The 143023-nt window shown below is 34.7% G+C and overlaps 9 protein-coding genes and 1 pseudogene across 11 annotated transcripts in view; 6 read left to right on the plus strand and 4 right to left on the minus strand.

Annotated features, from left to right (window-relative positions):
* LOC138334880 (glycerol-3-phosphate acyltransferase 1, mitochondrial-like) overlaps positions 1 to 15195 on the plus strand; it is a 16292-nt gene extending 1097 nt beyond the window's left edge. The window contains exons 3-15 of the mRNA XM_069283707.1: positions 1 to 59; positions 416 to 498; positions 853 to 966; positions 2500 to 2689; positions 3898 to 3968; positions 4622 to 4767; positions 5039 to 5157; positions 5361 to 5509; positions 6217 to 6300; positions 7418 to 7522; positions 8119 to 8245; positions 9527 to 9595; positions 9755 to 15195. The exon at positions 1 to 59 is cut by the window's left edge and continues 71 nt beyond it. Coding sequence (XP_069139808.1) covers positions 1 to 59; positions 416 to 498; positions 853 to 966; positions 2500 to 2689; positions 3898 to 3968; positions 4622 to 4767; positions 5039 to 5157; positions 5361 to 5509; positions 6217 to 6300; positions 7418 to 7522; positions 8119 to 8245; positions 9527 to 9595; positions 9755 to 9927 — 1489 coding nt within the window. The 3' untranslated portion in view covers positions 9928 to 15195. The remainder of the gene's footprint in view (positions 60 to 415; positions 499 to 852; positions 967 to 2499; positions 2690 to 3897; positions 3969 to 4621; positions 4768 to 5038; positions 5158 to 5360; positions 5510 to 6216; positions 6301 to 7417; positions 7523 to 8118; positions 8246 to 9526; positions 9596 to 9754) is intronic.
* A 4310-nt stretch (positions 15196 to 19505) lies between these two features.
* LOC138334881 (uncharacterized) lies at positions 19506 to 25885 on the plus strand. Its single transcript, XM_069283708.1, has 5 exons — positions 19506 to 19650; positions 21900 to 21999; positions 22966 to 23201; positions 23909 to 23981; positions 25710 to 25885. Exons 2-4 carry the CDS (start codon positions 21907 to 21909, stop codon positions 23979 to 23981), a joined length of 402 nt encoding a protein of 133 aa, XP_069139809.1. The 5' UTR covers positions 19506 to 19650; positions 21900 to 21906; the 3' UTR covers positions 25710 to 25885.
* A 4597-nt stretch (positions 25886 to 30482) lies between these two features.
* Positions 30483 to 47175, minus strand: LOC138335737 (interleukin 17-like protein). 3 transcript variants are annotated; one of them, XM_069284903.1, is made up of 3 exons: positions 47130 to 47175; positions 31587 to 31741; positions 30483 to 30889 (listed from the first exon to the last, which is right to left on the minus strand). In XM_069284903.1, the coding sequence occupies exons 2-3, from the start codon at positions 31733 to 31735 to the stop codon at positions 30511 to 30513; spliced, it is 528 nt and encodes a 175-aa protein (XP_069141004.1). In that variant the 5' UTR covers positions 31736 to 31741; positions 47130 to 47175; the 3' UTR covers positions 30483 to 30510. The 3 variants fall into 3 exon arrangements, with proteins under 3 accessions (XP_069141004.1, XP_069141002.1, XP_069141003.1); XM_069284901.1 differs by lacking the exon at positions 47130 to 47175 and adding an exon at positions 32861 to 32943; XM_069284902.1 differs by lacking the exon at positions 47130 to 47175 and adding an exon at positions 32200 to 32351.
* LOC138335746 (uncharacterized) lies at positions 42390 to 43703 on the plus strand. The gene is made up of 2 exons (XM_069284909.1): positions 42390 to 42540; positions 43115 to 43703. The coding sequence occupies exons 1-2, from the start codon at positions 42458 to 42460 to the stop codon at positions 43602 to 43604; spliced, it is 573 nt and encodes a 190-aa protein (XP_069141010.1). The 5' UTR covers positions 42390 to 42457; the 3' UTR covers positions 43605 to 43703.
* Positions 47176 to 51772: 4597 nt separating the features above from the next.
* LOC138335738 (interleukin 17-like protein) lies at positions 51773 to 53914 on the plus strand. The gene is made up of 3 exons (XM_069284904.1): positions 51773 to 51853; positions 52928 to 53091; positions 53452 to 53914. The coding sequence occupies exons 1-3, from the start codon at positions 51809 to 51811 to the stop codon at positions 53852 to 53854; spliced, it is 612 nt and encodes a 203-aa protein (XP_069141005.1). The 5' UTR covers positions 51773 to 51808; the 3' UTR covers positions 53855 to 53914.
* Positions 53915 to 61964: 8050 nt separating this feature from the next.
* Positions 61965 to 64187, minus strand: LOC138335739 (interleukin-17D-like). Its single transcript, XM_069284905.1, has 3 exons — positions 64004 to 64187; positions 63095 to 63234; positions 61965 to 62520 (listed from the first exon to the last, which is right to left on the minus strand). The coding sequence occupies exons 1-3, from the start codon at positions 64019 to 64021 to the stop codon at positions 62214 to 62216; spliced, it is 465 nt and encodes a 154-aa protein (XP_069141006.1). The 5' UTR covers positions 64022 to 64187; the 3' UTR covers positions 61965 to 62213.
* Positions 64188 to 65499: 1312 nt separating this feature from the next.
* On the minus strand, positions 65500 to 67014 carry LOC138334440 (titin-like). The gene is made up of 2 exons (XM_069283104.1): positions 66941 to 67014; positions 65500 to 66403 (listed from the first exon to the last, which is right to left on the minus strand). The coding sequence occupies exons 1-2, from the start codon at positions 67012 to 67014 to the stop codon at positions 65500 to 65502; spliced, it is 978 nt and encodes a 325-aa protein (XP_069139205.1).
* An 11101-nt stretch (positions 67015 to 78115) lies between these two features.
* LOC138334882 (peroxidase-like protein) lies at positions 78116 to 92575 on the plus strand. Its single transcript, XM_069283709.1, has 13 exons — positions 78116 to 78375; positions 81900 to 82190; positions 83068 to 83173; positions 83391 to 83611; positions 83964 to 84146; positions 85437 to 85482; positions 85883 to 85989; positions 86744 to 86845; positions 87407 to 87499; positions 88639 to 89350; positions 89681 to 89850; positions 90199 to 90304; positions 90955 to 92575. Exons 2-13 carry the CDS (start codon positions 81905 to 81907, stop codon positions 91151 to 91153), a joined length of 2331 nt encoding a protein of 776 aa, XP_069139810.1. The 5' UTR covers positions 78116 to 78375; positions 81900 to 81904; the 3' UTR covers positions 91154 to 92575.
* Positions 92576 to 103360: 10785 nt separating this feature from the next.
* LOC138334441 (peroxidase-like protein) lies at positions 103361 to 119680 on the plus strand. The gene is made up of 13 exons (XM_069283105.1): positions 103361 to 103523; positions 104097 to 104151; positions 104503 to 104605; positions 108800 to 108983; positions 110020 to 110202; positions 110591 to 110639; positions 110885 to 110988; positions 111880 to 111981; positions 114699 to 114791; positions 116312 to 117023; positions 118119 to 118288; positions 118886 to 118994; positions 119551 to 119680. Exons 1-13 carry the CDS (start codon positions 103361 to 103363, stop codon positions 119678 to 119680), a joined length of 2157 nt encoding a protein of 718 aa, XP_069139206.1.
* A 10328-nt stretch (positions 119681 to 130008) lies between these two features.
* The window catches only part of LOC138334442 (peroxidase-like protein), a 19043-nt pseudogene continuing 6028 nt past the window's right edge, over positions 130009 to 143023 (minus strand).

A 143023-nucleotide genomic window follows, 5' to 3' on the forward strand; every position in this document is an offset into this window, starting at 1 on the left:
AAAGGCTTGTCAACCTAAAGGTGGATTGGTGTCGGTGGTTGTGGATGCCCAGATCAATGGTTTGTAGCTAGCAAGTCATATCTGTATTTTGTGGTTGGTTTTGGTTAGCAAACCTGTAGATTATTAAAGCAGAGAAATATGTTCCAACTTTAAACATTTATCAAATAAATAAAGTTGTATTTTGTAACACATTGTGTATCTGATGACAAATGAAGGCCATTATCTGTGAATTTCTAATTCAAATTTAAACAGCACACTTGATTAACTCTATTTAGAAGCAAGTCTCAGAATGGATAAATTTGAGTTACTTCCCTTTACATCTAGGCACTCTTATCACATTCATACTAGTAAAACTTGTAAACAAGCTTAACTTTTTCTACAGAATAACATGTTGAAATGATTTATTGTATTTCAGATGTAATGGAAGATGCTTACATTGTACCTATAAGTATAAACTACGAAAAAATTCTGGATGGGAATTTTAATCGGGAACAAATGGTAAGCGAGGGTTATATATTATAAAAGATTAATGCATGCTGTTTTAGATTGTAACTTTAATATTCTCACCGCTAGACTGGTAATTCAATAGTAAGAGTGTTAACAGCAAGTTTCATATTTTAAGAGAAAATTACTATACTTTGTTTCATATTTTAAGAGAAAATTACTATACTTTGTGTATACGTATAAACAATAATTTGATTTATAATTGAAATTGGAAGTGTTTTATGTTTATTTTTTGAGACTTTTCATTTTCTCACAAACATTTGGAAAAAGTGTTGATTAATGGAGCATTTTTTATCCCAATTTTTCTTTTAAAGTAAAAATTAAAGTGAAAATTGTTTTTTGTTGCAGGGTCTACCTAAAGTGAAGGAGACATTTATAGGAGCTATTAAGGCCATATGGCGGGTGTTCTGTAGCGACTTCGGCAGTGTAAGGGTGGAGTTCTGTCAGCCATTCTCCCTCAAGGTAATATCATAGAATTGAAACCAGCGAAATAAAAACGTCTTCTTTCATCTGACATCTTTGGCATCATTTACATTCATTTTAAGAAGAGCTTACTTCCTTTATTATCCCCCGCTTTTTCAGAAACATGGGATATTAATTTGGGTTTGTCTGTCTGTCCGTCTGTCTGTAACACTTCGTTTCCGTGCAATAAATGTAACAAATGTAAACCAATTTTCTTCAATCTTGATGACAAGGTTAAATGCATTAAGGGTTCGTCCAAGTTTGATCGCGACTGTCGATGGACCATATTTAGTGGAGTTATGACCCTTTGAATTACTAAAAACGTCTTTTTCTGCCATTTCTGTGCAATTAGTGTAACAAATGTAAATCGATTTTCTTCAAAGTTAGTAACAAGGTTAAATGTCTTATTTTCAGCGGATGTTATTTATCAGAGTTATGGCCCTTTAATTTACTACAAATATAATTTTTCTGCAGTTTCTGTGTAATAACTAACAAATGTTAAAAATAATATTGTAAAAAATTTGTAACAAAGTAAAATGCCTTATGCACTTCCGTATAATAACTGTAATAAATATTAACCAATTTTCTTCAAACTTGGTAACAAAGTTAAATGTCTTAAGGGCTTGGCCAAGTTCGATCGCCACTTGCGATGGACATTATTAAGCAGATTTAAAGATGCTCGGACGGAGCATAAATGATGCTCATCATTTGAACAACAATTGCTATTTTCAAAATCGTGTATATACATGTCTAATTTACACAAAAAATAATATAGAGTAATTTATTTTGGTTTTGGTGCATGCGCAGTTAGAACTTCGTTCTATATAGAACATAGTGCCACGGAATTTTTTCGGGATGCAATTAATTATTTCTAATATTTTTTTCTTGAAGTAAAATTAGAAGCTCTGAACTTTCCAATGGTAGTAATGGTGTAAAGTAAGTAACTTTTGTAAATGAAGAAAAATACCAAATCGTCTGATCCTGTTTTTGATAGTGAAAAAAATACAATTTCTCAGCGGTGGAGCATCTTTAATAAGAAAAAAATCATTTTCTGCCATTTTCCTGCAATAACTGATTTTCTTCAAACTTGGTAACAAAGTCAAATGCCTTAAGGGCTCGGCCAAGTTCGATTGCCACAGCATCTTTCAACCAAGGTTAAACCTAACCTCAATAATGTTTACCTACAATATGTCCTGAAAGCGGGGGATGGAAATTCCACGAGTTTGCTTGTTCTGATCAATTTTACTTCTGTATTACCATAAATGAAATTAATCACATAGGTATACATGTAGTTCTTTTCTAAACTCTTCAAGCTGAACTGTAGTGAAGGTTGTATATTTAAAGATTTAGGTAGTTTCTGTTTGGCTCTTGAGAAGGTTATCGATTGTGAGACCTTTCACAAATCAGATGACTTTGTTATACCCAAAGAGGAGTAAAAAACTTTTTGTATGAACATATTGTGTTCTTGATAATTTCATGGACATTGTATTTTAATTATGAACCCCATTAACATATTAAGTTGCTATGTTGTAGGAATACCTGATGAAGATCCAGCCAGTCCAACCCTCCCCTCCTCATAGTGACACATCTAGCCAGGGAAGTCCCCCCGAGTCTCCCCCACCGATGCAGAAAGCTGGTAGTTTGAGTTCGCTGTTCGGTACCGACATTATGGTAGAGGATCAGAGACACGCCATCAAACAGTTGTCAGAACACATTGTGCACAGTAAGTTGTCAGAACACATCATACACAGTAAGTTGTCAGAACACAACGTACACAGTAAGTTGTCAGAACACAACGTACACAGTAAGTTGTCAGAACACATCATACACAGTAAGTTGTCAGAACACGCCGTACACAGTAAGTTGTCAGAACACATCGTACACAGTAAGTTGTCAGAACACGTCGTACACAGTAAGTTGTCAGAACACATCGTATACAGTAAGTTGTCAGAACACATCGTACACAGTAAGTTGTCAGAACACATTGTACACAGTAAATTGTCAGAACAAGTCGTACACAGTAAGTTGTCAGATCACATTGTACACAGTAAGTTGTCAGAACACGTTGTACACAGTAAGTTGTCAGAACACATCGTACACAGTAAGTTGTCAGAACACGTCGTACACAGTAAGTTGTCAGAACACATCGTACACAGTAAGTTGTCAGAACACGTCGTACACAGTAAGTTGTCAGAACACGTCGTACACAGTAAGTTGTCAGAACACGTCGTACACAGTAAGTTGTCAGAACACATCGTACACAGTAAGTTAAGAGAACACGTCGTACACAGTAAGTTGTCAGAACACGTCGTACACAGTAATTGTCAAAACACGTCGTACACAGTAAGTTGTCAGAACATGTGTACACAGTAAGTTGTCAGAACACATCGTACACAGTAAGTTGTCAGAACACGTCGTACACAGTAAGTTGTCAGAACACGTCGTACACAGTAAGTTGTCAGAACACATCGTACACAGTAAGTTAAGAGAACACGTCGTACACAGTAAGTTGTCAGAACACGTCGTACACAGTAAGTTGTCAAACACGTCGTACACAGTAAGTTGTCAGAACATGTTGTACACAGTGTAACGTAAGTTGTCAGAACACATCGTACACAGTAAGTTGTCAGAACACGTTGTACACAGTTAGTTGTCAGAACACATCGTACACAGTAAGTTGTTAGCACACGCCGTACACAGTAAGTCTGTACCTTGTTAAAGTTTGTCTTCAGAGAAACAAAAATATTTTATATGAAATTAAGATTTATGATTTAAATTTACTATTATGAAAAAAATGTATTTTATGAGGGCCTTATCATTATCATTAAAATATCACTCACGATTTTCAAATAAAATAATAATGGAAAATTTGGAAAATACAGTATTAAATTAAGATATTATCATTGTAATATATTTTTTTTGTATTTACAGCTTGTGTCCATGCTACGCCTGTTATGTGTACCAATATGGTGGCTTTCCTCCTCCTAACCAAACACAGAGAGGTAGGTATAGACAGAGGTCATCACAAAGGTCAAGCTACTATAACTTATTTTTAGATTTAGTGAGTTTTAAAACTTACATGTTAGCTATGATTTCATTTGATTTTCAGTTCTTCATAATGATATTAATTAAAAGGTTTTCTTTTGGTCTTTGATTTGATTCTGTCATACAATACTCATATTATAGATTTTGTATATTTCTTCTTATCCCACCATGAAATAAGGGTTGTATAGTGTTACATATGTGTATCCTGTCCCAACACATTTCCCTCTGATTTAGACTGGATTACCTGCCTTGGTACCAATTCTCTCTGCTAGGCTGCGCTCAAAAGTATTTTTGGAGTGAAGCCTTTCGGAGAGTAGAAAAACTGCGGCAGGCAATCCAGTCTACCCTTTGATTCTAGATACTCAGACTTTTCTAGTTTATAATAAGTTGATGTTGATTCTCATTCTTTTAGATTGAATTTTTTTTAAAGTAAATTAAGAATTGAAGAAAACAGAAATACGCCTTTGAAATGTAAATATACTATACAGTTGTTTTGTCCTTGATAGCATGTAACATTACAAAAAGTATTGGAAGTAACTTCAAACTTTAATATGAGTAGGTATGGTTTATTTTTCTGTTCCTTACATATATATCATGTAACTATCTACAGGGTACAAGCATGAAGCAGTTGATACAGGATTTTGATTGGCTGAGGCAGGAAATGAAAAGCCGTAACCGCGATGTTGCCTTTGTGGGCAGCTCAAGTGAAGTTACACACTATGCCTGTGCTCTCCTAGGGTCTAACCTGATTCAGAGGTCAGTTTAGTGGCTGGTTCTGGAAAGATTTATCATTAGCATGTAAAATTATCATTTATGAGGTAGTAGAATCTGTTGCCACTCCAATACATAGAGTGTCTCCTAATTATCACAGGCTATTTGAAATAACGCTGAATCTGTTTATAGAAATAGATATTGTTAACCAATTTATTTTCACATTGATATAATGCCACATTTTCATTTCTATCAAGTGATTGGTAAAATGATTATAAGAATTATGAAATGAAATTTTCATGTCTTGCATGTACAGGGGCAGTGGTGATGATGGTGATATTCAAGTGATACCAATACTAAGCCTACCGACTGTGTTTGAGTTGAGTTATTATAGCAACACTCTTGTATCAGCCTATCTACTGGAGAGTGTGTTAGGTAAGGAACTTCTTTTTACCACAATATCAAATGTGTTGATGAACTTCATTGAAATATCCTGTTAAACAATGAAGATTTGTCTTGTGTTTATTACATTATCATTATAGGACTTCTGGGTCTATCAACCCTCGAACAGAAGAGAGTGATTTGCTGATGTAGTAGCTTGTGGCTACCAAACTGAATGTCGATGTTTCTCTTTGTAGTTTGCTCAGTCATTTACCACTGTGATATAGGACTTTTCGTGCCGAGTCAGTCCAGAACTGCCAACGTTATGGCCGCCTCCACTGACGATATCATCGACACAGCCTCCGAAATATGTAAACTTCTGAGATATGAATTCATATGTATTCCGGTATGTCTACTTGTAATTTATTTTTAATTCCTCTAATTAATAAAAAACTATCAATTATATACATACCATATGTAGAATATGTATAGAAAGCAGGTAACAAGTACCAGTATTCTGTATAGTAGCTTCAATATGGTAAATTTGTTATATTAAATCTTCATACACTAAAATGTTTTAAATAAAGTATATGATGCAGTATTATAATAGATTGAATGTTTTACCATGTGTATTATGTAAGATATATATAGGGCAAAAAAGTAATTCTAACAGTGGGACAAAATATTGTTGAATTTTCCATGCGATCTGTCCCTTTGCAAGAACAAATAGAATTACATATTAATGACGGTAACGAATGTTGACAAAAACACAAGCAATGAAAACATATAGAACATACAGGTAAACTATAGGGACAATGGTGATGTGTGTTGTCTGAATGTTCCCTTCGGTCAGTCGCTATAATTAGTTGCGATTGCCAAAGGCTAATGTAGTTTGTATAGTTTATCTAAGGCTTATGTAGTTTAATATGTATGCAAGATACATATATGTATATATATATATTTATAAATGAAGGTTTTATATGGTCAAATAAAGTAGGAAGTTTGAGATAATAGTTCATATATAATAACGTAATAACATGCGCATATATGTAGCTCATCAAAATGAAATGATTTTACGACACGATTGTACAGAGTATACGTTTTGATTTGCAGCCTTGTGAAAAAGTTGAGGAAACACTACTTGAAACTCTTCATAATTTGATCTCTCGTGAACTGTTCAAGTATCGAGACCAACAGGTTGGCATATATTTGTTTCTACATCATCATTATAACTAATACTGTAGAATATTTCAAATTACATGTATACATGTTCCTTAACTTTTATTCAGAATAGTCCAAATAATCTATTGATCTTCATATCAGCTGCATTTATGATATTCAAAATAATTAGAAATATTTTTTATTATGCTTTTCATTTCAGCGACATTTACTTAATGTTATTGAAATGATTTATAATTAGCTGAATTATTTATTTCCTCATAATTATGAAAATAAGTAATGATCAACATTGATGATAGACTTACAAAATTCATGTTACAATTACACAGTATCCATGAATTTATCTGTATCCATCACTGTTACAATTACACAGTATCCATGAATTTATCTGTATCCATCACTGTTACAATTACATAGTATCCATGAATTTATCTGTATCCATCACTGTTACAATTACATAGTATCCATGAATTTATCTGTATCCATCACTGTTACAATTACACAGTATCCATGAATTTATCTGTTTCCATCACTGTTTCAATTACACAGTATACATGAATTTATCGATATCTATCACTGTTACAATTACACAATATACATGAATTTATCTGTATCCATCATTGTTACAATTACACAATATACATGAATTTATCTGTATCCATCATTGTTACAATTACACAGTATACATGAATTTATCTGTATCCATCACTGTTATAATTACACAGTATCCATGAATTTATCTGTATCCATCCCTGTTACAATTACACAGTATCCATGAATTTATCTGTATCCATCACTGTTACAATTACACAGTATCCATGAATTTATCTGTATCCATCACTGTTACAATTACACAGTATACATGAATTTATCTGTATCCATCACTGTTACAATTACACAGTATACATGAATTTATCTGTATCCATCACTGTTACAATTACACAGTATCCATGAATTTATCTGTATCCATCACTGTTACAATTACACAGTATCCATGAATTTATCTGAATCCATCACTGTATTACATTAGATATGTCTGATACGATGTCACCATCTGTGTTCAAAACACGCAAACTACAAATATTTAAAGTCTAAATTAGTTTGTACAGAAGTCATTGTTTGTTTTTAACTTCAGACGGGCTCAAATCTTGACTCGGTCAATAATCGGATGTCCAAGCAATTTTCAGAGTTGTCCTGGGAAGACGAAGACGAAGGAATATTTCAGGAGCAGTTTATCAAGGTACATAAATCTTTATTCATTTAAAGAGAAATTAAGTTAAACCTCTTAAATTGAAGTTGGTGAAATAAGTTAGACCTCTTAAATTGAAGTTGGTGAGATAAGTTGGACCTCTTAAATTGAAGTTGGTGAGATAAGTTGGACCTCTTAAATTGAAGTTGGTGAGATAAGTTTGACCTCTTAAATTGAAGTTGGTGAGATAAGTTGGACCTCTTAAATTTGAAGTTGGTGAGATATCAGTAAATTGCGTTAGAAGTTAATATAAAGCTCAGTTTGACAAACAAATCTTCAAGTGAATGAAAATATCAAGTTATACTTATTACTTCTTGTTTAAAAAAAATTCCATGACAGGTTTTGTTCTCCATGCAAATCTTAAAAGAAATATATATTTGAGGTTTTAAAGTATATGCGGGTATCTGTAATTGTCTTCAATATCTTCACTTTTGTTTTTCATTTTTTGCTTGTTTGTTGAGAAATCTACATGCATTGCAAAATGAAATTATGGATTATTTGATTTCAATACTCTGGTCTGGTTATCATTGTTAATTATCTGACTGATTATATTGTTATAACCATTTGTTACCGTTTTGGTTTTCCAGGCTAACATGGAGCGCCTTGACTGTGTAGAGAACATGGTATTTCTACACCACGTACTGGCACCATTTTTAGAGTCCTACCTTCTCACAGCCCGCAAAATCAATACCGACCTCGCCACAGAGCTCCCAGGTAAAGGCATCGTTTAAAAATCCAACATTTTATCATAAGGAAAAATTCACTGACAACAAGTATTTCAGCTGTTAAAAGACAAATACATGAAATATATCCCTATCACATTTTATGTTGTCTTTTTGATTTCGTCATAATAAGCATTTATTGAAGTAAGCTCTATTATCAATATCAAATATGACACAAAGAATGTGGACAAAGTATGGCTCATTGGCTTACAGTTCTAGTTTTGTTTTGTCATGAAAATATGCATTCATTAAAGTGAACTCTAGCATCAATATCAAATATGAAAAATTCATAACAGAGAATATCAAATATGATAAATTTATTTAACAGAGAATATCAAATATGACAATTTCCATCCCCCGCTTTCAGGACATATTGTAGATAAACATTATTGAGGTAAGGTTTAACCTTGGTTGAAACATGAAAAAATAAATCGAAGTCTTATTTGGAAGTAAGACATTTAACTTTGTTACCAAGTTTGAAGAAAATTGGATAATATTTATTACAGTTTATGTACGGAAGTGGCAGAAAATGATGTTTTTAATAATTCAAAGGGCCATAACTCCGCAAATAAGGTCCATCGACAGTCGCAATTGAACTTGGCTGAGCCCTTAAGGCATTAAACCTTGTCACCAAGTTTGAAGAAAATCGGTTTAAATTTGTTTGTTTTTACACAGAATATGCAGAAAAATATTTGTAGTAAATTAAAGGGCCATTACTCTGATAAATAACATTTGCTGAAAGAGTTGATCGAACCTGGCCCGGCACTTAAAGCTTTCATTCTTGTTAACAAGTTTGAAGAAAATCGGTTAATATTTATTACAGTTATTGTATGGAAGTGGCAAAAACTGACTTTTTTTTATTTAAGCAAAGAGCCATAACTCCGCTATATAAGGTCTGTTGAGAGTGGCGATCAAAATTTGCTGAGTCCTTAAGGCATTTAACTTTGTTACTAAGTTTGAAGAAAATCGGTTTCCATTTTTTACACTTATTGCACGGAAATGGCAGAAAGTGATGTTTTTAGTAATTCAATGGGCCATAACTCCGCTAAATAAGGTCCATCGACAGTCGTAATAAACAGCTAAGTCCTTAAGGCATTTAATTTTATTACCAAGTTTGAAGAAAATCGGTTTACATTTGTTACATTTATTGCAAGGAAACAAAGTGTTACAGACAGACGGACCAACCCAAATTAATATCCCCCGTTTTGGAGAAAGCGGGGGAGGATAAATGTGTTTAACAGAGAATATCAAATATGACAAATTTATTTAACAGAGAATGACTTCCTGCATGATGTGTTGACTTTTGCCAAGAAAAGAGTGGAACAAGGAATAGCTGGTTATGGTAAGTTTTACTGTTCTCATCAAAATCAAACAAGCAAGGTTTATAGGATAAAAAAGTTTTAAGATGATCTGTTTTGATATCTGATGTAAAAAAAGATTTATGTTTGATTTTGTTTGAAAGATGAAGTTGTTTTCAAAGCATGTGTGTTTGCTTTTGTAGTTGAGAGTGCTGCTTTTGAGTCCATAAAGAATGCATTAAAGGCCTATCAGGATGTGAAAGTCATAGACTGTTACTTCGCTGGGGATATAAAGATGGTGGAAGTCCGAGATCACTTTGAAGTCCGGGACAAAATTCGTAATTACATAGGCCTGCTTGAAAGCTTACAGGAGTAATTGTGTTTAGAGAGAATTATGGGTTTTACCTGTGTAGGTGTTGCAAGGATCTCTTCGCAAAAGAAAAAATCGAGTTTCATTTTTTTATTGTGATATTGTCTCAAACCATTTATGAATCATTTTGATTCGGTTTTGCATGAAAGTGCACTTTGAATAAGCAGACACATTTTTTGTAAGTTGTGAATAGGCCAGTGGTTGTTGTGTGGTCAAACTATTGAAATAATTGTATTTGAATTCTGTGTGTAAGAAAGTACAACAAGTTACTGGTCAAATAGAAAATAATGCCAAGCACTGAGAGAATATTAAGCAATGTAAATTTGTAGTTAAAATATTATTTATTCCTTTGTTTGTAAAGTATTCTATTTCTCAAATTGTGCGTTATGGTGATGATAACTTGACATAGTATGTTTATGAGAAATGTTATCCTGAGCAGATCATGAAAACTGTGACATGATATTATTCCTGGCAGAAGGAGACTATCTCCACTGATGGGAACGAGATTATCTCCCTTGATAGAAAGATATCTTATATATACAAAATATGAAATATAACAGATTAAATATAACAGATGAAATATGTATAAAAAGTTCATTCTAAGAGTATTTCCTATTATGAAAGTGTCACTATTAACTTAGAAAGGGCTTTTAGTTATAGGATTATTCATAATCTAAATTCTGGAAACAGAAGAAAAATTCTATTTATAGATGAAAAGGCACGCAACAGAAAGGAGATAACTTAGGTGTTTTATGCTATTGTTATACCCGCCATAAAATGGTGTTGGGGAGGGGGGGACATATGTAGTGATACCCGTGCCTGTCGGGTCCTTTTCTGATTTTAATTGGGGCATTTATATCATAGACATTTCTAGTTAGATTATAAATAAATACACCCAACCCTTTGCCTTCTGGAGAGATTAAAGGTTGTATGGTAGGATAGATTATTTTATGTCTAGATTGTAGTTACGGATAAAATAAAAATGTAGCTTAATCATATCGTGTCAATATTAAAATGAGAGGTAAAATAATAAGCATATGCCAAGTTTTGACTGTGATAAGATGCTGGAATGACATACTTATAGTATAGCTGTATAATGTAAATAGTATAACTGCTTATAGATGTTGTTGTAATGGCGGTATCCATAAGGTCTTAGCTAGATCTTAGCTTGTTAGTCATTTGGGTACTGTGAACCACCTTTTGTTTGCAAGCAATCTAATTAAAATTAGACTTGTAATTCTGCTCCACACGATGCTCTACAATACCTTCCAGTACAACCCCTAACAACCCTCCGTTTTGGGTCACCTCAGCATGACCCCTGGCCTAGATTGGAACATCTCGGAACGTACTAGTTTCCGTTTGTACTTTCGAGAGATTCGACCACACCAAAGATTTCCTAGATGACACACTGATTGGCTCATAACAGGGGTCATGCTGAGGTGACCTGTACTGAGAGTTGTTAGATCTTGTATTGGACCGTATAGTAGAGCATCGTAGTGGAGAAGAATTACAAGTCTGATATTGATTAGATTGTGTTTGTAAGATACAAATTTTCAAATAATTTGGCAAAAGAGCTTGAGCTTATAATAACGCTAAATATTGTATATGTGAAAATAAAGTGGTTTACTGTATATCATAGGTGTATAGATATAATTTATAATTTCTTCAAACCCATTCAAAGTTTGATTTCCACATTGGTAAATTATCGATATGCTGTAGTAGTTCTATAAATTTTGGTGCAAGTTTGTGTTTTTATGGGATCGCTAAACCAGACATTTTGGTGCATGTATATCTATTACAGTTACGTTAGAATCATGGTGCAAGAGTTGTAGAGATTTTCTTTTGCCAATATCGAAAATCTTTTTGTATTTCATAGTTGTCCTAATGTCTGTGTAGACAGATTTTAATATACCTAGTACATGTATGTATATGATGAATTGTTCACACTCTTGCTATCAACATAACCATACCTAAAGACACAAACGCTTATTCACCAAAGCGAATGATCTAAAAACCATTACTCTGTTAGTAGTGCCAAATATTTGTTTCCATTTAAATGGACTAATTCTTGTACCGCTTGATACCTGATAACGTTTGTGCGGAACTATTGTTTCTTTTGGTGATGGAATGACGCTAAAAGATGATATACTGTGCTTACGTCATTTGAGGGGGAAGATTACAACGAGAAAGTTCCATCATCACTGGAGATATTATAGTCCAACAGAAACATTATCAGGTACCGGGTGGTACATGAATTAGTCCCATTGCGAGCATAACATAATCAGAATTAGCACACAGCATTACACATCTGCTTATATTACCACAAGCCTTCCACTTCTGAGTGGCGCGTTTGAATCCCACGTGGGGCGGTTGTCAGGTACTGACCGCTGGTAGGTGGTTTTTCTCCAGGTACTCTGGCATTCCTCAACAAACAAATCTGGCATGTCCTTATATGACCCTGGCTGTTAATAGGACGTTAAACTCATAAAACCAAACCCTAAGGAATTGGCGATGTTAGATTTTATGTGTTTCATTTACAGTGGGTTTTCTGAGACTGCTTTATATAATTTTGCTGAGAACTTTGGTACAGAATGAAGATCCACTTTAGGGTATAAAAAAAGCCCGTCAGGGTTAATATTTTGTTAATATGCCTTATATGGAGTTTGTTTAATTTGTTAAAACACTTGAAAAGGTGTAAAATGCTGCAGAATTTGGCAAAGAGGTGGGAATTCATAGTGTGTTATTTTACTTTTTTTCTTTTTTCATATTATTTCTAGTTCCATCTGGTCATGCCTTCTTGATTTAGAACTTTGTGGTACAAAACACTGTTTAATATATATTCATTCTTGTTCATCTTTTTTTACAGTAACTTTTATTGAGGTGCACATATATTTGATTTGTTCTCTGTCAATCTTGAATTATATGTTAATTAAGTGGTTGGAATGATTCCTCTATGTATAAATTACAGTGCTAAAAGAAAACATGTAGCTTACTTTAAATCAATGATTAGAGCGCTAGAAAATTTAGAAAAATTGAAGGGGTTTTGAATTCGACCATTTTGAGACTGACCGTTCACAAAATTATTGCATAAAGTAAGACATAAATTATTTTAAATAGATAAAAAAAGATAACTATCCATGCAGTATTAATATTTTCAGTCTGCGTTAAAGATAAGTGATTTTGAGTGCTCACAAAGGTGGAGAGGGGGGGAGGGGGGGGCTGGAGAATTTATTGGATTGAATACGGTACAATATTTATGATAATACAAAAACTCAGTTACTAAAAAAATTTTAGACTGTAGTGACTAAAGATTTAATATTTTGCTCTTGATTTCTATTTTATTTACAGTTTACCCAAAAATACTGAATATGTTTTTATGATCAGTTGTGTTGGATATATAATTTGATTGTGATGCGTTTTTTTATTCAAACATGTTGAGAAGACTACTGTGTTTAGAATATTTATGTAAAACCTGTATTTGTTTACTATTTTGTTTACAATTTTGTTGTTGTTTATTTTATTATATGCTTAGTCTCATTTTGTTTAATTTATTTAGTCATTTATTTAGAAATTTAAAAGATAAAGATTGATTTTTTTTAAACAAACTTAACTAACAGCACATGTGTACAACAAAATGTTAGGATTAATTTTTTGCATAATGGACATTTTTGTAAAGGCGCTTTCATTAAATAAGTGTATTAGCAAAATTGAATCACTCACAAACATGTCAGTAAAGTGCAAATCTTTACATGTAATTACTTAGACTATATATACAGTGTAAAAACTGTCACACAACACAATTGAAAGCTTACTAAAAGAAAGTATCCTCACGTCAAAATGCCCTTGTTTTAAAGTAATTACCTTTGTTTATATTACGGTCATGTACAACATTGTGGGATTGTTTTACGCAATGGATATGAAAATGTTTTCTGCGTTAACTCTTAAAGATGCTCCATCGCTGACAAATGGTATTTGTTCACTATCAAAAACAGGAACAAATGATTTAGTATTTTTTCTTCCATTACAAAAGTTACTTAGTTTACACCCATTACCACCATTGAAAAGTTTGAGCTTCTAATTTTACTTCACGTTAAAAATATAAAAAATGATTAATTGCATCCCAAAAAATCCCGTGGCACTATGAAGTACTGGTTGCGCATGCACCAAAGGCAAATCAATTTATTTGACATTATGTTTTGTGTTGATTAGATATATACATACACGATTAAACACCAATTATTGTTCAAATGATGAATATCATTTATACTCTGTCGGCAGTGGAGCATCTTTAAGTATGATCACGATCTAGATACCCTATATAGAATAAAATGTACATGGAAATTAACAAACAATACCACCCCATTGTTCCAATCATTTGTTATCGGTATGTAGTATAAGGTATTATGTATTACCATAACATTGTGACACATAGCTAGTCACTTATAGTATTCAAAGGAGATTATTTTTTTCATTTGCAGCAAAGATGGTTAATTTTCTCAATCATGTTTACACAAGCAAGGCTGTAACTAAACTAGAATATGATTATAATCATCAATATCGCATATCTTTGATGTTATTCCGTGATTATATTTCATTAGACTGCTATTTTGGAGTTTTTTACCTGTAGTGTATCACAGCGTTTTAAACGTTATGCTTCATGTAATTAACATCTATAAATATCCATGGGTACTATTTATTTTTTCTCGCTATTTATTGCCTGTAACCACCACAGATTATACTATTATTGCTCACACATACCCATATCTACAAGAACATTTGTACTTAGTACAATAATGGAATTGTAATAAACTAATTGGTGCAATACCTGCAATCTGACACCTTGTATAACATGCATGTACAATTTGTGCTAAAATATTTCCTGCCATCCTGCAATATGTACTCGACCATTTTGTGGTATCAATTAGACTAGTCAAACTACAACAATACTCTTTATTCCCCACAAAAACCATTCACACCACAGGAACAATGTAGATAAAAAGTTTATATGAGTATGAATGTGGATGTCTCTTGGAAGAATTTTCAGAATCCTCATGACTTTTCCAATATTGTGTTCTGAAACTAAATGAATAAGGTTTTTTCCTTACGGTAATTGCTTCCATCTTGAACCCTTAATATTAAGGATGTTCGCTTTGCTATGATTATTCAGCACAATCTTTTCAAGGTAATCGTAATAAAATAACTTCTGGGTAATGGATTAATTTTACAGATGAATTTGATATCACAAGCATAACATATACTCAAACATCAAGTGTTGTAAGCATAAGATATATAAGATATTTGTGAAATATGAACTTTTAAAACATAATAGTTGATATTTGTATCATTTCCACATAATGAAGCATGCCTGAGCGTCCTGCCATACACTATGTAATGTAAACGTGAGCTTGTTTAAATCACTCTTTACACATGTAGTACATAGCTAAGGGAGCTATACTCGTGTTTAATGTACATTTGTTATTATGTCAATCACAATCTGTTGTTCAGTGTTAACACTGAAAATTTTGTTTTAAATTTAAGTGACAATACAATAAAATTTATTTGAAAAATGAAAGAAAATGTTCATTATTTTTATACTATAACCCCCCTCCCCCCTAGCACCACCACCACAGAAAAAGAAGACGAAAGGTGACATGTGTCTGAGTGATTAAGATGTTCTTCCACCTCAGGGTCACAAGTTCAAATTCCATGTTGGACAGTTGCAAAGCCCACCACCACCATTATCATCATCATCAATTCATGTTAGGACTATATTTCAGAAAGAACTTTTAAAAGGGATCTTTCTCAAATTGTATATGCATGTTCCCCTATGGTCCTAGTTGTGTATATTGCATTTTGGGATCGACTGTCAACAAAATGGCCGACAGCCAGTCTCTTATATTTTGATATTTGAAGTTTGTTACCGCTACTACCCAGAAATTACTCAAGGGATCTGTCTCAAATTTCATATTTAGGTTCCTCTACGGCCCTAGTATTGCATATTGCATTTTGGGACAAATCGGTCAACAAGATGGCGGACTGGCAGCCATCTTGGATTTTGATAGTGGAAGTTTCTAACGGCTATTTCTCTAAAAGTTTTGGAAATATCCGTCTCAAATTTCATATGTAGGTTGTCCTAGCGCCCTAGCTGTGCATATTGCATTTTGAGACGGATGAGTCAACAAGATGGTGGACTGGCAGCCATCTTGGATTTTGATATATGGCGTTTGATACCGCTATTTCTCATGAAAAAAACCCGGAAGGATCTGTCTGAAATTTCATATGTGGGGACCAAGTTTGCATATTGCATTTTAGGTCCAATCAGGCAACATGATGGTTTTTATAGCTGAAGTAATCCCTCTTTCCATTGTCGAATATAGATCATTCTTTGTAGGGCGCCAAGATAACTCTTGTAACTCTTGTTCTAATATTCTGGCTTTCTTCCATCATCTGACACGTCCTGAATTGGCCATGGCTGTCAATAGGACGATAATATAACCAAACCAAAACAATATTTCTTATTTGCTAAAAGTGGTACCATGTATGATACAGTCAATAATCCCGCATCATTACATGAAAAGCTAACTGTTTAGGGTTACCCGACCGACCCAAATTTTTTACCCCGACCTTATTTTCCCCCCACTTTTCTACGATTTAAAAAAAAAAGTCGGGATTTCGATCCAAAAAAATGAAAAATCGGGATTTCGATCCCAGACTCCGGTTCCGGCCATCATTTTTGAGTGAAAGACACTATTCTTTTTTAAATCCTCCCGACCGACCCTATTTTTTTGCCAATGTACACTGTAGCCCTAAACAGACATTTTTTTTGGCCTAATGCAATTAAAGATTTTCTCGTAGATCAGAAGCGGCCACTGTGTTTACCCTAGGCTCTTCACTTCAAGTGACACCACAAGACTCGACTTTATATATATGTGACACTAACAAAATTTTCCTTTTAACCACATGGTACCATCAGGACCTCCTTCACCAGTCACTATGAAAAATTCAGATTTTCACGTCTTCATCTGTAGAACCATTAAACCAACTTTTCATTAAAAGTGGCATTTTTAATATTTTTTATTCATCACAAGTGTTACTTCAAGATCTTCATTTTTCCGAGAGTGGCTTGGTAGTCATGATCGCTATTGCGCTGACAGAAATCTTCAGAATAATTCCAACATGTGGCGTAGACCAATCACTTTAGTGTGCGGTTGGATCCGGTTGGAAGCGATGTCTGTCGGGTTTGCTGTTCCCGCAATGGGACGGTGGTGGGGTGTGTTGCTTGGTGTCTTCAGTGATATAGCACTATAAAAAGGGAAACAGTTCCACTATACAAGAAGACACATCATGAACATACCACAGTCTCCCAAAACACGCACCTCGCACAACATACACGCAGCACGCCACATACATGGGAGACCGTCCTTACATGACCATAGCTGTTAATAGGACGTTAATTAATCATACAAACAAACAAACAAACGTTTTCCTTTGTGATTTTTCTCCACCATACAAAACAACAAGGGTCAGTGTATTCTCTGGTGTCTAGGCTGATATCCTAATTTATTTTTAATTGCATGCACGCCATTGTAGTTAGTATAGTGTTCCTTGTTCCAATGTCATTCCCCAGACCCAGTAATCACAACAGCAATTTTGGTTTGTTTTTATTTTCGATGGGCCGTTAAATAAAAAAAAAAAAAAAAAAAAAAAAACAAAAAAAAAAACAACAAAAACCAAACAAACAAACAAACATGACCACGAGAGAAATACAGCCATGCAGTATATGCAAAACAGTGTTATAGAACATGCTGGCTTCCTATAGAATTGTGAATCTCGGGGCTTCATCAACTTGATGTTATAAGGTGTATGGAACCCTTAGTATCCAGGGAAGTACTCGAAAACAGACCATCAAAGAACATGGCTCACACAAGTAGCAGCATGAACGTGTTTTCCGTTATGGATGAGAAGATAAGATAGTAGTTGGAGGACCAACTTCGCTAGCCAAGGGTATTCAGCCGATGCTCTCCCTGCAACGGAGGGCATCGGACTGAATACCCTTGGCTTGCGAAGTCGTTGGAGGCCATAAGACTGATCACCCATTGTCGACACACCATTTAGAGAATGATCCAAGTAAGGATTGCAATATTCCCTGTCAGATGAACTCGGCTGATCACTCAATGGCCAGGTAAAATAGATACTACAGCTTACTACATAGATCAATCAGTTTCTTTTCTTTCTCATGAAGTTTACATGTGTACATTTTCACCACACGTGGAGTACGACTACTCCTCATTCCACACAATACTGACTTTCCCTTTTACCCAATATGGCGCCACCAACAATAGACACTAGACAATTTTTATTAAACCAATCAAGGTCCCGCACGGGGCATTTACAAACAAAACATGTATGACATCTAGGCATCATACAGGACAACTTTTAATGATTTTTATGATTTACACAGTTTGCAAACAAAATATCTTTCACACCCCGATAAAAAATAGTGACATCAATGCTTAAACGACAATCAACATTCTCTTATTCAACACTTATTTATCACATGTGTCCCTGTCACGATTTGCCGTTCCCCAAAAGTTGAACCAACCAGACTTCTACTTACAATAAGGATGATGTTCTACTATTTAGTAATTCATTACAGTGTGAAACCATTGTCATTTTCCCTTGCATTCCAAACTGTACATTATTGTAAATCAAGAGTTGACTTTTCCACAACCGGCAAGATATCTCTTTACCATAAACTTATCATTATGACTGCCCCAAATTAACCATAGTTATCGATGGATAGTGAAATTTACACCAACAGTAGCGGTTAAGAGAATATCGAAAGTCAGATACACAGGACTACACCTGGTATATTGTCAAACAGCGTTATACTTATTGAACTACTTATTTTTAGTATTTCGTTTTTCTGACGTCATCAAATAATAGCCCAAGTGTTTGCACTTGTCTTTATTTCTAAAAAGGATGTAAACGCTTCAGAAAACAGTTTACGCCAGCAATTTTTAATCACTTTATCACTTAATTGTATGCATCTTAAGTCGCATGTTCTATCTGAACAATACACATTTCTTACAACATCCGGTTAGCGCATGTGCAATATAGTTAATGAGCATTGACCTCGGGCTTGTTGACATGTAAAATGTAGGACATTATAATCGTTTTGTCCCGACATAAATATATCTATATACAACACATTTCCCGGACTTTGATCTGTTTGGACTCTTAGTTAGGATTACCGAGAATAACAACGTGATCGCGCGTTTGTGACACGCCACACGCTTTCTCCTTTGTTTAAATAATTATATATTGTGACAGTTTAGTAAATAACATATACGGAATCTCCTTTTTATGAAAAAATACGATTATTTTGTTATTAAGAACTTGTCGTCTGGGAAAAGAGCGCATTGAATGTTAATTTATTCTGATTATATTAACTGTTCACGTTTATTTTTTGCTGAGACAAGCTAACAATGCTATCGTTCGACAGTCAGCATACTTATTCTGTTGATAACCCACCTAATCCATCATTATCATCACTATTGCTATCCACATATATAACCACAAGTGAGCGAAGGACGTAAATCGGTTACATATGGGATGAGCTCAGCTTCCCTTGGGTCAAAGGTCAAGGTATTTTCACGAGTACTTATAGGACAAACTATTTGGCTGACGTTTCATACTCAGTTAGACGAGAAAGAATTTTGTAAGAAGGTAAGTTTATATTTTGGTTTTATTTTTGTAATTTCATTACACTATTAAATTCAATTGTCATTTTAAACTGGAATATGTTATGTAGTAGTGATCATTAAAAAATGCGCACTCATCAGATATGTTTTATCTTTTTTCTTTGAAAATCTCTACAAGTTGGCCTTGGTGATTTTAAGGAAGGTCACTTTAAAGGTTTTCCTCCATATACAACTTGTAAACTATGTTTTTATGTTGATGCTTATTTAGACAAATAAGGCGCACTCTCAATAACTAGCTTTTGTTTATATAAATAGATTAAATTGGCCAAAGCCATGTTCACATATGGCATAAGTATTCCAAAATATAATCTGAATGAAACTGTCTGACCACTAAGCTTCTTACATGAAACTGTGGAGTTCTTGTTCTTTTTCTTTTTGCTTTAAACAATTAATTGACTTATGTCTAATCTGTTTAAATCATAGAAATGTAGAATGTTGCAGAGTGATTAATAACTTCAAAGATTGAGATAGTTTTTTTCTTTCTGTGTAATTTTAGCCTGACGTTATTTGACCCTAAAAGGCTGTAGTGGGTCTCAAACTTTAAAGTTGTGATATGATTGAAACAGATTTGACACGAGTCAAAATTTTTATTTGTAAACACTATGTAAAACACATAAAACAACCAATATATCCTGAAGCCACTATCGAATTCCATTCATCATTTTTTTTGTATTTTTATAAAATAAAATAATTAGAGCGTGGACTATTTCAGTGTTCGATGTTACGTTGTCTGTAACGATAAATGAATATGAACAGATATAATTGCTTTGAATTAAAAAAAGTAATAAAAGTTGTGTTATCTTTAAATCTGCTGCGTTGTAACTCCTATCATTATGTGTATTCAGATAACATTTTTTAGAATATATTTACGTATTTTTCTGGGTTTTTTTTCGCGCTGTTAAGTTACCTTCGATATGTTAAACATGTTTGGGTCTTGCTGACTAACCTTAGATCGAAGCTATTATCAGTACCTTACTGCACTGTGTCCTAGTCTCAATATACTTTAGATATGACAACACAACGTCCATTTGGTGCGATATATCTTAGTTGACTGATTTAAAAAAAAAAATTCAGTTTCCACTAGCTGACAGACACTAATAGGATAACTAGTACAACATAGCACATAGATAACAAGCTGCTGATAGCATTAGACTTTATACGATAACATACTTACCTCTACTTACTGGACACGTCACCAAGCCTAGTTTTACTGTGATTCAGTACCTATAGCTAGTGAACTATTATAATGTAATATTTTCGCAGGTGTATTTTTCGCGTTGTCAGCTTTCAAACTGTTCTTGTTCTCTGTAACGAAATTATTTATAGGTAATTTGGGCTTGTAGAGTATGTTCGGGTATCAATTTATTTGTGGAAAATTAAGGAAAAGTAATAAGCCAACATTTCCAACCTACTAATATATTACTATTACAGTAAAGTGATAGAACCACTAAATATGTTATAAAATTAAGTTTGTAATAAACCGTAAGTATTTATATTTTATCCACATGAATTCAATAAGTTTCCTTGTTCGAATGTACAGTTACAAATGAATGTGTTATTTTTTATGTAATGTTTACATTCATACTAGCTGTAAGCATTTCAAAGTTATCATTTTGCCTTTCAGTAAGAGACAATAAGAGCCAATAAGAGACAATCACTTCCGTACTCACTACAGCTAGAATCATTTATATTTAAGGACAACCTGTATGCAATGTGTTTGGTAGGCTGTGGTATGATGATGTTGTGTCTCCATGTAATAGTGGGAATCTTACTCATGTAAAGTTATTTCACTGATCACATTATTCTGACAACGAACAAACCAGTCGTCCCACTCCAAATATGCTGGCGTTAAATAGGATCATCAGAAGCTACCACTTATACAGACTACGGTGTGCCTCGCCCAGGGTACAGAACCCAGATCCTACCTCACAAGGTTGAGGGGATTAATCACAAGCCAAATGTGAGGCCATGTCAAGGGAGACGTTTGGAAAAAAAGATGAGGTCTTGAATTTAGTCGCCTTTTAATGGCATTTGGAGTGATTTAAAGTATTAGATACTGATAGATGTCATACAATCATTCCTTTCTAATGCTCGTCTTCTGTAAAGCTTTTGAAAAATACTAATTCAAGTGAAAGAAATACCATATTCAGCAACTATCGTTGAGTAGTACTTATTAGTTTAACGTTTATATAATCCATTAATTTTCTGCTGCAGAAACAAGATGGTGAACATGAAGGTGATACTCCTGGTGTCTCTCGCGGTGGTTTTCGCCGAGGCAACCCCTTTCAGATTTGAGGAAAACACCTCCAGGCAGGTAAGTATTACTAATGTCTCTCGCGGTGTTTTTCACGTTGTCGATTCGTTCTCATTCCCTGTCAGAGAAGATCTGAACTTCACGTTTTGATTACCTTTCGGATTTCCCAATAAAATCAATACCTTCAGAATCGTTAAAGAACAAGTTTCCCAACGAAAATAATTACGTGTAAGGTTAATAAATTAAAGACTACTCTACTCTGTACACACTACACAACACAGTTGTATCGCTGCATTGAACTGTGCTTTAAAGCTGTGTCGTAAAATTCCGCTTTTGCATATATCGGTTACCGACCATTACGGGTAGATACCGATTGCTACACTCATTGCATTGTGAGCGAAACTTTAATATGCAAATACAGAATACGTGTATTGAATGTTAATGGATAACGAGGTCCATTGGCAGACATCTGTCCTCTGATGTGTGTCACGTGGTATTCGTCAATGCACCTATCAAATAACACGCAAGACATAACCTCGTATCAAAATATCCAATAAGTAGAAAATGCAAAACTGGTTGAACCATCTATACTAATACTTTGCAAATGTTAAAAACAGGCAAGTTAACAAGGATTGTTGAAATGAATATTGGACAGGCTGATTCATAAGGGCTAGCGTCTCTTCAACTGATAGGATCGAATAGAGAATAAAATCATATCAGGACCTTAACGGCAAGTTTCACTATATAATTACTTATCCAAGCAATACTCAAAATTCTTCTTAACTTTCTGTAGTGGGTAAGAAAAACAAAATTGCAAAGTTAAACGCGTTCATACATTTTGCAAGTGTTCTTTATTGACTTCATCTCAAAGTTCAACAAAATTTAAAGTGCCATTTTAATTATTTTGATAGGCGTTCATGTTCATATTTTGATGTTACCTTTTCCGAGTCTTTTTAAAAAAAAAACCCAAAGAAGCACATTATGAATGCTAATTACTAAGCTTGGAAACTTGTTAATGCATTACAGAAACGAGGAATTTTCGACAATATTTGGGGCTCCGTACAGGGTGCAGTCGATGAAGCTGCCTCCGCTGTGCAAGAACACCTGGGTAATGCCAGGGAACACATTCTCAACTCTCACGAGGAGACGAGAGCGCACCTCAACGAATTAGGAGAACGACTGAGAGGACACGCTGAAACATTAGGCCAGGAATTAAGGGGCCATGCCGATAGACTCCGAGAACACGTCGAGAGCCTTGCCGAGTGAGTTGTTCAAACTGGAAGTATATTTCTGTACAATTTCATTTATTGCACATCAACATAATACGTATTGCATAGTTAATACCTCATTGGTTATCGTGTGTTTTAGCATATTACCATTTTGTTTAGTTGAATTACGAAAATAATAATCAACCAGAGAGTGCATTCTGTATGTAAATATTGGCATGTTGTTAATATTATTTTAACAGCAATGTTTATAAATTAGATTGAACTGTAATTTTTCTGCAGTTTATTGTCTGTTATAGTAGCAAGTGGGATATGTTATGATATAAAGAGCAATAGGTATACAATAATCAAATGACCAGAAGGGTTAAAGCGAGCGATTTGTAGTGTTGCTATACTGAAATGCCTCGCCTATGGAGGGAGAATAGAGATAACACGGTATCATCTGGTCTAGATCACTCAACCTGATCGTATAGTAGGTTTCCACCTTTTTCTTATTGCCTAATATGCAAATGAAAAGGGAAAAAAACCCACTATTATATAAGCAGGTTTATTGGCTTAGATAGTGTGTTCGGGAAATCATGGAATAATGTTTAAGTAAAACGCCGTCGTGTATCGTGCTTGTCTTAGTTAGGAATCTTATGTTGGTTTTTGAAAACAATATTTATATATATGTATTGATGACTTCATTTACGTTACCCTCCAAAAGAGAAAATGATAATGAAGTATGCCATATTATTTTTCAGACGACTCAACGAGGGCAATGATGATGATGATGATGATGAGCAGGAGTCTGCCCCTGTTATCGACCTAGCTTAGGTACGTCGAAGGCTTTTACAAACTCTTATCACAGGCGACACATTCTCACTCTCTGGCCAATACATATGTGGGAAAGATAGCTCTTTCTCAATTCAACACACAAAGTTAAAAGAATCAAGTACGTACTGTCAATGGTTTGCTCAGACAGTATAGAACAGTGTTAGATCCAAGATTATCATAATTTCCTATTTGCATAACCATAAATGAAGTAACAAATACTTCTCAATTTGGGTAATAAAAACTGTAGAATTTTAGTCTTAACAGTAATGTTAGCGCTGGTCTTGAAACCCTTTCCTGTTGGAGTATATATATCGCTCCTATTCTTGGCTTGGACTGCGTAATGTATTATACTACCTTATAGGCCTGATGGTGAATATGAGGGATTACTGTCTTTTGAAGTCGACTGATCAGACACTTCGCATATAATTAGAATTAAGATGTGCTTATCATATATAATGTATATACCAATCCCACAAACGTCTCAAAAACGGACAATGTCACTTCCTTGACCATTAATAACTTTTTCATCAGTTGTCTCGTAGAGTGTTTAATATCTAAATACACATGCTCATATGTATTCATATATAGAAATGGTGACCGAAGCACTAACAACTCGCTTTGATTTAAATACCTTTTCTAATCTGATATTCAATCAGGGATCTCATTTGCATACTTCCAATAACAAAGCTTTACTGATGTTTCACAACCTTAATATTACTGACTGTATTCCGTAAGCTAAACATTTAAAAATTCTGATCTTAATACGAAAAAGGTTCTTCATTAAAATTGTATGCAAACATCGGATTACCTGCTTAGTTTTTGTATTCTTCGCTATGCTTCGCTACGAAAATATGCAATAGCATTTATGAGCACAGTCTAGCGGATAGAATTTGGCTAAGGCAAGTAATTAGCCTGATTGTATTCAGTCGAATTTGTAAACCCGAACTCGTCCAACTCGTGTAATCTAGCCATACAGTCGAATTTGTAAACCCGAACTCGTCCAACTCGTGTAATCTAGCCATACAGTCGAATTTGTAAACCCGAACTTGTCCAAATCCCAAACTAGTCCAACTCGTGTATTCTAGCCATGCATTCAAATTTGTAAACCCGAACTCGTCCAACTCGTGTATTCAAGCCATACAGTAGAATTTTTTTTGTCCAACTCGAAAACTTCGCTGAATTCGAAATGTTGCTTTGGTCATGTCCAACTTTCTATTCAAATAAGTTTTACTCGATAACTTACTCGATGCTAGAAGTGTTACTAGACAGACCCCAATTTCCCGAAATCAACTTAATCAAATACAGACTGTAGTTAATAACGTTCACTTAAGGTTCATAAGCGAATACAAAGTTTTTATTTCTAAAGGTTATCTATTCAAATAAAGTTTTTACTCGATAACTTACTCGATGCTAGAAGTGTTACTAGACAGACCCCAATTTCCCGAAATCAACTTAATCAAATACAGACTTTAGTTAATAACGTTCACTTAAGGTTCATAAGCGAATACAAAGTTTTTATTTTTAAAGGTTAATGTTTTTCGATTCAAGTAAACGGAACCAGGCCATACAGGGAAACATAATGTTATACATGTTAAATTTATAGTTGCAGACCTGTTTTATTTATCCGATTTAATATACATGATATGCTTCTATGAACAGTCATGAATATCATGATGATCCATCGAGATGTTTTATTTCTTAAATTAAACTACTTTTTCATTATTTCAGATGATCCAGTCGACCTATCATCCGCCTCCATATTAGTCTCTCGTCTCATTGCATTAACACTCAAATTCAGCTACGATATATCTTCATTAGGTTAATAGCCATATGCTTTATAAAAAAAACCCAACTACCATGTGACATTTATTATTGACATCCAATTAAATTGAAAGCAAATCACATTAGTTGTTTATGGTTTTTTAATTAATGACAAAATGAAAACTGTGTGTCGAATGCTTAACCCCTAGAACTACGACATGGCATTTGATAATGATAAGGTCGTTTATAAAAATCAAAGGTATAGAGGAACGTGATGAAGTAAAGGAGGCGCATACATGTCTGTCTGTTAGGCAGATAAAAACAGACATACAAATATCCGAGATTTTCATTAAATAGATAACTTTGTAACGGAAATTGCGATAGTTTCCTGACAAAATAATATTAGATATAAATACATATTGGTCAATGATTAGTCATTGGATATTGTAATATATATTTTTTTAGCAATCCTTTGGGTGTCTTTAGCGCCATGCTTCAGTGAAAAACACTGTAAGAAGTACAAGAGTCCTACGATTCAGTTTTCATATCTCTATTTTTTAATTTCATTGGGGTATTGTTTGCAAACTGTAGTGGATTCTCACAAAAGTTTGCAAACCAATTTTATAATATCATAACCTGATGTAATTAAAAGATAGTAACATGAATGCTTATAATTATTTTTCCACACTACTTGATAAGATCACGTTTACACGTACGATTCCATTGGTTTTCCATGGGATTAATTTTCTAAATCAATACGCAACGTCATTGTTTCTATTGTGACATCACGATAACGTCCGGTTTCCAGACCGTTTTCTGATTTTTTTCATAGTGGTTTGACAGAAATGAATTAGCCAATCAGAAAGTCAGATTTTGTATGAAAACAAAGAAAAAATAATTATTTACAAATGGAAGCAACACGAATAAACCACAGCCTCCACACACATTAAGACATCCATACACCAAACACATCGCACACTGTGTAATTGTCATTTAAGCATTGAACGTCTTTCATTTGGTATTCATAGCCAATATGAATGCCAACTGAACAGAGGAAAATTCCATGAAGCGCGTTATCGCTTCATGTTGAATTTGCCTCTGTTCAATCGGCATTCATTTTGGCAATGAAAGCCAACTGAAAGACGTTTACTGCTTATATTTACATTTGATTCCAATTTTATTATGAAATCCTACGGAATTTGGCATTGAATAATGAAATAATCATTTGTATCATCATGGATGAAACAGCCATTTGAACAGACATCTTCCGTGATCGCTGGCACGGCAATTGTGACGTCACAATAATAATAACGTCATAAGTTCATTATTTATATGACTGCCAACTGCGTTTGGTAAGTTTACATAGTGGGACTGCAGTGGAAATGTAAATATAAATATATGAAGAAAAAGAATCAGACAATTAGAAAGTCGCATTAAGTATGAAAGCAAAGAAACTATTTTCAAATGAATAATCTTGTTAACTAGAACCTTAAATGATTAAAAAAACACCCACATCTGAAGACATTTAAACTGGCCTAGATACCTTAGAATAGAATTATTATGAGCTATTAAGTATCAAAGGAATGCAAATAATTAACTTTTATTAATAAATCAAAGCTATGATAATCAGACATTCCTGGACTTAAATTAGAGTTCCTCAAACATGCGTTAGTCCATTGTACTTATTTGGGTCTGTATGTCACTGGCTGATGATAAAATTAAAAAAATAAATCCTACCTATGTATTCATTACCATATATCTAGATCAAATGAATGTCTTAATCAATTATCGTGCTAGATTAATAAGATTTATTATGGAACACTTTGTTAGTGACACCTTTACGTCTCCAAGGACATTGGTGAACACATAGAATATACTGGGATTTTCGCTTTTTTTCAAAAGATGATATATAGACAAAAAATTCTTTCACCATGTGATAGATATCCATGGTTGACAGTAAGATACGGCTCTGCCTTTATACCCTTTGGACGGCGGTAAAGTATTTATGAGTATTTATGCATTTTCCCCATTTCATGCATCTATCTAGAGCCTCACTAAGAACCTCGAAAACTTTATATCAGTTTTTTGAAAAGGAGATGTTCATCACTATATAACATGGCAATATCGATTAGGTTATTGTATTAGTGACGTCACAAATCACATTTGAACATGCCCAAATCAGTTAAGAAATGAGGTCTGAAATCCGTATTTTAATGTGTGCCCGGAAAACTGACATTGTGAGCTTCATTGTCAAGATACAGATATGTAGATGGTCTCAAACGGTAAAGGAGATATCAAAGTAAGAGAAAATAGAGAGAAAGGGAAAAGAAAGGAAAAATATGCTTGATCCGTGAGTACTGTTTATTACATATCGTGAAGATGGCATCAGACCCCAATCTAGATGCAAACTGCTTTCATTAATGGCATTTGTTATAACGTACTATCACGATTCGATTTGATACATTGAATAAAACGTTTTGAAGGGCTCAGTCATTTCCCTGCTTTCATAAGCAAATCACTTCTTGCTTATTTGGCCTTTTTAAACGAAAGATAATTAAATTGGAGATGTTTTTTTCTCCTCTACAGCTCTCTCCTTTTATTGGCGGATAAATTAAATTGTGATTGTTGAATTAGAGATGTCTTTTTATTTCATTTCCCAATAAATGTATTCCTTCTTCTTAGAGCATGAGGCGACAGAAGTACAGTTTGTTTTCTTTAACTCCTTTCCGTTTTGTTTATTTTTTTAAAGCTAGAGACAACTGAAGTCAATATGTTAATCTAAATTCATTATCAACAATTCCCATTGTTTTCCTCTGTAGCCTAGTATTGCTTAACTTGAAAAGATGGAAGAGTTATTCTACGTAGTTAAAATAACTGTTTACAGATAAGTTAATCGAATGGAATTTTCTGGCATGATTCGCATAGTGTAGTGTTGTACTTTTCGTGCAAAAGACACATGGATTAGTATGATGAATATGCTATTTCAAGTCGAGTTATGTGAACGTAACTTTGCCGAGATAATCATACTGACTAGTTGAGTTATACCATGACTTATTGAGATAATTAACACAGGAAAGACTATAACGACTGACTATCATAGATCTTGTCGCAATAAGGTAAGTCTCGAGTTTTCAGGATATAAGTCCTTATTCCATGACGTACGTCGACTTGCCGACATACAGTAAATATCTGGTATAATGTATATAATGACATATAGTTACGTTACCATAACTCGATCTAAAATGTAACACGGTGACAGAAATATGGCACCATAGATATTGGACAAAGAAGTTCACTGTCCACGTAGTGGCTCTACCCCATCTTTGATGGACGTTCCTATGTAATACACATGCACTTAGTTATGGTTCTCAGTCGTCTAAGATTGTTTTGTCACAATGACAGACACTTAATTTATATAAGATATTTTCGATCCAGTCATACTGACTCACCGCCCGATTTAAATTCCCGATCCTGGAGGCCAGGATAATTAAATAACATAGCCCGTCAAGAGATTAGACCAGGCTATATCATACATATACCACTGCTGTAAATATAGAATACAATCTTACATTAATTCAAATTAGCTCTTAAGGTTAACTAGGTGACTAAATCATTCTTTAAAGTTTAATATCAAGTTAAAGGTCATGTCTCCCTGTCGTCCTCTGTCGAAGAAGCATATAAATCAGCGTGAACGTTCTGAAGGCTAGCACCTGTAACAGTCCTGTGTCCGACACGTAACACACTTAGGGACACATGTAACAGTCTTATGTCCGACACGTAGCACACTTAGGGACACATGTAACAGTCCTGTGTCCGACAGGTAGCGCACTGAGGGACACCTGTAACAGTCCTGCGTCCGACAGGTAGCACACTGAGGGACACCTGTAACAGTCCTGTGTCCGTCAGGTAGCACACTGAGGGACACCTGTAATAGTCCTGTGTCCGACAGATAGCACAGTGAGGGACACCTGTAACAGTCCTGTGTCCGACAGGTAGCACACTGAGGGACACATGTAACAGTCTTATGTCCGACACGTAGCACACTTAGGGACACATGTAACAGTCTTATGTCCGACACGTAGCACACTTAGGGACACATGTAACAGTCTTATGTCCGACACGTAGCACACTTAGGGACACATGTAACAGTCCTGTGTCCGACAGGTAGCACACTGAGGGACACATGTAACAGTCTTATGTCCGACACGTAGCACACTCATAAAGTTATACATTAAGAGTAACCAAAAAAGATTTATGATGGTGCAGACAAGATAAAGATCATGATACTCTTTTATAGTAGGCATGAATGACAGCCGTATTCAGGCCCAAGGATCTCACAATGTCATAAATGCCGAAGCATACCAGTGTTTTAAAAAAAATTTGTGATTACAGCAATCATTCTTAAGGGTCATGCTGATGTCATTGTCAATACCGCTGATATCACGAATACAAAAATAATTTTAATAAGTTTCCTTATCTTATTTATATCGGTGATATATTCATTTCTCCGTTAGTAACCTGTAATGTATTGTGCTAAATCGCGCGGAAATGATTTGAGAATGAAGACATTCAGACGTGAAACGCAATATGGAGTCAGAACTGAAAGACGACTGTAGGTCTTTCATAAACTTGTCATATCACACTGAAGAATAAAAATAAATTATTCAATAGTGCATGAAATTATGAAAAAAACCAGAAAACAAATTTCAAACAAAGTATCATATTTAATATAAACCACCACAACACATTTACGAATAAAACAAAGCTTTTACATTATGAAATTTTCAGGAGACTTCCTATTGGATGATAATAACTTTGGACGAGAAAGTCTGCTCCGCACACAATGACATGATACCGACACTTTCTGGTGAGCTAAAGTGTACTCATACTCTCCATCAATACATGTACTTGTTCTCTTTAGGACCGGAAGGAAGCGATACACAGGCTCGCATGCGTATTGATGTCTTTGTCTACTGCGCAATCCCGGTATCTGACAGCCCTCACATCGGCATCGAGCGTGCACAATGGCAGAGGGAATTCTGGTGATATCCACCTCTTTGACTAAGTAGGATGGACACGCAGATAGATCTTCTGATTCGTCAAGGTCTGTTGGTAAGGGGCACGTGGTATCACCTTGAAGTAAAATTCTGGAAAAATAAATTGATAGTTATATAAATATATTGCATTCTGGTTCATACTATTTGTAATATTTTAAAAGGTAAACGATTTCATAGGAATGGATTTTTTTCTGACGCAGATATAGGTATTTAAAAATATGAAAGTATTATGTTGTTGAAATAATTGTTCCTATATTCATAAGACAACAGCAGTAAACATACAACACAACAAAACGAAAGGCATAACGCTCGGCCTACTAACAGACATATTCATTTAAGGACGGCCTGACATGTATGCGATGCGTGTGTGGAGTCTATGGTACATGGTAAAATAAATGTATAAATAATGTAAATTCAAAATACAAATCACAAGGAAGACACGCTGAAGATCAAGTAACAAGCTGTTTGTAACGAGAAGTAAACGAGGCGTCTGTGGAACAAAATTACGTTAAGTATATGCTGTAACAACAAGATATTTAATAACATAAACACTAATGCTAGTTCGGCACGTGAGCTTCTCTGGTTCGCGCACCATTTAGCAGATGCTGATTGGTTTAATAAGTGCTCACGGAAGTGACGTACATGTCCAATCTAGCCAATACCGATGTTAATTTTGAAACACATTCAATCTTGTTTTGGTAGATGGTTTCATTAATGAATGCTCGATGTAAATACATTTCCTTTGGTAAACTATGTTTGATTCTTTAAACTTATAACTTATACTTACGTATATGTGTCGGGCGTTTCCACATCCGCGGCTTCATATGACAGCCATAATTTACTTCCTTCTAACAGGGTACGCGTGAGATTGTTCATCTGACCGGCGCTGGGATTACGACACCACGTTGTCATGGAAATCTGACCATTCAGCAGCATCAGTATCTGCGGGACACATACGTTATAAACATTAGAAACATATAAATGGAAAATTTCATAGAAGCACAATTCTTCATAAAAGCACACACTATGAGAAAACAATGTAAGGAATACGAAATAGTTTTAAAAAGTTTAATATTTATCTAAAATAAATCTTTTGTACATTTTTAAACTATATATATTTCAGCGTAATATTCCATATGATTTTCTTTTCGATATTTGTGAAGGAAAGTACTTTTGTGTCATTAAATAAATGATAAACAATTGTTTTTATCTCCACTATATCATGTTTTGTTTGTCGTAGAGTACATTGGACTGATGTCTTGGTGCTATAAACGTCTAACGTGTTGTCAGTTATGAGGTAAAAAGTATTTGTTTTGTCATTTAGCTTATTTACTATTCGTCTCACGCTACTGTGATAATATAATTGTCAGTGATTCTACATGTTCATCAAGGTGTATTACCGTATACTAGTATAAAGATTGGTGTTTACTTCCTTCCACCCCGTTTATGAAGTCCCGCGTTATGTTACATCAGCTGTTGAGAATTCACGGATATGTATACGATCTACAGGACGACACTATTGTTACAGACGACACGCGTAGTCTGTTGTCTGTTGTATATCCTACACCTACTGTGTCCCTTAAATAACACATAGCCTCTCTGTGTATCGTTTCCATCACAGTACAGTATAACCTGCTAAACCTTTTGTGTCTATTCAATCAGTGTATGATATTCCGTTAGTAACACTCCAGTGATTCGGTTACCCTGTCCCTATAATTACATAGCTAGAGCAGAAAATCTGACAATTGAAAAGCTATTTAATATATTAAAATGAATTGGTGCAGAATGAGGTAGGAAATTGACTGTATCCAGATTAATGAATACAATGTTCTAAAAACGATAAAAAACATACTTTATGGTTTAACGTGGAAAGTTTTGATGAAAGTGAGTCTGCACTATCCACAGTTATAATTAACTAGATATTTATCCCCTGTATAAATACCCCGAATATCATCAAAAGTATGAAAAAACTGTTAATAATTAAGCATTAAGTAAGTGAACACAGGATTAACCTCCTTTCTCTCTATTTTCTGTAAATATAATGGCGTAATAATATTTTACCTGTAGCAGCAATATCGAGTTGACATAAGAAGGCATGGTAATATAAAAAATATCAAGAGTTATGAAGATTTATCAAATTAAATCTGGTCTATGAGGTGGTATATTTTTGAGCGATTTTATAACAATCCGTCGTGGAATTCCCTTTTTAGTTGATCCCGGACTTTCCTGATTTCTACCCCATCCTGGAGATATAGGAAGTCTTCATACCCGTTTGTATGTAAATCGAGTAGCCTGGTCATAAAGTGATAACATTTCCTTGATAAAGCAAGGGTTTCTCCAGTAATGCTGGTTAACACATAAAGATACATTATCAGAAAAAAGAAATGAAATACAATATTCAAAAATCGACATTGTTTTATGCATTTTAAAATAGGTGACAAAAATGAGTTTCATACATGTATTTTCAGTCAATATACTCTTTTTGAAATATGAATCTTGTCGCCATTTTAGAATACCTGTTAATAGAAAATAAGAAAAATGAGATACTGTATCCAAATAATCGACATAGATTTGCGCATTTTAAAATAGATGACAAAAATGACTTTAAAACATATATATTTTCAGTCAATATTCTCTTTTTAAAATATGAAATTTGTCAGCATTTTGAAATCACCATCAACAAAAAAGTGAGTCAACTTGACTTAGTGGCATCGTCAGTAAAATAGACTTTTTTGTGTTTCTCGACCAATTCATTTTACTCATTAATACATGATTTAGGTTTTTTTTTATTTTGTTTATTGTTTTATCTTATTTCACAAACACCCAAACGTAACTAAAGATTCAGATACTGCTAAGAAATAAAGAGACAAAGAACGAAAGTTGTATTTAAGGATTAGCGTAACTATATTGTACTATGTTATGGAGGTATAACACAAAAATCTGAGTGAACTCTAGTGTACTCTTAACAAACCGCGGTTTATGACGAGAGTACACTAAGAGGTTTTTGCAGTGTTTACTTCTGCTTATTGCAGAGCATATAGGGAGTGGGACGACTGCTTTGTCAGCATCATGTGACCAAGTGGGGTATGCCTGTTCTAAACACGCACCTCACACACGCAACACGTATGTATGTAACTCGCATACACGGAGCCTTTGCTGATAATAGGCAGGTTAATCTTATCAACTAACCAAGTTTTGTGTGCAAGAAATGTCTGTGTGTTTTGGGAGACTGTGGTATGATTAATAGAATCTTTCCCTACCTAGAGGCGTGACAACGAAATCACAATCCAAGGGGTAATTCATGAACGTTTAACCCGAGGCTTGCCGAGTATTGGACATTCAGGAATTCCCCCGACGGTTGTGATTTGTTGTCATACCCTCATAGGTAGGGAATGATTCTTTTTCTCCCACATACAAAAGAAAAAGTCTAGGGATTGGTTTGACAGGAAAATCTCTCACGGCTAAAACCGGTGACAAATCAGTGAATGGTGGGAGAACAGATTGTGTCTTTTTGGAAAGTAGATACTCTTCTCTATTTTATTGTGATATCTTACTAAAGCAAGCTGCTCCGAGCAATACGTTTAGCCTACGGTTGAGCACTCACCCCTGTGAAGTAGACTCTAGGACCATAGTTTGTAAAAGTGGTATTTTCTGGTTCTGCTTAGTGCTCAAAATTAGAGGAATTGGACTACTAGTTCGCCCTTTGTCAGTATGTGACTGGGTGGGATAAGCTATTTTTTGTCCTCGGGGACATGCTTCAGTGATATAGCACTATAAATAGGAAAATAGATCCACTGTACAGGTTACGGGTTTATTAGTTTAACAATTACTAACAGCCAGAGTCTTGTAAGTTGTTGGTGGAGGAAAACCGGATTACCCGGAGAAAAACCACCGAACAACGGTGCCCCAAATTGGAATCGAACTCACCTCCCAGATGTGGAGGGTTTATGGTAATATGTCGGGACATCTTAACCACTCGGCCACCGCGGTCTCTTCCAATATACAAGAATATACAACACGAATATACCGCAGTCTCCCAAAACACACGCTTGACACTTTACACACGAAAAGACACCACATACACGGGAGGCCGTCCTAAATGACATAACAAACCAAACGAAACTGCAATGAAGATTTAAATTAATGATGAGTTGATTGAAATTGTTAAATGTTAAGGCTATATATCCCAGTTTAGTGATATTGATAAAATATCCACAGGGATCTGAAAATAAGTTACAGTTTAAGTCAATATGGACCCACCAAAGTGTCCATTTTCAACGTTTGAGGGGTCTAGATAAAAACAAAATGTATTCTACATAGTACTGTTCACGTAAAGGGTAGAAAGATCCCAGAGACAAAACTTCTACCTCACATAGCTTTAGTTGCTAAAAGTCATATTTCTAGCACGGCTTCATAGATGCGGTTACTACCGTTGGAAAAAGCGATAATACTCCTTTCAAAAATCACTCTACACAACTATACTCAAGACTTCAATCGGGCCGTGGACATTCACGATGGCACTTTCTCATCCATTATGCATGATCGAGATCTCTCTGCAATCTCATTGGCTGACTGACTGTTGTGCTCTTTTCGGGACACTTCGTCATTTACCTTTGGCGTAACCAACACAACAGAGACACCCGATAAAAATATATGCATTATGTCTGAGAAAGTGTCACCATAAATTACTACGGCCGGAGTGAGGACATTTTTGTGTCATTTTTTGTTGAAACGGGATTGATATAGTCTTATTGGCGGCACTTTGTATAGTTGTGTAGGGTGATTGTGAAAGGAGAATGCACGCTCGTGAAAGGAGAATGCACGCTCGTGAAAGGCGACTAAATACCGTTAGTGGGACGACTGGTTCGCCCGTTGTCAGTATAATGTGACTTGGTGGGATGTGTTGCTTGGTGTAATCGGCGGCATGCTGCAGTGATCTAGCACTATCAAAAGGGCAAGTGTTCCACTATACACTTTCTTAAAACACCAATCACTTCATACACACTACACTCCGCATTACATGGGAGGCCGTCCTTACATGACTAAGGCTGGTAATAGGACGTTGATTAATATTACGGTAATAGTCGCTTTTATGAAGACGTGCTAGAAATTTGACATTTTTTGTCGCTAGAGCCATGTGGGGTAGAAATTTTGTCTTATTTTTACCTATTTTGATCTAGACCACTTGCATGTCTAAAAAATGGTCTATGGACATTCTGGTAGGTTGTCAATAATTCTCAGATCCCTGCGCATATACGTTTGGAAGAGGGGTTGTATATAAAATTAAAGAGGATCATTGCCTTAATTTCATCTCATTTATTATTGGCTTTAAATTCTTTCAATTATTTGACCATTTCCATTTTGCATATTTACGTATATGTTTTATCTCATACTTTTTGACGTTTTCCAAATTATTTTTCTCAAACCTGCTTAATAGCTGCTTCGTTCAAGATAAGTTCCTGTGTTGCGTTATATTGGCGTCTAGATTGTGTTTTCAAATATGTTTATTAACAACTTAGTTCTAACAATAGGGGCTCGAAAAATAACATGGCTAGTTTACAATGATTCTTGAATGAAAGAACACACCAGGTACAGTAATTCATATGCGTTCTGACATATGAAAACGATTGTGAATAAAGAGTGAATTATTTTCCATTGTTAATCAGTGTAGGTAGAAACGAGTCGATGCATTAAAACAGTTGGTATGATTTTGGCGTTGCATTTTCATACACAAACAAGCCAATGTTAATAATCATGGACACAAAGGCAGGGGGTCGAACGTATCTTGGTATCTGGGTATGCGAAGGAGTAATTTTGTATGTGAAGCAAATATGGCGTCCAAAGTTCCGCTTCGAGTGTCAACCGTGAATGAAATGATCGGTACTTTCCGGAATTTCTCACAGTGGACACAGGGTTAACATTTTTGACAGGCTATTTCGCAAGATTCTGTCTATCATACGGCCGTTCTAACGAACTACAAGTTCACATTCAGGCAAACAAAGTCCCGTACCATGCCCAGTTGCTGTTTTTTGCGTGAAAATCGCGTGGTTTTTCTTCAATAGATTTTTTTATTTTTTTTTTTTAAATTAAGTAAGGACAGTAATCATCTGTCGGGTTTTTAGAAACTACAATCATTTTGTCACCGAAACGCAACATCTTATATTATAAGAGTGATGCATGAAGCTTAGAAGAGACATGAGTGATTTTCCAGTCACGGTTGACACTCGAACCGGAGCTACCAAATTACACCTTCGCATACCAAGACACGTTCGACCCCCTGACAGGGATGAAGGAGATAATAATATCTGCCTGTAGAAAAGGTGTATTATCCAATTAGAAATCGGACAAAGATAAATGGATACTGCTATAGGGACAAAAAAAGTATTATGCAACATGTTTGAATTCCATGATAACAGTTGATGTGTGTGCTAATGTCTGTATATCTGGATATTTCCTAGTGAAGGCACTGTGTTGTCAGAGAATAGACTGGGGTTGGATGGTGACCATAACTTTATAACTTACAAGGATGCATCCGCGAAAGACACTCCTTGGTGGGTGTTAATATAATCCGCCCACAGAGGAAATAGATATCACAACAATGGCCTTTTTTTATCATATAAGAAGTCTGTCGTTCCTTGTTATGTGAAGAGATCTTTTGTCGATGTTATATGGTACATCACAGATAAATACAGTGTAAATGTTTTGTTTAGTCAGTGATACGATGTTCTTATTTTCATAAAATGTTTGTCTGTTTCCAAAATTTCCAATATATCTTATAGAATGGACATTATAAAGATATTATAGCTAAAATAATTAATTACAATAAAAAAAATAACTTGGTATTAACTGCTTATTCACACATTAAAGACCTCTCCAATATGTAAATACACGTAGTTGCGTAATTGGGGAGACCGGTATGTTCGTATTGTGTCTCTTTGAGGTTTTAAAGCTCCCTCCCACTTATAGTACCAAGACACTGAAAAACCATACTACGAAAACACTATTGAGTACACATCACATTGCCAGCCATAATTTACAATCAACAGACAAAGTAGCCCCACTATATTTGTGCTGTATCTTAATGGAGCAAGAGGTATTATACTACGCCGTTGGCAACAGAAAGAACTTTTTTCACACAGACGAATGCTCAGCCAAGACGAATACGTTGGTAAGAAGTCTTTTTTTATTAAAGGACAAAAGATCCGACGTTTAGTCGTCTTTTATGATTCTACTATAGAGATAGCAAGTTCAATTTTCAAGGTTCAATTTGTCATATTCAAATTTCTTTACTGTAGAATTGTTGCCAGCGTAGAACCGTTATCAAGAACTTGTCAAAACTCCAGCAACCAAACTACTTTTATCAATAGACATTTAAATTCAACCGTAGTATATGAACATTTAATACTCGATTTTATTTACATCATCTTTCTTTTACAAACAAGGATGTATAAGACATATAATAAATTAAATAAAAGACATTTATAAATAAACGAACGAAATTGTTTGTTGACCTACGTGTAACATTGTATGGGCGTTACCTTTATTTGGAGGAGGCTGACTCCATTGTAGCGATGACTTTATTTCGGGATATTACATGAGAAGATGTAAGGGCGTGACCATTTGTCCATACTTGTGTTATACAACTGTTTTCTAGGTAATACTTTAATGGTAGTTGATTGGTGTAATTTAAAACACTTAGTAAACGTATAATACATATTTATGTCAATCCGGACTAAAGAGATATCGGTAACCAAGTAATTACCCTACCATGGAATGAGGAAGATGGCCCACCTTCGAACACTTAGAAGGTTCCAATCAGGTAAGGCTTCTTTAAAAAGAAAAAGAAAAAAAAAATTTTTCCGGAAAAAGTGCTAATAAGATAAGTTTCCATATCCATACAAGTAATGACATCAGCTGTTGTTTGCTAACCTATCCATCCAAATAGCGTTGTGATAAACATCATTTCTGAAAGCTTATTACTGCAAATCACTTCATTTTCACCAGATACAAATCGGGAATTCAAACGCTTCATGAATTTTATTATAAAATGTAAAACAAATGCATAATTGTCTAAGTGTTCTGGATTCCTTAAATATGGCGCCAATTAGGGTTATACACTAAACTAAAGTGGTTTATTGTATATCAACGCAATGTGTAGTGGAATGCATCATTTTTGTCTCATTCGCACATTCGTTTCATCTTTTTATCCTATTCACACTAGGTAATGATTAAATCTTTAATCAAATTAACACAAGACTTTTTGTCATTGAATAGTTTTATGATGGCTTGGGTTTAAAACATAATAAAAATAACATTTTAATTCAGCTTGCAATGTATAGATTTGTCGAAAACAATATTGCGCAACCCGACCAGTATTTCCATTCAGAAGTTTACGGAATTAAGACGGGCTTCAGCGCGTTTTTCCATAGTTCCCTGCGACCTAGATTTAAATGGTGTGATCGTGATGAATTGTCTCAAATCTAAATATAGGTTAATGTGGGTCATTGTGTAAACATTTCTGTATCAATCTGATCACATTACTTATATGAAGTTAATTGGAGGTAATATATTTAGTGTGATATATGACTGAGTTAGAATACTTCAGTTTTTATTTTGTTTTAACAGTGGAAAGTGTCGAAATGATCTCCGATTTAGACGGTGTGTTCCCCCTATCGTTTGCTGTGCTATATATGAATATATTAACTAACCTGAATACTATATTCAGATTTGCACCTTATATATGGCTTACATAACCTTGTTAAATTCCAGAGCGTTAATGGATGTTTTGTTTTCAGTCCAGGATATGGAAATAAAAACGTTGCCACTGGCTAGGCTTAAATTAAAATCTTGATGTTTATAAATGATGCAATTTCTTTCATATTCAATTCTACATTCATAGAATACATCAAGGATAATTCTAAAACGAAACAATACTTCTTGGCTATTGCATACCATAGAGGGTTTCATATAGATTGTCATAACTTGTGTGCTCAATCCGTCTGTTTTATACGATAAAATATGTTTAAATCAGGGCTTCATACAAGTTGAAAATATTATGCCCAATCCCATTTTTATAGGACATTACCATAAAATATTACAAATACTGCATATATTGTCATGCAACATTTCCTTGGTTACAAAAGTGAAAAATATACATGTAGTATACGAAAAAAACTAACGAAACTATGATTATGTTCAAAACAAAATTAGTCGTTAGCGTTTGCTGCGGTGGCCTTGCAGTTAGGGTGTTACAATTGTACCAGCTGCCCCTATTGTTTGATTGTAAAAGGCGGCTAAATTTAGGGTATTATCCTTTCGTTTTTACTTACGTCTTCCTCGACACCGCCTCAGGTTTGGCATATAACGAAACTATGATTATGTGCAAAACAAAATTAGTCGTTAGCGTTTGTTGCGGTGGCTCTGCAGGTAGGGTGTTACAATTGTACCAGCTGCCCCTATTGTTTGATCGTAAAAGGCGACTAAATTTAGGATATTATCCTTTCGTTTTTACTTACGTCTTCCTCGACACCGCCTCAGGTTTGGCATATAACGAAACTATGATTATGTGCAAAACAAAATTAGTCGTTAGCGTTTGTTGCGGTGGCTCTGCAGGTAGGGTGTTACAATTGTACCAGCTGCCCCTATTGTTTGATCGTAAAAGGCGACTAAATTTAGGATATTATCCTTTCTTTTTAACTTACGTCTTCCTTGACACCGCCTCAGGTTTGGCATATGACTGGGCGCTTGTCCTTGTGAGGAAGACTTTGGGTTCTGTCCCCTGGCCGAGATACACCATACTATAAAAGTGGTAATTTCTGCTGCTGCTTTTCGCTGAGCTTATCGGGAGTGGAACGACTGCAAGTCTTTAAGCGCCTAGCCTAGAGTGGGACGACTGGTTTGGGCTTGTAATATGATTAGATGTGTGTTGTTCAGTGTCTTTGGAAGCACGCTTCCGTGATATATCACTAAAATAGGGCACGGGTCGCACTATAATATCAAAAATATATTTGAGTGTCTCAAAAGATAGACATTCGCACAAACACGAATTGCGTACAATGTGGGCCATCGTAAAAGGACCAAATCAACCAACCAATGCTTTTAACTTCATTGAAATTATTTATCAGTCATATTTTCTGTCTCAAGTATCAGATTTTTGGAGCTAGTTGCAAGCAATTCACGCGTCCAAGAATTACAACTTCATTCCATCATTTCATGTGACACAAATCGTTTTAAGTGTCGTAGTGAAAGTATTCTGCAAAAGAAGCTACTGGAATTTTGTTTTAGCCATTTTCACTAAAAATTGATTTTGTTTTTTTTAGCCATTTTCACTAAAAATTGATTTTATTCATATATAGACATACAACACATACGCATATTTCGGAATCGGAAAACAAGCTTAGAGTGTATATAAATTCCTTTCCAAGAAATATCAAGGTAAACGAAAACTTCGGTACGAGAAATACCCTTTACAAGATATAGATAAATTATATCAAAGAAAAAATATAAAATATAGAAAAATACTTGTACATTGCAACAAGCAGTGAATACAAGATAAAATAGAAAGTTTGAAAATGCATGAAATACTGTTGTTATGAAAAATACTTTCATCAGACAAAAATCAACGTATCCGCCCATTGCATCCTCCACGTATAATTATGACGTTGACGACCGTAAAACTTTCCATGTGTTTAATGGACCTATAACTACAGCTCACATAAATCTCATGCATGTAATCTTTGTCGTCACGCTCAATTTACCTTATATTATAATGATAATCCCATCCACGCATCAATGTTTGATCAAAGATAGAAATAGGGGGGCCTTTCCAAGATAAGGAAGACGGGGGAAAGCTAAAAGAATGTGGAAATTCAGAACTATTTTCTTTAAAAGGTTGATTTTAACCTCTTGTAGCAGTACATTCGTTATCGACATCACACGACATTATAGCTTACATATAAGAATGGACGTGCTTATTGCTATACAGGTAATTGTCAAACAAAGTACATATATAATCCAGGGGGAGTCCTGCACTCATAGAAGAGCTTTGTTTATTTTGTTCCTTTTACGCAAATGTTCAATTAGGCAACGCACTCAGCATAAAGGGAGTGGGACGACTGGTTTGCCCGTTGTCAATATAATGCGACCGGATGGAGTAAGTTTGTTCGATGACTTCGGTGGCATGCTTTAGTGAGAGATCACTATAAAAGGGGAAGAGTTCCACCACCACAATGAGACACCAAGTGAATATACCAAAGCCTCTCAATATATACAGAAATTCACGCACCACAATATGGAATGCCGTCTTTTAGTGTCCCAGGCTGTACAGGACGTTAAAGCTAACGAATCAAACCAAGCCAATTATTAGGCTGAGAAAATTGGCATGTTGATAATGAAAATGCATGACTTAATTCAACAGACAAACAGGGAAAGAGAGAAAATAAAAAAAAATAATTTCTAGCTTTGGATATTCAAGATTTCAACGTATAAAATGTATCGATAGCCTATCACATAATATTGACATTTACACGTAAATTTATTTGACAACAAACATCATCGTATTATTGTTTTTGTTTTATTCTCCAGATATTCCTCATATGTTTCGTTGGAAGTCAGGCACACCACATAAACACTTCTTGTCGGGAGCCAGATGCTGCAGAAATGGGAAGGATGCAAAGAGGCATACTAGAGAATTATATGTATATGTCGGAAGTAGTCGGAAGTCGGAGTCACGTGACAACAAGGTGATGATGAATTGCATATTTATTGGTCCATATCGATGCTCATTGAGTGCTCATTGAGCATGCCAACGACACAAGACCGGATGTCCTCGACGCAAATTTATAACTTGCATATGTGCTACCTATCTGTTTTCATCATTTCGTTTTTGTATTGATACTTTACAAGTATTCATGTTGACCAGTTGCTTCCTAAACAGCATGTACCTTATTGGTAGTTTGCAATAATATCTGTAGGTACATGTCTATGTATTTGTCATCAGACGTTAAAAAGATAATTTTCGTTATTCAGCTTTCCTATAATAAAGACTCTGTCATGTTATGTGTCAATAAAATGTCTTATTGAGAATGTTTAGAATATGTGAAAATAATAGTTGAAGTACTTGTATTTCAACAAGTCTTTATTTCACACCACTTCAAACGTCTAAGTTGTGCAAGAGATAATATGGTAGGCTATTTGGCTTCAGACGCTGGGCTAATTGAAAGTTAATAACTTAACATAAAGATGGTCTAAGTATACGACTATATTTTCTATACAGAGTTTTCATGTTGCTTTTCAAAGCCTGTATTTCTTTTACAGATTTGACCACGACTGCCCAGCCTACAGCCAACCTCAAAAGGGTGAAAAACTTCCACTCTGTCCCACGTTCCAAGAACTCGATTCGGATGCAAACAGAATACCTTCCGACATAGTCCAAACCAGATGTCGCTGTAAGAACTGTGTTCTACGTCACAAGAAACGTCACCAAAATATGTGTAAACCTGTGCTCAGACACATTCCTGTATTGAAGAAAGTAGGCTGTGTATCAGGCGTGTTCGAATATCGCGAGTTCCTGCAGGAAGTTTCAGTGTCATGTGTGTGTACTAAGAAACCCATTTCACACATGGATGATCATGAATCTTCAGTAATACCGTCTCGGTCTCCTGACACCGAGAAAATGGCCATTGATTTTGAACCCGGAAGTCGAGACTCTGATTCCGCCCATAATGATGACGATACGCAAACAGAACACAGCCATGGCCATCAACACATTACGGATCATATTGAAACTGAAAAAATGCCAGAATAAAGTCAAGATGATAAGTGTCATCATTGTATAGTGACCTTTGACCTTGTTTGACTCGAAGCTGTTTGATATGGTTATCTTTATTCGTAATAAAGTGTGCTGATTGAGGCGAATTTCTGTCGTCTTTTGTCGTTTAGATAATGAATGATGCTCTTTCAATTGTTTTGTATCTTATATTGAAATTTGATTTATTATTTAAAAGAACAACATTATCATAACCAGATAGGGTGAGAAGTCAGCTAGCTCACACGCTAGAAAATAACATAAATATAATATCAATTACATTTTACATGTATATTCATAGTTTATTTTCCACCCCGGTTTTAAATATCAATGTCGCATAAATGAATGATGTAGCATAAAATGACATGATGATATAACCTAAATGTGCCAGTCCCCACATCAGACAAACTAAATCTCCCAGTTTAATACTACGTAACCACAGGCAAAGAAATATGACACTAAATTAAGATGTTAAGAAAACGCTTGGTTAACTTTTAATACTGAAAATTTGTTTTTCAGTATTAAAACAGTATTAAAATTTAAATCTTTTGAATTATAATAATAATACGCTGTATGTGTTAGATTGTCTAATCGTTTACACAGTCTTCTAGGAAAGGTTTAGAACATAACATAGATGATTTAATTTGAAACACAAATGCTGAAGATGAATATGCAAAAGTATACAGAAAAAGATTAACTGTGACCATTTGTCATGAACTTCTACTTTCTTCATATTACTTCGGCTTTATTTCCTTGTACAGGATATTTTCTAATAGATATAAACAATTCAAACCATTTGTATCCTCATTTTATACCATAGAATCTAGTCTGTATTGGACTTGATTAACGATTTTACTTTATATCAAATGAAGTTGTATTACGGAAAGAGAATATTGATAATGCTTTGGATTTCAATTTCTGGATCCATCTACCTGTACAGGTGTTTGTCCTATGAAAAATATCCCCAGCGGCGTCACCAGACACTTCTACCCTGTAGATCACAGGATATCCACCAATTATATCAATTTATCTCGACACTTAACAGTTTGAACGGATGCGACATCTCTATACGAAAATAGATAATGCATCATCTCTGTATTTTGATTTTATGATTTTTTTTTGTATATTAACAGGGGCGGATTCAGGTTTTGAGGTTAGAGGGGGCGTGAGACAAAGCAAATCAGGCGAGGGGTCTGGGGGCCGCCTAGGCCCCCAGAAGCTCTCAGCTCTCGAATAAATGGTGCAAAATCCTGCATTCTGAGGATTTCATGAACACAATTTCCAAAAAAATAATTGAAGCCATTTAAGGATGTTTATTTATGGTTTTCGTGTCAAGTGACATATTTTTTTTATTTGAAGTTTTGATTTTTTTGTTTTACTTACAGAATTGCAATATCAAAATCTTAATATTTATATGGACATAAAGCGAAGAAGGGCGGGGGTCTGGGGCCGCCTAGGCCCCCAGTGAAGCCCTCGAATAAATATACACTTTTTCCAAAAAATAATTGAAGCCATGTAAAAATGTTCGTTTATTATTTTTGACGTCGTCTAATGTCATATTTTGAATATAAAGTTACAGAATTGCACTGCCTAAAATCTGAATATCTATTCATAAAGGCACGAAGCAAGAAAGGGATGGTAGTCTGGGCGCCGCCTAGAACGAATATACGTACCCGGCCTACTATGCCTTTAGGCGGGTACGAATTGGTCCCTAGGTATCGTAGTGGAGCACTGCCTCCGAAAATCACTCGGGCACAGTTTTTCATACGTTTTTGAAGGTTTCCGATTATTTTATGCATATAAATGCATTTACATATTATTTTTGTCCAAAACAAACATATAAATACCATGCTTACTATCTACCGTACCGCTCACAAGACGTCAAAAATCACATTTTGTGAACTTGCCGTATAAATTCCCTCTGAAAGACCTTCATATGTATAACTTTAAAAAAAAAATGCCCCGATGAAAAATTTGATATTTTATGTGGTTCGGTTTTATTGCCTAGTCGGTAAGCTATATCAAACAAGTACGATAAAATGTAAAACAAACGTTTTATAAGGGTTTGCATAATCATCACTTTGCTCCATTAGCAGTAATAGGGAACAATTGTAGCTCTAAAGAAGACACCATTTTCAGTCTAAAAGTCTTTTGAGCTACAATATTGCAGCTAGGGGTCGCCTATTGAAGGTTTTTATAGGGACTAATGAAAGTGTATGTGAACTTTTTTAACGATATAAGCTTTTACTTTTATACAATTATCTGTCAGATTAGATCATTCATCATCCCTAACTTACACAATCTTCATAATTCGTGTGTTGGACAATGAAAGAAAATAAGGCTAGTGGTCTTGTCTATAGCCATACGGTGCCAGGAATCATTGCTATCATCCTGTTTTCTAATAGGGAGCCTTTTGCCATTTTGCATTGATTTTTTTAACATCGTTTGTCCCTATCTTATAACATTATCGTTAAGATATGTGTTTGTTGAAACAAAAAAGGAAGGCATCTGGCCATGGGGTGCACCCAAACCCTAGAAGCTCTCATTTTCTGTCGCATTTGGTTCTCCTTTTGGTTTGATTTTCCACTTTTTTCTTTACACACATTTTCTTATGACAAATAAAAGGCTTCCTAGAAGCATTCGACGTCAGTAGTAATCTTGTAACTGGGCGTTTTGAAAGTACGCACAGATTTGTGAATTGATAGGTCGGATTTAATACAGGGACTTTAATGCTGATTCAAAAATGTGTATTATATCATTCACAAGCTGAAAACGAGGGGCATGACATATAGTCAACCAGCGAAGACTCATGGCCAGCTACAATTCCTTCCACCATCCCCTTCCCCTTTCTTTTATTGCTAATGATATCGAGATATAAACCTGTCAATATTGAATATTAAATATGACAATGAATTATCTAATATGATTTGGGATTTTATCGGTTTTTTTTTTGAAAAAGTAAATACTTGAAGGGACATTGTACCTTTTAAGCGATGGAGATAAAACCTAACTTACACGAAAAAAACTATATAATTTATACCATTGCGCCTGGATACAAGTATGTTCATCATGCATGTATGTACCACAAATGCGAATACATTTAGATTTTAAAATGATAACATCAAACGGTAAAGGTAGGAATACTGGGGAGCTTTCTGTCTAATTTTCACTCTTTAACTAATTCCTTATTTTTTCCCTTTTTCCTTTCTCCCTCTTTTTTTCTTTCTTCCTTCGTTTTCCTTCCTTCCCCTCTTTCTTTTTCTCTTCTTTTTCTTTTATTTTTTTTTTTTTTTTTTTCTTTTTTTTTCTCTCTCTCCTATTTTAGGGGGGGGGGCGTAGCCGGGTCCGCCCCCTCCTTGGATCCGCGCCTGATTAATATTATTACGTGTGCCCTAGTCAATGCCCCTCGTCAATACAACCTCAATGATAACGTGATGTGTACCCTAATTTTACAAGTGACAGGTCAATATAATTCTGTATCTTAATGATGATAATTTTCCCAACAATTATACTAGGTGATCTTACCTGGTTAATACCAGCAACTCAAAGTTGTACAACTGGTTTGCCTGATGTCAGTATAGTGTGAGCGGGTTGGGATAGTGATTGGTGCCTCTGGCAGCACGCTTCACTGACATAACAGTATAAAAAAGGACAAAAGTTCTACTAGTATAAGGCGACACAAATCGGATATAACGAATCCTCACACACACACATTACATAAATAGGGCAGGCCCTAATAGCTAACCAATAATGGTCAAATCAAGAATCAAGTAATGGTCAATACATTCGATCTTCATAATGATAGTATTATAATCATGTTCAAACCAACTATTTATTACTAATTCTGTCTATAGAGAGTCATAGAAATTGTTATCAATGTTTCTATGATTGTGTAGCATTATCATTTTCAACGATACCTTTGAAAGCTCTTACATTGCATCCATGGATTCTATTGATGGGTATCAAACCTCGTTGTTGGTTTCTCTAGAGCAATCGGCAAAGATGATCAATTTTCTATGACATAGAACATTTTCAGCACACATTTGCTGGTGAACTAAAGAACAAATAAGACAAGAGGCTTTATTGTCATTAAACATTTTAGCTTTATCTACGTTACATAAACTATGTGATTCTGGCTGCTGAGTTCGAATAACAATTGATTAGATCACTGCTTCGTTTGTATACAATATTTCTGAGGTTTGCCTCTTCTAAACCAATGTGCTTTTCATAGTTTTTTTTACTAAGTTGAATTTACTCTAGCTGTACATGCTGCGACTTTAAATATTTTATCTGGCCGATAAGAAAGTAAGAATGTATTTCATGGGTGTTGAAGATTTTAAATTTCTATTGTGAGACCTTGTCATCCCTATTCATGATTGATTTTAAGGTAACGAAAATACAGCCACTATATTTCATATTATATTGCGACAAGAGCCCCTGACATGTTAAAAAACATTTGAAGGGGAGTTTATAAAATGCTTTTCCTTCAGAAATGTCTTGATTCAATTTGATATAAATTCATACCTTTCTATAAAGACCACATAAGGAACAAGGACAAAGTTGCCTTTTTCATAAAGTGGTCTATATATCCAGGTAACAATGTGTTATAAATGACAATTTAGGATCCTAAATAGTAGTCTTATTTAGCAGGTGATCTTTACACAGAGGTTGTTGACAAGGCAGGTTTCGTTGTATGTCAATATATGTATGTTAACTTTTATTAGTTAACCTGAGACAAAGTCTCAAGTGAAATATTCCAATCGCATTTTGTCCATTGTCGTGCGTCGTGTATCCGTAAACAATTTACGTTTTCGACTTCTTTAAAACCGCTTAAGCAATTTCAATGAAATTTTGCACAAACCTTCTAATGCATAAGGTCAATCAAAATTGTGAATAATATGAGCTTCAACTCCCAGGGGGGGGGGAGGTGGTTTGGGAGGGGCAAAATGTTAAAAATCTTCTTCTCTACTCACAGATGTTGTAGAATCAAGTACTCTTCATACATAGGAACGTCTTTAGGTCCTTTACAAAAATTTGTGAATTATATGACCCCGAGTCTTACGTTTCCTCCTGGGCAGGGGTTTAGTTTACTATATATACTGAAAATACATTTTTGAGCATTATTTGGTCATTTGTAATAGGAAATTAGTCAAATGTCAGAATTATACCTATGGAATGGACATTGAATCCTATCAACAAATTTTCCATGACTGACCTCCAGGGGCTTTAGGGGCGGGGCCAAATGGGTCAAATCTGAAATTCTGAATGGAAGAATGAAATAATCTACATAGATGGAAAGGTCTTCAGTTCCTTTACAAAAAAATATGAGTTATATAACATATGCGTCTCAATTTCTCTCTGGGGAGGGGGGAATTTTACTTTAGTTTATATAGGGAATTTACATTTATGAACAATATCTGCATAGTTTTCATAGAAACTGAGTTAGAACTATTAGCCTGAAATAGTATTTTAACATCATATCCATATTGGTCATGGCCAAACCTCAGGTGCCAGAAGTGCAGGGCTTAAAGTGTCAAAATGGCTAAAAGTTCAAAAATCTTCTTTTGAATTCACAGATTCGATGAAACCAGATACTATAACTGACTATAACCTATTCATAGATTGAAAGGTCTTTAGACCCTGTACTAAAAATGTAAATTTCATGGCCTTAAGATTTTCCCCTGGAGAGGGGGTTAAATTTACTATAGCTTATAAAGGAAAAACACATTTATGAACATTATTTACTTTTCATAGAAAATTAGTCGCACGGGGTTAGAATTTTTAGCTTGAAATAGTATTTTAATCATCACCGCAGGGCCCAGAGGGAAGGGGCCAAAACAGGATTAAAATGTCGGAATTCCGAATCGTATAACGTGACTGACGTCGACACGACCTGCACGTGGTGAGCCAGTTAACTAGAGTAAGCGCACATGTGTTTGTTTACGTTTTCCTTCTGGCTAATATGAGCAAAGCATGCTGGTATATGTCCACAGAATGAGTATTTGATACTAATTCACAAATTGCCGTAAATTATTGTTTGTATCAGATATTGTAATAAGCGAGCATTATCTTTTTGTAGATCCAGTCTGCTGAGATCGCCCACATGATTTGTTTATGAAAAATTGTTGACATTTTCTCTTGGTTTCACAACTCTCGTGTTACTTCGAGATTGACGCGACGACTTCGGAATGATTCGGCATCTTTCGAGCCTATATTTTACGTGTACACATTAAATAGATTTTTTTAACCTGTATAATTAAAAATACTTCCAGTGATGCAACTTAATAAAAAGTGGTAAAATAAAAAAGTCTAAACCTCTCACAGACGGAGAAAAATGTGTATAACGTTTTTACAGTTTCACTATGACAAAAAGAGCGAAAGTTACAGACCATAGCACTTTAAAAGTAACAAGGACATAGTCATTCAGATCCCTTGTTTGTTTGTTTGTTTGATTAATTAATGTCCTATTAACAGCTATGGTTATGTAAGGACGGCCTCCCATGCATGCGGTGTGTTGCGTGTATGTTGTGCGAGGTGCGTGTTTTGGGAGACTGCGGTATATTTATGTTGTGTCTTCTTGTATAGTGTAACTGTTGCCCTTTTTATAGTGCTATATCACTGAAGCATGCCGCCGAAGACACCAAGCAACACACTCCACCCGGTCACATTATACTGACAACGGGCGAACCAGTCGTCCCACTCCCTGTGTGCTGAGCGCTAAGCAGGAGCAGAAACTACCACTTTTATAGACTTTGGTGTGTCTCGGCCAGGGGACAGAACCCAGAGCCTTCCTCACAGGGGCGAACGCTCAACTCAAGGCCAAAAGTGAGGCGGTGCCAAGGGAGGCATTAGGAAAGATAAAGTCAGTTACGAAGTAAAGAAAATATAAGATCCTAAATTTAGTCGCCTTTTACGATCATGCAATAGGGGCAGCAGGTACAATTCTAACGCCCTACCTGCAGGGCATTCAGATCCCCCGCCAATGGAGATATCAAAGCTGATGTAAGTTTGATTGTGGAGACTTATGTGTATGAAAAAAATCAGGAAAAAGGAAGTTGAGCTAAAGAAAGATGGAGTATAATTCAAGTAGAGCGGGGCTGCAATTGTTGAATCAGGTATACAGCCTTGACATTTATATTAGACTATATACACAAAGATGGGTGGAGTTTTGCAAAGTAGCATTTACCATTTACCATGATATTTTTCGTGGAAATATCTCTGCTGGTTTTAGAGTTGTGCTCCGGAAACGATTCTTACACAAAAATCTGCCATTTTCAGCAATGTTTCCATGATTACAGAAAAAAGTACATAAAGTGAAAACCTTAAAATAGCAAAAGGCACTACTAGACCATAAGACCAATGTGTCTATGAAGTTTCGTGGAAATATCTGGTTTTAGAGTTATGCTCCGGAAACGAACCTGGTACAAAAATATGATATTTTCAGCAATGTTTCCATGGTTACGGAAAAAATGCAAAAAATGAAAACCTAAAAATAGCAAAAGGCACTACTAGACCATAAGACCAATGTGTGTATGAAGTTTCGTGGAAATATCTCTACTGGTTTTAGAGTTATGCTCCGGAAACCATTCGTACGGACGGACAGACGGACGGACGGACCGAACCCATTTGTATATCCCCCGCCAACTTCGTTGGGCGGGGGATAACAAAATATTTAATGTTTCTCTCATATTATTTGTCTTTCGTCACTTCGGAATATATATAGTGTTTTCCTCGGCCATTTCCCTCTTCGATTTCCTCTAATCGCCTTCACTATCCCCTCTAATTCAAAGAGAAACAGCAATGACTTTCCCCTAATACTTTAATAACCTTCTCTATGGTGAGGCAATTGGCTACTAAGGTAACATTTATATTATCTAATTAATTCATTTTAATACGTAACCACTGAAAAATATAAATATGATGATCTTTTCCAGGTTATTTTAGATTTATTTATTTTGCTTATTTGATATTGATCGTTTAAGTTTCAGTGATAAAAAACTTTCCCGAATAATGAAATCTATATCCTACACTTGCTTCCTGTATTCATAATCATCAAATGATAGATCGTAACAGATCAGGAAGAATAAAAAACAGATTGAAATGTTGACGGTGGAAAACCGAGTTAATTTCCTATATAAGCTATGTCATTCTGGTCAGTTTATAGTTGTGATCAGTTAACTTGACCAGAGGAACATTGTTTAACTATGAAAGTATTGCGACTTAGATGTTTACTCGTCTTGCTCTTCCAGGTAATGTGTTCATGTATGTCCCCCTGTTCATTAGTATTTTCAGCAGATGTATTGATTTCAACATTTACAACATTCAAAATAATTTGCAATTACTTTATTCATACATATCCTTAGTTAACGTATAGGTCTGTAATTGCAAAAGCGAATGGCGTTTTACGCCAAAGAGAGTAAAACATAAAAGATAACTCTTTCCCCCTCTGAATATATTACTTTTATACTAGACACGGTACCGAGTTAATACTGTAGCATGCGTGTTTATATTCTGTCTTTCTATTAAATTTGGTATCACGTGTCTGGTACCATGATTTAATACGCTGTCGGTATCCATTGTTACTGACATAGCTATCACATAACCATTTGCATTTCTTTTGATCACGCACTGATGTCGGTATGCGTAGAATACCTTAATATAAACAAACAGTTACCTGACATCCAAAACGCACAAATATCTTCATCGTTCAGAAAATAACACAGTCAAGAGAAATAACATAAACGAAAAAAAAAACACGAAAAAAATAACAACAGTCTAGACGACAACAATATCAGAACTAAAACTCGTAACTCGCGTAAATAAAAGTGATGGTGGTTATCAATTCAGCACGTGAAATGCCCAGTTAAATCTACTAGTAAAACCCTTAGAATGAAACCTGAGTGTCGACAATAGTAATATAGTGATGGTGATAGTAGGCGAAGACAGCCACATACGTTAACTCTACCTGTCAAATAAATAGGTCAGGCTTGTGCAACCAAGTGTATCAAAGGAACAGCAGAATCAGCTGACGTTAACAGTCTGTTGATCAAGTAGAGTGATCATACACAGTATTGACAGCATCTGTAAGGAGCACTTTCTAACTATCATCATTACACACAATTATAGAGACTGCCGGGTGTAATCTCACCGAAAAACGAGGTGTTTGTGAGGTTAAAATGTAAACTCTTCAGATGTAAGTCATTAGAACATTTGTCAATGACTTTATATGTCCTAATCCTAATCAGTCAAGTAGGACATAATCATTTATTTCATTTTCTGCAATACTGATAGTACGTTAATTCAAAAATTTATACGCGCCACAGGTGACATCACCGATTGTTGTGTACGGTAGCGCCATTCCAAAATGCAGTGAACCAAGCTCAGAGAGGATGAAAAATCTTACACATATGTTGTTGCTAGGGAATAGCCAATGGTTGACATACGACGCGGACAACATCCTGTCGGAAGCTAAGATTGAAATAATGCCGTAAGTATTGCCAGCAGTTTCTTTCTTATTGGAAACATTAGTTTCTCAGATATAAGGTACAAATCACATACAAATGTCAACACCATAAATACTGTACCAAGTACGAATGTACAAAGTTACATAATAAACTTGTTTAGCAACATTAACGGTCAATTCAGATAAAAGTGGTTTTCGGGAGGTTCTTGCATAACAAAATGTATCATATTCAAATAGCGCTAATAAATTTGTTAAGACATATCCATCCATACAATATATTTCATTTACCACGAAAACAATATATTTCTTTAAACAATTTAATAAACCATCTACCATTTCTATAAGATGAAAGAAAATACCAATTTCTGCATTCCTGTATTTCAGATCACTTACAACAAACCAGATATCTACTACATGTCCTGCTAAAAGTAACAGTACGTGTCCGTCCTATATGGTGAAGGAGACAGTCCCGACAAGGGTTCCTTCTGTGATCATACACACGCGCTGCGCGTGCGACCAGTGTCAGATTCCTAAGTTAAAGGGCTTCAACAAACTGCAACACGTATGTGAACCTACGTACCGATTTATACCGGTACTGAAAAGACAAACTCATTGTGTGAACGGAGAATATGATTACGTCATCGTACAACAAAGGGTTGCTGTGTCGTGTCATTGTGTACGTAAATCATTGCCACAGAAGAAAGGAGGAAAGAGGATCAAAAGGAGGAAAACGGGAAAGAGGAAAGTATCAAAAAGCAGGAAAATGGCACAGAATTATCCGAAATGATGACAGATCACTGCATAGTCAAGTTTTGTTTATATTTGTTTTAATTTATTAAATAATGGTTACGGCATTTGTCTTACATTTTTTTGTCATATATATTTATTAGGTGTAGTTAACTTAGTGTGTATGTCAAAAACAGGACAACCAATGCTTACATTTATATTTAACTAGTCATTCCAATCATAAAAAGAAAATAGATAAAAAATAAAGTATGAAAGTAAAAGTCAGCATAGAGAACAATATCCACTTCCTGTGTTCTCATGAACAACCGCCTACACAGAGGATCAAAGATAAATGAAATAGTTCACAAATATTTTAAGTAGAATATATTTTCATATTGATTAATTTTAAGAATGTTTTTAAACATTCTACAGTTTATTCTAACACTGACGTACACCTAGTCTATTTATGACTTCTTGAACTCTGATAAATAATTATTACTTCAGAGCATATTTGCCAATGTTAAGAATGAAAATGATCCTACATTGAGTTTATTAACAAGATAAAGGTACTGTACGGTGAAGAGAATCTACCACCCATGAAGTAACTCCAACATCTTTTCACAATACCTGTTAATAGGACTTGCAGCCTTATACACCAACCAATGAACATTGACCTTTTTATGACCTCTTTAACTCTGAAGAAATAATTAGTACGTCAGAGCATATTTTCCAGTTGTTATTATGTTAATAATGGGAATTATACTCCATTGGGTTTATTTGCAAAATAAAGTTACGGTACGGTAAAGAAATGAAACACTACCACTCCTGAAGTAACATGTTTCCACAATACCTGTTAATAGGACATGCAGCCTAATCCACCAACCAATCAACATTGACCAAACATGGCATTGAATTTTAAAAGGACTATATCCGCTATTGCATGTCGAAGCGAATATTTAATGTTAATTAAATCACAACCTATCAATGTCGCGTTTGTGATTACAAAACAACTAGTTATATCAACTACTATCATACAGGTCTCAACTGTCATCAACTATCATACAGGTCTCAACTATCATCAACTCTCATACAGGTCTCAACTATCAACAACTATCATACAGGTCTCAACTATCATACAGATCTCAACTATCATACAGATCTCAACTATCAACAACTATCATACAGGTCTCAACTATCATCAACTATCATACAGGTCTCAACTATCATCAACTATCATACAGATCTCAACTATCAACAACTATCATACAGGTCTCAACTATCATACAGGTCTCAACTATCAACAACTATCATACAGGCCTCAACTATCATACATATCTCAACTATCAACAACTATCATACAGATCTCAACTATCAACAACTATCATACAGGTCTCAACTATCAACAACTATCATACAGATCTCAACTATCATACAGTTCTCAACTATCAACAACTATCATACAGGTCTCAACTATCAACAACTATCATACAGGTCTCAACTATCAACAACTATCATACAGGTCTCAACTATCAACAACTATCATACAGGTCTCAACTATCATACATTTCTCAACTATCAACAACTATCATACAACAACTATCATACATTCTCAACTATCAACAACTATCATACAGGTCTCAATATCATACAGGTTGCAACTATCAATAACTATCATACAGGTCTCAACTATCAACAACTATCATACAGGTCTCAACTATATACAATACAGATCTCAACTATCATACAATCTCACAACTATCATACAGATCTCAACTATCAACAACTATCATACAGGTCTCAACTATCATACAGGTCTCAACTATCATACAGATCTCAACTATCATCAACTATCATACAGGTCTCAACTATAAGCAACTATCATACAGACCTCAACTATCATCAACTATCATACAGGTCTCAACTATCAAAAACTATCATACAGGTCTCAACTGCATCAACTATCATACAGATCTCAACTATACAACAACTATCATACAGGTCTCAACTATAAAACTATCATACAGGTCTCAACTATCATCAACTATCATACAGATCTCAACTATCATCAACTATCATACAGGTCTCAACTATCATCAACTATCATACAGGTCTCAACTGACATCAACTATCATACAGATCTCAACTATCAACAACTATCATACAGGTCTCAACTATCAACAACTATCATACAGGTCTCAACTATCAACTACATAGATCTCAACTATCATCAACTATCATACAGATCTCAACTATCAACAACTATCATACAGGTCTCAACTATCATACAGATCTCAACTATCATCAACTATCATACAGGTCTCAACTATAAGCAACTATCATACAGGCCTCAACTATCATCAACTATCATACAGGTCTCAACTATCATCAACTATCATACAGATCTCAACTATCATCAACTATCATACAGGTCTCAACTATCAACAACTATCATACAGGTCTCAACTATCATCAACTATCATACAGGTCTCAACTCATCATCTCAACTATCATACAGGTCTCAACTATCATCAACTATCATACAGGTCTCAACTATCAACAACTATCATACAGATCTCAACTATCAACAACTATCATACAGGTCTCAACTATCAACAACTATCATACAGGTCTCAACTGACATCAACTATCATACAGGTCTCAACTATCAACAACTATCATACAGGTCTCAACTATCAACAACTATCATACAGGTCTCAACTATCAACAACTATCATACAGGTCTCAACTATCAACAACTATCATACAGGTCTCAACTATCAACAACTATCATACAGGTCTCAACTATCATCAACTATCATACAGGTCTCAACTATCAACAACTATCATACAGATCTCAACTATCAACAACTATCATACAGATCTCAACTATCATACAGGTCTCAACTATCAACAACTATCATACAGGTCTCAACTATCATACAGATCTCAACTATCAACAACTATCATACAGGTCTCAACTATCATACAGGTCTCAACTATCAACAACTATCATACAGATCTCAACTATCAACAACTATCATACAGGTCTCAACTATCATACAGGTTGCAACTATCAACAACTATCATACAGGTCTCAACTATCATACAGATCTCAACTATCAACAACTATCATACAGGTCTCAACTATCATACAGGTCTCAACTATCAACAACTATCATACAGGTCTCAACTATCAACAACTATCATACAGGTCTCAACTATCTCAACTATCATACAGGTTGCAACTATCAACAACTATCATACAGGTCTCAACTATCAACAACTATCATACAGGTCTCAACTATCAACAACTATCATACAGGTCTCAACTATCAACAACTATCATACAGGTCTCAACTATCAACAACTATCATACAGGTCTCAACTATCAACAACTATCATACAGGTCTCAACTATCAACAACTATCATACAGGTCTCAACTATCAACAACTATCATACAGGTCTCAACTATCATCAACTATCATACAGGTCTCAACTGACATCAACTATCATACAGGTCTCAACTATCAACAACTATCATACAGGTCTCAACTATCAACAACTATCATACAGGTCTCAACTATCAACAACTATCATACAGGTCTCAACTATCAACAACTATCATACAGGTCTCAACTATCAACAACTATCATACAGGTCTCAACTATCAACAACTATCATACAGGTCTCAACTATCAACAACTATCATACAGGTCTCAACTATCAACAACTATCATACAGGTCTCAACTATCAACAACTATCATACAGGTCTCAACTATCAACAACTATCATACAGGTCTCAACTATCAACAACTATCATACAGGTCTCAACTATCAACAACTATCATACAGGTCTCAACTATCAACAACTATCATACAGGCCTCAACTATCATACAGGTCTCAACTATCAACAACTATCATACAGGTCTCAACTATCAACAACTATCATACAGGTCTCAACTATCAACAACTATCATACAGATCTCAACTATCAACAACTATCATACAGGTCTCAACTATCAACAACTATCATACAGGTCTCAACTATCATACAGGTCTCAACTATCAACAACTATCATACAGGTCTCAACTATCAACAACTATCATACAGGTCTCAACTATCAACAACTATCATACAGGTCTCAACTATCAACAACTATCATACAGGTCTCAACTATCAACAACTATCATACAGGTCTCAACTATCAACAACTATCATACAGGTCTCAACTATCAACAACTATCATACAGGTCTCAACTATCAACAACTATCATACAGGTCTCAACTATCAACAACTATCATACAGGTCTCAACTATCAACAACTATTATACAGATCTCAACTATCAACAACTATCATCACATACAGTCTCAACTATCAACAACTATCATACAGTCAATCAACAACTATCATACAGTCTCAACTATCAACAACTATCATACAGTCTCAACTATCACAACTATCATCATACAGGCTCATCAAACTATCATACAGCTCAACTATCAACTATCATACAGATCATATCATATCTCAACTATCATACAATCTCATACTATCATACACATCAACTATCACAACTATCATACAGACTCAACATCAACTAACTATCATACAGTCTCAACTATCAACAACTATCATACAGGTCTCAACTATCAACAACTATCATACATATCTCAACTATCAACAACTATCATACAGGTCTCAACTATCAACAACTATCATACAGATCTCAACTATCATACAGTATCATATCAACTCAACAATCATACAGAATTCATACACAGCTCAACTATCATACAGCTCTCAACTATCATACACAACTATACATACATGTTTCAACATCAACAACTATCTACATCATCAACTATCAACACTATCATACAGGTCTCAACTATCATACAGATCTCAACTATCAACTATCATACAGCTCACTATCATACAGATCTCAACTATACAATATCATCAGTCAACTATCAACAACTATCATACAGGTCTCAACTATCATACAGATCTCAACTATCACAACAGATTCAACTATCAACAACTATCATACAGCTCAATACAATCTCAACTATCAAACAACAAACTATGATACAGGTCTCAATTCAACAACTATCATACAGGTCTCAACTATCAACAATCACTATCAATCAACTATCAACAACTATCATACAGATCTCAACTATCAACAACTATCATACAGTTCAACTATCAACAACTATCATACAGATCTCAACTATCAACAACTATCATACAGGTATCAACAACTCATACACAACTATCACAATCAACTATCAAACTATCATACAGATCTCAACAATCAACAACTATCACACAGGCCTCAACTATCATACAGGTCTCAACTATCCACAGCTATCATACAGGTCTCAACTATCAACAACTATCATACAGGACTCACTGCATATGAGGAAGTGTAAACAATCGAAGGACCAAGTAAATAAAGACGTTCGGATGTGGTACTTGTTCAACCCACTTTTAAAAATAGTATTTCATGATTTTCCAGTGCAGAATACATCTCAGGCATGGCTTTAGCATTGTACCTGCTGCCCCTGTTGCATGATCGTAAAAGGCGACTAAATTTAGGATCTTATCTTTTCTCTTCTTCCTAACTGACTTTATCTTTCCTAATGCCTCCCTTGGCACCTCTTCACTTTTGGCCTTGAGTTGAGCGTTCGCTCCTGTGAGGAAGCTTCTGGGTTCTGTCCCCCGGCCGAGACACACCAAAGTCTAAAAATGTGTTAGTTTCTGCTCCTGCTTAGCGTTCAGCAAACAGGGAGTTGGACGACTGGTTCGCCCGTTGTCAGTATAATGTGACTGGGTGGGATGTGTTGCTTAGTGTCTTCGGCGGCATGCTGCAGTGATATAAAAGGGCAACAGTTCAACTATACAAGAAGACACAATACGAACATACCGCAGTCTCCAAAAACTCGCACTTCACACACTCTGCACACTGCATACATGGGAGGCCGTCCTCAGTGATGTTTAGGGCAAAAACGTGTTGGGTATAAGATATGACCGACAAAGAAAGAAAAAAATGTTATCTTGAATTTTGGTTCGAAATTTGAATTAAATAAATCTGCGATATAGCATTGATACTTAAAATTGAGCAAAGTCCAAATGTGCTTTAAACATTAACACTACCATACAACGTGTTTTTCACCATTCAACTAACACATCACTGAAATAAATTCTTCAGAGTTAAAAGAAAACGAGCGAAATACTAAATATCAATACAGTGTTTGGCATGTAAGCATATCAAGGAAAACAACAAAATGTACAAAGGAGACGATTCGTGTTTGATTTTATTGTATGGTTTGCTTAACCTGTAACAGTTAAGGCATTTCCGTCACGTATTACGTCTTTATATTACAGAGTTACCTCCCTTTCGGGTAGGTATCAGTTGTGATGTCATTATTTTGAGAGCGAAATTCTCGTCGTTTTCTCTAAAAAGTGTGACGTAACGCTCGCAAACACATGACGTCACAATCCTACTTGCAAAAAAATCAGATAACTCAAAATACCCGAACAGAGAAAAAAAGGGCGATCAGTTCTTGTCTGTTTTCTTTCCTTTATGTTCCATTGGTAATGTCCTTTCTTAAAGTGCTGTAACTTCATACTGGTAAATCAAGCAGAGCTTTTGATATATTATTAATTATCAAAAGTTACTAACCTTTTAAAATTATACTTAAAATGCTTAGGATTTAATTTTGCAAGTACACATATAAGCATAAAATGATTTTGGCAGTAGTGCCAAAAATCATTATATTCATGCATACAGTACACTCAAATGAGATCACATTGTCAGACCATGAAGCCAAGGTAGTGTGGTCTACAATTTCATGTCATGTTTTTATAGTGTTATTAATTAGTAAATTATAAAGTGACATTTGTGTGCCACTGCACATACATAAAGAACTGAAAAAAACAAATTTTACAGTGGAAATATTTTGTGTTGAAACTAATGTTTATTAGGCATCATACATGCCTGTCGGACCATTTGAATGATTTTAAAAGCCTAATTCGTCAAGATTAAAGTTTCAATCACGACTAAATAAAACACATTTATGTCAAAGGTTGCGTCCAAATATAGAAGCATTTAAGAATGAACTGTAGAAAGCAGGTATTCCGTAAGAGCTAGATCATGTTTATGCTGCATAATGATTACATCACTACGCATAATAGTGTCATTTAAACTGTTAATTTTTTTTTCTATTATTTGGTTGTAGAAACAAACAAAATCCTTGGTCTGTGAACACACTGTTTACTTGATTTTTCATTAAACAGGCTAAGGTCATACTAGCTGAAATGTGTGTTTACGTTGAACATTTAAAAAAGTGCAATATAAATTGTTATACCTTTGAAAAAAAAAAACGCACGGAAATTAATTATTCTCATGGCCCCACTACCCGTGAACTGTCTCAAAAAGGAAAAATGTGTTAATGAATTCCATCCTGTTGCACCAGAGGATTTTTGTAGACATATCTCTTTGATAAAACCTCAATGACGAAATATGTCGTCTGACGATGGTAATCTGACAAACATAATTATAGTTAGAGCAATCCGTCATGTCAACGGAGATATCTGATCATTTATATGTTATTTGTGACAGATTTTAGAACACAGATTAATCACAGGTCTGATTAATCAAAATATGTGTCGTTTGTTTATACTTTCTGTCTTAAATCCTTACTCGAAATACAATGAAAACTTTTGTAAAAAACCGTCTAAACGCATTTCCCTAAAAAAAATCCATTCCAGAATTTAACTACGGTTTTGAGTGATGCAGTTGTTTATTTCTGCCTTGTGAAGTGGAAACTGATGAGATATGTTCAGATTCATGTTGCTTATCCAATGAATGTACCATATGTTGCCGTTTGTGTTATAAAATATGTATGGTCCTCGTAAACATAGACATTTAAAAAATATTACTAAGCACATCAGAGTTTACATTTTCCATGCTTGTGTTGTTATCAGGAACACATATATTCATAACACACAATACAATTTTCATTTGATTTAATGAAAAGTCATTTACCTATCAGTGTAAATATATACATGGATATGTATACGCAAAATGGCTGAAAAAATAAAAATAAATAAAAAAACAAATAAATTTGTAAAATATGATAAATTTAAACATTGCACAGAAGATAATATTAGCCGTATTTAGACATTATAGTTTAAATCCATTTGTACAAGCAGAATGCTCTTTGAAAGAAACAAATATGAAACAACATTAGTTTTGCTTGTTGAATTTCTACTGACGAAATCAGATAGAATCACGATCATATTTTGCCAAATGGTTATCTATTCTTATATAAAATGAATATCAATTCTCCAAAGTTCTCAAGAAACATAATGATCGAAAGACAAGACGACGGTTGGTTGACTTCTCTTTATAAACGTCTACGTGGTAAACAGGTACACCCGACGGACACCTCTTCCATCTCCACATTGTACACAATCTCTCCATTCCTACACGTATCGGTCTTTCTTAACACCGGAAGTTGTCGATAGATGGCGTGGCACATATTATTGTGTCCAGCGAGACATTGCCTACAGAGACACCTGGTGTGAGAAATATTAATTGGTATACGGTCCAGGTCGGACTCGATGTAGTTATAGGACGGACAGATTGTGTTTACAGCTCCCTGCTGGACCAGGTAAGACCGAGGCGGACAATGATCGTTATCAGATATGGGACTGAAAGAAAAACAATAGCTAGTACAATACAACATGTTTTTGTGTGTAATGTGTACAATACGTTAAAAAGAGACTCGGCACTCTCAACAATTATGTTTTGCAATCTTTTCATTTCATTTTTCTTGTAACAAATAGATCTTAAGCATGTATTCTTCTGAAATTACTATAAAGCTTTCGTATGAGTAGTAGCCGTGAAACATAGACATCTCTCTCTCTCTCCGTGTGTGGCAGGATGTGTAAATACGAAATTTGATAAATTTAAGGTTATTATATTATAGCGAAAGTTAAATATGCCAGCTACTGGAAAAAAACACTTTTTCATGATTCCCCCGCCCTAATTTTTATCAGGTAATCCGTCTTTACATTATATAGATCTTTGTGATCTTTAGTGTTGCATATCCTAGACTCTCGACACTGCATTTTCGGCTGATCTCGTTCAGCGACAGGAGTGTGGAGGATTAGAAACGTCGCTCACAACAATATGACGTAACAATCATATATATATCCACAAGGGCTGATAATCAGAAAAAATCAGAATATCATGCAAATCAAACAGATTGATTTTTTTACTTACTCTCCATACACTGGCTGACTACTGACATGTAGATATTCAGGTAAAGTGCTCTTTAGCCGTATTAGATCATGCACACTAGGTTCATTGCACACCACGGCTACAGCTAGATCCACGGCCAACAAAACTAGCAGAAGGCTCACCTGAAATTCAAGGAGTCATTAGCTGTTATATATAATCTAAATAAATAGAGCCAATTAAGATGTAACAAGTTAACATAACTAACACGCTTAACGAACGCACTGTATACTAAATTACACATATCGAGAAAAGTGCAAGTGAATCTGTTGGGGGAAAAACAATATATTATTCATCTTTTAAAAAGAAACCAAAGAATTTAAGAGAAGACAATCTGAAAGAAGATATAGATAGACTTGTAAATCAAATCACCGTTGATATAGATCTAGATGATTTGAATAGAAAAAAGAAGGAATTAGAAGAGATTCGGTTGGAAAAACTTAAGGGTAGTGCAATACGGTCAAAAGCTTTATGGATAGAGGAGGGGGAAAAGCCTACGCATTATTTTTTGAATCTCACCGAAAGTTGATATATCATTTATTTTCCTTTGGTTCATTCATAATCAACTTTTCATACAAAATGATTTTTCAAAAAGTAAATTTAAAAATCCTCATGAAACCAGTGGTTATGTATTTTATAGAACAAAAAAACAATATTTCATTTTATATAATGCCGATATTGTTGTAACGTCAAAATAGCCAAGGTGGCGATATAACGATGGATTGTATAATGAAGCACCTCAAATAATTGCACATATATTTATATATGGAACTTGAAAGAAATGTGTAAGTATCTTGTATAAAACACTGTTTAAAAAAGTTTTCCATTGCCTTTAAAATCCCTGATCAATAGTCAACGGTGGCGGGATACGTTAATAGTGGTGGGATACGTTACCTTAAAGTAGTACGCCATTGTATTTACAATCAATAAAACAATTTGTTAATAACTGGTCAAACCTCCTACATTATATAGTCCATTGGAGGAAAACCCGAGGAACCTTTACTTCCCTTGGATCATTTCGTCTGCTAGGACGGACAGTTTATATCAGTATAGAAGGTTGGGGTCATCCATGAATCTTCCTAGTTGTGGAGGATATGGATTATTGTGGGATTTTCCATGTGGACGTGACTTCAAGGTCTGCTGTATTACCGCAAGGGAGGACAGAAAACGAACTCAAATAAAAAAGATCGCGTGACCAAAAGTACTCTGCTCAAATTTCATTGTATTGTGATACACAGTACACATTCTTTTGAATGAATCAGTATTTTCACATTTTCCTTTTAGTACAATTAAACAAGAACTTTTCCAGTTTTGTTATTAGTCCATCGTGAATATCCCTTTATATCCTTACCATTGTACGGTATCGAGTGATAATAATTGGGCAAGGACCAGTCAACGTCATCATGAACAATCAATAGTATCGAATTATGTGTTAAAATAAATAGTAACTTAGTCGACAACAATAAGCAAGAAACTTCTATCCTCACATGGCACCTATGTGAGTTTGACAGTTACTTAATAAGTCTTCGATTTCCCTCAATCTGATGTCTATGATTTTCATTTGCAATCTTTTATTAAGATTATACATAAGGAAAAAAATACACAAGCAAATGTTGCACTCAACAAGAAAACACAAAACAATGCCAGTTTGCTGCTCGGTTGGTTTATCATATAAACGTACAATAGTACAATCCTGTCATCTTGCTTGGTTTGACTTTAAAGTAATAATCTAGTTTCTGTCACCTTGTCGATGTAAACGTGATCCCCTGACAAGGAAGGCAGGGGTCACGTGACTTTTGAGATACGATTTATCGTGGGTGCTCAGATGTTCACCAATATCAGAATTAGCCGTCTGCTTCGATTAGATAAAGAATATTGTTTTTTAAACCAAATACTGATTAAGTAACAACAGACTGAGTCGTTTTAATGTTTCCAAAAATAAAGCTTTGATCCAACGCTTCTTCCTTCATTAAATGTACACACAGCATAAATTGTCACAAAAGTCACTAATTCAACACAGAAAATTTTAATTAGATGGACCAGAAATAAGCAAGCGAAAAAAAAAGATAAAATAAACTATGATTGAAACTTTATTAAAACATATCAAACATTTGAATGATAAAAGTATGTAAAATAATGTTTTAATAAAGTAAAAGTATCTAACGTTCAAAAATTTTGTCACGTAGATCGACAAACTATGACAGTATCAACAAATCGTGTATACATTAAACAAGAAAATGTGTCTTCCTCTATGTCAGAAAAAAGCCGATCACAGACACGATAACATGGAAAAATAAATATGAAAGTGGTTGAAAGACAAATCGGTATAAAATGGTCATATCACATCATTGAAGTACATGCAATGCATTGATAAACTACGAATTATAATTTCATTCTGGCATTCGTTCATTGCTATAATAGTCGTGAGATTGGCCAAATGCGATCGGCATTTTCACATTACCAGGGACAGTAAGAGCCTGCTGTGTAGATACTCTGTTCGCTGGCTTAGTACTTGTGTCTGGTTCATTAGGGAAGGTTGGTGCTGCAATACTATTACCCCTGGGCTGGGGAATGATTGGCATCTTCTCGATGTCTTGTTGCTGTATTTCTGGCAACATTTCTTTAGATGCTTCAACCGCTGTATCATCAAATGCTTCAATAACGCTTGGTATTTTCTCTAAATGTGAAAGACGTTCTTGAGTTTGATGTTGATTTTCATCTTCCTCGTCCTCTACCTCCTCCTCTGCTAACCCCTCCTCCTCCTCCTTCCATTCCTCGTTTTCTTCGTTGTCGCCCTCCTCTATTTCCTCCTTGCTTTCCATACTACGGAAGTCAATTATATTAGGAGTATTTCGGCTTTGACTAGATTCTGGTGGTTTGATAGATTCAAAATTAACGCTCATTTTGTCAATGTCAGGAACACTTCCAGTATTATCAGACAAAGAATATTCCTTCCTCTGTAAAGTAGAACTTTCAGTCCTTTGACTTTGTTTAGATTTTGAACTTTCGGTACAAACGCACGCAACCGATACCTTCTCCTCAGCTACCATATAGTCATAAACGCCGTTTGTACATCCGGTTTGCATCAACACAGGGATATACCGGAAGACGGGTGTACATTTATACTGATAACGCCTCTTCTTGCGCATGTTGCAGCGATCACAGCGACATCTGGTTTGAAGTATATTGGACGGAGTTCGTCTTTCATCCCTGTCGAGTACTTGGTAAGTCGGACACAAGGAAATGTTGGGTGTACTTGATTGCAATTTTCTTGGGGGACAGCTTCGATCATTTCTGTCAATAAAAACATCAGATAAATAACAAAGAATAGACTTTAATGCCAATGATCAAATCCAGTTAATCACCACCAAAACGCTAGAATCTGGCATATATTTTCCCCATTCTTTGTCCATATGTTCTGGGTTTAAAGAAATAAGTTTCATTAGAATTGAATTTTAAGTATACAAAGAATAACCAAATAAAAGAACCCTGCGCATTGTTTTGAAACAAGAAACATCATTACCAAATTAATTTCAGTTATATTGAATTTGATTAACAATGTCGAAATTGTAACGCAATTATTCTTTAAGTCGACCAAAGTTTTCGATTTTATTCTTAAAACACCAGAACCTATTGTTCCATAATCATTGTAAACTTCTGATATACAGGAACCAAGTTTCAATAATGCGTATATGATCAACCATGTGGATGTTTCCGCGGCCGCCACTGGAAAAGCAAGTATTAGTCTCGCCAACCTCGCCTATGGTTCTAGAAATACATGTCGTGTGAAACAACAAAATATACACATTTTAATTAAGTATTCATTCTTACGTTTGAAAAATGTCATCAGTGTGAACATGCGCCTCAGACATGTAAGTAAAATCCTCTAACAAGCTCCTGCGCATTCTGTTCATGTACGTCACATCCGGTTCACGACAGTTCTGTCCTGAATTTATAGGACCTCCTCGTATACCTTTTAGACCTGTTAGCAGGAATATCTACAAAACCAAAATATACAGTTTTTATCAAACGTAGCTATGACAGAAATAGCACTAGTGAATCATTTAACTTATGAATATGAGCATATTACCTTTAGTTAAGTTTGCAACATTTCCATATTGAACCTATATGAGAACACAGAAGGGAAAACTATTACGCATAACTAACATTAAAGGACTTTAAAATACACGCTCTACTTCAGTTTGTTTTGTCAATATTTTGTCTATAATGGTTTACGACAATACATACAACAGCATTTGAAGATAATTATCTTCAAATATCATCAAACTATATAATTTGAAAACGACATAAATCATATGTGGAACAGTGCTTTTCAAAGGTTGGCAAGTACATATATTCTTATTAAATATTTGAACAAGGAAACGCAATCCAGTTTTACATTAATTACAATTATTGAAACTGAATCAATTTGCAGTATATTGATCATATGTAGCGAAAGATTCCGAAGAAAAGCCGAACAGTTGAATCTGTAGATAAAAATTTAAAATCTTTACAAATGTAACTGTACCTGAAGTAAAAGTTGTAGATACATTGCAATTGTTCAAATGTATCCTATACGAAGTCAGTGAGAGTTGATCATTGATTTTCAATTTTTCGATCTTTTAAAGACTTTTTTGAGAATTTCCATGACCTTTACGTATTTTTTTTCATTTTCTTTTCCACTAAAAATTCTTGCTCATTCATACTGAACAAAATTATTTTCCCATAAATCCAAAAAGCAATTATGTACAGATATTTGCAAGAAAGACGTTACATCCGTGTTGCTAAGCTATAATTCATTTTGATAATTATTGAAGGGGAAAATACACAGACACTTTTCCAATTTGTCGTTCAATGGTCGATTGCCTCTTAAGTTTTCTTCCACAATACGCATTAATAAATAAATTTTAGGATTACCTCGTAAGAGCTAGAATAGAAGATCGATTTAAAAAAATAGAAAAAGTACAACGATATCCTCAAAAAGACATCAACAAAATAAGATAATATCATATTCAGAATCAGTTATTGTACATGTGATATACCGATAGCTAATAAAGGCATTGCCTGTTGCCCAATCCCATTTGAATTATTACAAAAAAATATTCTGAAATGGTGTACCTATCACAGCCACAATTAATTCATGCTAGAATATTATATACCAACTTTCTTTAGTGGCAACTAAATTTCGCGATTTCCTTTCCAAAAGCAATTTCACAAAGATTAACATTCGCGGTTTTAAAAATTGACTGGAAGCTCCTATCAGTATCAATGAAGAAGATGTTAATTCGCTGACACAAACTTTCGCAAATTTACTTGGATCGTGAGATTCACGAAAGTAAATCACACGCGAAATAAATTTGGTTTATTTTACATTTTGTTTCCAAAAACAATAACATTTTCGTGTTGGACCGCCTAATGCGTCGCTCTGCATTGTTTATTTCTATTGTTACGAACTAAGTATGTTTGAGTTTGAACGATGTTTTGTTTGTCATGTCTATTTCAAGCTACCTTAGTAATCAAACTGGAATTAAAACAATTATATCTATATTGTAGCAAGTTTAAATTTACACGGTGACCATTTTACGGTCACCTTGTAGCTTTGCGTTAGGTCGAATTTTTTTACTAAGCAGGAGGATCACATACGCTAGCCAAGGCTTATAAATACGTTACATTCCGGAGTAATGTAATCAGAAGACTTGGCGAGCGAAGATACCGGTAGAACGGCTGACCAGTAAGTCCTGGATCGAGGCACACTACTCTCTCCATGTTACAATAATACTGATGGCTAAAATATCAATAGATTTTGTTTGTCAAGATATTGTTGGAGAGGTCTACTACTTTGCTACCATACGGTCATAAGTTATCAATATCATTTATGACATGCAGATGAATCCGAAGGAAAAAGATAGATTTTCACCTGAAAATATCTATTCCTGGGTCATTCAGTAAGAAATCATTTAGCTTTTTTCTTCTTGTTGAAATATCTTCTTTTCTAGCTTTTTCATCCTGATCTATTCAATATAAGGTTTGTTTTGAATGATTTTCATTGTCTAATTAATGTCTCGTAAAAGTTTATTAGATACAAAGTATATAGATATATAACTAGTGACGTATGACTTTTAAGTTGATATGTTTAAATAATTATAAATAGAGATTTGTTGTCTTCCTGGTGCTAACTAATTAAATTGTCCATAACAAAGCTAGGTGTTATTACCCTCTAGTTTGATAACTGACTATACTGAATGGGATTCCACGCTATTTAGGAAGGGCGTAAATTGCATTACTCGAATACCGTCATCGTAAAAGGAGAATAAAATTTGTAATATTATTTTGTCTTAATGGCCTCCTTTACGTCATACTTGTCACCGTCTCAAGTTTGCCTTTGGTTAAACACTGCAGGTAGGGCGTTGTATCTATTGTCTCCATTACATGATTGTGAAAGGTCTCTAAATTCCTAACTGACTTTCTTTTACCTAACGTCTCCCTTGGTATTGTCTCAATTTTGGCCATGGGCGCTCGCCCCAGTACGGAAGGCTCTTTGTTATGTCCTGTGGTCGAGACTCACCATAGTTTATTCACAAAAGTGCTAGTATTTTGCCCCTGCGTAGCGCTCAGCATTAAGTGAGTAAGTCGACAGGACTACTCGATGTCAGTATAATGTGACCAGGTCGGACTTGCTTGTCCTCTGTCTTTGGAAGCCTGCATAATAGATAGTACTAAAAGGACAAGAGTAGACCGTCAATTAATGAAGCTGGCTGTTAATAGGGTGTTTACCAGGGAAGATAGTTGGTTAAGCAAATTTTGAGGTGACAAATGGAGAAAAATATATTGAAATTTATATCGAAACCATCAAAACTTTTCTGATGACCAAAACATAAAATCACATAACAGTACATCATAGGTCGAAGTAATTAATATTGAACAACGCCAATATATCAAACAACCATCAAATGAAGAGATAATTGACTTATAACACAATTTGTGTTTTTTTTCGTCAAGGCGATTCAGAATTTTAATATTCAATCTTTTTCCGATTTGTTCAGCATCTAACCCATTTACCGAATCATAAATTAACATTTGTATATAGAAATCTGTTTTTCTATAATTTCATCATTCACGATTTGTTTCTGACCATCACATAGACATATACTGTCATCGCGGAATTGTAGCAGTACAGACCATATTAAAACCCTTCGAGAGCTTTATATAAGCTACACAAAAATGGAATATCACACAAACACCATCAACAATATGTATGATTACTTTTATTCAGATATGGCGGGACTGAAAATTTAGTTGCATATACGATGAAAAATGTGTTCTTGGCGTATGACCTCTTCCGGTCAAACTTTCATATTAACGCTCACCTGCCTATCTTCCACTTATCTTCCTAGATGAAAAGGAAAGATGCATACCACAAAGTCAACATAACGTCAGTTTTTTTTCTTTATGTGTTAACTATTTTATGATATTTTTGATATTGTCTCTAAAAATAGACACTGATAATTTTCCACGCTACTTCCTCGTCCAATGGTTGGAGAGGATAGTCGATGGGCGAGATAGGACATTCCAGGGAATTCTTTACGCTAGCATTGAATTTTGCCAATATGATGCTGAAAAGTCAATAAGGAAACTATAACGCTTAAGGAAGTTATCATACTTTATTTGACGACGGCCATGGGATATTTTTCTTATTTCAATAAGACTATCTCTGTAAAATATTCAGAAGAATTTAGATCACTGATAGAATCAGGAAGGGAATTCGACATCATGCTCTAAGGGGAATTCCTTGGAAAAGCTCGAAAATCCTAGCTATGTTGACAATGATAATGGGATGATATATCAAATTCTTTTCTCTAGGAAAAGCTATGATGTCATTGTGTGTTAACCTTTCGTTTCTTCTTCTAGGCCTGATATAATATGGACATCTCAATGATGATGCTAATGACACAATATCAGGTAGGGATAATGTTACAAAAACTCACATTTTGATGACTTAAGCATCTATCCCGTGAAGCTAAAAGAAACGTATTTGTTAGGTGATTGAATATATTTGAAGAGGTTTGATATCAATAAACAATCTGTTGATGAGGAGGATGTTTTGTTGCTTTGATAACAATCAAGTCTTTATCTGTTATATTATAATATCACAAGTTAGTCAGAGACAATTATCAAAGGTATAAAAAGAAAAAAAGAGGAAGAATAAATAAAATATATGTAAAGAAAAAAGGAGAAAAATGCAGATAATTGCAATATTTAGACTTATTATGCAATTAAAACATATCATTCCTTACATTAACGATATCATACAGCAAACTGCTGTCGAATAAGAATGAATAAGCTAATCTGATTTCAAGAATGTGCTTTAATACGGCCGTTCGTATAGAATTTCAACAAAAAAGTGTTCTTTATTTCTCTATTGTATTTCAATGAGATGTAGCTACAATAGTAGCTCAAGCTTCAGTAAACACCCACTACATTATGGGTATCGTCTTCATTACAACAGAGAGGCAATATAAATACAGTTTCAAATGAGAAGATTTAAGAGGAGTTTATATACAATTGCGTGTTTTGTAGGTCTTTACTAGCCAGTCAATCGTATACAGTTTTACAAATGATAAGGAAAATGATCACAAGGTGATATAATATTCCACAAGATCAAAGGGATTAAGTTTGATATCTTATTGAAAATGTAAGTGAGATAAATGCCACAGGTAAGACACTATCACCTAGTACACATGTTCTATGACAATTAAATCATCCAGGTGCGACAGAGTCAACTATACCTACACAACATCTATTAGATTACGTTATGAACAAAAATACCCGTTGTTTGAAAATAGTATTTATATTTTGGTCAAAAAAGTAGTTTCTGCTTAGGGTTGAGGATATAAAGAGTGAAACATATTGTCACTATATTGTGACCGGATATCGTTCGATGCCATCGTCTTCAGTAAGATAGCACTATAAAATGTGAAAGAATTTCACAATTACACTGGGACACATCTAGTATATACCACAGCCTCCCAAAACGTATAACATCCCCATACACACACAACATATTGCTTTTACAATGCAGTGAAAGTCGTCCTTAAGTAAAATTAACATGGATGCTTAGCCAACCAAATAAAGTATGAACTATTATTAACTTCAAGTGCATATTGATCATGGTTTCAGCGCGGTTTATTCTGTAGGTCTGAAATGATATAGTTTAAATTTTTTCCTTAACTCGTTTTAGGTTTTCTGTGTTCTTTAAAGCATTATTATCTTACATGAAATCAAATTCGGTTCCACTGGGTGTGTTCTAAATTTAAACCACACACCTTCAAAATTACATCAGATATGGTGACAGCTAAACCATAAAATGTTATAAAAAATGTCACTTGGAGCATTGCATATGGAAATTTGATAGGATTATGACTGAATTAATAAACCTGTCTTTTGTTTCAATCAAGATGAATATCTGGAAACCGTAAATCATATTCCATCCATATCCGGAAATCGTAAATTATAATTTCGTCCATAATTACTTACAACCACAGAGGGGTTGAAAACGTTAATACTGAAGACACTATGGAACAATAATACGTATAATATGTATTAATTCAAATTATAATACATATGTATTCGGAATTTATTGAGTACTTATTTGCATTGCATCTTTTATTAGAATAAAGAAAAAGTTCACGATAAATTGGAAAAGAAATGGAATAACGTATTGCTTTTTTTGTCTGCAGTATGGTTAACACGTGATTTTTACATGGTAGTTGTATAATTAATTTTAGAAATCATGAAGATTTCAAAGGGCCTTAACGGTCATCTGACTTCCTTGGCAATAATCATATAGGAAATTGATTAGATAAAATGTTATGGTAGCGATTTGGGATCATCCAGAGATGTAACAACACTTTATCGGGACCATGTGAGGCTCATTTCATGCCAGTTTCAGCCAAAAAGTACCGGTAAAACTTGAAACGAGTTCAAAATGTGTGTTCAAGATTGCAGCTATGAAGGTCATCTTGGATTTTGGATCGACCCGAAAAATAACAACACTTTGTCGGTACCATGTCAGGATTATTTCATACAAGTTTCAGCCATATCGCACCGGTAGAACCTGAGAGAAGTTCAAAATGTGTTTTCAAGATGACGGCTATGCGACCATCTTGGATTTCGGATCGACCCGAAAAATAACAACAATTTGTCGGGACCCTGTCAGGATCATTTCATGCAAGTTTCAGCCATATCGCACCGGTAGAACTTGAGAAGAAGTTCAAAATATGTTTTCAAGATGGCGGCTGTGGCGGTCATCTTGGATTTTGGATCGACCCGAAAAATAACAACACTTTGTCGGGACCATGTCAGGATCATTTCATGTAAGTTTTAGCTAAATCGCACTAGTTGAACTTGAGAAGAAGTTCAAAATGTGAAAAGTTAACGCACGGCGGACGACGACGGGCGAAACATTACGGGTCAGATGATCTAAAAATGTTAATATTGTTGAGAATGTGCGTGACATTTTACATTTCTTGTCTGAATTGTGATAGATTTGAATTAATTGTGGTGAGTTTGGTTTACAATGCTTATACGAGAAAGAATATTTACGTCAATAATATATAGCGGTTGACATATCTGCAAACCAAAATCATTAAATCTTAAGGTAAATAAAAACAACAAAAAACATGCAGAATATCAATGTGATGTTGGTCTCATCTTTCAGGATATGTAGAAATATTAATTCAATTTCTAAGAAAGTAAATAATTGAAAAAATTTAATACCGTGAACTAATTGGTGTAAACTCGTGGAGATTTAGGAATGTAAATCTTACAGGAAAACAATTACAGCCAGGTGCATGAGGAAGTCACCTGTGATCGTAACGTCACAACTCATACATATGTATGTACTCTTCAGTCTAGGATCGGCATGGGGAACCATTATACAGGCGGTATATGTCCTACTTCAAAGTGTTAACAATGCTGGTATATATCAAATCAAACTAACTAGCCCTCACCTTGAGCTGAAAGGTACTAACAATATCATTTGGAGAACCATTTAAATTTTTCAACCTGTTAAGATTAAAAAATCATCCACAGAAACAATAAAATATTTTGTAGTTCGAACTTAAAACTACTAAACGTAAATGTCATATGCATTACACGGTCGCCCTAAATATTTAGATAATTCAATGTCCACACATTCAGCAGTAAAATGGCTTTTATTTCACGGTAGTTGGCATGTGACATTTTCATATCATACAACATTTAACAACAATGAAAGATTATAATTGAAGCAAACACATTCTTAATTAACCAAGCTACATTACTATAAACGTACAATGTGTTCGTTAAGCAAGGGGCTTTTAACAGAACAATACGACATTCTGTTTAAACTCTAACAATTTTACAGCTGAATGGCACTTCAACGACGTCTTCATCAAATTTGTATATTATTAAGTTAAATATTTTTGTTACTCGTGGTCATAAAAACAATAGTACTAACATATATAAAAAATCGTGATTTGTTCCCATAAACAATAAGTTTTCTTATTGAATCTTATAACCTAGATATCAAGTACAACATTTTGTCAAAATTTACCCCCAGAGTTGTGCAGTTTGGGTTTTATGACACAAAAATGACTCTCAAATGTTCTGATGTGAGCTCGAAATCACTTTTTGCAATCGTTGTTTATCAATAACAGATCAAAAGTTTTCTAACAGTTACATATGAGATTTCCAACAGTTACCTACGAGTTTTCTAACAGTTACCTACGAGTTTTCTCCATTGATACCAAGCACACACTTATATATTTTCATATGTAATAACTAAAAAGTGAATAAATTCAATTTATGTAATTGAGAGACGTAATCGATCACAACCTTAATTAAATCTTTATTTCATTAGTAAGAACACATATTACGTAACCAGAATTCTAATTAACTCATCAACTGTATATTTCACAGTTTAACAACATCAAAAATTGAATAATGAAATTAAAGCAAATTATGACACTTTTATTCATATTTGGTATTAAGTGCCGCTTGGATACCCTTTATTTAGTTGAAATTATCTTTACTTGATACACCAACATAATACATAATAACATATTTTTTAAAAATATACTACCTTAATATAAATTTACTTATTCGTTTTAATGGACATCACTTTGAAAGTTAATTTACGTAATACCATTGCATTAAAATGAAATTAAAAAATAAAAGATCTCTCCCATTCGATAATCTAACCATAGAAGCTAAACAATGGTGAAAGTAAAATATATCATATAGTACAATACTAATAGTATACTACTCCTGCTTATATTATGCTAATCAAAGGAGAAGACAATAAATTATGTGTTGTCTAATTATACGACATTAAAAGTATCCTTGTAATGAGTTCTCACTGAACATGAATGGAAACGCCATTGTTACACACGAATGACTGGACTCAAGACGCCGTCATGCTCTGGTGATGTTACGATAATATCGTATGATGTTTTCACGCTCCTCTGACTAAATGTTAGTGACCGCCATGGACTCTTGAACAATAGCACGTTCCTCGGCTACTGAAAATGTTTATATATCATATTATTGGATTTGATGAAGTACAATCTAATCTATAACATATTTTATAATTATATATTCTGTTTTCTTCTGAAAAACAATATCACAGAGAATAATATTGATATGATACACTAAAAGTACTTTATAATATGTGGATTTTATAGGAGTAAACAACAATAACACAGAGAATAGTATTCATGTGATACACTAAAAGTACTTTATAACATGTTGATGATATAAGGTTTTTGGTATCAGTTTGCTTTATTCTGAGTGTATGCACCAGTTAGATAGTACTATTAAGCATTCGGGAGTCGGACTATAGCAACAAAACACAACATGAATATACCGCAGTCTCCAAAAAGTACACCCGTAACACACAAAGCACATTACATACGAACCCTAATCAAGCAACCAACCCACAAGTGGAGAACAAGTGACAAACAAGCATTTTGTGCACCGCAGTAATACCACTGTAACATAGGAAAACAACACTTCAGCGTCTATGACATTGATGAACATTGATGAGTTGTAAAGTGATGGACCTTTCAATGTTAGTGATAATCTACAGAAGGATTACCTCAATTCTCAACCATTAACGACACAGTATTGTCAGATAGGGAAGTAACACGTACTCTTATTGTCGGAAATCAACCCCCGCCTCTACTCCCACTACGATTGGTAACAATAGATCTATTATAATCCGCTGGAAAACTGATAGGCCTGAAATTATATAATCTAATGTATTCATCAGACACAAAATGAGTTCTACGAATGTGCACGTTCACCAAGGGAAGTAGCTAAGTGAAGTTTAGTTTCAAACTACATGTAGTCGTATGAACTCTTTAAAGGAAAAAAAGGAATATGTGTGTTACATATGGTGCAGTGACAGTGTTAAACTACCAGTGAAAATTTCAATGGTTGTGGTTTCAAATCTGCAAAGAACATGTTTAGAAATATCTATTACTCTATTTTACGTACTTAGACGCTACTCTCGCTATCGCTATTGTTGTTAAATAATGCACTACCATTAGAATATATAAGTAAAGTTCTGCGGTAATTTTTTTGAATATCTGAAATATTTGAAACTCTCATATTAGTACATTGTTCATAATTACAGCAATACTTAAAATAAAAAAATACATATTATAAATGCACTAACATGGGTTCAGGTCGAATGTACAATACGAGGTCTCTTTTGTAAATAAATATGAAAACAACATCAAAGGGTATTAATGGTAGTGGCCAAATGATCTTGGAATTCGATTATTTGTAAGTTATTTCAAAACTGTCGAAATGTAACACTTGCATTAGCTTAGATAAACAATGATCACTTTCCTTTTAGAGGAAACTTCTGATGCTACCGAAAAAATAAAAAAAAATAGTATATAAAATTATTTTTAAAAAGTAAAGAAAGACAGAAATGAAAATGCTTCTTTCATCATTTCCATATTGTTATAAGTTCCCCATGACAATAGAGGCTATTATAGTATATTATAATTGTACCTGCTGCCTAATTTAGGACATCATATTTTCTTTTTTTTCTATTCTTTCTAAGTGACGTTCTTCTTCCTAACATCTCCCTAGACACTTCTTTATCTTTAGCCTTCAGTTGTGCGAAGTAGGGAGTTGGCCGACTGGTTCGCCCATTGACAGTATGTGACCGGATGAGGTGTGCTTGCTTGGTGTCATCGGCGGCATGTTTCAATGAGAAAGCACTATAAAAAGGACAAGAGTTCCAATATAGTTCTAAGAGGACACAACAATATCATACCGCAGTCTCCCAGAAGAGACAGACATTCACACACTGCACAAATGGTGGCCGTCCTTAAATGACCCTTGGTGTTAAATGTAATAAATAAGGGGTGATCGGGTGGTGTAGTGGTTAAGCCACTCGCCTTTCACCTAGCCGGCCGGGGTTCGATCCCCGGCACGGACGTGAAAAGGTTAGGGGTCACCTGCCCGATCACGTGGGTTTTCCCCGGGCACTCCGGTTTCCTCCCACACTAAAGATCCCTCGCGCGCTTACATCCGGGCCATCGAGAGTGATTTACATAAGTTGTATAACTTGTTTCGTAATCGATGTAAAAAATAAAGTTTATATAAATGTAATAAAACAACAAAACACAAATTAATGACAATAGATGGACAAAAGGACGATAAAACAAACTAAGTTGAAAACAATCGGAATGACATGTGATTTACAGTTGAATAATGGAAAGGAAATAAGATTGTGATATCGATTTCATAAGTAAGTCAAATAGGCAGCTTAACCAGTATTATTTGAAATACTTGACGGTAAATTGTTTTTCTGATAACGCTTTCAAAGAAAACGTTTCGTAATAGCATTCACGAATGAGAACACGTGACTTTCAAATTGAGTGCAATTAAGCAGGCACGACTATAACACACAACATTGACATATTCACCAAATGTGGTTTGGGATGAACATACATGTCAGCGAGTTCTCTCAACAGCTTTCGTAATAATGTGTACTACAAAACTATATTACCATAGGTTAAATTGATCTATAGAGTTGGTTAATTAATAAAACATATTAGAGGACTTGTCAGCTGTCAATCAAGTGAGGAGTGAGGAACCTTTATGTGTTACAGGCTCACAGATGTCAGGACCCATCGTACCAGTGTATCAGTGTATCTCTCACCACTAGCCAGGGGAATAGTTCCGGGACTGACACCTGCATCCACATGGTACGTTCTAACTACTTATATCTTTTACAATTAATATCATGTTCACATAAATCCCTTTTACATAATGGTGCCATTAAACTTAATTAATTAACTCTGTTTACCAGAATAATTCGACTTTGCTAAGTACATGTTAGTTATGTCTTTTGAAAGGAAAAACAAATACTGAGTATTTTTTACGATTTAAGATAGTTTTTCGAGCTATGTGGCTAAGTTCACACTTACGAGTTATGCCCAACAATTACTATTACTACTTTAAAAAATGCTCAGAAAAGAGAATAATTAACAGCTATTTTGTCTCACGAAAACAATCAGTCATTTATGCCCAATTAATTGATTAAAATCAAATTACTAGTATTTTGCATATATTATTCCGGATTTTGATATTGATTTGATATTCAAATTTATGTTGTTATGTTTTTCTTTATTTTAACATGTCGCTGAGTTAATAGATATAATTTGTAGAACAATAAAAATCATTAAATACAATTCATAGACCCTTAGTTATGAATGAATACTTTTAAAACCAAATAGTATTGATAATCCAAGCATTCTAAGACAAAGTGAAAAAATAAGGAGTTCCAGGTTTTATCTAATTTCAAAACCGTCTTTTAATACCTGCAATATGTTGAATCTTGTAAAACATCGAAAATGCAGCATATGATAGGAAGATATAAACATGTTACGTTGGGGATACAAGGATGAAACTATCCAGAAGATCAACATATTTTGAAATAGCATGCTAATAACTAATTTGTATGATTCGCCTATTTGTCTCATTACGATAGAAGTAATCTAATGATGCTTAATACAAACAGTGACCTTGATTTCAAGGTCAACAGAACATATCCTTTCAATAAGAATATCAATGTAGTATTTACATAAAAGCAAAACATCGCCTTTATTTATGTAGGTAAATTTCTTAAATAAAATTATTAGTGATTTCGATTTATCATGGCCGTACCCTATTGGCATGATATCAAAGAATGACAGATTCTTAAATGAAATTACTTTTATTTCTGAATAGCTTTTATATTTGATAGTTATGTCCCTATGCATTCGGTGTAAACAAAGATCCGTTAATTTGCTGATCAGTAGATAATGCGCTCAACATATGATGTATTTGACAGATATTTGTATTCAAACGGGATAATAAACAGGTGGTAGAAATATGGATTGATTTGGATTCATCAAACAGCATTATATAAATATATAAAGTTAGGCGTGGTATCAATGTGTGAATAAATAATAATTGATGTGTGGGTTTCAGTAAAGAATTTGAAAGCTTATAATTTTTCTGTGCTCCTTGCTCTTCTTCTACTTCTTCAGAATGCAAATACGATTAGAATTTATATCATGGATTAAAGTCATATTTTTGCTGCTGGAGTCAGCCCAAGGGACAACAGCAATGAATATTATATACAAACGAACTTTATTAAAATGTCACATTGTGTTAAAATTGGAGGCCCAGGAAAGTTGGTATTTATTCAGAGGTAGTCGTTAAGACATAATGCAAAATAATCTCAATATCAATTGACGAAAAAATAGAGTACCGTAATTGCATCATGCCTTATCTATATCAAAAAGGTGTTATGGAATCAGGCCTCAAGACTATGAAACATACTTCAGTCCAAGACAGTCTTAAGTTTACACTTTGAAAAAAGGATGTTACAAAAGGTATGTCGTATTTGCTTGGCTAAGTCTAAATGTTTCATGAGCCAGAATCATACATATCTCGATTTATATGATGGCTTCGCATTGCGACCTAAAATTACGTGATTTGTAACACAGCCACATATAATGTTTTAGTAGCTACATGTACATGACAGTCAAAAGGTCGGTAATATATGCACATCAACTTAATTAACCTTTCATGTACATTATCTATTCGACACTATCTTACAAAGTTGTCCATTGTATGACTTGATAACATACAAACTGATCTTGATTGGAAACACCCATCAGTAGCGACGGCGACACTTGTCTCGTATATAACATTAAACATGCGACCAGAACAAAGAACATTGAATGGAATCAAGAAGAAATAAAAGCATTGCATTGTTAACTGATGTTAATAATCACATACCATTGAACACATATCAAAGTACTATCATTCGAACAACTTAGATTTTTATTTCAACAGTGTTGTCTCAAAACCTCTATTTGCATATACTCCTTTAGATCAAGGACTAATTATTATTCAGATGAATAATTTCGTGTTTTACACTTTCTCTTCATTGTTGACTATCATCAATCTTTTGGTGTCTTAGCACAACTACGAGTTCTCACAGAACAAAATATATGTCAATACTTTTGAAAGTTTCCAATATCTCAGTACAATCGTAAGACACATTGATGACACTCATATTACATCTTCCATACACAACTTTGTTTATTTTAGATCGATCGCGAAACAAGTTATACAACTTATACAAATCACGTTCGATGGTCCAGATGAAAGCGCGCGAAGGGTCTTAGAGTGGGAGTAAAACCGGAGTGCCCGGAGAAAGCCCACGAAATCGGGTAGGTGACCCCTGACCTTTTCATGTCCATGCCGGGGATCGAACCCCGGCCGGCTAGGTGAAAGGCGAATGTCCTAACCACTACACCACCCGATCATCAATACAGTTTAAGAATCGTAGTGTAATAGCTATAATAAATGTCGTGGTCCTAACATATTAATATAAGTGCCAGGTTTAAAACGGTCTTTGCTCGATAAAAGTTATATAGGTAGATATTTTATAATTGTATTGCTTTCTTGAAGATCGGTCATTAAATGATTTTAAATTCTACGAAAATCATGTTTGTTGACTTCACATGGCTGCCACCATTCTGACATCTAATGTTTTTTTATTGTCTTAAATGACTTAACATCTGTTGATTGTCTAAGACATCATACAAACTAACGACCTTCCCTACCTAAGATGTGAGTGGTTGTGACAGGTAAATCGTGCACTGAGGAAGCCACATTTCAGTCTTCCTTAATGACGTCCGACCTTCCATGATTCTAAGGTCACAATATCGTCAGCATTTCTTTCATCAACACTCACACCGTCTACTTATATCACACATATTTACATATGACACTTTCTTAAACATAACCTGTATAATTACCGTAACAAAGTCTATGACTGCGAGGCAAGTAATAATTTTGAAGCGTTATTCTGTGATTGTAATCAGAAAGAAACATGTAAGAGTAAGGGTTCTGTAAATGGAACAAAACAGATTTGTAACGATACCCAGTGCGTTTCATTTCTTTTCACTGTGATCACCAAGGTTTACTGAATAACGAGCCTTGTATATACATTTTAGTAGTTAAGTGGTTATTTAGCCAACATTGTTTTGAATCCTAGTCGAATATCTAAAATATTTTTTTTGTATTAATTGTTATATTCGCTGCAGGAAATAAATGAAGTTACAAGATATTTTAAGCACAAGCGAAGATTACATTGTCAACTGGTGGCTCCTAATGATATTGGTGGGATTTTGCAATAAATGTCTTATCTGTATCTACGCTATTTATTCAGCAGGAATGATGATGGCGGGAATTTTGCGTGTGTCCTTGACCCTGGCTAGTCTCTTCAGTTGCTGTCGCTCATCGCACGTGCCCACCAATGTCGACCTTGTTTCTAACTTAATCAAGATATGTGTAGACACAGCAGTAGAACAGATCAACCCACACAAGATGGCCAAACCTGCTGGACATTCGCATGGACATCACAGTGGACATACGGCAGGTCATCCAGTACACAATGGACACAATGGACACAACACGATGAATTCACCCGAGAAAAACTCTCATAGTGGACATGGAAAAGGTAGAATAAATGTTGTTTTTCATCTTCATCATACAAACTGGTTTTAACTAATAGTACAATTTCCCTTCGTTGACCAATATTTTAGGCAGTTTGGAATGCATAACCCGATTGACTCGTCGAGTCATCAAACAACACAGGTTTCAGTACCAAGGAACAAGTTATTAAAAATCTCACAAAATGACATCTCAGTTCAAGCCGCAAACGTAATAATAACATTCCATAGGATAGGAAGTAATTTATTATTGTTTTTGACTTTTTATGTTTTGTAAAACACGGTTTTAACGAACCTCTAGGGACCAATAAAATCATTTTGTTATAAGCATATCTCGTTATATGCATATTGCTGATATGTTATAATAACCTTGACAGGTATGAAAATTACTACTTTATAACCATGATTTCTTTGTTACCGTGCTTACTGTATCGTTAGAAATTACAGAAAATCACAAATACCGATAAAAGTGATTAAATTTCGAGCCGTACTTACCGTTCCATTGATACAGAATGGCCTTAAGCTAAGCATTGTGTGAAGATTGGTTTTGCCGTTGTCAGTATAACTTGGCCTGGTGGGATGTGATATCATCTATCACAAGGAGACAAACACTAAATACACCGTATCATACAGTGAAAGCCAAATATGACCTTAGCTATTAATAGAATCTATTGAACTGGACAAGAAGAATCTTTGTTGGGTGGTCTTCGCAGAGTACAGGATTAGTAAAATTAAAATAAATAGAAAAATCAAACAGATTAAATAAGTAATCCTCGGTGCATTATGATGTTTATCTACATTAAAAGGGCATATGTCATAGATATCTGCTAAACTTCCTTTTGACATAAATTTTTTATAAGCTTATTGACCTATCCTTCGTTACAGGTGGACACATGGACCATACCGAAGGTGGTCACTCGCATGCGCACGTGCGAATTCTAGATACAAACGCTCGTCTAGTACGACAAATACAAGAAAACTTCAGAAAACTGTAAGCATTTTTTTTTCAAATCACACTGTTAGTTCTTTGGGAGTCACTTTTGTACATGAAATATGTTATAGGGTACAGATTCAATAATGGATATTTAAATGTTATTCACAAGCATATGCTTATTTCTAGTGTATCATATCAACTTAAACATTATTATTATGATTAATCTTTAAAAGACAATTGAAAGAAGTGATTTATCACACGTTCTTCTGTACAGGACTGGGGCATGGCCAGAGTCCATTATGAAGGACGAAATGTTGATGAAGGAATGGCGGAAACATGTGACTCCTCACTGCGACTTCATGGCCCCGAGTATCACGTGTGACCGATTAGCACGATACAGGACAGCCGACGGCACGTGCAATAATCTTGACCATCCGTTCTGGGGTAGCACGATGACGCCACAGACTCGGTTTTTACCCCCACAATACGCCGATGGTAAGGCAGACCATTTCCGTATTTGATTTCAAAACCTTTGTTTTTTACAGACTTGATTATTGTAGAAATAATGTAATACGATTAATTGTTGCTTACATATACATCTATAAAAGTATTAAAATTATTTTTCTAGCGTTATCTGTCTTTTAGCAATGGAAATGGATCAAAAAGAGGTAGATCGTATGCTTTCTAGTTTTATGAATAAATAAAAAAATGCCATACAAGTGAGATTATGATTATATCTCAATGTTAAATTAACATTGTTATTATGCATCCTCTAACTTTAGCCAAATATTTGGTATTTCATTGAGGTTCTATACAAAAACAAATATGGTTTCTTCTTTTATTTCAGAAATAAATGCACCTCGAACGAAATCCGTGACGGGAAGACCACTGTCCGGCACTCGACTGATCAGTAACGTCGTCCATAGCAGTACTGGACAGACCGCAGTACACAGTAAAAAGAGTACCAACATGTTCATGGCGTTTGGTCAATTCCTGGATCACGACGTACTCCATACACCAGTTCTAAAAGGTAAAATACTCCATACACTGTTCTAAAAGGTAAAATACTCCATTCACATGTTCTAAAAGGTAAAATACTCCATACACCTGTTTTAAAAGGTAACATACACCGTACACCGTTCTAAAGGGTAACGTACGCCATACACCTGTTCTAAAGGGTAACATACTCCATACACCTGTTCTAAAAGGTAACGTACTCCATAACCTATTCTAAATGGTAACATACTCCATTCGCCTGTTCTAACAGGTAACGTACTCCATTCACCTGTTCTAAAAGGTAACGTATTCCATACCCCTGTTCTAAAAGGTAACGTATTACATACCCCTGTTCTAAAAGGAAACGTACTCAATACATATGTTCTAAATGTTAATTTCCTCATTCACCTGTTCTAAAAGGAAACGTACTCCATTCACATGTTTTAAAAGATAACGTATTCCATACACCTGTTCTAAAAGGTAACGTGCTCCATACATATGTTCTAAATGGTAACTTTCTCCATTCACCTGTTTTAAATGGTAACGTACTCCATTCACATGTCCTCAAAGGTAACATACTCCATACACCTGTTCTAAAAGGTAACATACTCCATACACCTGTTCTAAAAGGTAACGCACTCCATACACCTGTTCTAAAAGGTTCCGTACTCCATACACCTGTTCTAAAAGGTAACTTTCTCCATACACCTGTTCTAAAAGGTAACTTTCTCCATTCACCTGTTCTTAAAGGAAAGATACTTCATACACCTGTTCTGAATAGTAACTTACTCTATACGTCTGTTTTAAAAGGTAACTTACTCTATACATCTGTTCTAAAAGGTAACGTACTTCACACACCAGTGCTAAATGGTAACGTATTTCTCATACCTGTCGATACGGTAAGATACTGTATAAACCCATACGACGAAAAGATGAAATATTTACAAACATGTGCAGGTAAAGGAAAAGGTACTGTACACATACATACTAAAGATAATGCACTACACACTCAGTTATGTCAAATACAAATGTGTTTCATCAGAAAATGTTTGCAATGATAATAATAACTTGATACTGTGTATTTAACTCAAAAGTCATATTAATTTTTTATAGAATATTTTCATCTACTTTATCAGAGATATTATCTGTACATTTGTATATTCATAACAAAAGACTGCCATTTGATGCATCAATAGCGTAGTTCCACATACTGAAGTAAGAGATATGAATAAGGGAACGTGTCTGTATACTCTGTGTTTTAAAAGGGTAATACCATCAATTGGTTTTACCAATTACATTAAACAGAGCAATTATGTTTTTACAGATGACAAAGGAAGGGATATGAAGTGCTGTCCACTCGGAAACAAAGAGTAAGATCATTAATCATTTTGACGAGTTTCAAAAACACATTTGAAGTTCTTCCTAATGAACACATAAAAATAATGGTGACCATATAATTAGACTTAATGTCTGACATTAATGTTTGATTTGTCATTAAGATAATATAAGGATAAAATATGATTTAATATCTGTGATTATTATAGAAAATGGAGTAACGTGCCTTTGGTATCAAAACGATATAAATAGAAAAAATATTGTATTATAATTCCACTACTATTATGATAAATAAGTAATGTGCCTATAATTCCACTACTATTATGATAAATAAGTAATGTGCCTTGGGTACCAAAATAATATAAATAAGAAAAATACTGTAATATAATTCCAGTACTATTATGATAAATGAGTAATGTGCCTTTGCTGTTTTAGCGATCACTGTTTCCCTATACCAGTGCCCCTGGACGATCCCATGTTTAGGGGATGGTGTATGAGCTTCACCAGATCATCAGCTACCCCATACATGAACTGTGACCCAGGTCGGTATTGATGACGTGTCAAACATACATGTTTATATACAATCATCAAGGGATTGAAGATCATTATCTGCTAATATTCTCCTGTTCTTGAGAGTATATATACATGTAAATGTGTGCAAATAATTTATATCCGTTTAAAAAATGCTTAAGTTTGAAAATCAAATTTGATTGTGTTTTTTAATAAATCCTATGACAATATCCAATGAATTCCCAATATGATTTATTTGAACCTAAAAATTAAGATGTAAATATCCTCCGTCAAAATGGCTTATTAGACACGACATAATTTATATTTATACTGCATTTTAAAAACATGAAATAAAAGTACAACAACGGTAAAATTTTGATCAGACGATACCAATCATCCACTTTACGAAATTGTGTAGCTAAAATTGGCTGCTGCTATTGGAAGAGATTCTCGACAAGAAATGGTATAATGCAAATTTATAAAGCATTTACAATATAATATGATTGTGCAAGTTGCATTGTTAATGTCTCTGATGGAGCAATTCAAGTGAGTGCAGGAATGCAACGTTGCGCAAAGTTGTTCAAAATAATCCCCTAAAATATAATTGTGCTAAAATAAGAACACGGACAGTACCAAGATCAAAATTTGTATTCAATATAAAAAAAAAGAATCTGTAAAAACGATAATTTTCGATTGTGTTTGAACACATTTGAAAGGTGCAAACTGTTTTAATACTATATATCTACTATAGATCTTATCATTGAATATATCATTTACTTACTACAGGACACCGAGAACAGATGAACCATCCTACATCTTATATAGACGGATCGACTATCTACGGATCTAACAAAGTCCATCAGGATGAACTCCGACTGCACCGTAACGGTAGGCTATCTTATCATTGAAGCTAACAATGCAAGCTAAAACCATTCAAATGAGATTTAAAAAGTAAGGTTTTGCAAGAATCGTTTATGAGGCATTCCCCTGACTCGCTTCATTATCATTTCGGCACTGTCATAACCAGGGTGTGTCTTAGAAATGAGTTTTGAATTTGATAGCAAATGTGCACTTTAACTTGCATTGTCAGCTTTAGGAAAGGTAAATGAATATTTTACCACAATTTACTTCTTCGGTAACCAAGGAAACATTGCATTCAAGCAAAGATGACTGGGTTGCAAAAAGGCTTGAATATAGAGGGTAGTTTATAGTGAATAAACAGATTGGTTTTAACAGGGTCAGTAGATAGAGAAGGAACTGAATGAATGAGGCTCAACTGTAAAGCAAGGCAAAACCTTGAGATGAAAGGTATAAATTAAGTTTGGTGAGCAGTTCTCGACTGGCCTGTATACTGTAGAGGAGTTAACTGTTTAGTATGTACCTTTTACAGTATACAAAGCCGTATAAATGTCCCTGTATTTATATTTATGTTCCTCGTGTGTGTTGTAGGCCGTATCAAGTTGACCCCCTCTGGACACCTCCACAGCTCCCCCGACAACGAGTGTATCCTATCATCACCGGGCCATCACTGCTTCCAGTCAGGTAAGCAAAATTTTATAGTAACAGTTGTTTATGTTGTACTAATGATATTGAATGAGACACATATAAATTCTGCAAAGAGAAAAAAATAAGAACAAATAAGCATCGAGCAAAATGACATTAAGACATTTCGAAATGTATTTCATGAATGTTATAAAATAATTTTAATGATATTTCGTTTCCCTTACGCCGTTTTCTCGCTTGATTAGGTATTGCTTGCCTTATGCTTATGTTCCAACTTAAATTATGTGTACATTGCTTATGTAGCATTTCAGCTGTGTGGATACCATCCTCGAAACTCCAGTGGTTCCGATCACTTACGATCTTACCACCTCTTGGCTTTCTCATAGTAAAACTGAAGGCAGCTCAGAGGAAAACACAGGCCAGCAAAACAAACAAAAAAAGATATCCTTTGAAGATTACAGAGAGAGCAACGCCCAACTGCAGTGTACCGTTGTGCGGCTCTTTTGATGTGCATCAAAGGACTTAAATACCTATTTTGTTGCCTCCAGTTTTATTATGAGTCTAGGGATGCAGAGATCGTAATTGATCGGAACCGCTGGAGTATCGTGGATGTATGAATACCGATATAGTTTCATTGCAATCTGATGGAAATACAGATCCCTATAACCATTCCGTTCAATAGAGAATCTGACAACATCCCATAAGGAGTCCTGTTCGGATGACCTATATACTACCTGTACCTCAGATCAAATGCATTTTCTACACCTTTCTGCATCAATTGGAAATTCCATTTCGTCCCAATATATATAAACAATTAGCTTTATTGTGCTCTTTGGGCGAGAAGACTACGTACATGAAAATAACTCTGACAGCTTTTTGAACCCGTTTTATCCACAAACGCGATTCTGGCAGCAGTAATTTGATCGGCCATTTCTAAAGGTCACCAGAACGTGAACGCTAATGGGATGTTGGCAGACCTCTTATCAAACGTAGTGATAATATGGATCTGTATTTTAATCAGATTGGGTCTCATTGTAAAGCCGCTGTGTTATATCATAATTATGTGGTTAAAGGGCAGTAACTCTAATGATTGTCATTGACTTCTTGTTGGACTCTAAGTTATGCTGTATTTCTTGTATACCTCCTATTTAATTGAACCTTTATTTTTTCCTTTTAAGGCGATGGTCGCCGTCACGTGGTCCCAACGCTGACCTGCTTACATCTGTTGTTCGTGAAAGAGCACAACAGGGTAGCGGACAAACTACGTGAATATAATCCAAACTGGGACGACGAACATCTGTTTCAGGAGGCAAAACGAATAGTCGCTGCTGAACTACAGCACATAGCTTTCTCCGAATACCTTCCCATTGTTATTGGTAGGGAGCAAATGGACAAGTACGGTCTGTTTCCAACGGCCAATACTTATAATAATGTGTACGATGCCACTGTGGATGCTTCAACCTCTAATGCTTTTGGTGCTTCAGCTTTCCGATTCGGACACTCGGAAGTTCCGGGAGTGTTAGCCATGATGGCGAAAAATTATAGCATTATTAAAGCCATTCCTCTACATACACAATTTAACAGGCCAGACTTAATGTTTGATTCGGATGGGGATGAGAACCTGATGCGGTGGATGTCTAATTCTTACCACGACCGGAATGACCGACTGCTGCAGGACAGTGTTAGAAACTTCCTGTTCCTGAAGGAGGACGGGGAGAGTTTTGACCTCGCCGCTATTAACATACAGAGAGGGCGTGACCACGGCCTTCCCCCGTACAACACATGGAGGAAGTGGTGCGGACTACAAACGGCACTACACTTCGGGGACGGGTTCGGGAGACTTGTGGACCATGAAACAGCTACCAGAAAACTGCTTGCTAAAGTTTACTCGTACGTGTGAATATTACTTATTTATATCCTAGAATATTTGGATGATCGACAATTTTTCTGAACGCAAACACACGATATGATAAACTTTATAGAACGTTTACTATTATTGAAACGTAGAGAGATGATATAAAAAAGCAGACATACTTGTTACTTATAGCATCAAAATCCGGAATACAAATATCATTATACATGTAGCTTCTTTATTATAGCAATCGTTTGTGATGTTTTGTATTGCAGTTTCTTTTTTCAAGTTCAAACTTTATAACCTGACACTTGAGACTTTACATTGACCTAGCCAGCATAAACATAACAGATTATCTCCCTTTGTAGTCACCCGGATGATATAGACCTATACACTGGAGGTCTATCAGAGGTCCGTCTCCCTGGGGCCGCTGTGGGACCCACATTCGGATGCATCATAGCCAGACAGTTCAAAAAGTACCAGAGCGGAGACAGACATTGGTACGAGACGGACCATGCGGACACAAGGTTTACTTTGAGTGAGTATAATACAGTACGACCTCTCTGAAGCAATAATTGGAACCCAATTTTTCGTTCGCGTGCGATTTACGTTAGCAATATTCGTGATAATGTTATCTCGAAATCAGAACTTTTTATGAAACGGAATTGTACATCCCTTTTTGTTTTCATAAAGTAGTGTTAGAGATTAGGTATAAGAATTCATGGTTGAAATATTGTATTTTATTTGAAATCATTGCAAGTCATACCGAAGAGTAATTTCATACCTCATTGAAATATTTTCTCATACTCATTAATATCAATAAATGTACAATTCGACAGTGTCAAGTACATGTAATTAAAATGATGATGTTTTTCTTGATTTGAAGCTCAACTGAACGAAATAAAGAAGACGTCCTTGGCTTCAGTGTTATGTCAAAATACAGGTACACAGCTTACCCAGCCCTCAGTGTTCCTAGCTGCGGATGATTTCAGGTATTCATTTTCTTACAATATCTTGCCAACTTAAAGTGAAAAAGTAAAGGAAACTCTTGATACTGTGATGCTTTTCATGAACTTGCTCATTTTTTAACTATTTATATATCTTTGTCTTGATTGTTAGCAGTTTGTTATTTACATTTTAATTGGCATCACAAATATTTATTTATGTGTAATCAGGGGTTAATTTGTAACCAGATAATATCAACGTTATTATTTATATTAATAGTAACAGGAAGCTGTTTTGTAGCCAGATAATATCAGTGTTATTATTTGTATTAACAGTAACAGACAGGTGTTTTGTAGCCAGATAATATCAATGTTATTATTTATATTTACAGTAACAGGCAGGTGTTTTGTAGCCAGATAATATCAATGTTATTTATGTATAGTTATAATTACAGGAAGGTGTTTTGTAGCCAGATAATATCAATGTTAGTATTTTTATTTACAGTAAGAGGAAGGTGATTCGTAACCAGATAATATCAATGTTATTATTTATATCTTTAGTTACAGGAAGGTGTTTTGTAGCCAGATAATATCAATGTTGTTATATACAGTAACAGGCAGGTGATTTGTAACCAGATAATATCAATGTTATTATTTATATTTTACAGTAACAGGAAGGTACTATTTATATTTTACAGTAACAGGAAGGTACTTTGTAACCAGATTGCCTCTATAGATTTATCCCTGTGGACTGAACACAGTCAGACGGATAGTCCCACCTTTCAGTCTCCTAAATCCTTCCTTAATCCACTACAGAGCCCTAATCCAAATGTCTTCAAGGAAGCCTTTAACAGATTGCTGCAGAACTTACGGAGAAGAATGGTAGTCAAAGTGTGAATAAGTGTTATCCAAAATATTCATACTTTGATTGGGATTTTTGCTATTCTGTATTTGTAATTTACATGATTATCTGTCATTGCACGTAGGTGTTGGTTGTGACACCATGCGTTTGCAGACGTAACCTCACACGTTTTAGAGTAAACGGTGTGGGGTTTGCTTAACAATGATGACGTCACACAGATACCTATAAGCAAGGGAGGTCACTTTACAATATGGACAAAAATTGGACTGATAAATAATCAGAATTCAAAATTAAAATGAGGACATGGGATTTTTTAATTAAACGGCAGGATAACGAAGGTGTAAATGGTATGTAATATCAAGTGTAACTCTTACAATAATTAAATCTATTTAATGTATCGACTATCAGAAGCATTAAACAAGCATAACATATAGCAGTAAGATAATAATAAAATACCAATATATCAAATTAAACTTGGATACACCTTTTATGATATAGACCCTTATAAACATCTATGCAGATTGATTATAAAAATGATATCCCATTAAAGTAATAAAAAGATTCATTCTAGATACAATTCTTTTGACAACGAGGCGTGTAATCAATTGAGGATTGTCTCAAAGTTAGATTAAGATAAATCGTAATTACAGTTTACATAAATGGAAGTAGTATTCAATGGTGTCTGTGATTTATTGTACCAAAAACAATACTTATACCAAATATGAGTGTTTCATTTATCTGTTGGTTTTCACGTGCGAATATGATGTTGTTTTACATGAGATGTCTTTGAGACACATTCTAGTAGTTTATGTTATAGCAATTCTCATTTGGTCGTCAGTAATCATATCTTTCTGAAATTATGAAATATTTTCAATAGTTTTTATTTTATAAGTGTGAACTGACTTCATTACATGAATACATAATCTAAACGTGAAATTCACTATATTAATACCTAATACAGCAATATAAACTATAAAAGAAATCTGTTCTGTTGATTGGATAGTAAAGAATGGTAGATTTATTCATCAATTGTTTACTATTACGGTGAAATCATCCCTCTGAAGATATATCACATCCCGCCTTTACATAACGCATATATTTACTGTATTGGCAACGTCAGTTACATAAGCATAAACAAAACATTTGCTTTAAGGCTGTAATTTGCAAACAATCATAAAATTTAATCTTATTTCTTTATCTTCATTTTCTGTTGCTACCAAACAAGTAAAATATCATTTTGTTACATAAGTACATTATTGATGGAAATACTATATAATAAAATATGGATGAAAGTAAGTTTGTTATGAATTATCTGTGTGTAGAAGACTTGTATGTAAACATGTGTATAAAATAAGTGACGACTTGTACATGTATAGAACATTAAAAGATATGAAAATGAAGATGTATTTGTTCTATATATAACCATTTTATAAATGTAACATTTGGGGATTAATAACAATTAACACAATAGACAAGAGTTATGTCTTCATCACGTCATTAAATTGACAGATAATTTCTTGGAAACAATCCATTGTGTTAACAAAATATGGAACAAGAAAATAATCCTTTCCGAGAGACAGAAAATTGTCTTGTATTCATGACAGTCTGATTATCCTTCATATCCACTTATGAAAGAGTATTTTTTCTTTCATACCTCGATGTTTTATTGCAATTTTACAGCTATTTTGAAATAAATTTGAAGACATCGACGACTGGAAGTCAATTTTCCATACATGAAAAATTACGTGATATTTTCATAACAAATTCCGTTGTTTGCATCCTTTATAGTAAAACCAGTCATATTTGTGAAAAAAATGTTAAAAATTTTACCGGAGAAATATAATTTTATATAGATTTTGTTGACGCCGTGACGTCACGAGGCTTTATTGCATGGGTAGTCATGCAATACCGCCTCAGGAGACATAAGTGTATTGCCCTGGACCAGTATTACACTTCCATTGCTAACTCTTTATTTTTAATTTTTCATCACATTCCACCATTCTAAAATATTATCATGTTTTTCTATTTCCTTATCCAGCACTTCCAGCAGAATTCTAGAGTATTTTGAAAAAACATCATTAATAATAACTTTTTCACTTAATTTCCAAGAGCCTGGTTCTCTATCAGACTCGTATAATAATATTTTCAGCGAAGCTAATTTATGATCACTGTAAGGATAATGTTTTATTTTAAAGCACACTTAATAATGACGATATATTTTCATGTGTAAGGAACATATTAATACGTGACTTTGAAGTTCCTTATAAATGCAATTAATTCAGGGTTAATGTCTTCTCTATTATGGATTAAGTTTCTATCTTTTGACTTATCGAGCACACAGTTAAAATCACCTATTAAAATATTTTCTATGGTATCATCAGATATGATAAATCTACTCAATGTATTAAAAACCATTTTCTGTCATCACATTTATTAGGTGTGTAAATATTAATTATTTGGAATGTCTTATTGTTTGCTGATAACTTACAAGATAAAATTCTACCATGGTTATCTCTAAAATATTCTGATAACTTGAAATGTGATGTATGCTTAATTAAAACCCAGCTTGTAAATATTTCTTTGTTGTTTTGTCCATTATATGACACCTATGTGTCCATTATTGGACTCCACTGTTCATTATTTCCCTTAATAATGGACAAATGGAAATAATGGACAGTCGTGCGCATTATTCTCCAAGTAATGGACAATCTCCTTTCAATAATAACAAAACACTGTTGTATGAAAATAACAAATTTGATTGAAACCTTTCAAAACTTCACTTTATGCTGACACCACCTTTCGTGATATTACAGGTAATTTCTCTTCCAACACTAGAAGTCATGTCACAGGGTTTAAGGCGCTTGGCACCACACACATCCATATCATTTTGGATTTCTCCACGAAGAATTTCACTCATTTGTTGCTGTTGGTGATCACTGGGTCTTTTGTACACACGAACAGCATTAGACCTATGTCCTGTTTTTTCGGCAATTAACTGTTCGTCAACACCTGCCGAGTACAATCGCGTTACCGCCGTAGCCCTTAAGGAGTGATTGGTGTAATTTCCTAGGCATCCAGCTTCTGCACAGATAGACTTCAATGTCCCTTGGAGAGTGTGTACGCCGACTGGAGCGTCCGCATACCAGCACGTTCCTTTAACGCATCTGTTTTAGCGCCTACCGGTCTGAAATCAGTAATAGGAAAGAGTGTTTACAATATGCTATATACTTAATTAATTCTTGAGTAAAAATATATATTTATAACAAAAAGGCCATATATCGTAATCATGTTAAATGCATGTAAGTGTTAAAGCATCGGCATGTTGATTTCTTTGGTCGTAACATATATTGAAGAAACACAGAGAAAAGAAACTTACCTTGCCTGCATGTATTTCATGTAGAGTTGGATGATGCATCTATCCTTGTTATAACTCTCATAGGCTCGGGTCATTTTTGGAGTTACTTTCCTGTGAGACAAGCCCCCAGCATTGGTCTTTGAAATGTCCTCTGTATATTGCAGGTACTGACGGCCGTCAAAATCTTTCATAAGCTTTATCTGAGACAGGGGTCCGTACCCAAATTTCTGTGCTCCTGTCCTGCTCTTAAAGCAAAGTTAAGTCCAATGAGATAAATCATTGTGTTCAGCAGTTTTTGTGGAGTGTCATGTCCTAAAATTTGCAAAGACCATAAAGTTTCTTCTTGGTCCAATGTGATGATGTCCGCCTGTTTCCTGTCCAATCCAATGCCTTGCTTTGAAAGGGTTTTCATTTTTGCATTGAGGATTTCCTTCATTTTAGAATAGACCTCATCGTCCAAAAAACTAACAAATTTCCCATTGGAACGAAGATGATGTTGGATAGAGATAACAATCTCATAGATGGTATTGGGTCTGTACTCCTTTCTAGAAACATTCCGTACTTCTGTTATGAAAAATCACATAGCATCTGACATTTCTTGAGGTTCCATTTGAAGTAACGGGGTAGAAAAAGTTTGTTCACAGTTCATATTGTTTCTTTCCTCTTACCAGTGTTAAATAAATGAACAGCCCATTTTGATTTATGTTCCATTTGTTTGCCCTTGCTTTCATCAAGAAGACATTGTAAATCTGTTTCTTTCAATGGAGACATAAATCTCTTTCTTCCTGTCTTTTCAATTTCCATTGAAGCTTGGACAATGGCACGATCGTCATCAGATGAAATGTCGGAAAATAGGTCACTCCGAACGGTGAAACATGGCTTATTAATATTACTATACTGATTCTCCATATGCACAACACCACAGAGTACATCATCTGTATCATAGTTAGATACATCCCTTACATCCCTGAATGATGACTGGGTAACAAAAATGTTATTATCACTGTCAGACATGTTCATATATGTGTTACTTCCCCACTGGTTAGAACAAAAATGAGAGCTACAACACCTGACAGTGCATGCATGAAGCCAAACAATGACACTGTCCATTATTTGTCACGGATGAATGAACAGGTGAGTGAACAGGTGAGTGGGATGTTCCATTTTTAAAACGGGTAATCAAGGTTGTTGGAGCTGGGTTTTAAGTAGGATAAATTGGACAGGGTTTCGGAAATTATCCATTACTTAATGTACAATTTGCACCCATTACAAACTTAAAGTTAACATTCTGGTTATATTTTTTCCACGCACTCTTTTTGATTCATATTTACATTCTATACTTCTTACGTTGTAACTTCGAGAATAAATTACAATTTCAAATATATTATAGTAATACATTATCATTTCACTGTAAGAGAGCAACCAACTAAATAATTTTACATAGACCACATTGTTAAACTTTGTTAAAGTTTTGTACTGTAATATTAAAACAAAGGAATATTAGTTAGATATTGTGTTCTATAATTAAAGTCTAGGTTCTCATATAACACTAAATAGAAAAAAAGTTTGGGTCCTTCTGCTCAAACTCCAACCAGGGTAGCTTTATTGAAATCAGGCGCATTTTGCACTAAAAAATCCTGAAATTCTAATGCTTTTACCCATTCATTATCAAAAATGATATTTTGAACCTAAATCGCAATATGAATTTCCAAATTCATATCATGGTTATCTAGGAATACTTACCTGTCAGAAAACATTTTTACTTTTGAAATTCATAATTAGCCAGTCAATCAGCGGCTGGGTTAAATTCTATCCTGGGCTCAATCTTCTATACACAGGGGCCATTTCGAAAGGTCTTTTTTATTTAGTTGGATGATCCCTATAATACAAAAGCATGCCTACAGCATGTACATGTATGTACCTACAAGTATAATTAAGGTACATGTATACCGTTATGTTATTGACCTGAATAATAACATATACATATTTACACACATAATCGCACACAAACGTATCATCTGGACATGAAAATTGAATATGAACATTATATGATTGGTAATGTCGAATATTTACTTATTGTATGTACAGTACAGGCAAAGCATCTAGGTATCATTTCTGGAAGACTTAGACAGTTGTCTGTCTTCAGGCGGTGTTGACATGCCATTTCTACCACGTTTCCTTACTTATTTTGGAGTGTTTATTGAACTTCTAACCGGCGAGGGTGCATCAGATTCGATGAATGAGCTAAACATGTTCATGATTTTCTCTGCACCCGTTTTGTTTATGTGAACACCGCTGTGATTGTTTGGATCAAAATTGGCTCTGACTGGCGAACCGTTGAACATAAATGCCATATGTAGGTCAATAAATTTGAGCTTAACATCTTTTTCACAAAGTTTTCTAATAAAAGTATTGACCTCAACAGTCGTTTCGTTCAGAAGGTTGATGTTGTTGTCCTTACCTTTTTTTTCGGAATTATCGTACATAATCCCTTTTCACTCGCTTCCGGAAACGCGTCCTTGACCTTACCAAGTGCCTCAGTGACACTGATGTTTACATTTGTGGCTTCCTGTTTGTTGGTAGACACACCATTAGTTCACAGGCGTCTGCATCTGGTTTTGGAGAAATAAAATATCCTACCCCTACTATATGAACAAGGTGAGACACTCCATGAACCGGAAGTTGAGGCCACGCTCCAATTCACTTTGAAATTAGACCAAATTTGACGAAAATATTGATTGTGGGCTCGTTTAATCAACGTACCTTAATTAAGAATCCTTTTTTGTAGTGTATGCCAGGTTTTTATCGCGAAGTTACGGTTTTTTAATATGAAACAGGACACCAAGTATCCAAGTAGCGGACGATGCATCAACTGTGGAACGGAAGTTGATCTTTCAAGCAAGCAGTTTTGCAAGGAGCAATCTGATTGGTTAATTAAATTAATTGACTGATCAGATTGCTTCTTGCAAATGCTCACTTGAAGAGTTCCACTTCCGTTCCACAGTTGAAGTATCGGAGTGTCACATCTTGTTCATATAGTAGGGGTAGGTTATTATATTTTTATCAAACCAGAAGCAGACGCCTGTGATTAGTTCCTTAACATACTACCACCTTATTCACTTCGTCTGTCTCATTAAGTGTTTCTATAGCTTTATCTATCGTGACGTCTATCCCGCTTAGAGTTGTTCCGGACACGGCTGCGTTGACTATGTATTTAGAGTCTGTGTCTAGTCTGGTACAGTTAGATGCACCAAGTAACACATTCTTACACTTACTGCTACATGTATCTCTTTCGTCGTTGTCGTGCACATTCCCAGTGGGTTGATTTTTACTATCGTCTTCGTATGTTTGTGTGTTGACCGGTAGGTCCACGGCATAAATTTCTATCTATTACTATTTGTCATCAAGGGTCGCCAGAACTGGTTTGGAAGATCTTCTTTGGCTGTCTAGTCTGGTACAGTTAGATGCACCAAGTAACACATTCTTACACTTACTGCTACATGCATCTCTTTCGTCGTTGTCGTGCACATTCCCAGTGGGTTGATTTTTACTATCGTCTTCGTATGTTTGTGTGTTGACCGGTAGGTCCACGGCATAAATTTCTATCTATTACTATTTGTCATCAAGGGTCGCCAGAACTGGTTTGGAAGATCTTCTTTGGCTGTCTAGTCTGGTACAGTTAGATGCACCAAGTAACACATTCTTACACTTACTGCTACATGTATCTCTTTCGTCGTTGTCGTGCACATTTCCGGTGGGTTGATTTTCTCTATCGTCTTCGTATGTTTGTGTGTTGACCGGTACATGTAGGTCCACGGCATAAATTTCTATCTATTACTATTTGTCATCAAGGGTCGCCGGAACTGGTTTGGAAGATCTTCTTTGGCTGACTTAACAAGTACTCGGCCCATTTAGATATCTTAACTACAATTTCCGTAATCTAGGAAAGTGTAGGGCTGTCTCAGATAGCCTGGTATGACAATGGGATCTCATGTAATGGGAAATGTTCTCAATGTCTTTTGACGTCATTACGATTGTGACGTCACAGTTGTCATGCAATCGATAGTGAAATATGACTGTTCAAATGGCCACTCCGTCGATGATTAATTATTGATGAAATGTAAATGCAAAACTATCAAAATTTTACATTAAAATCATTATTAAAGCAAGAATTGACATGCTTTAAATTGACAATTAGGGGATAATGAATGCCAACTAGACAACGGCAAATTAAGCACGAAACGCTAGCGTGCTACAATAAATTTTCCAGCTGGGATTTATTCCACCGTAATTACCAGTTGAATGCATTGATTGGGTAATGAATTTTCAAAACGGTAGCATATTTGTAACAAATAATCGAAAAAAAGTGTTTTCAGGATATTTGATGTCATCTATATCCTGCCTGTGGATATTGCGTTAGCATTGTGTCTGCTGCCCCCCATTGTTTGTATAGTCGTGGCTACATTTTAAAAGTTATATTTATCAAGATTATGAGTTTTGTCTCTTGACCGAGCATCATCAAAGGGAGTGTCCGTTATCAGTATAATGTGACCGGGGGGACGTACTTGTTTGCTGTCTTCGTTGGCTTTCTTTAATGAAAAAGACAAAAATTCAACTCTATGTTAATCAAAATACATGCATAATGTGTGCTAGGAATGAAAGTTGTATGTTGCTTATATGTTACATAATTTTGTATATGTTTGGTAAAACTTTGGAGAAACAAAAAGACAAGAATTCCACTATAACAAGACGACATAAAACGGACACACAGCAGCCTCCTAAAACATATAAAGAGAAGGTTCCTGCTCGTGTTATCCGTTCAGCATAACGTGAGAATGTCCATTGTCAGCACAATCTACACGGATGGGGTGTACTGCTTAGTGTTTTTGTTGTTGTATATTTCTGAAATATATCACAATAAAATTGAGACATAGCATAAATATACCACAATCTTCTAAGCATGCACACATCCATTTACGCAACATATCGCAGGTAGGGAGTCCGTCCAGTTATAACCCAAGCTGTCTAATGAACGTACGTACGAGAGGAATTATGGTTATCTTCATCTAAGTTGAAGCTGACAGCGGTTTGATTGGTTGAAATCATAATAACAATTTTCACCACTGCCTTTAGTTCCGAAACATATTTTTTTGTCAAAATTGATATTTTCGGTAACTGGAATTAAAGCGTTTTTAAAGCATTCACGATGCACGTAATAACTTATTTTAATCATGTAAAACTTAGTTCAAATGTGACAATGACACATTCGTTTGTTTTAAATTGTATCACTGCATTTGCGCAAGAATTGTAAATCAAAGTGCCTAGGCCACTCATAGATGCTGTGAATGAAGGACTCAAACAAAAGAATAAAATAATTGGTTTATCATTTACATTAAATTTAGTGAACATGTTGTCTGTAGAGCATTGTATTTATTTAATGTACAATGTTGAATTTTGGAGTTAAACAAAAGATATTGATTATTTTATTATAATAAAGTTGATTCAACCACAATCAGTGGTCACAATCAATTTCTTTTTTTCTGAAATAAGTGGATTTAATAAACCAATGAATCTGGTAAAAATCTGAGTGCTATTTTCGTTTAATGCATGTAAGTAATCTACATACACATACATGTATTAATTACTGAAATTATCACTTCCATCAATGTCTCTTTAAAAGAAAAGAAAGTAAGTTAATTAATATCCATACCTAATAACAACCGAAATATTGCGATTTCTGGATTAAGTAGTGATTTCCTTGTTAGAAAGACATGTGTATCACTTTGCTTTGCCGACTTTTGACTTATAGATCATGGCCAGATACTTTTGTCAAATAAAAAATCATAATTTGGTTACCTATTACAACAATCCTTTGATGTTATGAAACATTGTTGCAAATATGTTTGTTTAACCACGGCTTGAACAAGTCGAACAGCAAGTGCTTATGCAGTGCACTTTCACTACATTATAATAATGAGGTTTATAAAGGGAGGCAACTCAAGCTTTCACATCTCTAGATGGAAGAGAGCGTAGTAATTTCGTCAGATATAGTTCGGTTACTACGGTAATTGTTTTCAGAAAAAAGATGGAATTAATGTTGACTAAAGATTGACACATCATGTATCATTTCTATAATGGATTTGTTTGATTTGATCTTAGTTGAATAATTAAAAGGTAGCTATAATTAATAAATTCATGCAATGAAAGGCCTAATAGTAATAGCAATGACGTTTCAAAGGAGGCAACTCGAGATTTCACATCTCTAGATGGAAGAGAGCGTAGTAACTTCAACAGATATAGTACACAACGTCAGCCAAATAAAAGACTTTTGCAAACACATTTGAATCTTATTTTTTGTATAAATCATTAAAACAAATATAATTTATCATCATTTATAGCATCAATTTTGTACCATTCAACTAGATAGATAAACTAAGAAAATCTACTGCGGAGGAATTAATTACATGTAAGAAGGCGTTGTGTGTGATTTTCGGGAATACACAAGATCTGAACCAAGATCAAAACAAAATAGTTCCAAGTAAACATCGGAACACATCACTGATTGGGTAATTGTACACATCGATTATCGTTGTGGCAGTTAATGTACATGTGTGTTTAATTATTTTATACCTTGAATTAGGGTGTGAAGGGAACAAAACAGCATTTAATATTCATCGCGGATTCTTATTATTGTTTTGATGTGCTCAGGCTTGCTTAGCGTACCTATGATTGCTGTTTCACAACAACAAAAATATACTGCTAGAATGCGAACAATGTGTCAATGTGTTATTGGATACTGGAACATTTAAATGTAGTTTACATTAACAAATGACTCACGATAACTTTCCACCAGATCACTCATTTCAATAGTTAGTGAATGGAGACTACATAATTGTGCTTGTTATCTCAAACCTATCATTCTTAAAGATGGTATTTTTTCTCTGTCAAAAACAGGAGCAGACGAATCAGTATTTTAGTTACAACAGCTATTTACTTTACATCATTACCATAATGAACAGTTTGAGCTTATTATCTTTCTTCAAGATAAAAATATTAAGAATAATTCATTGCCTCCGAGAAAAAAATCAATGATACTATGTCTTATATGGAATGAAGTTCTGAATACACATGCACCAAAAGCAAAATAACCGAACTTAAATGCATTTTTGTGTTAATATATGCAGTCAATATAAATAAGCTACGTATGTAGATCATAATATGTGCACATAGTTTAGTGACGTACCAACATAAATTGCTACGTCATCGTTCTTCTCTCTCCAAAAGCTGTGAAAAGAAAATCCGAAAAATTGGATTTTTCTTGGAAGCCATCCATGGCTTATTTATGGACACTTGATCTATTCATTAAAGAATTAAAGGCATGTAATAATTAAAATGTGTCTGTGCTGCTTAAAATGTGTACGAGGCTTTAGGTCAAAAATCCATTCCGCATAATACAGAATTTTCTAGATTACATTTGTAGTGCAATCTTTAACCAAGTCTGGTACTGAAGGTACAATGTAACACTATAATGTTATGCCTGTTGAACGCTTCAATAACCTCTTTAGGTAATGGGGAGGTAACTGTAAATTGCCTACAAAGAGGTTACGCCAGAAGGCTATCACTCTATTGGCGCTTATTGCGATGATGATACCGTCTTATATAAAACGTATGTTTCAGAGTTGTGAGTTCAAAATAGATAAGCTTATCTTTAACATATGAAGTACATTATCTATAACCTTCCATGATATAAAAACTTAATACCAATAGATCAGATTTAACTGTAAACATTCCATCGGCAATTGAAACATGTTTGGATCCTGTAAGTACATTACAATACTACCTGTAAAATGTTAGAACTGATATTTCTTCTTTGCTTATAACATTGTATTCTCATCATGGTACCATTTCTGACAGTGTCGTCAATACTAAGAGAATCTATTGCAGATGCAGGACTATATAGGAAATTGTTTTCTGCGAAATCTTTTAGGCCCACAGATGCAGCTCTAGCCATTCGAACACATAAACAAAAACTGTTATGAAGGTAGATCGTTGGAAGACCGATTTAGTCTTTTATGATCATTATGTACATAGTCGCATTCCAGAAAATTCACAGATTACTTTCTGAATTGAGTACTTGGATTATTGCTCCCAAATAAAACTTTAATGGTATAATGTAGATTTATTATATTGTGGCAGAAAAAAACAATATATTATAGGCAATTACTGTTTATTAAAATGCTCCTATAAATACTGTTCATTTCACATATATTGTTTATTTGTCATTGACGTTACTTTCATATAAAACTCGATGAAACATCAGTCATTGCTCACATGATTCATTCATGAATCTGTCGGCAGTGGAGCATCTTTAATTGAAATATAGAAGCACATGATACACCTAAAAATAAACCTGCAAATATATTCATGATTCTTGGATCTGTGATTGATAGTTTGGATGATATTTAAGACGCATGTACCGTTACACAGCTTCAGACGATCGCTGTTGGTAAGTACATTGCAACCATATGGTAGCGAACAATTTGCCATTTAATATTTGCTTTGTCATTTTTTAATAACAATTGCGGAAATGTTCTTGAATCATCATGCTCTTTTATGGAAAACAACGGTATAACTCAACATACGTAATGGTACTAAAAGAGCTATCGGATTTCATCGTTTAGTCCTGGAGAAAGTTTTCCATATGAATAACAACCAAATTATTTTATATGCATTATCAGGCGATAACTTAGATAAGCAGTAAAGCCAATACTCGTCAGTATCATATAGTCTGAATGGTACAATGTTTTGAAAGAAAACGACTTATTCCTGTAAGTATAATTATACTTGTATCATTACCCACACGTCATCCCTGTTTTAGACAGCCACGATGTACAAGTGTTTGCTGCTTTCCTACTTTGTTCTAATACATCTCGTGTACAATGGGGAGTCTATTGGAAACATCAACTCTCTGGCTCTAGCTGTTCGAAATGCCATTGATTTAGCCTTGAGGGAATCCAGCACTGGGGCAAATGTATTTCAATCTGACGCAGGTAAACGTTTAAATTTATTTCTTTTAATAAATAGTATTGCTAATTAAAAAAACCCAACAAAATGTAAAAAACCCAACAAAATGTAACTATCAACTTACCTACTATTCGAATGACATACAAATTAGGCGTTTGTGGCGTTATCCACCATGGTTGTTTTAATTAGTAATTAAAAATATAATTTTATTACTTAATTTAAAAAAAGTATAGCAAGAACAAAATGTAAATATAAACTTATATGATATTTCGAAAACATAACACTTACGTATTGTGTATTGTGTTTTTCACCACCATACTTCAAATTAGTTTCATAATTTTGCATTATGTACCAAAATTTTCTGATGCGCGCACGATGCCTACTCGTAAAGTTGTATGAACTAATGTGCCATGACTAGGCGAAACATTTTACATGCCTTTTTTTCTTCTTTTCTTCTGTAACCAAAAGAAAACCATAAGGTTTGGTAAATTAAGTTGTGAAAATCGTTCAAAAATGCAAAAATATCTGATGCATTATAAACATTAGATATAACACAGAATTTATGCACTGTGAAAAACCTTGTTTTATGCCTTATGCAGGATTTGATAAAAACATATCTGCAGAATTCAATTTACTTGGCGTCATGGTCTGGCCGTATGTACTCATTTCACTGCACCGTTGACGTAAATATAATTATTTGTGGCAGTGCTCACAAAATTCATTTTTATGTATGTGAAGAATTAAAACCCTTGCTATGTAAGTATTGCAATACTCATAATATTTGTTATTTTAGTGGTAATAACATATGAAGAGCTTAATTAGTGGGTATGAAAATTACGGCACATATAACTTTTACATAATAATTAACTTATTTTAAATGAATTTGAAAAATTATATGACATGTTTTAAATAAATTTAAAAGTGTTTAGTTCATCTTTCTCGGACTACAAGTTTTTTTTTACACTAAAACACCACTGAGAATTATAAGGTATTCCATATTTCCAGCTGCACGATTTGCGGAACTAAACAGAAGAACACAATCCCTAGTGCGCGACTTGGACAGGAACGCGAATATCATGCGGAGAGCTCAGGCGATCTTCGAGAAATTGTAAGTCCTCTACTAATCGGTTCTATATCTAGCAGCTAGTTTGTTTCGCTTAAACTAAGTATAATTTTATGATATATCTATCTTTGAGATGTCTAGGTATGTTGTTTTACTAAATTCCGTTTTGATTTTTGTTTTATTTACACAGAGTTTTATTAGATTAAAGGCATTATCATCAAAGATATTTTGTGTATGAAGTAAATTAATAAAATCGATATATCGATATGATGCAATCATGATGAATGTATGATTAGATTCATTTTTACAAAGGACTTTTACCATAGGAGATATCTTTGATACCTGGTATGAAACTTATGCCAATTTAGTTTTATTTCGAGCTTAACATGATCTTCGAAGTATTGGTGTTCGAGATTTAAGGTTCGAAATAAAATATCGTATAATTAGGACCGGTTAAATCAAAGGATGTTGAGAAATATGCATTATTACTAAAACTAAATTTTCTCCACAGAAAACTCGTTTAAACATCAATTAACATAGACATTTATGTTAATGATCCTTTTTAATCATTGAATGAGGAGTTAAATGATTGCTTGATATCTCAACTCGGAATGACAAATCAGTGTCTGTTTTTAAACGTCTGCATCCTAATGAATGAGTCGCATGAATAACGTTTGATTGTCCGACAAAGTAAGGGCAATCAATAACACAGAAACGAACTCCAAGTTCATCAAATTCGGAGACAATATTTCTACAAATTAAAGTATATGACAGATGCCTATTGTAATCAAGCGTTTACAAAAAAGTAAGAGCTAATAAATAACTTTGTATTTTCCCTGTTTTACTTGCATGAAACATCCACTGGGGCAATATTCCTAATGTTTGCTTTATTCTTTTTAATTTTGTATGCTCTTCCAGTCCCCATCCATTTTATTATTTTAGAATTTGAATAATTTAAAAACATTAGGATTACCAGTTAAAATGAACATTTATCATAATGTAGTATGATAAAGTCTGCCCGCTTGACCTTCACATTAAGGGTGGTTGTCAGAGAAAGAGAAGTTGTAAGCGTTATTACTGTTCCTTTTATTGAATGTCCTCTGTCACACAGATGATATATTTTACACAATGAATAAAACACTAGTTCGGGACTTCCCTATTTTCGCCCATATCCCCTTGACTTTGATATAGATTTTCTCCTTCGAAATCGATAAGACAAGCGATTTGAAATGTATTAATTAATGAATAAGTATCATATGTTGTATTTATTATCTAGACTTTAGAAAAAAAATCTTAATTATGCCGGACTTCTTTTATATTTCTAAGCGTTTTAATAAATTTTCATGTACACTTGACATGTCATTTTGATCACCATTGCTACTTCGCTACGTCATAGATTTAATTTCAGGGTCAAGCAATCTGTTTCACAAATCAGTTTGTATTAATATGAAATTTTTATCATCAGCGGAGTAACATTATGGCAAAAATATCAAATCTAAACCTTTGAGTCAACAACAATAGTTACATGATACATTGTCTTTTAGTAATTATATAATATCTCAGAAACACAATTGACGAAGGATTGCAATTTTATGACTCTTGCCATATCAGGGCCTCGAAGTTACTCAAGATCTGCGACACCAAATCGCCAAACATACCTGTGCCTTACCCCAGTGCGCCACATCCACCTCCCCATTAGACAAGTAATACCTTCGATTGTGCAGCATGAATGCTGTAGCAGTAAATCCATACATGATATATTGCGTCAATATGAATCACCACCACTACGTGTGGCTGTCGTCACACTAGACATGCTATAAACCACATACCTTCGTTTAAAAACCATTACTAAAATATCGTTAGATTTTCTCGAGTGTGATGTTATAATGGCCTATAATTTATTGTTGTATCGCATGTACTACATAACATAAAGATATAAATTGTCGAGGAAGGGGAACATCGCAGCGAAGAATTATTTTCGTATACTAGTCTTTTGTACAAATGAATCAATTATGTCATAAACCAGTTTGAAAATACGTGTGTAGAAGAACAGAGGATATCCACCTTGCTGTTGGGTGTCCTGACCAGGAATCGAAATCTAGTATCCGGCATGAAAATGCAATGCTCTACCAACTAAGACAAAGAAGCATGCTTCGTTAGCTGAGTGTGACAGAGGCCGTATTTTACACGGTGTACATGTCACACTGATCCGTTGCGTTTACATGCGTATTATCCAATGACTTAAGCGGAAAAGGGGTCTTTATAGGTTTATTAAGCCTACTGATAGCGTTAGTCATTAACATTAAAAACGACTTCGGGACAAGTTAATATTACTCATATTCGTCATGATCCTGATATTAATCTGGAATAATCATTTAAATGAAGGATAGGGAAGTTTTATAGAAATCTTTTAAAGCTGTTATTTCATGCTAGATATTGATGATTGGATGGGTCCAAGGCTGCGACTCGTCACGGGTCATTTAGAACAACATAAATGTCATCCAAAAATTTAATGGCTAACATGACACTATGTTTCATTATGATAAAGCGAACACAGCAATTCAAATACAGATTAACATAGTTAATTTTTTTGAGTTAATAAATTTTGATTAAAGTAGAATGGCTTTATAAATTGTTTGTTCTACCACACATTGTTTAGTTCTCTAAATTATCCATAGAGCCAATACAAAACATCTCCATATAAACACATACAGATGTACAATGTTCCACACATATACCATTTTAGACCAGTACATTCCCAGTTAGTTAGATTAACTAAATTTCCAACTATCTGTCAGTATTGTAAATTAAAATCTCCATGTTACTTGATTATGACATACATTGTATTTTAGAACTGACCCCGAAAACGGCGGTCGAGTGCATAATTATTCTAATGATTACTACATTATTCCTTTTGCTGCGTATTGCCATACTTTTTTGTGTGAAAACAATTCCAGATGCTAATTAATGATAAAAACAGATACAGAAAAAACTCACTAGCATTTCTCTTAGTATTGAAGTTACTTAGAATGCACTTATTGTGTGTAAGAATGAAGCAGAAACAGGAGAAAGAACTCTAATCTGACAAAAATCAACGTTACGTCACCTTATCCAACTTCTTTTCCCACGATTTGTCACGTTCTTAATGAAAAAGCAATAGACGGGATTACTTTGAGTTATAATTAAAACGAGTCGAGCGAAGCATTTTAATTCGATCTGGTTTGAAGATAAATCTGTATCTCGTTTTTTGGCATGCTACAGTTTTTCATAAAAAAGCAATATGACATTGGTTGTCCTGCTCCTGCGGTATAAAATTTAGCAAAACTTTAGCAAAATATTACTGTGAACGATTGACAAAAACTTTTAATTAAATCATTAAACTGTCGGCTTGTCCTTACGTTTTGAGTTCGTTATGTCTTTATTTAAGTTTTTTGTTTTCGTTTTAGCCGATAATGAGGCATATTTCCTAATATCTGTCAGTGTGTAATTGATAACATAGCCTTCAATTAAAAGGTCATTGCGTTGAACGGTAAAGTCTCAAGGATACCAATGGTTCTGCAGCCATCCATATTCTTTAAACGGAGTTGACGCGGCAAACGAATGAGAAAATGTGATTGAATATCTTGATTACCGAGAAATGTCGTCTTCTAAATAATTAATCATCAATGTGCATGTATAAAACAATTTTGGATTGATCACTAGTGTACGTGTGTGGCCTTATGAAAATGGTAATTTATAAAACTTAGTAATATTTAACAAATTGAAATTCACTTAGTAATCTATCATCCTCATCAGACACATCGTATGATATCATTCGTCTGTAAGGACACTTGATGGTTAGTGTTCTTAACCAGCTAAGAATCTTAGTGAAACGTAAATTTATTCCTCACCTGGTAGTTCTACTTCTTTATTACATGTTTCCGAGTAAAGGATATTGAAGGTGTTATGTAAAAATGTGGTAGTAAAGAGTAAACAGGAATCACGCCTGATCGAAATACATCTACAAGTAGGCCTAGTCTATACCTAGGACAGAGACGTCGAGATGTAATATAATATTCCTTGTTTCCTGGTGATATTTCATCTCATCATCTGAAAACTTTTATATGCAAAATATCACAGTTACCATCCCACTTGATGAAATATAACTGTTATTGATAAAAATCAAGGAATATCCATTAATGTCCATTTTTTTCGTTTGTTACTACAAGAACTGGACTTTCGTGGACTGTTATATTGAAGGAGCCCGTGCTGTTAATGGAATGGAGAACCCGTATTGCCCCAGTCTGCACATTACCGGAAGTTATATGTGACCCGTATAGTCCTTACAGGACAGTGGACGGCAAATGTAACAATTTAAAACTACCGTTACTAGGTAGCTGGCTGTCACCCCAGGGGCGTGAAATCACACCTTTCTACGCGGATGGTATGTGTAATTAAGCATTTAACTACTATTACGAGACCAATCATGGGAGGAAAATGCCAACTGGATTACAGTACATTTAATGTAGCGAGCGCTTCATGATGAATTGAGCCCTTCATTAGATTTACCGTTGTGCAGTTGACATTCATTCCATGATTATGTCCGTATTTAAAACTATTTTATAATACAATCACAAAAGGTGATGTACCTATATAATGAATGTTATTATCATCAATGACGGAACAGACATTTTAACAGTCATCTCTTGTCATTGCTGATACGGCAATTATGACGTCATAATGATTGGTAAGGTTATGGTCATATAGGATAATGTATTGCATTGTTGGGTTTACACATCTGTGTGACTTTATTGTTTTGAGAGCGTGTTTTAGAGGCCCACGTTAACTGACATTCACGGATTTTTGCCACTCATGCGGTTTTATTATTTTATTACAAAAGGAATTCCCCCTTGCTTCTGTCCGAGTTTAACGATTACTTTATGTTAAGCTTTTGTGATAAATTTACTTATCAAACTCGGTTACCAAGCCTGCATCATTGCATATTTGACCTTGTTAACTTTTTTCTTAACTGCATTGTTAAAGAAATAAAAACAATATGAATGCAAATATTGCACTGAACATTTAGATAGTATATGTAATATTATCATTCATCGAGAGAAGCCTGCGAAATGACATGAGACACCTTAAACATTGCATTAATAAAAGACCACGATTTAAAGTGACTTTAATATTTGCACTTTATGAACTTGATGAACATGATTAGTTATTTAGTTTATATGTACATGTAGTAGTAGCCATTGTTTTTTCATTACTTCACATTTTTTAAACAAACTCCCTCTGGCACCAAGTCAGTTGAAAGAGCATTATATATACATGAAATACCGGATTGATATAAACCACCTTATACTTAATATTGTCACTGTTTATAGTTCTATTATGTTTTTGCTCTTGATGAGCACATTAAGTATATATTTACATGTAGTGGTAGCCATTTTGTGATTACATCACCTGTGTTTAAGGCCTGAACTTGCCTCGTTCCAAGTCAGTGACTGGACTAGATCTCCCTAGTCCTCGTCTCATTAGTAACGTGGTCCACAGCAACACCGGTCGATCGCCAGTCTTAAACAGGAGAAACACCAACATGTTCTTTGCTTATGGCCAATTTCTAGACCATGACGTCACGCTAACGCCAGTTCTCCAAGGTATTTATGTATTGCAAATTAATTTTTTTATCAAATTTTTCCCTCTTTGGTTAGGGTATTTCCAAAAACAATATATTTTTGTTTACATTTTTCTTCTATAATAAATCTTTTAATCAATTAAATCTAACAATCTAATATTTACAAAGAAAAATTCACTTGATATAAATTCAGATATTGGTAAAGAAAATTTCATGTGTAGAAGTAAAATTTACCATAATTTAATTTAATGCATACTTGTTACATGGTAGTTATACTGCAAATCTAAATTAATAAGTATACTATGTATTGGCTAGATGGAAGTAAAAAATCTGTAGTTCAACAAACATTAATCTGCGTTCGCTTAGGATATCTCCAGATTACAAATAAAATTGCAGTGCCTCTTTTACAGATAACGAAGGTAAAAATCTCGAGTGTTGCCGACCAGGAGGCTTAAGAGAGTAAGTTAATGTTCTTATTTACGGACCGTCTATAAAATTATTGAAAATATTGAAAAATGACTGACTATGAATATATATATTGACATACTGAGATCAAGATTCTGGACTGTTAAATAAACTAAATTGTGCTGTGAAACATTCTTAGGAAATGCGATTATAAGAAAAGAATTATTGCAATTTTGTTATCTTATTGATAATATTACATATTTATAATAGCTAATTGTAATGTAATATTCCCTTTATAGTCCTCGGTGTTTCCCAATCCCAGTCCCTCCAAATGATCCCATGTTCCAAATCTGTAAAAACTTCGTCCGTTCTGCATCCAGACCACCGTTCCAATGCGATCCAAGTAAGTACACAGAATTTTTCTACCTACTGAGAAAAACATATCGAAATACTACTCCGACGTGATTAAGGATGCAACATATCAAATAATATTAATTTGTAGCCTTGGTGATCCAAACTGCATCAACCGACTCTACTTAATTAAGCCTTATAGTTTCATTATCGTCATGCAATTTTCGTAAGAAAAACACTAGAAAAAGTTCCGTTATTTCGAAAAACAAAAATAATTCGATACATTCGATTTGTCAAAATCAGGTTTATTTTATCGATTTCACGATCGCCGTATCTGTGAAACAACACTTATCTTGCAAGTGTTTTTTGTCAGTAAATTTGACATTAAAGGTATCAATTACAAACAAAAGGCCCATGGGCCTTAACGGTCACCTGACTATTAGTACAATACAACATAGTCGTTTAAAGATTTGAGCCTATTTGACCCCTGTGACCTTGATTGAAAGTCAAGGTAATTCATTTAAACAAACTTGGTAGCCCTTCATCCCAGCATGCTACATGCCCAATATCAGTACCCTGGGCCTTCTGGTTCTTGAGAAACAGTCGTTTAAAGATTTTAGCCTTTTTGACCCCTGTAACCTTGAATGAAGGTCAAGGTCATTCATTTGAACAAACTTGGTAGCCCTCCATCCCAGCAACCTACAGTCGTCGTTTGAATGAAAAGTTTACGGACGGCGGACAGCGCACGACGACGGACGGTGCATGATGACAATAGGTCATCCTCACCCTTCGGGTCAGATGACCTAAAAACCAAATAACTCAATAATTAATTAATAATGATTGAAATATATACAGAAATATAAAACATACTTTAGGTTTGGGCTATGTTTTTATTGCAATGGCTTTTGTGTAGTTATGATATTTAAAACCATTTTGTTTGGAGGTCCCCGTTACCAGATAAACCAGCTGACGTCATTCATCGACGGATCAACAATCTATTCTTCTACTCGGGAACAATTAGACATCTTACGTGAGAAGAGATTTGGTGAGTTCAAGGTGCATGAAGAAACCTTGTTTTATTTTTTGTTTAAATCTTTAATTTAAATGTTAAGAGAGTTTAAAATAGGTTTAATTTGTACAAATAGGAGCTGAAAAAAGGTTTTTGTAGTACTGCCAAAAATCATATTTACGTTTAGAGTGCAATGTGTACATACGGTCAAACCATTAAGCAAAGTTGTTGTATACGATTTCATATATAACATTTTATTTAAGGATTAACCTCTTACTTTGCTTAGTTTATGAGATGATAAACCCTATGGAGTACGAGATAAATTAAGTAAACGCGACTGCTCCATTGGGTTTATCCTCTCAAAACTACATGTAAGCAAAGGTAGAGGTTAATCCTTATATTTACAATATTTTCTTTAAACACTAAAATCAACAAAAACGTCAGATACAATCATTTACCTGAGTTATTTGCCGTCATGTTGATCCCACCCTTTTTTTCCATGGCGTCACAAAAAAGATATTTCAGTTATTTTATTAATGTGAAATAGCAATAATGTATTAAAAAATAAATATGTTTTATTGTATGTCTCCGATTGTCTCGTACATTTGTTATTTGTAAAGATTGGCACGTGATTTTGTGGAATGTCAAAGGAAGTCCGCCAATGTTTACATGTATCCATACGCACCAAATCGGGTCACGTTCTGCACTCAAGTTATTTGGAAATAAAACAGATCTGTTCCAACTTGTTTATCGATACAGAAACAGTGACGATTGTAAATATAGTGTTATATTTACATTCCATGGTGCATGCGCCGATATATCACTAGTATACCAAATTGTAGTATATGAGAGTATGTCTGCAATTTACAGTGATGAGGTCTCTGTGTAGGAATACAAACAATGTAAACAAGCATGGCCGCCAGTAAACAATAAACGAAGCTAGTATCATCACATAGGATTTGTATTTGAAATAATTGAAGTTTAAATTAAAAATGTTGGCATTAATGAAAATAAATTGAAAATCAAGACGAGAACATTTAATATTGCAGTAATTAACAGTATTACGAAAATAATTAAAATTTAACGTCATAAAAACGTCGTCCGGCGTCTCAGAACGTCGTCTGCTACTGTGTCTGGATCACAGAAGGAAATTAAAACCACTTTGATTGGAGGCAGTCGGACAACACGAGGAAAAATATGGCATGGCGCTTAGAAGTTTTTCTGGGTACCTGGTAAGCTTTTGAATTAGAATTACGCCGTGTAATTTCGAGATAAACTCAGCTTAAACTAATGGAATGTTCAACTTAATTTAAGAACAATCACATCGTTTGAGTTTTACACAGCATAAACATGTACTCAGCATAAACATGTACCCAGCAATATAGATTCCGGAGCGACTGTAATAGCATATCATATCATACAGTAGTGTTGTGAATTGATGATTAAAGGTGAATAACCCTTAGATTTTACATCACTACGAACAACATGGCGGAGAAGCTCGGCGAAGGTAGACTGAAGAAAAAGACGACAGTGCTAATGAAAAACAGCCTTATCACAATAACTGTTTGATTAACATTAGTGGGGGTTATCGATTGTTGTCTGACAAACTAATGAAACAGATCTATGTTAGGCCTATCTGCAGAGTTTAAAAAGCGAAATCAGGCACACTCAGTCCTACAAAACTATTATAGAAAAGTCAGGTTAAAAAAAGATTGCATCTTACCTTTCCAGTGGCACAAAAAATCCAATTATCCTACGTCAAAATGTGTGGTTTGCATTATCACACTTGTTCTCTCGCGGAATAGAATTCCATCATCAGCTAAATTACCCCAGCGTCCATCCCCAAGCACTGATTCGGAACCTCATCACTACTATTGAAGGGTATCTACATTGCGCGATCTTCACTGTCACATCAAGAGATATAATGTTTTAATATTTTGAAAAGGCATATAATTTTGTAGATTTATACGTATGGTTTTTAAAATAAAGTTTGATGTGGTATAAAATGTATGTTTGATTAGTTTATTTATGATAACCTGAGGAACTATATTATATCTGGAAAATATCCGCTGTTCCGGTATTTGTACCTGTTGACGTCAGCGATGTGACGAGCGCCAAATTTAAACGCATTATTAGCGACGCTTGTTAAAAAATAGTTGAATGTAAATATAAGCAATAAACCGTTACCAAATTGTAGTATATAGTCAATATGAATATAATTTGGGTGACAGATAAATCACTTAAATAAGTAATTGTTAAGTGTTTTATGCTACTATGTTTCCTTCATACATAATGCCTTATAACACAGAATTTTACAATGCATAAATTCAGTGTTGTAACTAATGCTTATAAGGCAACATACATGTTTTAGTTCATTTGAAAGATCTTTACATCATAATGCATCAAACCGGATTGTTTTCAATACATTACTATATGATGTATATTTTGATCAGGTTTAGATTCTAATTTGGTTATCATTGACAGGCCATCGGTCATAAAGTGTAGTAGAAATTGTATGTTGAAGATGGGTAGAAGGCGGTATTCGGCTATGTTATGTTTATATGTGTACTATAGTGTATTTGTATAGATTAACAGGACGTGTTAAATTGATATACAGTGTACTATATGTATGTTCATACAGGACCATATTACGCACCATATTTTATGTTAAGATGATACACTGAGTACTATTTGTATGTTTGTACTGGACGTGTTAAGTTTATAGATTGTGTGCTGATTGTCTGTTTACACAGGACGTATTAAGTTGACGGCCATGAATCTCCCCCAATCTGGGTCTGCCGATATGTGTACACTATCTTCTCCTGGACACCACTGCTTCCTGGCAGGTAATAATAATCAATGAAATCGGTGTTAAAGTAAACGTAAATTATTCACGGCGTATTTTTGTTTGCTTATTTTGCTTTCATTAAACATGGAGATATCGCGCTCAAACATCAAGTGCCAATTTTAAATGTAATTAGAAATTCCGTCTTTGCATATTACACAGTTAGCTCCCTTGTGGGTAGGTATAGATTGTTACGTCATTATTTTGTGAGCGCAATTCACGTCGTTTTCTTCGAAAAGTATGACATTACAATAACAATGTTAGAAATTTGGAGCCTAAGTCTTGTCACCCTTCTCGTATATATAGTACCATGTGTGGTATGGTTTTCTCGTATATATAGTACCATGTGTGGTATGGTTTTTATCGTTTTATATCTAGAGCTCTAAAACGTCTAAAAATGGTCTTGGGGCACTCTGGTGGATCCATGATTATATAATCTGTAACTAATTCTTAGATCCCTGTGGTCATTGCCGTAATATACAGTACATCTATAAAAGGATAATTAACAAATATCCAATAATGTGTTTAAGATAGATTGACTTTATAAATAACAAAATACACTGTAGACAATTTATCAAATACCTAACTGATGTCCAACCAAGCAAATATAAAATGTGTAATGTCTGTACTTTTTGTGTATGAGAATAAATATAGCCATTGTCACAGAAAAAAAAACAAAACAAAAAAACACAATAACAATGTAATATGCAAATACGGAATACGAACAGGTGTGGCTGACGCTGCAAATAAAATCCACGTTTACAGTATTAAAAGTATATTGTTTTAAAGACAATGTTCGCATACATACAAGTTTGTCATAAAACTACGGCGACAACTGTTTTCCTTTAGTGATAACTATTGCCTATATTTATCTATTACTTAAGCATTAAATTGCCTTCTTTGTGGATTTATGGTCATAAAATCCCAAGGATTGAAGACAAATACCGCATTCTGATTAATTTCGCGGTAAGAAATAAGTCCATGGAAATAAAACGTATAATCATCAGTACACTTCCAACAATTTAATCAATTCGTTCCATCTTTAGGAAAATGATAACTATAAAAATCGTTGCAAATAACATAAAACGATTGTTTTTTTTCCTATTCCGGCAGCACGCAAGTACGCACAAAAGTGCGCATGGCGTCATTATGCCATGATATCGGCCAGAATGACGTCACAATACATGTTAAAAATATAACTACACCAACGGGAGTTATAGGAGAATTATGATATCATAAATTCCCTCTTTGGTTGGTAAGGTTATAAAGTGTCAGTCCCGAGCAAATAGAAATATAAGACAATATCTATTTGTAACCACTTACGCCGTATTTGACAATCCAATTTTCAAGCGCCAATAATGCCAAACTACACTTTTGCTATATGGTTAAATATTGCACGAGAAAATCATTTAAGAACGAGCGATAATGTGATAAAATTAATGTGAAAACATTAATTGGTTTTGAAGAAGTCTGTAAAATACTGATTTAGGGACATAAATGATGATTATTTTTTTAATACAGGTGATGGTCGTCGACACGAAGTTCCAACTCTAACAACTTTTCATGTAATATTTTCAAGGGAACATAATCATCTAGCACGGGGCCTGCAAATGGTCAATCCCCACTGGTCTGATGAACGCTTGTTCCAGGAAGCTAGACGTATTATGGGGGCAGAACTTCAGCACATAGCATTTAATGAATATCTACCTCTCGTACTCGGAAATGACGTCATTAAAACATTTAGTCTCCTCCCAGCATCACAGGGTTACCGCAACATCTATGACGTCACTGTAGACCCCTCCTCTACGTCAGTTTTCAGCACGGCTGCTTTCCGTTTTGGACATTCTCAGATACCCTCAGTGTTAGGCATGATGGCAAAGGACCATAAAATTATCGACGAAATGCCTCTCCATACTCAATTCGATAGACCAGATATATTCTTTAACAGGGATGGTTCTGAGAGTTTAATGCGATGGTTGGCCAACTCACATCACGAAGAGAACGATAGACTTATTTCAGACAGTGTCAGGAACCTTCTTACACTAAACATGGATACAATGGAAATGGATTTGTCGGCCGCAAACATACAGAGAGGACGAGACCACGGTATCCCTCCATATAATGTTTGGAGGGAATGGTGCGGTTTGCGTTCGGTTCTTCATTTCGGACAAGGACCAGGGGGGCTAGTTGATCACGACAGCATAACTGGGATATTCTTATCTAAAGTATACAGGTATCACATATTAACATAGTAACGTCATATTTTTCAGCTTGAAATCCGTTTGTCAAGAGAGCTACTGATTAGTACTTTAATGATTTACCATATTCAAGCAAACTGTCATGAGAAAAATTGACGTAAAAAGATCAAACTTGCATGAAAATTAGGATTTGTTTGTTTGTTTGTTTGATTAATTAACGTCCGATTAACAGCTAGGGTCATGTAAGGACGGCCTCCCATGTATGTTGTGTGATGCGTGTATGTTGTGCGAGGTGCGTGTTTTGGGAGACTGCGGTATATTCATGTAGTGTCTTCTTGTATAGTGGAACTGTTGCCCTTTTTACAAGTCCACTGAATTTATATGCGTATTTTCCATACTCACAATCAAGAAGAGCTTTTAAGATGTTTCACCACACACAGTTACCAACATTTTAAGAATGACAATGCATAGGTTATAATTTTACAAGTACAAATAATAATTACATCTAAAAGTGATTACATACGGTCAGGCAACAAAGTCAAGTTGTGATCTACAATTTCATTTAACAGTGTTTAGTAATTGTAAAGTGACTTATGTCGGTATTTTACCTTCTAAAAACACGTATAAAAACTAATTTAACAGTGCATAAATTCTGTTTTATAACTAATGTTTATGAGGAATCATACATGTGTTTGACTATTTGAATGATTTTCACTGTTGAACAACTCATCAAAGCTTATGTTTTTAAACTGGTAACTGAAGAAATAATAACATGTCGCATGATGCATTGTCGGACTGTCATATGGCGCATCGTCGTACTGCCTCACGGCGCATTATCATGGCACATTGCCACGACAGAACGACATATGGTCGAAATCAGCCATAATGAAAAATCCAAAATCACATAAAATTGGCAAATGTATCCGTGCTATTCTGGCCAAGGTTAAGACTTACATAAGTAGTCGAAAACTTAGATAAGTAGTCGATGAGTAATCGTTTAGGGACAAATTATCTAAACAAAATAGTTTTACATACGTCCTTGATATTTTTTCCTGTTATTATTCGAGAATTCACTCCTACATATGTAGAGATAATATCGTAGAAAAGAAGGTTTGATTGGTGTGTTTCAGACATCCCAACGACCTTGACCTTTTTACGGCCGGAGTTTCTGAGAAATCCTTACCTGGAGCTTCTGTCGGGCCTACATTTGCATGTATCATTGCTAAACAGTTTCGGAAATATCAAGCAGGAGACAGATTCTATTATGAAAATTCGAATCTGCCAGGTAGTTTTACACTGGGTAAGTTATTGTTATTTGAAGGATTTTTCAGTCTGGTGCATGCCACAATATACATGATGCAGTTGGGTTATAACATTTATAGAAGTACGTATTCATTTATATAAACTTATGCTGTCGGCCATACCATGAAACATAATGATTTATATAATGCAATATTTCATGCGATTAAGTAAAAACTGATCGTCGATTGGGTGCAGAAACTAGTTTTACCAAGGACGTATATTAATCGCTGGTACACAAATTAAGTGTATGAAACAAGGAACGTTTTCCGAAAAACGATTTCTCTTGTATGTATCGGTATACTAAAACGAAAAAGTATGCCGTTGTGAAATATAGCAACTTTCTGTTATCCCTCGACGTTGTCCATTTAGATAGGTCAGGGGAACCAGAAACTTGTGTATCCCTTAACTCCATATATACTTTAACTGTAAAATAACAATTTCGACGGCTGGCTCTCCCGTTATTATTTGACCGAGTAGGATGTGCTGTTTAATGTCATGCCGGCATGCCTTGATGGAATAGACTGTCAAATAAACACATCACAAACGCGTTGTTTTTTATCATAAAAATAACAAATATTCATGTTTGTATTTCCAGATCAACTCAATGAAATAAAAAGGACCACAACTCTTGCTGCAATTCAATGTAGAAATTCACGTATACAAGCGACACAACCATTTCAGTTTTTGAAACCAGATCCACAAAGGTAATTATTAATAAGAATCAAATTAAGATAATAATTAATTTACTATTTGATATTCCTAGTATTTTGTGTTCTATATAAGTATAGAAATTAACTTGACTTATCCTAATCTGGTTATAGGTACCAATTACAATGTTGTGTGAAGTTCTATAAAGATCTGCTGTAAGTTCAACGTTATGGAATATCTCTAACGAATGACATGGGTAATGAAATGTGTAAATGATCCATGTTATTCTGTCTTTATCCATTGTCCAACTAAAACTTAAACATCATGCTTTAAATACTAATATCTACATTTAATAACCACTGTTTAATTGACAACACCACTTTACTACAGCCTCCCAAAACATACACGTATTCACACATGCATTACACTGCAAACAGGACAGGCCGTAATCAAATGACATTGGATGTTCATAAGACATTTAGTTTGATCAATCTACCTATTGGCTGTCATATTTTGACATATATTGGTGTGTAAAATACATTGGGTATTCTATCATATCTTATTGTGGTTTTTATCTATATTTAATATACATTGTATATTTTTAATTTACAGTAATCCAAAGATTCCCTGTCAACTGATACCAACTATCAATTTAAGATTTTGGCGGGAACACAGTCCACTTGTACCTATTGTTCCACTCACTCCAGTTAAGTTCCTTCAGGTTCCAACTGTTCTTGGGTGACGTCTGTAATGATTGGTATTAACTGTTTAGTATTAAAACATTCCGACAGTCCTAATTACTCTTGTTCAATTCTCTTTCATTGGACCGATGAACGTCATCTCCTATATACACCTCGAGTAATAAGCGATCGGCACACGGGTCGGGATTTTTAAGGCACTTTTTATTACATTTAATATTTTATTTTCTCATATTAATAGTGTATATCAGAGGTTAAACTTGCTGGTTTCGTTACTCTTATGGAAAATTTTCACGTTGGTAACCCTTAAATGATAGGGCTATTAAATGATTCAGTAGATCTTACGCTTCGTCTAGAGGCCAATAAGGGGTAGTACTGAAATGCACGAATGTGAAAGAAGTGTTGGTTGTGTAATGTGACATTACATCAATAAAAGCATACCCTTCTTGTAAAAGATGTTTTATAACCAAATGTACATAGACAGCTACCTGCACGCGAATATGTTGTTTTTTTTTTTTTTTTTCATGTACGTTCATATGTACGTGTCTGCTTGTATGGACAATCAGGAGGATAAAACATAGCAAAAGGTAGAATCACGTAGATGTTTAACTGTCGACCTACATGCACAACTAACGAATGGTCTACTTTTCATTATGTACATGTTTATACGTCCGATAACGTAATGTAGACGTCTGAATGCATCATATATCTCGGTATCAATTTGAAGAAGAAAAAAATTTGGATAAAGACATACTTTCTATCTTTCTATTTATATAAAAAGCAATACACACAAATAAGAAAGCTGTCGAAGAAAAGGTAGATAAACCTATAGTATCCTAGAAACATTTGAGTTATCCCCCTTCTTTGTATTGAAATGGCCATTTTAGTCAAAATTATTAGCAATTATTATTTACTTGAATATATATTTAAGTAATTCTACCCTTTTTTTTTACAAATATTTTATTTATTCAAATTTCAGTTTTTCAATTAAAAACAAATTGCAACTTTCTAAGTAGTATGATGAGGTTTGATTTTGTGTGTGTTCAGAGGGTACACTTTGAAAAATATTAATACCATTTATGACTTTTATTTACGTATCGTGGTGGTACACTCTAGCTTGTGGGTTGCCGAATGAAGACAAGAGTCCACTGATTACAACGGTATAAAGATAGTGTTAACGAACTCGAGTTTGATAAACATGACAAACAACATTCATTTATCGGGGAATATCTATAGTGTATAACAAAATATTCGTCGGTGGTTTTTGTCATACTTTGTCGATACAACAATGATACCCATATTATTTGAACAATGACATCAATCATTTCATATTATGCCGTAAATTATTTTCTATGTAAACGCAGCTCTATCTACCGAAGAAATAAAGTGAAGTTCATATATATATATATGAAAACATGAGAAAACCGTCTTATGCATGTATTTTCCCTAGTGCTTACTGGTCAATTTTACATGAAAGAAAATTGAAAAGTTAGATATAGATTATTCCAATTCGCTAATTTCTTCTCGTTCTTACATCAGCGGGTTAGATGAATAGAGGAAATAATTGAAATGCGCATTAGACAATGCGATGATAAGAATTCAAATGTTTTTCCTGGTCAAGTAAATAAAGAAAAAGTTTCAATTTTAACTGACGTAAAAATAAACACACTAATGATAATTGGCTTGCTTACCTTTACCGCAGAGTCTTTTCTCAAATATAAACTTATTTCAGTGTATATCGATATGTTGTCAGTAGCATGAAATGACTCTGTGATTCGGTTAATTCATGTGTTTGTCAAGATTCACCTATTATGTTTAACGACATTGGATAGTATAGCAAGCTTTAAAAATGGTTCATGTAAAATGTCCCGGCAATTCTGTTATATATATACTTAAATTGTTCAATTGATTGGTTGTTTCAGCTACAACATAACTTCGTGTAATTTTATCCCTTTAATTTCCACATGAATGTGTTCAACCATGTGATCGAGTCAAAAGTACCATAAATTGAATGTTGTTCCAATCGATTGATTTCGGTTGATAGAATATCGTCTATTGTTTCTCTCCAAAGACTGGTTGTAGATGATTTAAGACGTCACTTTGTCGACTGTATAAACCCCCAAAAAGATACACGCGGTTCAAGTGCATGCTTTATATGCATATGTACATTTTCTAAGAAACCACTTGGGAAGAATTAATTTTATATTTTCTCAATAGTTTGCCCTAAATTAATGGTCAAGAACATGTGTCATGTGTTACATATAAATTCCATATCAGGTTCTCACCGGGAAAACACGTGAAAACAGTGTATACGAAGCTATTAATTATGATCAAACTAGCTGCAAACACCTCGACACAATATTTTTCGACAGCAGGGATATCGGTCACATTTTATTCAATAAAACGTTAAAAGTTGTAAATAAATAAATTTTGCTGTCACATAAACCGTCCCGTTTACTAATAATGTAATAAATGGACTGTTGAAAGAAAATATTTCATTTATTATATCTGCTTGTGGAGAAACATAGACGGTTTCATTTAATTAGAAATTATGAAAGTGATATCGTCACATTTAGAACTTTAGGGGTAACGGTCCCACATCCAAGAGTTGCGAAAACTGAATATTACCAGCATTGTACATGTAATCGTTATATACGCATTCATGCAACTCCAATGGATATACCCCGTCAAAATACTTTTATTGAATTGATCTTTTAAACCCACCATCAGCAAATGGTTGGCGAGCTATAAATATAGCCTTACCCCAATGCTCGATCCAACCGTCAACCCGATCTTTTGATTTTCATGTATATATTCTCTGATAAGTAAACTGGCAGTGGAGTTTCAAAATGGTAAGATCCAAGTTTATGTATAATATAGGTTACGGAATCAATCCGAAATTCCGACATTTTTTCGATACCGTTTACATGTACATGTATTTGCCAGAGAGTTTTTAAGAATCTTTTATTCAAATTTCATGTTTAGAAAAGTCATCTTTCTTGAATTTGAGTTGCTGTGGTTCGAATTCCACATGTAAGCTTAATCACATAATAATAAAATCCTTTCTAGGAAATTTTATAAGTAACAAGCATGTAAACTCTCTCTTTACTCGAGTGCCTGTTGGTGTATACTTGCAACCAATTGGGTAAACTATACCGCGGTAGTCGACAACTTGAAGTTTGTTACCATGTAGACATACAATTATCCAAATATCTGGTTCGATATAGACATTTTGATAATCAATTTTAACATAGGATTGTATTTATTAAATGCTCATTTTGAGACAGATAAGATTTACAAAATAATGGCTATCTTGAATTTATTTGACTACCACGGTGCTTTATTATAGCATTCATAATACATATATTTACTTTTTCACTGCAACGCTAATATGTATACATTTACCAAGCGCATTTGACATTCCAGACGGGTGCATGATCTGCTATCCGCTTTATTTTTATGTGATGTCCATAATTTTTGTGAGCCATCGATCACAGAAAATGGCTGACATATTCGTCCATGACTAAATTGATTTTTTTCTTTTATAGCATACAAATATCAAGGAATGTTATATCAAGTGTTATACAAATGAAAATATATTCATTAAATTTCATTCAGTTGACGAATTACGGGGGAGTTATGCACTGCCCCCAGGCATACATCTGTTACTTCTATAACACATGAAAGCTCTAAAGCTATTGGACCAACTTGTTAAAAAAAGACCGATTTTGCTAAAATTCTCAATTGTAAACGACACTGCACGATATCACTTGGCCCATGCAAATTTGCATGAAATCAACTGATTAGCATTTAAAATATAATTGTATGTCTAAAGAACATTAGTGTTATTGAGTTTTAAGATTGCTATAACTTAAGTACCTATTCAATCCTCTCGTACATTAGAATAAAATACATAGGCCGGCGAACTATAAAAGTCGAAACATTAACCGAATAACTGAACTTTAACTCAATCAGCAAAAAACCGTATAAGATCTCCTGTCAATCAATGTAATCAACGTATTTTTCTGTAGCTTCTAGATCAGTGATGGCTATTTTCCTTTTGTTTACATCGGATGCCTTTACATCTTGAAGTTTTATGTAGTTTTCTTGTATATTGTCACTGCGAAGTTTTTAAATTATAATTACTTTAACACAGAAACATACTTCAAAATAGTACAAATGGTACTGCCATGGAGATGTAATTTGTCTGCTTGGTAAAGATTGCCTCAGTTCTACTTTGCTTCAGCAAACATTCCACGCAAAGACAATGCAAGAACAACCAGGCAAGAACAAAGGGTGTGTACAAATACATGTATAGACAAAACGAAAAAATAAACAGTGTACGAATAACCAAAGTATTCAGCAAAAAAAAATGTTACGATAATAGTTAATCATTTATCATGTATCTCGGTAGTATATTCCTCTTTACCTAAATGATTAGTTAGGGAAAACAAACGCTGCAAAATTTCAGCAATCTTTACGAAGCGACAATCCATTTCAAAATCTTTGGATGTGAACGTTACCCTGTGAACGACGTCCTTTTTAAAAACACAACAAACCACCAACTAGGTTATACAGGTATGTCACTTTTGTAGCGGGTAATATGAACGATAGCTACTACTTGAAATATAAGGTACATGTATTTTATATCAGTAAATAACAATAAAGTTTAAAAAAATACACTTGACATGTTCACTTCGGTAGAATAAAATGTGACCAATAGCCATGCTTTGGAAAAAAGACGGACGGATGATGAGCAATAGACGAAAAGCGATTTCAATAGCTCGTTAACCATTTGCTGATGAGGGGGATTAAAAAGTCGTCTTTCAAGATCAGATCAATATTCTTCAATAAAGAGTTTTTTTGAGCGTACATTCCTCCACAGATTTTCGTAACTTTGGATGTGACCAAAGTTACCCCGACTATATAGCTTTTATAGTGTGTGATCCGAATATCACTTTCATAATTTCTAATTAAAGCAACGCGTATATGATTCCCTCCCACTAGCTAAGACTATAATTGAAATGAACACAATTCACACGTTTTCATCCAACAGTCATATCCTTCACATATTAGTACTACTGGCTGAACAGTTTTTCTGTTGCAAGCACAAGTTCTATTTAATACTAGCAATTTATAAACGTATCTTATAGTGAATACAAATGTGTACCAGACTAATCCCCTGCTGACCTGAAAATATTCGTTTCGAGGGCTGTATACACTAATCTGAGCTAGTTTCTGACGATATCTAATACAATTTCTTCACTAGAGTCTCTTACAATACACTGTCCATTGACAAGCCATCGTATAGGTTTAGAAGATTCCTTGGCAATTTAATCGTTCTAAAAATTTCAGCCGATTTTCATTATTGAAGGGGCATTTTATTTATGCATTGTTTTTGTTGATGCCCGATTTCACTTTCTGTGACGTAGGTTGTCCCCATTGGAATAAGCTGCTCCGGTTTACATCATAAAAAGGAATAGAACGTTTTGGTTTGCCTGTTGTCATTATAATGTAAGCGGTTAGGGGTGTTGTTGTTATTTAAGCATCAGTAAGAAAAACATGACAAAAATGGGCGAGTAGCTCTATTACAAGGAGACACAACCAATGCAGATTTAGATCTAATCAATTGTACAATTTCCACAGTCGGTGTTTAGACTGTTGTTTTAGCTTTTTAGACGTATGCGATTATTCAAGTATCACTATTGATATTGATTTTATTGAAGTGTTGTAATTCATACTTCCAAATCATAATATTTGGAATCATAAATACGTAAATATTAGTTTTCTGTGATATCATTAAATTGATGTCCTTAATAGAGGATTATAACGCCATGCAAAATGAAAGTAATTCAGCGAGTTAAATAGCTTTTATGCCACAAGCATTCAGACTTTATTACATAGACACGAGTGTTAGTGTTTTTTGCCTTTATAATCGCAAACACCAGACACTTCCACAATTCCTTTGTTTACAAATGATAGGCAGCAATGATTTCAATCTCTCAATATTTATCACAGAGGGGAATATCAACGAAATAAATTTTAAGAAAGTTAAGCTGATCGAACAGTGCGAGGCGATGAAATCCCTCGATCTACCATTAGAATCCGGACTTCACGTCTCAGTCATCTGTAGCTGATCCATAGCAAAAACCTTTCCAACTTGCCAATCTCCGACCCATTTTTAGACGCTTCTTTCACCAGTGATTTTTCAAACACACCTTTAACATTTACCATGTATGACATTTTTAACCATTCCTTGCACAAAACCTCCGATTACGACATAAAAGACTTAAGGCTTATAAGAGTTCTGAGGACCTCCATTTGTTTGTTGACGGGCATGTTCAACATTGGCGATGCCAGCGTTCGTGTGTTCCGGGCAAAGGTGAAGCCAACGCAGCGAGATAAGACCTATATGAATACAAAGTATTATCATCTATGGTTTTCAATCAAGAAATCCACGGATGAGGTCATGTCAGCCTAACTGCAATTGTATATTGGCCGGTTAGTAAAAATATATTAACCAAAACTTAAAAATAAATACAATATATAAGAAAAAAAAAAATCCATCAATGTTTGATCTCGTTATTTTCAAAAGATCTTATAATTATCTATTTCAGACAATGAATTGGGCCAAGTCAAAATGATTGCAATATTTTCTATATATTTATATATAAAGTTTATCATTCATTTAATCTACAAAAAATTCTCTACTGATGTAGTTAAGCGAAGCATTTTTAAATTGAAAAGAAAAAGAACCATCGAAACATTAAGTAATACGTAAATGGGGTTATTAGCAGAAATCGGAACGGTGCGATGTCGTCATCATCCTCAGCGAGCTCGTAAATGATGAAGCTTTGAAGATTATCGAAGGGTCAAGTCAGTAACTGAGGGGGGAAACAAATGGATGAAATGTCCGAGGAGAAGTCATAGTAGGGCGACTGGTTCGCCCGTTGTCAGTATAATGTGACCGGGTGGGGTGTGTTGCTTGGTGTCTTCGGCGGCATGCTTCAGTGATATAGCACTATAAAAAGGGCAAAAGTTCCACTATACAAGAAGACACAACATGAATATACCGCAGTCTCCCAAAACACGCACCTCGCACAACATACACGCAACACACCGCATACATGGGAGGCCGTCCTTACATGACCATAGCTGTTAATAGGACGTTAATTAATCAAACAAACAAACATTTAAGAACGGCCTCCCATGCATGCGGTGTATTGAGCGTATGGTGTGGGGAGGTGCGTGTTTTGGGAGACTGCAGTATATTCATGTTGTGTCTTCTTGTATAGTGGAACTGTTGCCCTTTTTATAGTGCTATATCACTGAAGCATGCCGCCGAAGACACCAAGCAACACACCCCACCCGGTCCACATTATACTGACAACAGGCGAACCAGTGTGTCTTGAGACTTGCATAGTGGAACTGTTCGCCTTTTTTTGCAATAGTGCTATATCAGTTATTAAAAAGCTTGTATTATGCCGCCGAAGACACGCCGAAGACACCAAGCAACACACCCCACCCGGTCACATTATACTGACAACAGGCGAACCAGTCGTCCCACTCCCTGTATGCTGAGCGCTAAGCAGGAGCAGAAAAACTACCACTTTTTATAGAATTTGGTGTGTGTTATCAGCCAGGGGACAGAACCCAAACCTTCCTAACACAGGTGGGCGAACGCTCAACTCGAGGCCAAAAGTGAGGCGATGCCAAGGGATGCATTAAGGGAAAATAAAGTCGGTTAGGAAGAAGAGAAAAGATAAAATCCTAAATTTAGTCGCCTTTTACGATCATGCATTAGGGGCAGCAGGTACAATTCTAACGCCCTACCTGCAGGGCAGTTTATTGTATGCATAATACATATTGATAATTTGATTATGTTGAAAACCACTGACGTCATAATAATGTAAACACTTTTAAGATATTGCCACGTCAAGAGGACATTATACACGCACTGTGAAATGTTTTATACTTTGCAAAACACTGTTTTTGGTCATGTAATGCCCCAGTTCCACACAACTCAAATCTTTTCTCCTGTGTGAGTATTACCAGAAGTACATCAAAAATCACCAACACTAGAAAATGATTTTGATTTTACTTTGAATTTATTTTGGCCTTTTATTTCGGATTATTAATATACTAGCTTTATACCGTTTTTTTACCTCACTAGAAAATAATGTTCAATGCATTAATTAGGCATTATAAAATAAGAAATTCTCCAATGCTACTGATCACATGTTGCTCAAATATCAAGGATAACGTCGTTTTACCGCATTTTTCAAAAACGTGTCTTTTGTGATTATCGTTGCTAAGATTACTTTGATTTGTTTGTTAAGCTGTTTGTTAATCGAAATATGAAATGTATAATTACAGGCTTTTAGATGAAATCCTGGTGCTTTTCGTGCTGCATTAAAGAAAATATTGAACTTTGAAAGTGTAACATAATTTATGGGACACCCTGTATTTATTGTTTTGTCAATGTGAAACCAGAAGAGTCATAGTAATTTTTTAAGAAATTTGAGCATTTTTTTTAAATTACATTACATGTATGTATCTTATAGCCCGAATTCACTGTAGATTTTTTGATTAACATTGATCTGAAGTTGAAAGTATACATAAAAATGTATACATACATAACTATGGCACTTACTGTATCTACAATGCATTTTCTATGTTTGTTTTTTGTTTTGTTTTTCAAAGTATAAAAATGCATGACAGATTCAGTTAGTAACATAATTTAGTGTAGTTTTAGAATAAAACTTTAACACGTAGAACATGTATGCATAAGACATGTACATATAATGTATTTATCTAAATTTACGGGGTTTTCTGTATTAAATGAGGTTAGAAAAAAGTCTTTAGACACCTACGATCCATGCCTTGTCCGTGACAGAGAATCTATGGATATAAAAGACTTCACTGAGCAACTTATACAGGTACCGTACACGATAAGGGTTTTCATAATACATAACGGCAAATGCAGAATCTCAAATTGATAATCTAAACTAGGAAACAAGTTATTGTTGTTTATCTTCAAACCAAAAGATTCCTTAACATATATGCACTTATGGTGAAAGTTAGTTGTTTCACTAGGGTAAATTAAAGTGTTGTTATATTAATTGTATGCGTGATGTAAAACTAATTATTCTTTACTGTATTGCAAAAAGTCTCATAATTTAGTTGTATTTTTACAAATAAGTTTGTATCCAAACAGCTTAGCTTATTAGCTTAGAAATGTACAAAAAAGCCGACGGTATTTTCATTCATTATGTTTCAGCTGCTTCGATGATCAGGCAATGGATATAATGGATGAGGATACGGATGAACCAGCTGAACAGAGGCATAATTCATGTCTTGCCTATTCAATTAACAACCACATTAAGAACGTGAGTGATAATAATCCTACTGCAGAAACATTTATAGAGAGCCTTTGAAAATATGCACCAGATGTTGTTAAGGATATTGAGAGCAGCACCCGTAGGCAGTCTGGAAATCAAGTCTGGAAGATGATGCGATATGGCCGTTTGACAGCTTCAAACTTCTACAAGATTTGTGAAGCAGTAGATCGCCATCATTGTCCTCCATCCCTCCTGAAAACTATCATGTCAAAATATGAAACAGATGTAAAAGTCCTTGCACTTCAATGGGTAAGAAGGAGAGAAGAATTTACTAGGGACCTGTATACAAGATCGTGTAGGTCTATTCACAAGAAAGTTCAAGTAGAAAAGAAGGGCCTTTATCTAATGAACGACTTTCCATACATTGGTTGTTGAGTAGTTGGGATTTTCTCTTGTAAGTGTCACGGAAAGAAAGTTATTGATATCTAATGTCCGTATGCATTGAAAGATGCATCCAAAAGAAGTTACAGCCTCCCATGTATGCAGTGTGTAGCGTGTGTGAAGTGCGAGGTGCGTAGTTTGGGAGAATGCGGTATGTTCGTGTTGTGTCTGTTGTATAGTGGAATGGGTGAACCAGTCGCCCCACTCCCTGTATGTTGAGCGCTAAGCAGGAGCAGAAACTACAACTTTTATAGACTTTGGTGTGTCTCGATCAGGGGACAGAACCTAGAGCCTTCCTCACAGGCATACTTGTTGAAGAACAATTATCCAAAAACAGTATTTATTGCACTCAAAAGTTACATTACAGTTGGCAATAAATTAATTGTTTCTGAGATATCTGAAATCAGATTTATGTATGGACGCCCCCCCCAGCATGCGTGTTTGGGTGTCTGTTATCCCACTGATGCATGATGCCAATAACAAGTCACTGAGGAAGCACACCCCACACGGCCATATTACAATGTTAGCGGGAAAAAACAACAACAAAAACAAATCATTTGAATCAAAGTTCTGTTTATTATAACGCAGGATTTATATTATGCTATGAAACGCCGCCTTAAATGGGATGGTGCTGTCAAAATGGCCACAGGATTAGTAGGTACTATAATCCGGCGGTTTAACAAAACTCTTCTATTCATTGGCTGGGGACCCGCACTCCAGAAGCGTAGGTCAAGACTTGGTAGTGATGCACAACTTACAAGTGGGTTTCTGATGTTGAAAGAAAAAAACAACATAAAATCATATTCAATTTGACACGATTACCGTATCTTCTTTCATCTACTCAAAGGATGGAAATATCAAATTTCATGTTCGGCCAAAGTTTAAACTTTGGCGTACACCGTAGATACCCATGCTGTTATCACCCAATCAGGTATTCTGTCTCTTATATGTTTTATTTATTAAGTACATAATTAAATGTTGCATTATTTAAGTAAATAATCCGAGGTTTTTTTATAACGAATATCGTATCTATCTATAAAATCACAATAGAATATTCCATAGCATAATTTTGAACCCCGAAGAATGAACAACATATAGTCATACTTACTGTAAGGACGGTACTCGTAATGCATTAGGTTGGATTCGTGGGATCCCTGCGTTACGACACATAATTTGGGAAAGACGGATTTTTTTAATTTCATTTAATTGAGCTGAAAAAAAAGAAAACAAAAGTGTATTTTATCTTAAAATCAACACCACATTTCACCGTATACAAAATGTAACGTGTGACTCTCGTGCCCTAGAGATTGACAATAACTGAATCGTTCTTAGCCTTCATTTGGTAATAAATAATCTACCGGGGTATTTAGATTGGTATAGTAATGCCGCTATTATTTTGAATTATGGAACAATTCGATCTAATAAGACGGCTCCATTATATAGATGGTAATCATCAGGAACGCTTACAAAACCAACAAGTTATAGCATATACATAGCATTGTAGTAAACAAATAACCACACCAAAGATACGTATCGACGTGTGTGATGTGTTCAAAATATGTTTATGTATATTAGCATTTTGGAATCCTTTAAAAATAACAGAGGTCAACGCTATTCACAAGAATAAACTTTCTTTGTATAATGTTAGTTCGTTGCTGACGCAATTTGATGCAAACGGTTATTGTAAAACCGTTTTTCACTATAAATATAAATACATTAAAATTTAAATTGTTATCATTATTTGTTAACCTTGACAAATCAAGGCAAAGCATGGGAAATGATTGCATATTTTGTGAACACTAAGTTATCGCGGGCGATTTAAACATTACTCAACTCAAGTTTGAAAAAAAATTTGAAAGACTGATATATGGATGTTAGAAGTTAAGTTTATTTAAAATGTGTTAAGCTTTCGCGGAATATTTTTTAATAAAAATAATGTCACATTTCCATTACTATATTACTAAGTTAACATGAAGGCTCTATTTGAAAATGCTTCTGTGTCTTAGATTTTAATAGCTTGCGTTGTAATGAATTGACATACCGGGTATATATCATTTTCACCTGATTAATTTTTAATATGACATCAAAACAATAGCCCTCATCATAATCATACCGTAGCAATAATGCAATGCAGCCCAAGGATTTGAAATGATAGCAGTTGGAATATTTGTATAAAACAACCTCTCTAGATTATTAAACGTAATAAGAATTATTGATTTAACACAACTAACGAATGCATTTCCAAATGTAAAAAATAAATGTCTGTTTTCATTCCTCTAATTGGATACTAGTATTCGGATTTTCTGATAATGCACAAACCACGATGTTTTTGTTAGCTTTAACAAATGAAAACCATTTTTCTTGCAAACCCCGTCTGGTAAATGTTTGCAAATGCTAAGGTAATTATAGGCAGACTTCATTCTCTGCTTGGTTGGATGTTTGATGTGGTTTATTATATTTACGTCCTATTAACAGCAAGAGTCATTGAGGATGGCCTCACCGGTGTGTGGTGTCTTGCGTGTGTGAAGTGCGAGGTGTGTGTTTAAGGAAACTGGTATATTAGTGTTGTGTCCTCTTGACATCAGACAGCACATCCCAACCGGTCACAAGATACTGAAAAATGGCAAACCAGACGTCCCACTCGCCCGATACTGTGCGCTAGGCGCAGAAACTGCTACTTTTATAGACTCTGGTGTGTCTCGGCCAGGGTAGGAAAACTAGTGTGTATGAGTGATTGTCTGGATTATTTGGGAGGCTGCGGTATTCTCCTGATGTGTGGTTTTGTAATAGTAGACTATTGCTGGTTTAATTGCATCCATGAACAAGACATAAGTAAGACAGAATAGTACTTACCTGCATTGAAACCAATACCTGGAATGTTATTTTCATACCAGAACCTGTCTCCCTGTTTTAACAATTGGAACTGCTTAGCTATGATACACGAGAAAGTTGGTCCATTCATTGAACCTTTGAGTTTCATTTCAGATACGCCACCAGTAAACAGGTCAATATCACTAGGATGTCTACAAAAGTAAATGAGATTACAAATAAGTATTGTAAATGAATCGAAAGAGAGTTAAGTATTTATTAAAAGTTATATAAGGAAATAACTAAATTTTGTATTTGACTCATGACGGCGTGTATTTTTGGTATTATTTAACATCCAGGCATATTTCAACAATCAAACCAAAGTATTACAAACAAGATCAGGAAACTAAGAACATACTTGTAAAGGGCAGCCAAGCGATGTGCAGACTGGGGATCGTGGTGTATTAGTCCCCCTGGAGCAACGCCGAAGTGGAGGGCGGGCTGTAGACCACACCATTGTCTCCAGGTATTGTAAGACGGTAAGCCATGATCACGTCCTCTCTGAATATTATACGCAGCTAAATCAAAAGCCACACCCATTTCATTAAGTAATAAGTTATCCCTTACAGCACCTTGAAATAATCTGTCTGAGTTTGCCTGTTTCGAATTGAGCTGCCAGAAGTTGTGCATGTCCGCTCCTCGTCCATTGTTGGCAAACAGCAAGGCAGGTCTCAGATAGGTTGTTTCTGTTGGCACCTCCACTGTTTGCTGAGTTTGAATGTTCCTTAGTCCATGGGTGTCTGGGACCGTTGAATGGCCAACTCTTAAGGCCGCCGCCCCGACCACGTTTGCAGTGGTAGGATTGACCAGTGGGTTGTACACTGTATGGTGACCATTGGCAGTAGAATACAAACCATGTGTTCGCATGTGTGCATCACTTATAAGTACGGGTAAATACTCATTGTAGGTGATGTGTTGGAATAAAGCTGCTATTATTTTCCGAGTTTCCTGAAAAAGATTCTCATCCAACCAAGACGGATTCAATATCTGGAGTTGAGTGGCGATTCTGTTGTGTTCTCTGAGTAAAATTATGTATAGAGAGGCTAATGACGGCACTATGGTATTCCTGGGTTCGGCTAAAACATAAAGAACACGAACTCTAACAAGGAAAGGGGAGGGAGACATAGTTGTTACATGGAATAAAAATTAATAGGATTAACGGACAGTAACAGAAACAAAGCATAACAACTTAAAATATTATGATAATCGTTGTTATAACATTTGTTTGTTTGTTCGTTCGATTTATTAACGTCCTATTAACAGCTATGGTCATGTAAGGACGGCCTCCCATGTATGCGTAGTGTTGCGTGTATGTTGTGCGAGGTGCGCGTTTTGGGAGACTGCGGTATATTCGTGTTGTGTCTTCTTGTATAGTGGAACTATTGCCCTTTTTATAGTGCTATATCACTGAAGCATGCCGCCGAAGACACCAAGCAACACACCCCACCCGGTCACATTATACTGACAACGGGCCAACCAGTCGTCCCGCTCCCTGTATGCTGAGCGCTAAGCAGGAGCAGAAACTACCACTTTTATAGACTTTGGTGTGTCTCGGCCAGGGGACAGAACCCAGAGCCTTCCTCACAGGGGCGAACGCTCAACTCAAGGCCAAAAGTGAGGCGGTGCCAAGGGAGGCATTAGGAAAGATAAAGTCAGTTAGGAAGAAGAGAAAAGATAAGATCCTAAATTTAGTCGCCTTTTACGATCATGCAATAGGGGCAGCAGGTACAATTCTAACGCCCTACCTGCAGGGCCATTGACAAATATCAATATGTCCATAAAACAAATTATAGATTAATAAATAAATATTAAAAGTTATTATACATTTTGATATACGTGCTTTTTGAATATGAGAAAGACGACATGATACTTTATGTGCATTAATGGGGATTCCATAAAAACAGAACAAAATTAAGCAGTTGTGTGATCGCACAACGTTCCAAAAACTGCCTGGGGCTCCCTTATACCCCAGCCCCATCCCAAACATATAGCTACATTCAGTACATGTATGTGGTTTTCGCCGCTCTGACACTAATCCTGCCATCTGGCCATGAATTGTTTTACCTTCAAGTCAAACAGATCTAGTATAGAAAAAGGATGTGAATACCGTATAATGAACGTACTAAAACCAGATAATAAGATGATATACTATATAAATTTCAGGTAAAATCTATAATGTAGCTAATATATAAATGTAGATACATCCATATGTACATGTACACTGTATCTTCCAAACGATTTTAGTGAATATCTAATGTAATTTCTTAATGAGACCACATGACAGTAGTTTTAATTGATAAAGTTGCCCTGCTTTAAAATATTTATGTGTTTGGTTTAAGTTTAAAGATAAATAATGATATTTTAAAACTGAAATATTGTTAAGTTGAAAATAGAAAAAAAAATAGTTTGAAGATATTTATTAAATACCTAGTAAATCAACATTATCAAGGTTTAATTAGCCAGTGTTGCAGATGTTTATTGACCCCAAGTATGTGAATTGTCAAGTCAACAAAACAAAACAAAACACATATTTGATATTTTATGGATATCCTATATATATCACATTTAGATTTACCATGTCTACAATACAGTAGAAATAAAGCCCGTCATCGTTTCGAATGTTTTCCCAATAAAATTGAATTCCTAAATTTATATCAACCACGATAACTATCGCCCAGACATCGTTCCTACCTCGTGCGCACAACGTGTAACGTTGTGCGGTCACACAACTGTATATTCGAAATCACATTCTCTGTTTAAAATTACAGGGCAAGTTAAAGTGTTAAAATATAATGCAAAAGATATTATAATTGTCTGTGTTCTCTTCTTGGCAACATGTTAATATTTTTTTTATGTATACACATGTTTATACAAATATATTACGATTTAGGTGTCAACACGAAGGTGCAGAGATGCTTTAGGTTATTAGATTAACGTACTGCTTTACGGCATTGATGTAATAATTTTTAATTTAAACGGGGTATGGAAGATTTTTTTTTTTTTTTTTAGCAAATTGTGAATCCGCGTAGCGTTTTACTTTAGCTCAATTATGATAGGCTAATTTAATGTACTTGCACTAAGAGTTGGGCAAAAATGTTTCTCATCTGAAATTAATAGGGTGTCACATGAAATATCCACCCAAATTTTTCCATGACAAAAAGCTCGTTTTGGATTCAAATAAAAAATGACTGCTATTTTTGTGTATGACGTGACATAGAGACACGTTTTAGGCGTTATTTTAACTAGTTTCAGGATGACTTATCTATTTGAGAGTTTTAAGCACATTTTATTGATATTAGTTTTACTTTGCGTCTTTCAAAGTATTTTTCGTGATATCTATCATTAATATAACAAAGTAAAATACATGAATGTATTTGATTAAAATTGGTATATGTTATTGTCTCGTTTTATTTTAAGTAGATAGTACGTGTGTTGATTTTCATGTCTAACGATGATTTTATAAAAAAACAAGATATCTTACCAGCGTCAAAGCAGAATTCTCCGGGTGCTGATAGTCTACATGTGTTATATCCGGAGCTGGTGGGAGGAAGCCATTCGGACCCATCTTAAGAAGACCTAAAGTATTAAGAAAAATGTATGTTTCTAAAAAAAAGAATTTCAAGGCAACATGGGCAAGGCGGATTTACAAAGATGAGATGATGCTAATTGGATGCATATTGCAGATCAATATTATGATAAATTTTCATTAGCGAATTTTGGACTTCAAAAACTCAAAATTACTTTGAAATAGATGGGTCTAATACTTACAATGATAAAATTTGTTGAAAATCCTTTGTGGTATAATTATATCATCAAAATAAACAACAAACTTGTTTTTTTGCAAAGAATGTTTTCAGGAAAGGAGTAATGTATATTTATATGATTTTGTCAAAAAAGCTAGAACGCTTTTATAGTTTTGAAGAATTTCAACAAAAATATGATATAAGATCAAACTTTTTAACATTTCATGGTATTATTAGAGCAGTAAAACATTTTATACATAATATATAAATAATAAACATGTAAACTTTCTCTTCAGTAATCTGTTTAACCAAACATACCGTTAAAGTTGAAAGATGTCTTAAGAAATACAAAAGAACACATGACATCTACAGAATCTTGTGTTATAATTACACAAAACCCATATCACAAAGAAAATGGTCAAACTTTTAATATCCAAGTCAATCAATGGAAAGAAAGGACTAGATACGGTAATGGCGCTTTTTTTGCCCCTTAATCTACCAAATTTCAAATTAAGTATTTAGAAATTAAGTTGCTGCGTTTTGAAATGTTGAATACGCCCCTGATAAAAACTTAATGATATTTTTGTTGACAGAAAGTATGATTTTGCTATATAACCATGGTAACTTTGCATAAATTATGCAAATGTGAAAATTTGGTCAATTTTTGAAAAAAACTGCATAAAAAAGGCCAATTTTGATGAGTTTTGGTCAATTTTGGCATATTTTTTGATAGTTTTTTTCTTTTAAAAGCAATAGAGCTTAACCTAGAACAAACTTTATATTTTAAGGGAATTAGCAGACACGAAGAATACATTATTTCGAGAAATATAAAGTTTGTTCTAGAATGCGCTCTATGTTACCTAGATGAAAAACTGCATAAAAAGGCCAATTTTGATGAATTTATGGTCAATTTTGGCATATTTTTTGATAGTTTTTCTTTTAAAAGCAATAGAGCACAACTTAGAACAAACTTTATATTTTAAGGGAATTAGCAGACACGAAGAATACATCATTTTGAGAAATATAAAGTTTGTTCTAGAATGCGCTCTATGTAAACTAGATGAAAAACTGCATAAAAAAGGCCAATTTTGATGGATTTTTAAACATTTTGCATAATTTATGTATAATAAAAATGGTTGCCATGGCAACTAGAACTGCTATATTACCTAAAAACACTATCAAATATGACAGGTATGTAGTTAATATTTGAAATGCAAGATTAACATCTTTAAATGACAGATTTTAAAAAAATAGCGGATTTGGGGGCCACAAAAGGCCCTTACCATACCTAGTCCTTTATGTAAATGTCTTTAAAAACCATTAATAGTACAAAGCTTAGATGGCTTCTATACAGAATCAACCATATAATTTTAACTACAAACACAATTTTACATAAAATGGGAATTAAACCAGACAATAAATACACATACTGTAGAAATTTCCCAGAAACAATTGAACATATGTTTTGGGACTGTGACAAAGTAACTAATCTTTCAAGTTTTAAAACATTTACTTAATGCTAATAACATATTTGTTGATTTTATTAAACAGGAATTCATATTTGGAAAATTCAGGTTTTTGTGATACAGACTTGATAGTATATAACCTTATTTTACTATTACTTAGGCAATATTTGTTTAAAATGAAATGTTTAGAAAAAGATATCAATTTAATAAGTTAAACTTAAAGCTCATAAGCGGATCATAGTTAAACATAAGGCTAACCATAACATTGAGCTACAAAATAATCTTGAAAACTGGCTTAACATATGATCTTAATATCTCTATGATGTAGTTTTGTTTTTACTAATTTTAATTTTCCAATATTCAACTAAACTCTGTTACAATTATTAAGTGTTGAAGTTTTCGCTTAACTCCATATTGAAGTGAATTTCTTTTGAACTATCAAAATTCAGTTCTCGTGATGCTGATTTGATAATAGATAACCTTATTTTACTATATACATGAACATAATTACACGGAATTCTTAGATAAAATGAAACCTCATGGTGTATGTGTTGTCTTTATATATGTGTGTGTGAGAGAGTAAGTAAAGGCATATAAAATAGCCAACCCTATCCTAATGTTTAGTTGTCAAATTCTATACAAATCGATATAGTTGCAATGCTTATAAGTTTGGATGTACATGTATTGTATATGTATTGTGTTGTTGATAAAATTGAAATTGAATATAAAAAAATTGCTAAAAATAGAATTACATATAAGTTAAGGATACTAAAGTTATTGTGATTAATGCATTTGTTTTTAAAATCATTAAAATGTTTCAAAAGCGCCTTTTCTGTGCTTATTTCACTCGAAAAGCGACAAAATGAAGACAAGAGGCCCATGAGCCTTAACGGTCATCTATTGGCACAATACAACATAGTCCTTTAAAGATTTTAGCCTATTTGACCCCTGTGAATGAACATCAATGTCATTTTTTAGAAACAATTATGGTAGTCCTTCATCTTAGCATGTCACATGCCCGATATCATGTCTCTAGCCCTCCAAGTTATTCACAAAAAAGTTATTTTAAGATTTTAGCCTTTTTGACCTATGTGACCTTGGATGAAGGTCAAGGTCATTCATTTGAACAAACATGGTAGTTCTCCATCCAAGCACTTCACAGGCCTAATATCGGGTATCTAGACCTCCTAGTTATTCTCAAGAAGTATGAGCATCCTAGACATTGCAGTTTTTGAGAAGAAGTCGTTTAAGATTTTGGCCTATTTGACCCCCTGTGACCTTGAATGTAGGTCAGGTCATTCATTAGCACTAAACTTGGTAAAGTCCTAACAAAGCACATGCCCTGCAAATGCTGCAGGCCCAAATAATGGGTAATCCTGGGAGGCTGTTCGGTCGGTTGTGTTGTATAATAGGTCTTTTTTATATGATTTAAAGCTTATTTAGACACCATGTAGACTCTTGAAATGAAAGGTCACTATGTTTATTTAATTGTGAACAAACTTGGGTTTAGCCCACTACATCACATAGCAGTTTCACAGGAAGCCTCAAAGGATCTGGTCTTCTAGGACACTTGTATTATTCATTAAGAAAATTTTTGTTTTTAGGCCTATACGACCCTGTGGGACTTAATGTGAAGCGTCTAAGTGCATTGTTAATTGTATACATACTTTATAAGTCACTTCTGCCACCAGGGCACTGGACAAATATAAGGTCTCTAGGCCTCTTTGTTTGTCTAATGAAAGTAGTGGACATGTTGTGAGGCAACGTTTGGTCCACAGGTGTTCACTTCGAAATGTCAGGGATAAGTTAACTTGGTAGTCCCGTCATCCCAGCATGCTACAGGCCATATATCACTATTCTTGGCCTTCTGGTTCTTGAGAAGTCGATTTTAAAGATTTTAGCCTATTTGACCCCCTGTGAGCTTGAATGAAGGTAAAGAACAAACTTGGGCCCATCATCCCAGTATCACCGGTATCAGTACCCTGGGGCTTTTGGTTATTGAGAAAAAAGTAGTTTGAATGAAAAGTCTACCCACGCCGGACGTCGAACGAGGACGGACGGTGCATGATGACAATTGGTCATCCTGACCCTTCGGGTCAGATGACCTAAAAATACAATACCACAATACACACATTTGCGGTCTGCCATTTTTAATGACGAAATTGAACTGTTTGCCTTATACATATTCAATGCCTAAGTCACACTCTTTATCCTTGTTGCTTAATTTGGTATATTAGATTACTGTCCTATTAACAGTTAGTTGCTGTGTGCAACGTGTTGCAGTGTGTTCACGACTGCATGTTTTGGAAGGTTGTGGTTTTTTCTCTCCTTTAATATCAGAACTCGTGTCCTTTTTAGAGCATCTTACTGAAGACACGTTGCTCTATTATATCGTTATATCATTCTTGTCTTTTTTTGCCCGAGGGTTTATCACTACGTACCTCCGCGTCCTTCCCGTAATCGATTTTCAACTTCTTTTGTTGATCCATACAACATTGAAGCGTCTATGTATGCTGTATGTTCATTCAATTGATTTCGTATGCCTTGAAAAATGAAAGTTTAATATATATGAAGGTTATAGTTTTGTATATTGAAAGTCTATGATTGTGTCATGCAAATACATTTCTTGAAGCGAATGATATACATTTCCACATATATTTTGTTTATTACTGTGTCACTGAACGTATTCATATTATCCATTTTATTATACAAATGTATTACATTTTCTTATAAGCACAGTTATAAACTTATCCGAAATATTGTATGTACAATTCTTACCCATGTCACATAACTGTGTGGGTGCCATCGCTGATCTTACAAAGCTCATACAGTTGGACCGGAAACGTAGATCACCTCTCGGTACCGGTATTGGGAAACACGAGCTACTGTTTGTTTACAAAATGAAGACGATTTGATACATTTCTGAAGTCAAATGTTTTTATCAATTCAATGTTTCTGTCAGGGTTTGGTAATGTTGTTTGGTTGGTTGATTACACACCAATTCTTTCGACAGACATATTAATTAAATACCTCCTCCCATTACAGTAATGCTTTCCGTTTGTTAGCTGTCAGTATAATGTGACCGGGTGAGGTGTGTTGTTGGTGTCTTCGGCGGCATGCTTCAGTGATATAGCACTATAAAAAGGGCAACAGTTCCACTATACAAGAAGACACAACATGAATATACCGCAGTCTCCCAAAACACGCACCTCGCACAAAATACATGCAACACACCGCATACATGGGAGGTAGTTCTAACATGACCACAGCTGTTAATAGGACGTTAATTAATCAATCAAACAAACACAAAATCCGTTTGTTAGCCTTCCTCAAACAGGAACGAAAAGCCAAATGTAACAAAGAAAAATTACAACAATTTCTCAAATTTACTTGCCTTTTACAATTCTAACGTCCTACCTGCCTTGCTATTGAAAAGTGTCATAATAGTCAGTGTTATTGAATTCTAACGAAATCATTGCAATGTTTCCTTCACTCAAAATATCAACGGTTATATAAATGCCAATGTTTATATTATTCTTAATACACAATACCAAAAGTAACATTATGATTAATAAGATGCCCAGCTTTATAAAACGTTAAAGCCAGTGTTTACGCAATTGAAAGTTATCTTAGGCTTCAGAATCATTTCTTTTTTATTTCTAGAGTGTTATGAAGTCATTGTTTGAGAGGCATCAAAGATTGTGAATTTCTTTGGACGAACTTTATATATAATTAGGATCAATTCGACGGGACTTTTAGAGCGAACAGAAAATATATTATATATGGTTTTTATATGCATCTGTCATTATTATTTGTCTATGTCATAAATTTGTATGTCTATGTAAAGTTTCAGTATTATTGTTACCTGTCGGTATTGAACGTGAACGTTACATGTGTTCAGTAGACGACCCGGTAGTATACGTAGCCTTGGGCTATACATGTGAGTACGACGTAATTGGCTGGGTTGGGTCACGGGTATATAAGGAAGGCGTGACAGTGTACTGGCCCCTGTCACTCGTCCACTAGAGCTGTAGATAAGATTTAGACTTTGCTTGAAATAATGTTAGTGACTCAGTAGTGACAGCCCTCATTGCCCCACACACAAGGTTTGCAGAAATGACAGGGGAGGAGTGTACGCCAGGGATTTTGTGGCGAACGGGGCGACTGGATGCCGGCGAAGTTGGCGTAAGGTTGCCTGAGCACCAGATTTACCAGAAGGGGCATAGTGGGACATTGGCAAGTAAAAGTTATTGCATGGCTTTCGAGTAATATGTCCCGAGTGACGAGAAATCATGCAATAACTGACATACTGCATGCTTCTTAACCTCGAACAAAAAGACAGGTTGATTAAAAAATACACACCTTCCATCCCTATACCCCCACTCTCCCATTGTTCTCTACACCAGTTTGTCATTGTCCATCGTAAGGAGCACTAGGAGTTTTTGCCATGTGTAGGGATAAAGCTTTGATTCTGCAAAATGCTGCATCAAAATGTTTTAGGAGATATGTACAGTATGAAACAATTGGATTATTATCAAGCTCTGTTCAACGATTACAAGAAAAAATAGCCTGATTAGCCATGAAAGGAGGTTATTGTGGAGTAAACTGTGGTAGCAAGGCATTTATTGGCCACACTTTCCCTTTGTGAGAGGTTGTAAGCATGCAGTAATGTGGGGTTGCGCCTTACTGAGTCGCCAGATTTACGATAATATTACACTAGTTTTGAGCCAAAGGTAACCCCGTAATCTAACCTGACCAATGAGCCGTACTCCAAGTGAGTTTATACCTAGTGTCGAATATGTTTGAGTAATTTGTAAGGGACACATCAATAAATAATTGTCATGAAAACTTTGGTTGTTCTAGCCTTTTAATTGGAAGATGTCATGACACAGACACTACGCCGCATAGGCGGGGAGTCGGTTCTGCATGCAAACACGACAAGTCCCTTACAGTTTGATTCGTTTATATGGCTTAACGTCTTAGTAACAGCTAAGGTCATTTACAAACGGCCTTCCCTGTATGGAATATGTTTCGTGTGTAGATTGTCATAAATGCGGTTTTAGTGTCTTCTTGTAATGTTATTATTGTCCCGCTTGAAGCAAGCCCGGTAACATTGAACTAACCAAATGAAGCGTTGTACAAGCCTTTCCTTTCCTTTTTTTCTCTCCTTTAATTTTATTTGGCTGTCACGGTGAGAATGATATTTCATCAATTGTCTTTCATATTATCGTATTATCTTTCAATGAAGACCACATACAAAAATGCTATACCGCTGGCGAATGTTATTTTTATCTCTATTAAACATAGTAGGAGACAAATTAGTATTTTACATCAGTTATAAAAGTTATTTATTTTTTACCATAACCGCTAGTGAAAACTTTGAGCTTTCTTTTTTACTTTAAGATAAAAAATATATAAAATAAACTGCGTCCCGAAAAAAAATCCAAGACACAATGTCCTATATAGAATGAAGTACATGTATACGCACCGAGAGAAAAATAAAATAATTTGATATATATTTGAACATC

Source organism: Argopecten irradians, chromosome 11 (genome assembly GCF_041381155.1).
Source record: "Argopecten irradians isolate NY chromosome 11, Ai_NY, whole genome shotgun sequence".
Classification (NCBI taxonomy): domain Eukaryota; kingdom Metazoa; phylum Mollusca; class Bivalvia; order Pectinida; family Pectinidae; genus Argopecten; species Argopecten irradians.

Coding starts and splice junctions, on each gene's coding strand:
- LOC138335746 (XM_069284909.1), top strand. CDS start 42,458: ATGGGAAGGATGCAAAGAGGCATACTAGAGAATTATATGTATATGTCG. Junction 42,541..43,114: donor CGGAGTCACGTGACAACAAG/GTGATGATGAAT, acceptor TTTCTTTTACAG/ATTTGACCACGACTGCCCAG.
- LOC138335739 (XM_069284905.1), bottom strand. Junction 62,521..63,094: donor AGTCAGCCAGTGTATGGAGA/GTAAGTAAAAAA, acceptor TTTTTCTTTCAG/TCCCATATCTGATAACGATC.
- LOC138334881 (XM_069283708.1), top strand. CDS start 21,907: ATGGTGAACATGAAGGTGATACTCCTGGTGTCTCTCGCGGTGGTTTTC. Junction 22,000..22,965: donor AGGAAAACACCTCCAGGCAG/GTAAGTATTACT, acceptor AATGCATTACAG/AAACGAGGAATTTTCGACAA. Junction 23,202..23,908: donor CACGTCGAGAGCCTTGCCGA/GTGAGTTGTTCA, acceptor ATTATTTTTCAG/ACGACTCAACGAGGGCAATG.
- LOC138335738 (XM_069284904.1), top strand. CDS start 51,809: ATGAAAGTATTGCGACTTAGATGTTTACTCGTCTTGCTCTTCCAG. Junction 51,854..52,927: donor TACTCGTCTTGCTCTTCCAG/GTAATGTGTTCA, acceptor TACGCGCCACAG/GTGACATCACCGATTGTTGT. Junction 53,092..53,451: donor GCTAAGATTGAAATAATGCC/GTAAGTATTGCC, acceptor CCTGTATTTCAG/ATCACTTACAACAAACCAGA.
- LOC138334440 (XM_069283104.1), bottom strand. CDS start 67,014: ATGCGCAGGAGCTTGTTAGAGGATTTTACTTACATGTCTGAGGCGCAT. Junction 66,404..66,940: donor ACTGATGACATTTTTCAAAC/GTAAGAATGAAT, acceptor TTTTATTGACAG/AAATGATCGAAGCTGTCCCC.
- LOC138335737 (XM_069284901.1), bottom strand. CDS start 32,896: ATGCCTTCTTATGTCAACTCGATATTGCTGCTACAG. Junction 31,742..32,860: donor ACTCGATATTGCTGCTACAG/GTAAAATATTAT, acceptor TGTGTCCCGCAG/ATACTGATGCTGCTGAATGG. Junction 30,890..31,586: donor GAAACGCCCGACACATATAC/GTAAGTATAAGT, acceptor TTATTTTTCCAG/AATTTTACTTCAAGGTGATA.
- LOC138334882 (XM_069283709.1), top strand. CDS start 81,905: ATGATGATGGCGGGAATTTTGCGTGTGTCCTTGACCCTGGCTAGTCTC. Junction 85,483..85,882: donor TGTCCACTCGGAAACAAAGA/GTAAGATCATTA, acceptor TTGCTGTTTTAG/CGATCACTGTTTCCCTATAC. Junction 86,846..87,406: donor ACTCCGACTGCACCGTAACG/GTAGGCTATCTT, acceptor TGTGTGTTGTAG/GCCGTATCAAGTTGACCCCC.
- LOC138334441 (XM_069283105.1), top strand. CDS start 103,361: ATGTACAAGTGTTTGCTGCTTTCCTACTTTGTTCTAATACATCTCGTG. Junction 110,640..110,884: donor CGACCAGGAGGCTTAAGAGA/GTAAGTTAATGT, acceptor TTCCCTTTATAG/TCCTCGGTGTTTCCCAATCC. Junction 117,024..118,118: donor TTCTTATCTAAAGTATACAG/GTATCACATATT, acceptor GGTGTGTTTCAG/ACATCCCAACGACCTTGACC.